This window comes from Erinaceus europaeus, chromosome 9, assembly GCF_950295315.1.
Source record: "Erinaceus europaeus chromosome 9, mEriEur2.1, whole genome shotgun sequence".
NCBI lineage: Eukaryota > Metazoa > Chordata > Mammalia > Eulipotyphla > Erinaceidae > Erinaceus > Erinaceus europaeus.
Window position 1 is genome coordinate 55,319,968 of NC_080170.1, and position 144,179 is coordinate 55,464,146.

The 144,179-nt window shown below is 41.1% G+C and overlaps 1 protein-coding gene across 4 annotated transcripts; it reads left to right on the plus strand.

The window, feature by feature from the left end:
- The first annotated feature begins 8,870 nt into the window (after window positions 1-8,870).
- ILDR2 (immunoglobulin like domain containing receptor 2) lies at window positions 8,871-98,230 on the plus strand. Of its 4 annotated transcripts, XM_007528778.3 has the most exons (10): window positions 8,871-9,285; window positions 29,750-30,082; window positions 33,249-33,368; window positions 64,487-64,543; window positions 67,563-67,709; window positions 68,780-68,956; window positions 81,980-82,093; window positions 94,167-94,377; window positions 95,454-95,952; window positions 98,076-98,230. In XM_007528778.3, exons 1-10 carry the CDS (start codon window positions 9,240-9,242, stop codon window positions 98,109-98,111), a joined length of 1,740 nt encoding a protein of 579 aa, XP_007528840.3. In that variant the 5' UTR covers window positions 8,871-9,239; the 3' UTR covers window positions 98,112-98,230. The 4 variants fall into 4 exon arrangements, with proteins under 4 accessions (XP_007528840.3, XP_016046153.2, XP_016046152.2 ...); XM_016190667.2 differs by lacking the exon at window positions 68,780-68,956; XM_016190666.2 differs by lacking the exon at window positions 64,487-64,543.
- The last annotated feature ends 45,949 nt before the right edge of the window (window positions 98,231-144,179 follow it).

Here is a 144,179-nt window from a genome sequence, read left to right on the forward strand (position 1 = left end):
TAAAGAGACCTTCCCAGGCTGCAAAACCCATGAGTAAATTACCAACAGATCCTAGATTTTATTATATTGATTTTCTAAGCTGCTTGATGTAAATGCTCAAGGATGGTTTTGTTTGTTTTGTTTTTTGCCACCAGGATTATCACTAGGGCTTGGTGCCTACATGCTGAATCCCCAACTCCCAGTGGCCATTTTTTTCACCTATTTTTATTGGTTAAGAGAGAAAATGAGAGAGGAATGGGAGATAGAGAAGGAGAAAGAACCCCTGGCTCCCCACCTGCAGGGGTAAAACAAGTCTGCAGGTGTCTCTCTTTCTCTCTCCCTCTCTATATTCCCCTCCCCTCTCAATTTCTCTCTGTCTTATCCAATAAAATGGAAAAAATGGCTGCCAGGAGCAGTGACTTCATGGTGTTAGCACAGAGCCCCAGTGATAAGTCAGGAGGCAAAAAAAAGAAAAAAGAAAAAGAAAAGAAAGAAAGGTAGAAGAGAGAAAGGAAAAGAAAAGAGAGTGAGTGAGTGAGTGAGTAAGGAGTGAGTGAGTGAGAAGGAGAAAGCAAGACAGATACTTGGAGCCCTGCTTCACCACTTGTGAAGCATCTCCTCCCATCATGGGGTGTTGAAACTGGGTCCTTGTGCATAGTAATATGTGCACTTAACTGTCCAGCCTCCAGTGTTCAAGCGTGTTTATTACATGCTGCTTTGCTAAAGTAGAAAAATGGTTTCCAAGTTCCCATTAGTCTAGATACTGATTAAATGAACTAGCATGTTCTTAGTAATTCAGTCTGCATTCTTGTTGAATCATTCTGCTCACTCAGTCTGTACACCTGCAGCCTCTTGTCATGTTGTGTGAATTTTATATATCCCTATACCATCACTATTTCTATTGACATCTTCCTACTGACATCTTTCTATTTTCTTCCTGTTCTTGTTGCCCCAGAGCCTAGTTTTAGTGCTTCTTTTCTCTTGAGCTTCTATATTGAGTTATCACATGGACAGGTTGTTTCTACCCCACAAATGCATCTATTGAAATAACCAGAATAACTTGGCTGAAGCAAGTCTGATCTTGTTCTGCTTAGGAATCCTTATAGATTGACCACTGCCTGTGGAATTCAGTCCAGGTATGGTGACCTGTCTCCCTTGGAACTGATATCAGTCCACCTTCCTTGCCTTTTACCTGACTCTGCCTTTGTGGGGCCAGTATGGAAACACTGCCCATCTCTTGTACATCTGCACTACCACCTCTTCATTTTTGTTTCTAGAAGATGCATCCAGTCGTGTTTAAGACATAGTTGAGGGGTCACTTTGACTGAAGACAACTCTGACTGACCAGCTTTCCTGATGGGTATTCAGTTCCCTTCCCTCTACTCATTTTCAAGCTTGTGCATATCCTGTCACAGACACTGCCACATTGTCAAATTTAAGAGCACATGTCTGAGGGGGCTGGGTGGTGGTCACCTGGTTGAGTACACGTGTCGCCATGTGCAAGGATCTGGGTTCAAACCCCTGGTTTCCATCTGCAGGGGGGATGTTTCATGAATGGTGAAGTGCTCAGGTTTCTCTGTTTCCCTCTTCTTTCCCCCCACCCCTCATGATTTCTTTCTGACCTATAAAGTAAGAAGAAAGTAGAAAAGGAAAAAAAAAATAGACTGCCAGGAATGGTGGATTCGCAGTGCAGGCACCAAGGTCCAGCAATAGCCCTGGTGGTGATTAAAAAAGGGGGGGGGGATAGAGTGAGGAGGTCGGGTAGTGACACACCTGGTTAAGCACACATAGTACTAAACACAAGGACCTGCACAAGGGTCTGGATTTGAGCCCTGGGAGGACCCGAGCAAGGATCTGGGTTCTGCAGGAATGATGCTTCACAAGCAGCAAAGCAGGTCTGCAGATGTCTATTTCTCTCCTCTATCCCCCCTCCCCTCTCAGTTATTCTCTGTCCTACTCAATAAAATAGAAAATAAAAATGGTTTCCAGGAGCAATGGATTTGCAGTGCTGGCACTGAGCCCCAGCAATAACCCTGGAGGAGAGAGAGAGAGAGCGAGAGAGAGAGAGACCATGCATTTGTCTCCCTATCCCAGAATACACATATGACTATGACTCAACTGTAAATTGTGATTCACCCATCCTTGAATTCCTTTTCTTGAATTTCTAGACAACATAGTTTCTAAAACATAGTAGGCACTCCATAAGAGAGAGAGAAAGAAAACAAGCTTGTGTGTTAAATTGATAAATTAATTCAGGGAAGAGAGGAAAGACAAGAAATAAATGGGAATACGTTTTTCATGGAGCAGTTTTTAATTAATTAGAGAAATAAATACTAGTCAATTCAATGTGTAAAATTCCCATTCAGAAGTGAGACGGGTACAGAATTAACAACTATGAAAGACCCTCACCCCACAGCTCCAACATAAAGGTCACAGTTGCAGCTCCTTGACACTGACTTGTTGAAGTTGCTTCCTTTCATGATGATCAGTGCTCTTGTCTTCTTGTTCCAACTTCCCTCCCTGCCCAGGTAGTGAGGTCATTGATATACTTATTCTGACTCACTTCTCTCTCTTAGGTTGTTTTTGACCAGCCCAGGGAAGAAAATATCTGGGATGCTTAAACTCTGAGAAATCCTCTTCTGGCTTAATCACCAAGACTTAATACCCAAACCTTTGATAAAGTACAGGATGTCATTCCCATGTCAGTGTTGTTCTGCTTTCTAAAATGTACTAACATTAAAACAGAAACAAAGGAAAAGAGTAGAAACAGGATTATGAAACAGAAACTGCCTGACTTCATCTTTGGTTCTGTAGGTTAAAAAGAAAATATAAGTTGAACTGTCAGTAATGGCTGTCAAGACTTCAACTACCTAATATCAACTTGATTAACTCTTCACACTTAGGACAAAATGGTAACAGGTATAGATTTAGATTTAGGGTTTTATTTTTCTTTTTTGGATGAAAATACAGAGTGGTAACAAAACACCCATCACCACTTCTTTCATCTGTTTTTTCCCTTTTTCCAGGGATGTCCGAAGACTGAGGAAATTGTCACACAACTGCCTTTTGTTCATTAACCTTTCTATATGGTAGACATATTAAAGTCTACATAAAATTATAAAGAAAATATAAATGAAGACAATCCTACACTATTCCCTCCCCCCGTCCCATTGCTGTGATGCCACCACTCACAGCAGATTTTGTTTGTTTGTTTGATAGAGGGTGAGAGATAGGGAGAGAAACAGAGAAGGAGAGACACTGCATCATTTCTCCGCTACTTATGAAGCTTCACCCATGCAAGTGCTCCCATGGAGAGGCTGGGGGCTTGAACCTATGCACCCTAACAGTAAAATGTATACTTTACCAGATGAGCTGTCTCCCAGGCCCTTCTCTGTTTTCTTTTTAATTGCATTTTCCATATCTGAGACCATGCTCTAAATATAAGTTTATGTTCTGCTCTGTTTTTCATCTTTGGATACACCTATGGGGGAGGGGAAACATTATACTAACATGTACTAACTGGTACACTTTATATTTAGCTTACTATAACATACACTAGTTTCTAGTATAATGTAAACTATTTTGGAATATACTAACTCAGGTGGAGATTGTCCAACCTTGGTAAGATCTGACCTTAGGAGAGGGTTGATAGAACTATCTAATTCAATACCCACTCTACTGTAGTTTAACTTGAAGCCTGAGGGAGCAAGCTCTTGGGTTAAATCTGCATTAAGACATGGAATTTTCAGCACACTCTACTATTTTTTTAAATATATACACTTTCCAATATTTTTTTAGCATCATGTATTTTACATTTGCATTTTTCCGTTAAAACTTTTTTTTTTGCCTCCAGGGTTGTTGCTGGGGCTCAGTGCCTGCACTTCAAATCCACTGCTCCTGGAGGCCATTTCTTTCTTTCTTTTTTTCTTTGTCTTTTTGATAGGACAGAGAGAGATTGAGAGAGGAGAGGAAGATAGAGAGGGAGAGAGAAAGAGAGACACCTGCAAACCTGCTTCACAGCTTTCAAAGCAATACCCTAAAGTGGATGGGGGCTTGAACTGGGATCCTTGTGCTGGTCCTTGCACTTCACACTATGTGTACTTAACCCAGTGAGCCACTGCCCAGCCCCCTAAAGCATTTTCCTAATGAAACAACTTATTCCTAAATGTAAAAGGGCTTCCAGTTTGAAAATATTTCCAACTTTCAGTGTAGGGCATCTGGAGTCTCCAATTTCTTTTATCTATTTCCTTATTTTAATTTAGATTTTTTCACTGAGGGTGATTTTGAAGCTATGGGAGATAGAAATATAACAAAACTAAAAGGTAGCACAAGGAAAGGGATATAAGCAAACCTTAAATAAATGTGTTATCTGTTTTAAAGTCATAGCTCACAGATTCACTCTGGAAGTATAAAGTATATGCTATCTATGTGCTTTCAAAAACCTGTCTGAAGCAGGATTCAGTGTGTAAGCCAGTGTGCCTGCAATAAAATCATGTTTTAAAGAAGATTCGACTGCATTATATTTATAACCATGTGGTTGCTACCAGCTACCAGCATGTCTCCTTACAGCAGCTCACTTCTCTTTTCTCTGTGTCCTAATTCTGTTCTAAAGTGTGCAAATTTGACAAAACCTCCTGTTACTCTGCTTCTCTTCCTCTCCGTTCTAGCTGTGATCTCATGCTACCCCGTTTCTGCATAGGCCTCTCTCTTGACATACTTGTCTCTGGTTGTAGCAGAGAGTATGAAGTATTGGAGACCCCTTGGATGTGATGAATCAGTCTTTAACTTGGGGGCCCTACCCTACTTGTCTAAGATAAGCCCATAGCTGGAGCTTTACTAAATCTAAAACTGTATTCACAGACATCAACTCAATAAACCACACAGGGAAGCAGACATGTATGTATTAGAACATTTGAGGAGTGCAGTTGAAATGTATATTTCCAGAAATCACTCAGAGTTTCTTAACTCAGATTTGTTTTAGGAGAGCCTGGAATTCTGTATTTTAAGTCAGCACTTATGTGATTCTGATGCTAAAAGTAAACAAATAAGTATACAAGCAAACAAACAACAACAAAACATCCCTGGAAGAGCACCAGGATCCTGCCACCACCACAAACACAGCAAAACAATACTATTGACCCACTCTCCTTCTATTTCTACCCCTTAGGCTGTTACTTTTGAATCCTTGGAATCACCCTTATAGTTCATCTTAACTTTCCATCACTTTAGTCATATACTGGAGGAAATGTACATACTTCTTTAGTACAGTTTAGTTCCCTTTCAGGGTGGCCCAACATCCCAGTCACACAGGAAGATACAGGGATAGCTACATTCCTCTAACTAGAAGAGAACCATGCAGGGTGCTAAAAGAATACAAATTTCTGCCTGGTGGATAAAGCCCCTAAGTTACACAGTCATTCTAGCAAAAGCTCCTCTCAAGGTCCCCTGACACTTTGGTAACATACACACAGGCTCAGACTGAGCACACATTCAAAACTCTCTTCTCCAAATATTCATTTTCTACTTCACAGTACATACCAGATTCTGTTCACTGATTCCCACTTCTAAGTTCTCAGCTGTATAAATTTGCTCTTATGTCCAAGTTTTGCATAAACTTTTACATATTGAATAGATATGTTACAAATTGGATTGTAAAAATAGAATTGTTGGGAGTTGGGCAGTGGCGCAGTGGGTTAAGCGCACGTGGCGCAAAGTGCAAGGACCGGCGTAAGGATCCCGGTTCCAGCCCCCGGCTCCCCACCTGCAGGGGAGTCGCTTCACGGGCGGTGAAGCATGTCTGCAGGTGTCTATCTTTCTCTCCCCTCTCTCTCTGTCTTCCCCTCCTCTCTCCATTTCTCTCTGTCCTATCCAACAACAAAGCAACGTCAACAATGGCAATAATAACCGCAACGAGGCAGGCACCGAGCCCAGCAATAACCCTGGAGGAAGAAAAAGAAAAAAAAAAGAATTGTTACAAATTAGATATTAACTTCTATTTAAATTCTTTTGTGCACATACACATAGAGTATCTGACTGAGAAAAGTATAAAATATAGCATCATCCTAATCCTCTGATCTAGATTATCCTTTTTAAAAAGGTTATTTATTTTTATGAGAAAAAAATGACAGAATATTGCTCAGTTCTGGCATTTGCTGGTGCCAGGGACTGTACTCTAGAGCCTACGGCATACAAATCTTGTGGTCTTAACAGGCTGAGTTATCTCCCTAGCCCTAGCTGGCATTCTTATGGTGCCAACATCTTTTGCAGTTCAAATTCAACTTCTGCCACTTACCAGGTAAGAGATGTTAGTTGAGTTTTCTAGGCCTGAGTTTCCTCCTTAGAAGTCTTTAAAAAAGCATGGAAAGGGTAGGGTGGTGGTGCACATGGTAGAGTGCAAACATTAGCATGGCTCCCAGTCCCCACCTGCAGGGGTGAAGCAGTGTTGCAGGTGTCTTTCTTTCTCCCTCTCCATCTTTCCATCCCTTCTCAATTTCTCTCTGTCCTATCAAATAAAAGAAGAGGGGAAGGAAAAGCTGTTGGGAGTGGTGAATTAGTTGTGCAAGTAAAAAACTTCAACGAAAACCCTGGGGTGGGGGGAGGGGTCTGGGTGGTGGCGCACCTGGTTGAGAGCACATGTTATAATGTACAAAGACACGTGTTCAAGCCCTCAGTCCCCACCTGCAGGGGTAAAGCTTTTCGAGTGGTGAAGCAGTTACAGGTTTCTCTCTGTCTCTCTCCCTATTTCTGCTACCCTCTAGATTTTTGGCTGTCTCTATTCAGAAATAAAGATAATAAAAATAAAATTAAAACTTTAAAAAAATAAACCCTAGTGGAAGGATGTGACAATAATCTCGCTTCAACATCTGCTACTCCACTGATTACTAGGGCTGATCTGGCTGGCTAGGCAGGTGTCCCCTTCCTCCCTCACCCATCCATGTGCATCCCTCCCAAATCTGCATGTTCAGTCAAAGAGGATGACCTTCCCTGTAGATGCATTCCCCTGCTAGAACCTCCAAACAAGCTCTCAAGAACCCTAGCAGCAATAAAAATAATTAGTTATAAAAGAGAAAATGTGGAAAATATCTAGAGTTGTGTCTAGAACCCAGAGGAGACCCACAAGTGTTAGGTACTTCTGTTTTATTTCCTAGCTTTATTTTGTATATATGAGGAAACGATACTGTGTATTGCCTTCACACAAGTATTAGAGTTCTTAGTTGCAAACATCAGATCGATCATTTCTGGCCAAAATACACAAAGAGAAATTTGCCAGGAGGTTGGAGAACCAAGTGCAGAAAACAAGCAGGAAGTCAGGTGACACAACCGGAATCACACCCCAAAGCAGCTACCCACTTCCATTCTTTCTCTGCTAACCCTCAGATATGAATGCTGCTGCCTCTAAGTGGCAAAACTGATTTGGGGGCCCTGTGTCTTGCTTTGTTTTCTCCAAATTGAAAACACTTGAGTGGCAGAGTCCCTCGCCATTCCTGGGGTCTGGGCCTGTATCTGGCTGGAGTGCCTGGAGACTCTAAAGATTTTGGCTTCTGTAGTTGAAATTCCTCTAAATATGGAGGAGATTCAGATGTCAAACTGCCAGGAAAAACCACCGTCCACAGTTAATCCTCACAGTTTTCAATGTCTACATCCCACCCATCTTCAAATACATTCTTTAAAAAAATTTTTTTTAATTTATTTTGGATAGAGACAGATAAATCGAGAGGCAAAGGGGCGGGGAATAGAGAGACACCTGCAGCACTGCTTCATTTCTTGTGAAGCTTCTCCCCTGCAGGTGGAGACCAAGGCTTGAACCAGGGTCCTCGTGCATGTTAACATACATATATGCGCTACAGCAAATGTGCCATTGCTTGGTCCCTCAAACATAATTATAAGTGGAGTCTTTCTCTCTAGAAACTACCTCAGGCTTTAAACTACTTTGTTTTCAGAGGCAATTTGGGGCCTACCAGCCTGACTCCCTCTTACTTTTACTCAGAATGCTCTCTGCTCTGCCCATTTTCCACGACCAATTGCTGAAGAGCCCAAACATTGCCTGTTCTACAAATGCTTACTGAGATGTCACTTCTTTTGAGGGATACAACCTCCAACCCCACTAAATTGCTCCTTGCCATGCCTGGGGGCCCTTCAAATGTATCTTGTAGTAATGTATGTTTTAGCATTTCTTCGTATTACTAGGCATATGGTTTTTTTCCTCAGACAAAAGGATGCTTCTTAAGGGCAGGTAGTCTAACTCATCTTCCTAGCTTTGCTTCTCAGCACCTAGTATGTGGTTGATATTTGTTAAGCAAAGCACACGTTTTAGTTGCTTTTCTCACACACATTTAGACCATTTTCTGACACATAGAGGGATCTGTTTAAAAATGGAAATAGCTCGCCTGTATGAAGCGCCTGGCAAAGTAGGCACCCTCCAGAAAAAGAAAAAAAAAAGTAAATAGTCTATGTGGATGCACCCGGGGACATTGTTTGCTTCATTCTGGGTAACCTGTTCCCTGTGAATGGGTGCCTGCCCTGCCCTGATTCCGGCTAGTTCAACCTGAGAAACTTAAGGACCTTTTTCATTTCTTCAGTGTTCCTAGTAGAGTCTACAAGTGAGCCAGGAGAAGGGGTGCAGCAGGAGCCATACCCACACCACACCCCACCCCACCCCATCCCACCCCACCCCACATCACCCCACACCACCCCACACCACACCCCCCACACACACACACGTGACCAGGCTGGCCCAGTGCCTCCCCACCCCCACATCACAGACCCCAGTATCTTAAGGCTGGGGCCCCAATCCCCCACTTGCTGCTGGCCTTCACGCCAGTCCAGCCGTTGGGAGATTGCTCCTCAGTCCGGGCTCAGTCGCCAGCTGACCCTGCCCGGCCAGCACGTGACCAGAAACTTTGGTAGCTGTGGCTGTGGCTGGGCTGGAGGCGCGGCCAAGCTCCCCCGCGCGGCTGCGGCGCGCGAGAAAGGGAGGGAGCGCGTTGCCCGGCGTGCGGGGGCGCGGGGTGCAGAGCGCTGAGGACCCCGAGCTCGCGGCTGCGCCTTCGCCAGCCACCGCGCTACCAGTACGGTCCGCCTGTGCCCAGGACAACACTGAAACGTCTCCAGTCTGCTCTCTGCACATCCCAGCTCAGCGCTCTCAGCCAGACATTCACGGCCCTGTCTCCCTGCCTGAGATCTGCACCCCCAGCTCTGCCCTGCGTTCTGTGCACTACACCCCCCACCCGCGCTCTCCATCTGGATGGAAGTTAGGGAGAATGGATGGAATGGTGAGGGTGTGTGTGGCAATCTGCTGGCTTACAGGTAAGAGTCGTTCTACCCATCCTATAACTTCACCGGGACTCTGGAGAACAGAATCCCCGCAATCCATGCACCCCACTTCTCCCTGTTGTGCTCCGTGCTGCCATTCCTCCTGGGGTGTCTAAGGCTGCTTTTCAGACTGATGTTAAGTTGGAGGAGGGGTGCGTGTGTGTTTGTCATACACGTGTATGTGTCTCTATTGCACGGGTGTGTGTGTGTGTGTGTAAGTCCAAGAGAAGGCCTGGTGACTCAGTAGAGGGGCAGGTGTCTGGCCTGGTTCAGGCAGGATCAGCTTCCCTCCTGGAGGTGCACCCCAGGGCACAGAAGTCCTGGCAGAATAGACTGACCCAGAGGCAGACTAGGAGATGAGAGGCTGGTCCAGTATGGAACCTGCTCTGTGCTTTCACTGGGTACCGGTATGTTCGTGGAGCATCCGGTTAGAGGAACCCATCTTCCCATTAAAATGTTCTTCAGACACTAAGGAGCAAGGGCTTCTCTAGCAGTGTCTTCATGTCCATTTCTTTCTCTCTCTCTGTCTTTCTTCCTTTCTCTTCTTTCTCTCTTTCTTTTTCTTTCTTTCTTTCTTTTCTTTTTTTTTTTTTTTTTTTGTAAGCTTTCCCCTTATTCTCTGAGATCTGAAAAGTCTCCTTGTCCTGCACAGCGAGTGTGCGGAAGGACTGGACTGGGCAGGGCAGACTGAGGGCCAACCTGCTCAGAGATTGGAGTGGCATGAAGGAGGATTGGCTGCTTCAGCAAAGAGGTCCAAAGGATTCAAACTGAGTGATCAAGGAAAAGGCACCCCAAGTGAAGTTTTGTCCCCTCTTGGGTTACTACCATTCAGATTTAAAAATACCAAGTCAGCAGGAAACGATGAAGTTTAGAGTATCCACAGTGAGGCACTGAAAAAGGGTAAAATGCATTTGAGAAGGCAGACCCTATTTTCTGTAGCTTAGAGTATGATTCTTGAATGCCTCTGTTTTTCCTTATTTCTTTATGAGAATTACACCTTTGACTTGTGCCCCCTCCTAGGGTTATGAGGGACACCCTCTGCAGTGTTAGTTGTTTTTCTTGGCTGCTTGGAGTTCATCCCTCCCATATTATTCATATGTGAATCATCTTTAACTTCTGGGTTTGATGGACTCAATGCCTCCCCACACCCCTGATCTCCCAGGATCTTTTAAGGTCTCTCACTTGTTCTTAGTGTTCTTCATGTGTCCCCTGCTTCTCAGTTATGGTATTAGAGTGGTGTTTTAGCCTTGAGCTTCTCTCTGCCTCCCTGAAGTTAATGGGCTTCCCCTGAGGAGGGGCCCCTGTGTCAGATTGCTCCCCTAAGTACCACAGAATGTCCCCAAGAAAAACACTCTAGGAATCACAGACTGTGGGAGAGGAAAGGGCACTTACAGCCGCAGTGAGATGGCTAACAGCTCTTGATGAAATGAAATCATATCACTGGAAAGAACACAGGCTGTTGAGTTCAGCAGTCTTGCTTTCTAGATGTAGAAGAGGTCATCTACACACAGCAATGTGGACAGAACAGAGACTAGAACCTAGTTCTGAAACTGCTAGATTCATCTCATCTTTCTCTCTGAGCTTTCTAGGGGGTTAGTTTGGTTTTGAGGGGGACCTCCTCCTGTCTTCAGCAACAGGTGAGGTCCTGGGCACCTTCATTATGAGCTGGCAGGGTTTTGCTCTGCTACTAAGGCTGACTCCCCAATTCAAGTTTCACCCCCTAGCCCAGGTCCCAGCACCCAGCCCTGCTGTTAGAGAGGGCACTGGGCATGCTGCTTCTCAGCCTGTGAGAGCTAAGGGAGAAGCTGACAATGGCGACCAGGGAGGCGGTGGGGTGGGGGGTGGGGGTGGGGGGGGCGCCAGCATGGTATGGACTTCCTTCAGAGAGAAGCCAGGGGAGGAAAGGTAAGATGTTAGTGCAGCTCAATCAGTGAATTCTTTCTTGAGGGGGTGGGAGAAAGGAAAGGACAGATTAAAAATGAGTCAGCCAGCCAGGAAAAAAAAAAAAAACCCGCATTCATTCTCCCTCTCCCTCCTTCTCTCTTCTCCCCTGCCCCCTCCCCACTGCTCTTGCTTCCCTCCCCCACCCCTCCCTTGGTTCTCTTTTAAAACAGGGTGAGCAATTTCTAATCAACACTTCAGTTTTTCCTCAGGCTGTAGCAGCTCCTTCCTTGCTTTTTATTGCTAGAATTCTTTATTTCTTTTTGCTGTGCATTTAGCCTCATGATTTCTTATTGTCATTGTGATGCTGCTTCCTGTAATAGACTGTTTGTTGTTGTTGTTTTGAAGGAAACAGAATGCTTACCAGCTGCTATTTTAGCAACAGGTGCCATCTAGCTCTAAGACTTGAACAAGGGTGCATTCTGTCTTTGTTTCTGGACATGGATGGTGTTTCATCCTTTCCAGGCAGCAGAGGCTGTAAGAAATACTGGAGCTGTGTGGACAGTCAGGAGGTTGTTTTCTGAAGACTTTTTCATTTAATTGTCATTTCTCTCAGCACCCTTTTTGTATCATTCACTTATTTTCTTCCTCCATTCTATAAATATGTATATAATTTCTATGGTTTCCAGGCATCCTGGAGGGTACTGAGAAGAGATAAGAAAAGGCATCATCATTGCCTTCAAATAGTTGTCAATCTAGTCAGTGACTAAAACAAGTGTTGTGGTCATTTTGAGTGGTGGGAAAGGGACCCATCAAGAGAGTTACTCAAATAAGGGAACCATGCTCCACCCAAATCTGGGGTGGGATTCAGCAGCTCTGAAATGTACTCCCAGAAGAGGTGAGGACTGAATTAATACCTTTCATCACAGTCAGCAAGCATGTTGCTAAGGTGGTTAGATGAATATAGTCCTGCCTCAAGGGGCTCCCAGTCTGGGATAGAAACTCCAGTCTCTACAAGTATGAAGTGCCCTCTTAAAAAACAATATGAGGGGCCAGGTGGTAGTGTACCTGGTTAAGTGCACACATTACATTGTGCAAGGACCCACGTTCAAGCCCCTGGTCCTCACCTACAAGAGGGATGCTTCACAAGTGGTGAAGCAGGGCTGCAGGTGCCTCTCTGAAACCCAGCAATAATCCTGGAGGGAAAAAAAAAGATAATAGTCTTACACTTTGGGAGAACCACTGCATTTACCAATGGAGGGAATAAGGACACAGGACTCTGGTGGTGGGAACAGTGTGGAATTATACCTGTTATCTTGTTATTTTGTAAACCAATATTAACCAATATTAAATCACTAGTAAAATTTAAAAAATAGTCTTATGGATATAACATGTTTGGTTGTTTCAAGTACTGAATGTAGGGGGAAACATTCTTTTGTGGTTGAATGGATCAAGCAAGAAATGCTGATTTGTGTGGACATTCAGGGTGTCTGCAAGGTGCATTGGATAGTGAGAACCAGCATTCATCAAACCCAGGGAAATGCTGTAGGGACAAGTAAGAAAAAAAAACATTTAGCATTTCTAATTAAAGACCTACAGAAGAAAAGTGATTGAGGAGTGCTTCAGGGAGGTGGGGAGTTAGGGGTGAGGAGGAGACCTGGGATGACAGATAAGGCTAGTATGTCAGAGCCCATCTGGGTTTAGCACCCAGCAGCCTTACAAGATGTAGTTGTAGCATATGTTTGCTTAAAATTTTGGTCCTTGAGATCATTTTTGGCTCTCTGAAAATGAAAGAAAGTATTTTGGATGACTAGACTTTTTTATGGGCCAAGAAATAAGGAAGAACTCAGAACATGGTGCTTCCCTTGTTCTTCTGCAGTGCCGGGAGTGTTGTAGAAAGTGCGGCTCTAATTTAGAACTGACCATAGAATCCAGCTCATCCATATTCTCTCACAACATCTATTCACTCCCAAGCTCTCGCTCATGCAGAGGCAAATTTAGAGACTTTCAGGGCCAGATATTAGCCTCAGACTGACCTGGATATTAATAATAGCTTAATTTTTACCTTGTCCTCTTTGATTTTTAAAACAGATAGAAAGTTACTGTACAGGCTATATTGATAATTAAAATGAAATTATATAAAATGCCTAACCTTATTTTTGGCACATAGTAGACCTTCAATTACTTCTTATGAAGCCCAAAGTAAGTATCTAAATCCACATTTGATGCAGCAACAAGCAATTCCCACATCTTAATTGCTGATTCCACAAACATTTAGTTCATATTCATAAGAGCTACAGTCATTTGCAGGTCAGCCAGCAACTGGCTAGAATTGTCAGGCTTGCCAAAGATCCACTTGTCTTCTTGTTCCAAAGATGAAGGAGCAGCCATTATCTGGGCATGCTGTTTTCATGGCCTGTAGGGTACCAGGGATGGGGGGCCACATAGAGCCAAACCATACAAATGCCTTTGAAGCTTCTGCTGGGATGTTTTCTATTGTAGATCAACTCCCATCTCGTTGGCCAAAACAAATCTTGTGACCAGGTCTACAGTGTGTGTGTGGTATGGTAATCCCACACATGGGGAGCAATGCAACTATGGGGCAGGGAAGTAATTGGAAACAAATAATGCAGTGTATAGGCTGGGCTGGGTAAAATCGTTCAACTAGTTATCCAGTATCTACTATGTAGCAGAGTCTTCAGAAAGCTGCAGAGAGAGATTGTTGCTAATGTGGAGACAGGTGACTAGGAGATTTTCAGGCTACTGGGATGTGATTCTCTGAGGGTACCATGAGTAAGCACAAAATAGTTACTAAAGACAGGGATGACTGAGCAAGTCTAGAGGAATAAATAGGTGTTACCAGGCAAGAGTGTGGTAGAGAAAGAAAATTTAGGGGCCATGTGGTGACGCATCTGGTTTAGCACACATATTACAGTGCACCATGAATGACCCTGTAATCTTTCTGTCACTTTCCCTCTCTATCTCTCCCTCCCTTCTCAATTTTTCTGTCTCTATCAAATAAATAAATAATTTAAAATATAAAAAATAAAATTTACAGTGGGAATAACATTTGTAAAAATGAGAAAATATGCTTTCCAAAAATTATAAATATTTTAGTACTGTTGTATCGCTCAAAGTTACCGGAAAAATAGAAGGCTGCAGCTTCATTTGAAAGGAGGCTTCTAGCTCCTGAAATGACTAATGGGAGCCTTGAAGTGATGGGAGCAAGGAGTACCTCCATCAGATGAGAAAGCATGGACAGATATACAGCAGAAACCAAGTAGGAGAAGCTTGCCAAGAGAGAGGCAAGGCATGAATATATCCCAAGTGGGCATGGTGTTATAGTGAAGAGAGGAATGGGCAGAGTGAATAGAGATAGAGGAAAGAATGTAGGCATGATTGGATGTAGACAGTGAAGGGGAATTGGTGTGAAAGATGTATCCATGTTTCTGGCTTGGGATTCCTGGGGATGCCATTTGTAGATGTGTTAATAAAAGATAGGTGAGATAAACATTCAGTTTCTTGCATTATATTGGTTAAAGTATAGTCTAAACTGGTGTGCCAAAGACCTTATCCTATAGCACCTTGCAGCCTGAGAGATTACACAGTGACTAGAACATTGGAATTACAATTTTAAGATGCCAGATTTGATCCCAGATTCCCAGCATCACATATGCCAGAGTAATTACTCTAGCTCCCCCTCCCCCACCCCCATTTATCATTAACAAATACCTTTTAAAATCATATATATACATATATATACATACATTGTGTACATATTTATCAACTCACAAAATAATTTCTTCTGCAAAAATCTAACTTTAGTAGGTAGGGGAGAATTTTCCATTCCCAGCGGACTGCTCAACCAGTAGGAACAAAGACAGCAGAGGCCAGGACCTCTGGAAAAGTGAGTCAGAAGTCACACACCAGGAGTCGGGCAGTAGTGCAGCAGGTTAAGCGCACATGGCGCAAAGCACAAGGACCGGCCTAAGGACCCTGGTTCAAGCCCCCGGCTCCCCACCTGCAGGGAAGTTGCTTCACAGGCAGTGAAGCAGGTCTGCAAGTGTCTATCTTTCTCTCCCCCGTCTGTCTTCCCCTCCTCTCTCCATTTCTCTCTGTCCTATCCAACAACAACAACAACATCAATAATAGTGATAATAATAACTACAACGATAAAACAACCAGGGCAACAAAAGGGAAAAAATGACCTCCAGGAGCAGTGGATTCGTGGTGCAGGCACCAAGCCCCATCAACAACCCTGGAGGCAAAAAAAAAAAAAGAGAGAGAGAGAGAGAGAAGTCACACACCTCACACACCTCACTTCTCTTTCCATATATTTGTTCTGAACCTAGTTGTATGACCACAGTTAGCTGTAAGAGAGGCTAGGAACTGTACTTGTCTCGACTAGTCATATTAAATCCTGGGAAATTCTATTACTAAAAGAAGGGGCAGTTAGTGTCCTCCATCTATAGTGATGAGCTTGAAATGCTGTGTAAGGACCATTAGAGAGTGAAATTATATATTTAGGTCCTGAGCTCAGAGACCTAGAATGGAAATAAAAGTTGATAAAGACTGGAGGGAAATTTCATACAGGCATTTTTCTCTGCGCATATGCCTCATTCATCCTAGATGTCATATCTATGTGGCTGTGAACCTGGCCAGTTCCACAAGAGCCTCTGTGCTGAAAGGTAGAGACTAGCCTCTTTCAATACTGCTGTGGTCCTACTGGAACAATGGATAAATCAGTGAAATTTTACCCAGGACCTCATTTCAGTTGTTTGGAAGACAAAACGAATCAGACAGAAAGGAGATCTGCTTCTGACTTAAATGTGCACTGTGGTGGCAGAAGATGGGAATGAAAGGCTCAGTGGGACACCTAGAGCATGTATTTAATGAATGGCAAGCACACTGTGCACAAGTGCCACTTACTAGCAGCAAGTAAGAAATAGGCCATGGTGCTGGAGAGACAGCATCATTCCTGCCTAAGGTTCTGAGACCACAGGTTCAATTCCTGCTACCACCATAAGCCAGAGTGAGCAGTGCTCTGTCATCTGTTATTAAAATAAATAAAATTTATATTATAAGTAAATAAATAAACAGACCATGTGGAAGGTGACACAACCAGTTAAGTGCACATATTACCATGAGCAAGGACCATGGTTCAAGCCCCCTTCTCCCCACCTACAAAAGGAGGGGGGCACTTCAGAAGTGGTGAAGCAGATCTGCAAGTGTCTCTCCCTCTCTATCTCCCCTCCCCTCTCAATTTCTCTGTCCAGTTAAGTATAATAAAAAGAAAAAAATTCAAAAGAAAAAAAAAAAAACAGCCTCCAGCAGGTGTGGATTTGTAGTGCCCCAGCATTAACCCTGGTGGCAATTAAAAAAAAAAAGACCATGGGGGGCCAGGCGGTAGCGCAGCAGGTCAAGCGCACATAGTGCAAAGTGCAAGGACCAGTGCAAGAATCCCAGTTCGAGCCCCTGGCTCCCCACCTGCAGAGGGGTCACTTTACAAGCGGTGAAACAGGTCTGCAGGGTGTCTTACCTTTTTCTCCCCCTCTTTTTTTCCCTGCTCTCTCAATTTCTCTCTGTCCTATCCAACAACAACAACAGCAATAACAACAACAACAATAAACAAGGGCAACAAAGAGGAAAATATAGCCTCCAGGAGCAGTGGATGTGTGCTGCAGGTACCGAGCCCCCCAGCAATAACCCTGGAGGCAAAAAAAAAAATAGACCATGAACAATGTGTCATGTTTGGAAATCTCAGCATGATTGATCTGGTCACTGTAAAACTAAAATGGATCAGTCAGGCACTATAGTAGTAAATAAAATAAATAAATTCTGGACAATTTAAACAGAAAAATAATTAAATTGGGAGGAAGTTAATTAACATACAGAACCAATAGGAAAGCTTGAGAACCAGGCTTAGAAGATACACAACGACCCTGGATCCATACTCCCAGAGAGATAGAGAATGGGAAGGCTATCAGGGGAGGGGAGGGGATATGGAGATCAGGTTATGGGAATTGTGCGGAATTGTGCCTCTCTTATTCTATGGTTTTGTTAATGTCTCCTTTCTTAAATAAAAAAAAAGAAGATAGATATCAAGGGGATGTGTACTATAATAAATGAATAAATAAATGGTATTTACTTATTTATTTTAAGAAGAAATTTTGTAACTAAGTGTTTAAATTTGGTAGGTGTTTGTTTTTTCCATTAGTATTTGTGATTAGTAGTGGGTTATAAGATTGTAAGATTACAGGATATAGTTTTACACTGCACCCCCACCAAAATTCTGTATCTCCACCCTCCCACCTCCCAAAGATAACCACCATAGTTCTCATAAAGTTTTAGAAATGATTTGTTTGCTTCTGTTCTTTCTTTCTTTTGCAAGTTCAATGTGTTATCTAGATTTCACATGGGTGAAACATCTGGTAGTTGTCTTTGATCTCTTTACCTATTTTGTTAAGCATAATCACCTCCAGTCCCATACATTTCATCCCAAAGGACATGATATATATTTTTTATTGCAGAGTAGTATTCCATGGAGTATATATCCCAGTCATCTGTTGATGGGCATTTAGGCTGCTTCCCTTCTTTGACTATTGTAAATAATGTGACTATGAAAATAGGGGTGTATATGTCCCTTCAAATTAGTGTCTGTATGTCCTTTGGGTAAATGCCTAAGAGTGATATTTCTGGATCATAACCATAGTTTTATTTTTATTTGCTTGAGGACTCTCCATGCAGTCTTCCAAAGGAACTATGCCAGTTTGCGTTCTGGTGGGGTAGTTTTTTTGTTTTTTGTTGTTTTGTTTTGTTATTTCTTTTAGGCAGAGGCAGTGAGAAAGAGTGGAAGAGATTAGAAAACTGAAACTTCTTTCAGTGAAGTGGGGGATAGGCTTGAACCTGGGTTGCACATGTGGTAGAGTAGCACGATCTCCAAGTGACTTATTTTGCTGGCTTGCTAAAGCCTTTAAAAAAAAATGTAGTACCAGATATGAGCCTAAGGCTATCAAGCCCAGGTAAGATACCACTGAGCTACTTCACTGTACTTAATTTTTTATTCTGTATTTTTAGAGAGAGAGTGAGTTGCCAAAGTACCACACTGCTAACCATAGACTTACAACCATTTTGATTTTTGGTGCTGTCCATAGAGCTCCCATATGTTGTGTAGGACCTACCCCAGGGCCTCACACATGGAAGGTTTTTACTCTATACCACTGTGCTATCTCACTCCAAACTTTATTTTTGTTTACTTTGCCACAGTTTTTAAATTTCTTTTTATTACTGACTTAATATTGACTTACAAAATCATAAGATAATAAGGGTATAATTCCATATCATTCCCACCACCAGAGTTCTTTGTCACCATCCCCTTTACTGGAAACTGCAGTAGTTCTCCCAAGGTCTCTGGTATGGAATGATTCTATAACTATATCTGTATCTTTATTTATATATATTTGACCATTGTTTCAACAGTACTGCCTTCAGTTCTTTTCTAAGTCACCCCTACACCTGTTACTACTTCCAGGTGTCTTTCCTGTCTTTCCTCTTCTCTCTCAAATAAGAGAAACAGTACCTGGATTCCTCTAGTGGCTTCCAGATTTGCTTCCCTTTCAGTGATGGTATAAAAACAAGATTTCTGAGGGGAGTCGGGCTGTAGCGCAGCGGGTTAAGCGCAGGTGGCGCAAAGCACAAGGACCGGCATAAGGATCCCGGTTCGAACCCTGGCTCCCCACCTGCAGGGGAGTCGCTTCACAGGCGGTGAAGCAGGTCTGCAGGTGTCTATCTTTCTCTCCCCCTCTCTGTCTTCCCCTCCTCTCTCCGTTTCTCTCTGTCCTATCCAACAACAACGACAACAACAATAATAACTACAACAATAAAACAACAAGGGCAACAAAAGGAAATAAATAAATAAAATAAAATATTTAAAAAAATTTAAATAAAAAAAAAACAAGATTTCTGAACAAACACTTCCAGTCCTGCTACCAGGGCTTTTGCTGGGACTTTGCACCTGTGTAACTCCACCACTCTCAGTGGATTTTTTAATTTTAATTTATTTTAGATTTTGTATTGAGAGTAAGAAACAAAGAGGGAGAGAAAGTCAGAAAGAGGAGAGTTACCAAAGCACCATTCTACATCTGGAAAAGCTTCCCTTGTGCATAGTGCTCCCATGCGGTGCAGAGAACTCAAACCCATGTTCTCATGCATGGTAAAATCAGTGTTTGGCCAGATGAACTATTTCCCTTTATTTATATTTTTAATTAATTAATTAATTATATTTTTTAATCTTCTTGCCACCAGTCTTAGTGATAGGGTTCAGTGTCTGCACAATAACTCCACTATTGCTAGTGACTATCTTTTCCTTTAGCTAGAGAGTGAAAGAGATGAAGGAGAGTTACCTGCAACATTGCTCCACTGCTTCTCTGCAGGTGAGAAGCAGGTGTCTTTTTCTTTTTTAACCCAAGTTCATAAAATGAAGGATTTGCTATTTCTATGGTGAAAGGAACTCAAGCTTCAGTTTACTTTGCTTTAAACCCTGAGTCTATAGGCTAACATTTCCCAGAATGCCTGTTTCCAGCCCAGCAGTGCTTGGGTGGGGTGGTGATGGTGGACGGGGTTTCTTTTCTTGTCTGAGCTATAGACCAGATTTAGAGGATTTGACTGGACACTTGTTATTCATCTCCTACACTTAGAAAATCTGTCCATCAATTCTAATAGGGTGACATGTTAAAAAAATGAAGACCAAAGATGAATTTCTTAAAAAACAAACTCACTTAACAGAAGATTTTTTTATTTATAAAAAGGAAACATTGACAAAACCATAGGATAAGAGGGGTACAACTCCATACAATTCCCAACACCAGAACTCCGTATCCCATCCCCTCCCCTGATAGCTTTCCTAGTCTTTAAGCCTCTGGGAGTATAGACCCAAGGTCATTGTGGGATGCAGAAGGTGGAAGGTCTGGCTTCTGTAATTGCTTCCCCTCTGAACATGGGCATTGACAGGTCGATCCATACTCCCAGCCTGCTTCTCTCTTTCCCTAGTGGGGTGGGGCTCTGGGGAAGTGGAGCTCCAGGACACATTGGTGGAGTTGTCTGTCCAGAGAAGTCTGTTAGCATCTGGAACCTGGTGGCTAAAAAGAGAGTTAACATACAAAGCCAAATAAATTGTCGAATAATCATGAACATAAAGGCTGAAATACTGCAGGTGAAGAATTTGGGGGGTACTGCATTTTGTAGATAGCTAGTAGGCATATTTTAGTTATATTCCAAAGGGCCCATGACTGTACTAGTTTTTTTTTTCCCCTGAGCCTGAAATCTGATATGCAGGTGGATCCAAGTTATTATCTGGGGAGATGATGTCATGGCTGGAAAAGAAACAGAAAGCTGGATCAGGAAGAGAGTAGCTCCCTAATATGGGAAAGGAGTATAAATATTGTTGACTGTAAACCCCATCAATTTTGTATGGTCTGGGGCCCATATTCAACTTAGGAGCCTATGTGACCTCTGCATCCTTCTAGATCTGAGCTCACATTCTGTGGTCATGAGTAGGAACATTCCAAGCTGCCCCAATATAGACCCATCTTCCTCAGGTGTAGCATAGAGTATGTTGTCCATCCTCTCTTTGGAGGATGGAACATTCTTTACTGTTGTTGATCCACGGTGAGGGCAGGGTCCTATGGGGGACCCACAAAAGGATCCATTTTGTTGAAAGAAGATTTTTATTGTTATACGAAATGTATTAAAACCTTTTAGAATCTGGAACCAGCGAAGGTATACTGTAAGGATACCCATTCTAAGGTCAAATTCCTTTTCAGGGACTTCAAGAGTTAAAGGATATATGAAATCTATATAACGTTTCTAATACACTTATCTCTAATGATAACAATTTCCTATGACCTTTAGGAGCAATCTTTGTTTCTCTAAAATGGGGCTGTGCTGATAGATCTGCCTCTCAGAGAGATCTGGCAGGAGTGTCTTACAGATAGTAGGGAAGAGGAACTTTGAAAAAAATGAAAGTGCTAAAATAAGAACAGCATTGCTTTAGATACTGCTTTCATTATACTTGCAAGAACACATCTCTTCATGTATAGAATCCTTTTCATTACATGAGAATTGGGGCAGAACCTTATTTTGCCACATGCAGGGAGGCATTGTTTGCATTTGGAATGTATTTTCTCTGGCCTGGTGACTAACTGCTCTGAACTGTCACTCATCATACAACTTTTGGGCAGCTTTCCTAGCCAGAACCAGGAGCCCCTGCTACAAAAGACCCCATCAACTAACTCATTCATTTGCTCATTTATTCACTAACTTATTCCATGTTTTATGAGCTTCTGCTAGATTCTATGACTTCACTGTATTCTGGTGATATAAAGTCAAGTAAACCCTGGTCCCTGCCTGAAGGAATCATATGGTTGAAAGACAAGTTTATATGCCATTTCTCAAGATCAGGGACTAGTCTTTTAAATCTACTTTTCTAGAACTTAGCACAGTACTTTAAAAATATGCTTTTTAGTAGATTTGAGTGAGGTAGTTAAGTTCTCTTGGATTTGGGGATAGTAGAAAAAAGAGAATGATCTGCAGGTCTGAAAACAATGGCTTCCTAAGCAAGGAGGTGAAAGACAACTACTAGATGGGTTTGCTCATATATGGAATATATATAATTGAATCACATGAAGAAGAGGGAGGGCGGGGCAGGGTGGTAGCACACCTGGCTAAGTGCACCTATTACAGTGCATAAGGACTGAGCCCCTTGGCGCCACCTTCAGGGGAAAAGCTTTGCAAATGGTGAAGCAGTGCTGCAATTGTCTCTCTGTCTCTTTTCCTCTCTATATTCCCCCTTCTCTCTCAATTTCTGGCTGTCTTTATTAAATAAAGATAATAAAAAAGAAGAGGGACGGAGGGCCCACCAGGCTACCTCTAAAACTTTGTGAGAAATATGATGGTTATAAAGAGGTGCACAGAACTTTGGTGGTAGTTGTAGTGTGAAACTGTAACCTTGCAATCTTACTATAGTATAAACCACTATTAAATTATAAACTTATATTAAGTTAATAAAATAACTTAAAAAATAAAAATAATGACTTTGCTTTTGCAAGTGTATAAACATCTGAAGTCTTCTGTGAGTTACCCAATGTTTCTTCCATCAGGAATCCCAGCTATTTAAAGACACGTTCTATACAATATTGATCCACTGGATCAATATTATTAATTGCACTGGTGGGGTTTGTTTGTTTGTTTACCAGAGCACTGATAATCTTTGGTTTATGATGATGCTGGGGATAGAACCTGGGACTGTTGGTACCTTAGGCATGAGAGTCTTTTTGTGTAATCATTATGCTCTCTCCACAGCCATTAGTTAACTTTTTTTTCCTGCTGTCTTCCCTAAACTGGCTGTGTGCAATTTTCTGAAATACTTGTCTGAGTTTATAGGCTAAAACAGATTCTTTCAATATCTCTCTAAAGTTTTTTATAAGAATTTCAATACACAAATCTCTTATGGAATCACCAGTGCCTGAACTCATTCCCATATGTGCCTTGATTCATCATGTGCTCAGTGACGTGTGCTGAACCTACATTCAATCTTTGTCTCTAACCACCAGCAAATCCTTCAGTTACATGCTAGTGTGTCCCCAGGTGGAGGGAATAACACACAAGGGTATATAACTGGATGTGATATGTCTTTTTTCAAATACTCTAGATAGGAAAATAAATAAATAAAAAGGCATGGGAGGTATTGGACAGAGAATAGAGAGATCCTGGAGGTGACCCTTGTAAACTTAAAATGAGTATCTGTGTAACTGATTGTAAGGATTTTAGAGTCAGTCTGCCCATGTTCAAATCCTACTGCCACTCACTAGTCCTGAGATGTCAATCAATATTCACTAATAATCTATTCCTTTGCCTATAAAATGTTTGTGGTAGATAATAACAATTACTTTAAAGGATTTTTGAAAAATAAATTACTAAACTACTTTGTGAAAGTAGGTAGCAGTCTGATACATAGTAAACATTTCATAAACCACCATCTAGTAGTAGGCAAGGAAACTTGATTCCTGGTGTTACAGTAGAATCGAAATGAGTCAAAATTGAGCAACTTAGACTTTGTGGCTAACCAAATGTGGCCAGAGATGTAGAAGAAATATCTAGTAAAAGAGCAAGGAGAGAGGAAGAACAGACTGATTTATACAGAGCTCGAGTGGAAAAGAGGTGAAGGAAGTTTAGGCATGTTTTAATTTGAAGTATATGTTAAATATCCTAATGATACAAATGGGAGTTGAGAGTCTGAGATGTAACTGGAACTTGGAACCATGGGAGCAAATACAATTTCTTGGGTCAAATACACAATACAAAAAGGTAGATTATATGCAGAGATCTTTCATTTTTCCTCTTTTCTTTCTTCTTTTCTTCCTTTCTTCCTTCCTTCCTTTCTTTCTTTCTTTTCCACTAGCGTTATTGTCGGGGCACAGTACCAGCACTATAAACGCACTGCTCACAGTGGTCATTCACCCCCTCCCCATTTTTTTCTTTCTATTTTATTGTTAGGACAAAGAAATTGAGAGGGGAGGAGGAGGTAGAAAGGAAGATAGACATCTGCAGACCTGCTTCACTGCTCATGAAGGTGGACAGCAGGGATTCAAACCTAGGTCCTTATGCATGGTAGTGTGTGCACTCTACCAGGTGTACCATTACCCTGTCCCCACATTCCAAGGTTTTCTTGTTGTTTAGGTTCTAGTATAAGAAGTACTAGGTTTTTCTTTTTTTGCTTGTTTGCTTGTTTTTGGTATCTGATAAGTGGTGAATTAGAAAAACAAATACCTTCTAGGAGTCAGGACCCAAGCTCAGGATACCAATGTCACCCTAGAGCAAATCTCTTGGGAGGGACAACCAGGGAGAAAGTATTCCCAGACCATGTCTCCATATCCATGTAGGACTCAAATTAGTTGCCATCTGTGAGGACTTGACTTTGGGAGAGGAATTGAGATCCCATGAGAGTCATTTATGAAGCTGGGTTGGTAGCACTACACTTTCAGATGTGGACCACCCCACCACCACCACCACCACCACCACCTCCAGGCATGAGGGGCATACCTCTCACTAAGAATAAAAGGCTGCTATCAGGACCCAAGCACATACACAATAGGTGAAGAGGAAAGAGATGCTTCTCAGTGAGTACTGTTATCTAAACCCTCCCCTGGGATCCAGGGTTAAGGCTCCAAGAGCAATTCTAGACCCTAGACCTCAGTGGAAATGGGTTTCCTAACAGATACGGCCAGGGCAAATTCAAGAGTTAGGTTATATTTTGCTTACAGTCTGAAATGTACAGAACTAAAGCAAAGATTGGCACTTTCGGCTTTTTCAGAGCTCCATTACAATGACATTTTCTTGAAATTCTTAGTCCTATTGTCTCCTGATATCCAGATCTTTCCTTTGGCTTGGAGTCCCAAAGTCTCCATTGTGTGTGTGTGTGTGTGTGTGTGTGTGTGTTGCAAGCACACATTCACACTGTCAGAGACTTATAAGTACAGATGGCAGCATTCTTATGCAATTTTTCTACCACTCTATCCTCTGTACACTCAGCATCTTTTCCTGATGTCTTTGCTCCCCTAACTTTAGGCTGAGAGCTTCACAGAAGTCAATAGACTGCTCTTAGCAGCAGCAGCAGCAACTGCATTTGTTGAGTATTTACTATATAACAAAATTATCCTGAGTGCTTAGGGTAAATATAGTTCCCGAAGGTAGTTATTATTAAGCTGGATTTACCAATGAAGAAACTGAAACTCTAAGAGTTGGGTAATTTGCCTTAGGTCATACAGCTAGGGAGTGCTAGAACTTAGATTTCCAAAGCCATGCCTTTAGTTACCATGTTATAAAAAGCAGTGTTTCTAACAATCTATTTCTTAGTCTTTGGAGCTTCAGTTTCTTTGTATATCATGGAAGAAACAGAGAACTGACTAACCTATTAATAATTTAGTAATTGACTAGGGAGCCCAGTGGTTTGGTCAAGTGACTAATCTCACAGATAACTAGAAAACTGAACTGAGAAGATAATCATCTATCTGCTGAACAAAGCCTCGTATTTAATTCTATCTTTTAAAAAACAACTTACAGGGTCTGGGTGGTGACACAGCTGAGAGTGAACATTTTACCTTGCATAAGAACCCAGGTTCTAGTCTGAGTCCCCACCTACCAGGAAAGTTTCATGTGCAATGAAACAGTGTTGCAGGTGTCCCTTTCTCATTCCCTCTTGATCTTCCAATCCCCTCTCAATTTGTCACTGTCTCTAGAAAAAACGGGGGGGGGGGTATGGAGCAGCAGCAGCTGTGTTTCTCTCCTCTCCTCTTCTCTCCTCTCCCGGGCCAACTAGGAATACTAAAGGAGACCACCTCAGTCCGCAACAAGACAGGACTAGAATGACTTCAGAAACCCACCAAATCACTGAAAAACCAAAGGAGACCACCAAGGACGGCAACAAGACAGGACTAGAACAATTTCAGGAACCCACCAAATCAACCATGAGTGCAAACATGTGTGGCTCCTGGACAGAGAGGAACCTAGGGAGAGATTAATAGGCTGGTAATAGTCCGGCAGTTTAGCAGTTGAGACACCACCTCCAGACTGCTTCACCAACAAAAAGATGACTGAAGGGAGGAGAAGACTCCCCTAAGACTCACCAAATGCAACTGTGACTCTCCATTGCTACTGTCCTCAGAATCTGGGGCAGCTGCGGGGAGGCCCTGTGCTGACACCAGGGGACGAGAACTAATCAGGAAACTCAGGAGAAGATCTATACCTTGTTGGCCTAGCAGTGGGGCTGTGAGAGTCTCTTTGCATAACCACTGGATTATCTCTGTCCCACCCTGCTTTATCTCTTGGTCAGGAGTCAGTGATTAATCTAAGAGGCCTACTTATAGTTTAAAAGCCCTCAGGCTCCCATAGCCTACAGGGAAGAAAAAGAACAAAAGAGGCTTTTAAGCCACTGAACTCCAACTCAGGGATTAAAATAATATTAAAACAACTGTCAATTTCCACAACTATGAATCCTTTAATTACCTTACTTAGACACAAGTCAATCCAGGCAAGAGTGATCAGTAATTGGGAAAGTACTGAGAGGGACATCATAACATACTATATAGAATGGTTAAACCAACAAGAAGAAATATTAGAAAAATGAACCAGGACAAGAGTCCAGCTAAAAAAACCCCAAGGCTGAAGCACAAAATAATAAGGTCAACATCCAAACACTAGTTAAGGAAATAATTACAGGGGTCAGAAAAGAGTTTGAAAGAGTTGTCATCAGAAATGAAGAAACAACAAATGAGACCCTGGAAGAAAACACTTATTATCTCAAGGTTATTAAAGAGCTGAAAGCTGAAATAGCTGAGCTAAGAACACAACTAGCTGAACAAGCTAAAACAGTATCAGAACAGGGTAACAAAATAGATGAACTCCAGAAAACAGTAGAGGGGATAGAGAATAGAATAAACGAGGCTGAAGACAAAATTAGCAAGATCGAGGATGAATTAGAGACAACTAAAAAAGAAATAAGATATCTCAAAAAGAGATTAAGAGATGCTGAAAACAACAACAAAGACATATGGGATGACTTCAAAAGAAATAATATACACATTATTGGCTTACCAGAGGAAGAAAGAGAGGGAGGGGAAGAAAGCATTCTTCAGGACATAATAGCTGAAAACTTCTCTAGTCTAGACAACATCAAAGACATAAAGATTCAAGAAGCCCAGAGGGTCTCAAACAGAATTAAACCAGACTTAAAGACACCAAGACACATCATACTTAGAATGGAAAGGAATAAAATAAATAAAGGATCCTGAAGGCTACAAGAGAAAACAAAGAGTCACCTACAGAGGAAAACCCATAAGATTAGCAGCTTAAAGAAACCACTAACCAAACTAAGAGACCCCTCACAGAATAGGAGAAGATTTTTACATGCCATACATCAGACAAGAGGCTAATAACCAGAATATATAAAGAACTTGCAAATCTCAACCACAAGAAAACAAATTACCCCATCCAAAAATGGGGGGATGATATGGACAGAATATTCACCACAGAAGAGATCCAAAAGGCTGAGAAACACATGAAAAAATGCTCCAAGTCTTTGATTGTCAGAGAAATGCAAATAAAGACAACAATGAGATACCACTTCACTCCTGTGAGAATGTCATACATCAGAAAAGGTAACAGCAGCAAATGCTGAAGAGGTTGTAGGTTCAAAGGAACCCTCCTGCCTTGTTGGTGGGAATGTAAATTGGTCTAACCTCTGTGGAGAACAGTCTGGAGAACTCTCAGAAGGCTAGAAATGGACCTACCCTATGATCCTGCAATTCCTCTCCTAGGGATATATCCTAAGGAACCCAACACACCCATCCAAAAAGATCTGTATACACATACGTTTTTGGCAACACGATTTGTAATAGCCAAAACCTAGAAGCAACCCAGGTGTCCAACAACAGAAGAGTGGCTGAGCAAGTTGTGGTCTATATACACAATGGAATGCTACTCAGCTATAAAAAATGGTGATTTCACCATTTACAGCCGATCTTGGATGGACCTTGAAAATTTCATGTTGAGTGAAATAAGTCAGAAACAGAAGGATGAATATGGAATGATCTCATTCTCAGGCAGAAGTTGAAGAAGAAGATCAGAAGAGAAAACACAAGTAGAACCTGAACTGGAATTGGCGTATCGCACCAAAGTAAGACTCTGGGATGGGTGGGGGCGAGAATACATGTCCAAAAAGGATGACAGAGGACCTAGTTGGGGTTGTATTGTTATATGGAAAACTGAGAAATGTTATGCATGTGCAAACTATTGTATTTACTGTCTAATATAAAACATTAATTCCCCAATAAAGAAATTTTTGAAAAAAACCACGAGGAGTGGTGGATTTGTTCTTCAGTTACCAAGCCCCAACAATAACCTTGGTGACAAAAACAAAACAAAAAACAAACAAAAAAAACCCCCTAAGTTAATAAAAAAAAATCCTACAAATCTGTGTCCCACCTAGCTTCCATTGGTGGTTTTATTTTTTCTAGAAAATTAAAATTACTATTTCTTAAGCAGGTCCTGAATAGGTAACAGAAGAGAAATGTGGTGTGATCAAGTATACAGCACAGTATACTTACATATCAATATGTTCTGAGAAATGTGGTATCAGGTAGTTTCATTATTGTACAAGTTTTTAAAAATGTAATTATATAAGATAATGTAGACTACCACATACTTAGGCTAGTGTATTGGGAAAACCAGCAGGTATGTGGCCCATCATTCATCCATTATGTAGGCTATGACTTTACTAGGTTTTTTAAATTTTATTTTATTTTTATTTTATTTTATTTTGCCTCCAAGGTTATTGCTGAGGCTTGGTGCCTGCACCACGAATCCACTGCTCCTGGAGGCCATTTTTTCCCCATTTTGTTGCCCTTCTTGTCATTACTGTTATTGTTGCCGTTGATGTTGTTGTTGGATAGGACAGAGAGAAATGGATAAATGAAGGGAGCAGAGAGGGGGAGAGTAAGATAGACACCTGCAGACCTGCTTCACTGCTTGTGAAGTGACCCCCATGCAGGTGGGGAGCCAGGAACTAAAACCAGTATCCTTATGCTGGTCCTTGTGCTTTGCGCCACATGCGCTTAACCCACCACACTACTGCCTGACCCTTTACTTGGTTATTTATCCAACCTCAACCACTACTAACTAAAGTCACCTCACCTCTCTGGCATATTTTGTTGAAAACTGGGCCCTGAATTACTATTTCAAGAATTACAAAGTTAAAAATTAAAGCAACGGAATTTAAAGAAAAGTTGTGAAGAAAATTATTTTCCTGATTCAGCATGTATTTTGGTGTCCATCCTAAATTATATTGCAAGCTCTGACTCTCCTTGCTGTATGATCCTCCATGGTCCAGCTGTGCATCAGGGGCAATAGGATGAGTCCTTGGTTTTGGTAAGAGTAGAGCCTGAGAATGGAGATTTTTCCATAATCTTCCAAGTGGAGGTTCTTTTCCCCCTCAATGAGACTGATCCACAATCAGACCTGCTGGTGGTAGGTGGTCAGTGAGATTCAGAAACCTCAGGAATGAGTCAAGGAAAAAGGGAGGGTGCATTCATATTTGGTATTTACAGATAATGATCATACTGACACTACTCTCTGCAGGAGCCTAATGAAATAGCAGTCATTATTAACAACCCTATGAGCAAGGATTACAAGGTTCATTTTCACAAGTGAGAGCTTCTAAGGAGGCTTTGTTAAGGTCTCACCTCAAAATGTGACCAGATGAGACGCAAAGCCTTTTTTGACACCAACATGATTTTACTCTTCCGTTCTATCCATTCCTCATTTAAACATTTAAGAGATCAAATCAATCTGACTTAGTGACTGGATGTTAGGGACTGAAGGCAGTTCTGGAGAGCAACTAGATGGATATTGATGTCATTGGGAGAGATTGAAGAAATGAGGGACTCAAAAGGTGAGCCAGGAGGCATGATGATGTGATATACATAAGACGCAGATGCCATTTGACTATATTTGTTGTGTTTTGCAGCCATGATTGAAGGCCTTCAGGTCACGGTTCCTGACAAGAAGAAGGTGGCCATGCTCTTCCAGCCCACAGTGCTTCGCTGCCATTTCTCTACATCCTCTCACCAGCCAGTGGTGGTGCAGTGGAAGTTCAAGTCCTACTGCCAGGATCGCATGGGGGAGTCTTTGGGCATGTCCTCGCCCCGGGCTCAGTCTCTCAGCAAAAGGAACCTGGAATGGGACCCCTACTTGGATTGTTTGGACAGCAGAAGGACTGTTCGAGTGGTAGCTTCAAAACAAGGCTCAACTGTCACCCTAGGAGATTTCTACAGAGGCAGAGAGGTCACAATAGTTCATGGTAATAATTCACGTGTGTGTGTGTGTGTGTGTATTATTGAGATAATAAGAGTTTACAGAGCCATTTTTCCACTTTCACACCCCTTCCAAAATGTTTGTGATTGGACCACAAAAAAGGGTAGAAACATCTATTCTCATATCTGACACGTAGACCTTAAAATAAATAAAATTTTTAAAAGAGAAGGCTGGGCAGTAGCGCAGCAGGTTAAGTGCACGTGGTGCAAAGCACAAGGACCTGTGTAAGGATCCCGGTTTGAGCCCTCAGCTCCCCACCTGCAGGGGGGGGTCACTTCACAAGCGGTGAAGCAGGTCTGCAGGTGTCTTTCTCTCTTCCTGTTTTCCCCTCCTCTCTTGATTTCTCTCTGTCCTATCCAATAACAGCAAGAGCTATAACAACAATAGCAATAACAACCACAATAACAGCAACAAAATGGGAAAAAATAGCCTCCAGGAGCAGTGGATTCATAGTGCTGGCACCGAGCCCCAACAATAACCCTGGAGGCAAAAATAAATAGATAAACAAACAAACAAATAATAGGGCTGGACGTTACTTAATACTCAGAGGATCAGTCCAAGAGGACTTAACAATTACTAACATCTATGCACCCAATGAGAAGCCATCTAAATACATCAAACATCTACTGAAAGAGCTATAGCAACATATCAGTAGCAACACTGTATAGTAGGGGATTTCAACACTCCATTCAACTTGACAGATCTTCTAGGCAGAGAATTATTAAAGATAAAGGAATTAGGGTTTGGGCGGTAGCGCAGTGGGTTAAGCGCAGGTGGCACAAAGCGCAAGGACCAGCGTAAGGATCCCAGTTCGATCCCCCAGCTCCCCATCTGCAGGGAATCACTTCACAGGTGGTGAAGCAGGTCTGCAGGTGTCTATCTTTCTCTCCCCCTGTCTGTCATCCCCTCCTCTCTCCATTTCTCTCTGTCCTATCCAACAACGAACGGCATCAACAATAACAGTAGTAACCACAACAAGGCTACAACAAGGGCAACGAAAGGGGGGAAATGGCCTGCAGGAGCAGTGGATTAATGGTGCAGGCACTGAGCCCCAGCAATAACCCTGGAGGCAAAAAAATAAAAAAAGATGAGGGAATTAAATGAATAGATAGGTAAACTAGAACTATTGGATATTTTCAGAGTCATTCACCCCAAGAAACTGGAATACACATTCTATTCAAGTCCACATGGGTCATCCTCAAGGATAGACCATATTTTAGGCCGCAAAAATAGTGTCAACAACTTCAAGAGCATTGAAGCATCTTCTCAGACCACAGAGGAATTAACATTTAACAACAAACAAAAAATTACTAAAAGTCCCCAAAATATGGAAACTCAGCAGTATATTACTTAACAACTACTGGGTCAAAGAGGAAATTAAGGGAGAAATCAAAATGTTTTGAGAATTCAATGAAAATGAAGATACAAGCTATCAAAATATTTGAGACACGGCTAAGGCAGTACTGAGAAGGAAGTTTATAGCCATACAAGCACACATTAGGAAACAAGAAAAAGCTCAAAATGTGATCACAGCAAGTCCACTGCCAAAGTACCAATCTCCCCCACCACTGTTCATTGAGTTCCTCCAGTCTTTACTCCCTACTCCTACCCTGCCCCTCCTGCAGTCAGAATCCAAGGGTTTTAATTTAACTTTGTCTTTCTCTTAATTTTGTTTCTTTCTATTCCTCAAGAGTGAGATTATCTAGTGTTTGTTATTCTCTGTCTGAATTTTCTTCTCTTAACATGATTCCCTCTTGTTCCATCCATTTTTTTTTTTTTTTTTTTTTTTTTTTACCAGAGCACTACTCACCTATGGCTTATGGTGGTGCAGGGGATTGAACCTGGGACTTCCGGAGCCTCAGGCATGAGAGTGTCTTTGCATAACCATTATGCATCTACCCCCACCCGTCATCCATGTTTTTGCACACAGAAGGATTTTTTTTTTTTAATAACCAAAGAGTATCATATTGAGTGTAAATGCTGCATCACCTTTGTCTATTCATTTTTGTTGGGCACTTTGATTGTTCTTAATAGCTTGATAATCTTATTTTATTTTATTTTTCTTATATTTGATAGGGTAGAGAAAAATTGAGAGGAGATGCAGAGAGGGAGTAAGAGAGACGCCTGAAGCACTGCTTTACCACTTGTGAAGCTTCTCTATTGCAGGTGGAGACAGAGGCTTGAACCTAGCTAGGTCTTTGCACATGGTAATGTATACTCTCAACCAACTACACCACTGCCTAACCCCTCATAATACTTCTGTTTTGAATTTAGGGAATGGGAGGTAGGTTAGTTCTGTCCACAGACAAAAAGGGCTATCTACCTATGCCTCTTTCAATTCCTCAGCACTTTGATTTTATCTGAAATGGATGCATCACAAAATTTATCAGATTGTTTTAGTGGGTTGGGGAGAGAAAGGAGGGTAGAGAATGAAGTAACTAGAGAAGACACAGAAATGAGCTTTGGAGGTTTTTTTTTTTTTTTTTTTTTTTTTCCCAAATCTGACTTCTAGTCTCAGGAATTGCTACCAGAATTGAATTGAAATAGGTTTTAGTGAAAGAATGTTTTCAGCCATTTGCCCTATAGTTTACCATCACTCTTTTCTGAACTCAAAAAGCAGCATTCCTTTGCTAGCAGAAGAAATGTATGTGTACATGTTACAGATCGAGATGGATGTCATGACTGACTCCTAGGTGGCTTTGCATTAATTCTGCCCTTTTTCCAGCTACCTAGAATGTTCAAGAAGAAAAGCCTGAAAAGACCCATTCGATTTTTTGAATTTTGAAGAACTCCTATGAAATCAGCTTTTTCTGGGAGTCTAGGGTAATTCTGGACTTTAACTGGTTCTGTGTAGTCCTAATTGAAAGTCACCTTCTACTCCTAAGCCTGGACTGAGCCCAAACCAGCTTCTGTGGCACTTTGATTCTCTTAATTTAGAAATGCTAGTTTTTTGTTTGCTTATTTTTGTGAGTTTTTTTGGGAGGTGGGGTGGGCATATGTTGTTTGCTTAATCTTATCAACCACTATCCAGGTAAAGAAATAGAAATTGGACATCAGGTAAAAACATAGGCACCCCAGAAAGGCTCCCTCCCCCTCCATTGTTCACTTCCTTTCAGAACTTGAGATTTGGGTCCTCTTTTTTGTGCAAACAGATGCAGATCTTCAAATTGGAAAACTCATGTGGGGAGACAGCGGACTGTATTACTGTATCATCACAACCCCTGATGATCTGGAGGGCAAAAATGAGGATTCAGTGGAGCTACTGGTGTTGGGTATGTGAAACCATCAGTGCCTGTCTCCTTTAGACCAGCTGTGCCTTTTCTCATGTCTTCTTTCCTGGACCTTCAGGTTTTACACACAAATTTATATTTTTGTGCATAGATGAATTTGTTTTGGAATATGCTTTTAATATTTATTTTGCTTTTTTTAAGGCTTAGTTATCAATGAGCAAAACAGAACCAGAACACCACTTTGGTATATGGTGTCAGAGATTGACCTTGGGACATCATGTTTGTAAGTCCTGCAGTCTGCCTCTGTGCTACCTTCCAGACCATAAAAATGAGCAGTTGCTGCATTTATTGCATCTTGCTTTTTGGAAATGATGACCCTCCTTTTATTATTGTTCTGTATGTTTCTATTTATCTCTTAGAGATTTTTTCTTCCTTGTTTATACTTAAACATTAACCCTGATTTCTATAGTGCTTATTCTTAATCTTTTAATATTTTATTTATTTTAGAGAGAGAAAGATGGAGAGAGATAGACTAGAACACTGTTCAGCTCTGGTTTATGGTGGTGCTAGAGATTGAATCAGAGACCTCAGAATCTCAGGCTGGAAATTTCTTTTTTTGCACAATCATTATGCTGTCTCCACAGCTGTAATCTTAATCTTGTATGTGCTAGTAGATAAGAATTCATTCCTAAGATAACAGAAATCTTTTACTACTCAATTACCTCCACTTAAAACAATCACAAAAAGTGATGAGTATAATGTCAGCCTGTTAATAAAAAGTGACCATGAAAGCATGGTATAGGAGGAATACTCATATTCTTATGAAAGAGAAACTTCTTGAAACCCAAAAGTGAATTATTCTTGAGGCATATATATATATATATATATATATATTCTTTATTAGCATTAATAAAAAATCATTACTTTCAATTTCTTTTTTAATATTTATTTTATTGATTTATTATTGGATAGAGACAGCCAGAAATTGAGAGGGGAAGAGGATATCTGTCAGAGAGAGAGAAAGAGACAGAGAGACACCTGCAGCCCTGCTTCACCACTCGTAAAAGCTTCCCTGCCTGCAGGTGAGAACCAGGGGCTTGAACCTGGGTCCTTGCGCTCTGTAATGTATGCACTTAACCAGGTACACTACTGCCTGGCCCCTACTTTCAATTTCTAATACCTTTTGTGGGTTGGGGAATGTCATTGAGAGATGACTTCCTTGGATGAAACTGAAAACTGAACACATAGTATATGTCCTATTAGCGTTGCTTGAACAAGAAAATTATGCAATATATAGAAATTAAGAAAAAAGATACATTATCTTTAGGAAAAGAGCTAAACACTTAAAGCCATTTTTTCCCATTTTTATAACATCTAAGAAACTGGATATAACAACTTGGGATAATATAGGAAATATTTTTTTAAATATTTATTTATTCCCTTTTGTTGCTCTTGTTTTTTATTGTTGTAGTTATTATTGATGTCATTGTTGTTGGATAGTACAGAGAGAAATGGAAAGAGGAGGGGGAAGACAGACAGGGGGAGAGAAAGATAGACACCTGCAGACCTACTTCACCTCCTGTGAAGCGACTCCCCTGCAGGGGGGAGCCAGGGGCTCCAACCGGGATCCTTAATGCAGGTCCTTGCGCTTTGCGCCACCTGCGCTTAACCCAATGCACTACCACCCGACTCCCCAATATAGGAAATATTATAGTGAGTTTGAAAAGAAAATTTTAGCCTGTGTGGGAAACTCAGTGCCCTGGAAGAAAGTGTAATTTGCCATTTAAGAATTTTAGTTTTACTCTATCATGACTGTATGAATAAATGATTATTTATTATTAATAATGGTTAATTTTTTTTTTCATGCTCAGTCCTTGGAAGCCGCAAAGGAGACTTTTTTTTTTTAATATTTTTTAAATTTATTTTTTATTTATTTATTCCCTTTTGTTGCCCTTGTTGTTTTATTGTTGTCATTGTTGTTGGATAGGACAGAGAGAAATGGAGAGGGGAGGGGGAAGACAGAGAGAGGGAGAGAAAGATAGACACCTGCAGACCTTCACCACTTGTAAAGCAACTCCCCTGCAGGTGGGGAGCCAGGGCTTGAACCAGGATCCTTATGCAGGTCCTTGTGCTTAGCGCCACCTGCGCTTAACCCGCTGCGCTACAGCCCGACTCCCAATAATGGTTAATTTTTATTAGAAGATTGATTTATTGTTTTTACCAGAAAACTGCTAGACTCCATAGTCTGGTTGTGCTGGAGATTGAATCTGGGACCTTTGGTGCCTCAGGCATGAAAGTATTTCTGCATAACCATTATGCTATCTCCCCATGAAGGTTGACAATTTAAATATGTGTTTCCTGGGTTTAATGTAAGAAGCATAACTGGTTATTTATGAAATACTGGTAAATATGACAGCTCTTCAAAATGAAATAAAACAAAAGGTATATTGATAGTGTAAAAGAACACGGGCTGGGCAATGGCACACCTGGCTGAGCTCACACATTAGCATGTACAAAAACCTGGGTTCAAGCCCCTGATCCCCATCTGCAGGAGGAAATCTTCACAAGTTGAAGCAGTGCTACAGGTATCTATCTCTCTGACCTCTGTCTCTCTTCTTCTCTGTCTCCTCTTCCCCTCTCAATTTCTCTTTGTCCTATCAAAATTATGGAAAAAGAAATAGTTCAGGGAGATCAGATTTGGAATCTGCTGTGACTCTGTTACTGAGAAGGGAATAAAAAGATAAATTTCTGCCTAATCACACAACTCTAATAACAAGATAAGTGGCACATTCAGCTTGCATTTAGGTAATTGCTAACAGTTATTTGGCCATGCAGCCATTTGCAGGAAAGTCATTGCCTGAGTCAGATGAGGTAAAAAACACTTTTAATCATTTAGTCCCAGGGAATGAAGAGAGTGAAATCCCTCTCATCCCTTTGTGTAGGACAAAAAGTACAGTCTACTAAATTCTACTGGGCAGAGATATTATTGTCAAGATCGAAGAGCAGGACCTCGAACCCAGGTGCTTGCATATAGTAATGTGTGCGTACAACTGGGTACACCACTGCCCTGTCCCCTCCCCCACAGTTTTCTAATTACACTCAACCTGAGTCACTGGTTCACTTATTGACTTATATATGAATAAGGGTTGGGGGAGCTGGGTGTGTTTGGTGTAATGACAGAGGACTTGGTACAAAGTAAGTGGGAAGAGTCTCCAGATACATAAAGTTAAATTGTATAAAAGAAGGATTGAGAACTTATTCTGTCTGTGTGGAAAGGTAAAATACTGATAGAACAAAAAGTGGAACTTGGGAGTTGGGCAGTAGTGCAGTGAGATAAGTGCAGGTGGCATAAAGCACAAGGACCTGAGGAAGGATCCCAGTTGGAGCCCCTGGATCTCTACCTGTAGGGGAGTCACTTGACAAGTGGTGAAGCAGGTCTGCACATGTCTTTCTCTCCCCCTCTCTGTCTTCCCCTCCTCTCTCCATTTCTCTCTGTCCTATCCAACAACAATGACAACAATAATAACTACAACAATAAAACAACAAGGGCAACAAAAAGGAATAAATAAATATATAAAAAAGTGAAACTTACAATGAAGGGAGTCCATCTTGGGGTGAGAAAAGAACTGTTAACCATTCAACTATCTAAAGATGGAAGACATGTTCTCAGGAGTAGTAATTTCTATGTCCTCCAGAGGATGAAAACTATCTTATAAGTTACTGTATTAGGCATTCAGACATAGGAAAAGATGTTTAACTTTGAGTTGTATTTGATTTCTAACAGTGTGATGATCAACCCAAGTGTTTTGACTTTTAGTCTGGTCTCTTTCCACAACACCACATGATCCATCTATATTAAGAAGCTATAGAATACTCCCCTGCATAAGCTATATTTTTAAAAATGTTCATGATTGAAGTTGTGGGTAGTAATTTTCATTTGTCCCAGATTTGCCTTAGAATTTCACTGTGTTCTTAGTGAAATTGTCTTGGGCTGGACATGCACTAACCTAGGCATAGTTGTTCTTACATGGATGGCATATCTCCCCATGTGCATGCCCCTCCCTCAGCCCCCTACATCTGATAGATCATTGTGGTTACTTGTTTCAGACGTTTCAGAAATATCCAAAGACATGTGATTCACAGAAATGGGAGGTCAACCACTGATTCAACCTTAAACACAATAACTGTTCCAAACACTCTTTAATTTCTTTTTGAGGATTCAGAAAGTAAAGTCATTCTTAAGTTGGAAATGCACAGTGTTTTGGGTACTTTGAGATGACAGTGACAGGTGTCTTAGAAATATTTAGACAGACATTTGGAATGGTAGGGGTGACAGGTATCTTAGAAATATTTAGACAGACATTTGGAATGGTAGGGCCATACCAACAGGCAATCACAGAAGGTATGAGTGTCCAGCAATAGGCCACCTGAGATTAGACAATGGTCTAGGATCAGTGGCAAAGACAGAGTGTTTATAACCTGGAACCATGCCACTGTTTAGATAGGAATAAAGTCCCCTTGGACAACTCCAGCTGGCAGGAATAACATTTCACCATTCAGGAAGGCTCAAGCAGAGAGGTTATTATTTTAAGATCTAAAAGCAGTTTGCCTTGGTCTTACTTCTTTCTATGAACATTATGAAGGCACAACCCCTTCTTCCTGATGTCCTGTGGGGAGGCTTGTTTTTCAAGGCCTTCAAGTAGGTAAAGGCCCAGTAAAAAGGCTCCAGTGAAAATATGGATGGACATCTAAGAATAGCAGACATGAGGCAAGGGCATTTAGATCAAAGCCAAAGGAGCTTTTCTAATGGTAAATAACAATTTTTGGAAATTAGAATTGGTTGAGGGAAATTATAGAAACTGTCTCTCATGAGCCTTCAACATGAAGTTGGTTCTGTTGTCCAGGATATTAGTATAAACAAAATGACATTCACAGTCTTTACTGTATCTTTTGACTTCATTTAAAAGGTGTATATAGGGAGTTGGGCAGTAGCGCAGTGGGTTAAGCACACGTGGTGTGAAGCGCAAAACCGGCGTAAGGATCCCTGTTCGAGCCCCCAGCTCCCCACATGCAGGGGAGTCACTTAACAGGTGGTGAAGCAAGTCTGTAGGTGTCTATTTTTCTCTCCCCCTTTCTTTCTTCCCCTCCTCTCTCTATTTCTCTCTGTCCTATCTAACAGTGATGACAATAATAATAACTACAACAACAATAAAAAACAAGGGCAACAAAAGGGAAAATAAATAAAATTTTAAAAAAGATGTGTATATTGCAGAATTAATTCTTTATATAGGGCATAGATGGGGAAGCTTTTATCTGCTAAAGACCATTTGAATGTTTATAACATCATTTGTGGGCCATACAAATTAACAACTTAAAAAGTTTCACCTTCTGCATCCCATAATGACCCTGGGTCCATACTCCCAGAGGGATAAAGAATAAGAAAGCTATCAGGGGAGGAGATGAGATATAGAGTTCTGATGGTGGGGATTGTGTGGAGTTGTACCCCTTTTATCCTGTGGTTTTGTTAAGGTTTCCTTTTTATAAATAAAAAATTAAAAATTAAATTAAAATGGAAAAATAAAAAGGGGGGGAAAGTTGACATTTAATGTTTCTATGGAAAAAGCTCCTATTGCCTTGGCAAGACCAGGCCAAATGATTTTCAGGCTATATACATAGGTTTTCAGGTCAGACTTATATATATGCTCTCCCCATATAGGGTGATATCCCAAATACTGCTGAATTCTTTTAATATTTTTCCATTATAGAAAAAAATGATGCATGCTAATTGGAAAATTTTCAAGCACAGCAGAAAAAATAGAAAAGAAAAACTTTCCTAAAGTCTCACATATGATACTTTTGCATTCTTTAGAATTCTTGTTTGGGTGGGCTTACTTAAGGAAGTTTTCTGGCTTAGATTGCTGAGTTCAGGGGTGTTATTCTGAGGTTCAAGCATGACTGAGTCTCACTGTTTAAATTATGTTTAAAAGAATGTCTCTGGGGCAGTGGAGATAGCATAATGATTATATGAAAAGACTTTAATGCCTGAGGCTCCGAAGCCCCAGGTTCAGTCCTATAAACCTGAGTTGATCAATGCTTTGGTGAGAGAGAGAGAGAGAGAGAGAGAGAGAGAGAGAGAGAGAGAGAGAGAAAAGAAGAAGAAGGAGGAGGGAGGAGGAGGAGGAGGAGGAAGGGGAAGGAGAAGAAGGAGAAGAAGAAGAAGAAGAAGGAGAAGGAGGAGGAGGAGGAGAAGGAGAAGAAGAAGAACAACAACAACAACAATAACAACAACAACAACAACAACTAACACCTATTCTCCTCAAACTCTTCCAGAAAATAGAAGAGGAAATATTCCCAAGTACCTTTTATGAGACTAGTATCATTTTGAACTCCAAAGCAGGAAAAGACTCCATCAAAAAAGAAAATTATAGACCTGTATCCCTGATCAACATTGATGCAAAGATTCTCAACAAAATCTTGGCTAATCAAAGCCAAGAATATAATAAGAGAATAGTCCATCATGACCAAGTAGGATTCATCCCTGGGAAACAGGATGGTTTAGCATCAACAAGTCAATTAATGTAGCCCACTATAGCAACAAAAAGACAGACAAAAATCACATGATCTTATCAACTGATGCAGGATAAGCATTTAATAAAGTCCAACAACCATTTATGATAATGGTTGTTTCTTCCTCGAGAAATTGGGAGTGGAAGGAAAATTCATCAACATAATAAAGGCTATATATGACAAACCCATGGCTAACATCATGCTCAACAAGTTAAAAATGAAAGTGACCTCCCTAAAATCAGGAACTAGGCAAGGATGTCCACTCTCACCACTTCTATTCAACATAGTTCTATAACTCCTCGCCATTTCAGTCAGGCAAAAATGAGATATTAAAGGAGTCCAAGTTGGGAAGAGTGAAATTAAATTATCATTATTTACAGATGATATGCTATTATACCTAGAGGGACCCAAAAACTTCAACAACAAAAAAACTACTGGAGATAATAAATTCAGTAAAGTAGCAGGTTACAAAATCAATACTTATAAATCTGTGGCATTTCTTTATACTAAGGCTGGGCCAAAGGAAAGGGAACTCAATGAAGCAATCCCATTTACAGTTTAATCCAAAAAAGTAAAATACCTAGGAATAAATCTAACAAAGGAGGTAAAGGACCTTTTTGATGAAAACTATAAGATATTGTTAAAGGAAGTAGAGGGTGACACAAAGAAATGGAAGAACACCCCCGTTCATAGATTGGAAGAATAAATATTACTAATATTGCAATCCTGCCAAAAGCAACCTGTAGATTCAGTGCAATCCTTACTAAAATTCCAATGACATATTTCAAGGAAATTGAACAACTCATTCAAAAATTTATATAGAATTATAAAAAACTACAAATAGCAAAAGCTCTCCTGAGGAAAAAGAAGAAAAATGGAGGGATCACAATTCCTGACTTTAGTTTACAATATAGTTAAAACAGTGTGGTATTGGAACAAAAATGGTTATATGGACCAATGGAACAGGATAGAGAGCCCAGAACTAAACCCACACATACATAGGCACATTATATATAATAAGGGGGCCAAAACTGTCCAAGAAGGAAAAGAAAGTCTCTTTAACAATGGTGTTTGAATGGAATTGGACAACTACATACAGAAAATGAAAGTAGACCACCACCTAACACCGTGCACTAAAATTAACTCAAAATGGATCAAAGATAGGCATCTTAGACCTGAAACTATAAAATACATAGAAAAATACAATGGTGAAACATTTCAGAACCTCAGTATTAAAGATTTATTTGGAGACTCCACTCCATGGGCAAGGGAAACAAAAGTGAATAAATGGGACTATATTAAATTAAAAAGCTTTTATACATCAAAAGAAAATTTCATAAGAATTAGCAGGAACCCCCATAAATGGAAAAAGATATTTGCACACTAGTTGTTAATATCAAAGATCTACAGCCCAACAAAAAGAAAAATAACAACCTAATTAAAAAGTGGGCAGAAGATATGAACACCCCCCACCTGCAAGGGGGTGACTTCGCAAGCAATAAAGCAGGTCTACAGGTGTCTTTCTCTTCCCCTCTCTATCTTCACCTCCTCTCTCAATTTCTCTCTGTACTATCCAACAACAACAGCAGCAACAACAATAATAATAACAACAGCAACAATAACGATGGAAAAAAGATGGCCACCATGGATTTGTAGTGCAGGGATCAAGCCCTCGCGATAACCCTAAAGGCAGACAGACAGAGAGAGAGAGAGAGAGAGAGAGAGAGAGAGAGAGAGTTCTTTAAAGAAGAGATACACATGGTCCACAGATATACACAGAGATGTTCTAATTCGCTCATCATCAGAGAAATGCAGATTAAAACCACACTGAGATTCTACCTCACACCTATAAGCTCCATCAATAAAACAAGGGAAGATAAGTCTTAGAGAGCTTGTGTACAGAGAGAAACTCTACTACACTGCTGGTGGGAATGTAAACTGGTGCAACCACTCTGGAGAACAGTATGGAGAATCTTTCAACACATACAAATGGAAATGCCATATGACCCAGCAATTCCACCACTAGGCATATACCCATAAGATATAATAACACTGATTCAAAGGGATACATGCATCCCTGTGTTTATAGCAGCTCTATTTACAGTAAAAAAATCTGGAAATAAACAAAATGTCCTTTAACAAATGGCTGGATAAAAAAGTTATGGGATATATACTCAACAGAATAGTATACAACAATAAAAAGGGATGTTATTGTGCCTTTGGGATAAAGTGGATAGAATTGAGATTATGCTCAGTGAAGCAAGTAAGGAAGTGAAGGACAACTAGAATGGTTTCTCTCACATACAGAGTATAAAGAATTGAATATATAAATGTAAAAAAAAACTATTGTCAAGACTGTGAGAGAACTATAGAGGTTATCTATGGGGTGGGGATGGGGATACAGACCTTTGGTGGTGGGAGTGGTAAAAAATAAAATATATACTCTCTGAATTTTAAAAAATGCAATTTAATAAGTGTGTGTGTGTGTCTCCTCTACTAACTTCCTTCTCAGGCAGACTAGACCATTTGGGTCCCTCCAGGCTTCCAGGATCTTTGATACCTTCTGTGTCAAGTGAACAAAGCTCCTCTTTCTCCACTTTTAGCAAAAGCCATATTATTAGAGTATGTTGTGCCTTGGGAGATGAATGTAGTGCAGTTTACCCTTGAGCAACATGAATTGGAACTGTTGATCCACATTCATGCTTTTTTTTTTTTTCAATAAATACAGTGACCCTCCACACTCATTTGGAACAGGGTTCCAGTTTATGCACTCAATCTAGTGTTTGTTGAATCCTGGATACTGAGCTCATGAATATAGAGCATGGTCTGTGATGGTCCCAAACCTCCATGAAGTGTGGAATTTGCTAACGGGTGTGTGTGTTGAGCATAGTCTCAGGGGACTGTAGCTAACTTTTGGGAAAATCAGAAGTTGTATTTGAATTTTTATCTGTGATGAATAAGGGAAGGGTATTGGTACCTGATTTCTAAATTGTTCAAAGGTTAGTTGTATACCACCAACTTCAACTCACACATTGGAATTGAAAGAAAAGGGGGAAAGAGTAGCTTCTGAAAGGAAACCAGACAATTGTTTCCAACTGAAGAAGAAGAAGAAAAAAAAAAGCCAGCTTTCATGCCTGAGGCACCAAAGGTCCCAGGTTCAATCCTCAACACCATAAGCCATCTGGGGGGGGGGGGGGAGAGAATGAATGAGAATAAAGGAAAAGAGGAAAAGAAGGGCTAGAGAGACAGCATAATACTTCTGCAAAAAGACTCTCATGCAGTCTGGAGAACTCTCAGTAGGATAGAAATGGGCCTACCCTACAACCTTGCAATTCCTCTTCTGGGGATATGTCCTAAGAAACCAAACATATCTATCCAAAATGGTGCGTTCATACATATGTTCATAGCACAATTTGTAATAGCCAAAATCTGGAAGCAACCCAAGTGTCCAACAGCAGATGAGTAGCTGAGAAAGCTGTGGTGGAATACTACTTGGTTATAAAAAAAATGATGAATTCACCTTCTTTCCTCTATCTTGGATGAGGCTTGAAGGAATCACATTAAGTGAGATAAACCAGAAAAAGAAGGATGAATGAGGGGTGATCTTACTCATAGAAGTTGAGAAATAAAAAAACAGAAAGAGAAACACAAAGCAGAATTTGGACTGGGTTTGGTGTCTTGCACCAAAGTAAAGGACTCTAGGAGTGGGTAGGGTTTCCAGGTCCTGGTACATGATAGTAGAGGAGATCTAGGCAGAGAGCTAGAATGTTTTGCAGAAAACTGAGAAATTTTACATAGGTAATTTACTGCTGACTGTTAACCATTAACCCCCCCCATAAAATTTTTAAAAAATAAATTAAAACTACTTTTAAAAAAAAGACTTTCATGCTTGAGGCTCTGAGCTTCCAAGGTTCAATCCCCAGCACCACCATAAACCAGAGCTAAGCAGTGCTCTGGTGTTCCTCTCTGTATCTCTCTCACTAAAATAAAATAATATATATTTTTTCTATAAAGGAGAAGAAGTCAAGAAGGGGAAGCAGCAGCAGGAGGAGGCAGGAAAGCAAAATCAAAATTCTTAACCTTCTTCAGAACTTATCATTTTCTGCTTCTTCATAACAAATTCAAGACTGTTCCAGGAGACCTAAAATAGGCATACTCTAACAGGTCCACTGGAGAAGACACTAACCAGGCTTGTTTCTTCCCTAGGGAGGTAATGCTACAGAATTCCCTTTTGTTTTCCTGTCAGACTTTTATTTTCCTCCTCTCTCCTCCTGTGACTTGCCCAGAGGTACACCACCTATTATCCAGACAAGGGATAAAGGAGCAGGCATGCGTGAAGATTTCTTTTTTTGTCAAGCTATTCACAATACTGTGCCTGATTTGTTATTCTGGTCTAAAGTAAACCTTTCTGCCCATTAGTATTAAAAAGCCTTTAAGAGTATAGTAGGAAATCAGTAAGTTTCTTAGGAGGGAACATTTCAGAAGTTGCAACTGACTTTAGGAATTTCTGATTAGAACCTCTTACTAAGACTGTATAGAAATGCATTAGCATTCTCAGGTCAGTGCTGCCTCATTTGAATCCAATGCACCCCATCCCAACCCCCACCTCTACCCCCACCCCCATGACTAGCTCTGGCTGTTTAGAAAGGCTACTCATTACCAAGGCTCCCTTTACTCTCCCCTCCCTTTTCTCCTCTTTGCCAGCCCCAATCCAGTGCTGCTCACTGAGGAGATTTGCCAATTAAAAAGGGAGAGTTCCCATGGCAACTGCCTCCTTAGAGGTCTTTTTTTTTTCTTGCTAAAACTTTGATCTCTGAGAGTTACCCTGCTGTTTCACTAGAAGATTTACAAACAGAAGAAGAGGGGAAAATAACTTAGAAGAAAGATAAAGTTTACTCCTGGCAGAAATAAGAGAAGGAGTTAATTACAGAATCAAACTCTAGTCATAAATTTGGAAGCTACTCTTTGGGAATCTCTTCTGATTTGGGTTGTCCCCGTATTTTTTAAAGATAATGTTATAATTTTATTGGGAATGTCATTTTACAAGACAGCTGTTGTCTCAGGAGTACAGTACCACCACCAAAATGCCATCTTCCTGTGCCTACATTTTCATGTACACACTCTAATATGCTTCAGATATATTGACCACATCTGGAAGATGTCAAGTGGAGTTGATTCCTCTAGGAGAGCAGAGCCAACCTTTTTGGTCTGATTAGACACCTGTATCTTCAAATTCTTTGTTTTCTTCCTCCTTTCCTTTCTTCTTCCCTTTCCTCCTTCTTTCCTTCTTTTTGTTGCCACTAGGGTTATTAACTGCTGGAACTTGATGCACAAGGAATCTACTGCTTCCAAAGGCCATTTTCTTCCTTTTATTGGTAGAACAGAGAGGGAAGAGGGAGCTTGAGAGAGAGAGAGAGAGACCGAGACCTGCAACAATACTGCTTCACTGCTCATGAGGCTTTCCCCCTGTAGGTGGAAAATGGGAGCTTGAACTTGGGTCTTTCCACAAGGTAATGTGCATGCCACTGCCTAGTCTCTACAGAGTACCAGAAGAGCTGAGATAACTCTGCTAGCCCCCATGCAAGGAGAGTCAGAATGGTAGTAGTCAGCTTTTTAGGCCTCTACCCCCTTTATTCTAGACCTCTTTTTGGTTCTACCTGCTCAGCCCCAAGCATACCAAATTCCTCTATTGGTCTTGGTTTAAAAAGAACCAGAAAAATGTGTTGAGTTGGAGGAGTCAGAAAAGTTACCAGACATCAACTGGAATTTGACCCCAACTAATGATTGACTATAAGAAACTTTCTACCGTGTAACAAGGAGATCTAGATGGTTTTCCCCCTGAAAGACTTTGGATCCTGCCTCTTTGCAAGAAGTCTCTTATGGTCTCAGGACTTCTGTTACTTTTTTTTTTTTTCTTTTTACCAGAGCACTGTTCAGCTCTGGCTTATGGTGATAGGGGAGATTGAGCCTGGGACTTTGGAGCCTCAGACATGAGAGTCTCTTTTCATAACCATTATGCTATCTATTCCTGCCTGTCTCAGGTCTTCTGAACTGCAGTATGATAGCCTTTATTTTTTTGATAAGCACCAGGAATGGGGTCAGTTTTGCTTCAAGTAATGACTGGTGTTTAAATTATGATTCAAACTTGAGTAGTATTTTTGCATATTATGTACATCCTTAGCACAGTGTGGGTACAAAACCAATAAATGACTCTCTTGCACATATAAAATCACTATTGTTTTGTAAAGATAAAAATTATATTTCTGAAGCAATTTGAAAGCAATACAAGAGTTTAAATCTGTATTTTATATTATCATTTAAGCTGTTGAATCTCAAAAGGTGGTATCTTTGCTCTCAGGAGACATTGGGTAGTGTCTGCAGGCACTTTGGTTGTCACAGCTTATTAGGTACTATGATATCTCATGGGCAGAGGCCATACAAACTACTAAACATACCACACTGCACATGACAGCTTTTTCACCGCAGTTATCAATAATGTCAAAGTTGCATTGGATCCTGGATAAGGTCACTGTGATGAGCATGAACCTTGAGATCAGACATTCCTGGACTTACAATCTCTGGGACAACTCCGAGAATCTCGGGTCCTCTGTAAAAAGCAGGAGAGGGTAATATAAGGTATGTAGAGGAAGTGCTGTTAGGCTTAAATGAGAACTCAGTGCATGTGAACTCCCATCCCCAGAACTCACTGCCAGTGTGTATCTGCCTCAATCTGGGGAACCATCTAGGGAAGTCAGCTTTCCTGCAGTCACTTCTATAGGCAGAGGCTTTAATGAGCCATCTGTAAATGAGAAGTGCTAATGTCATTGTTTTCTCAATGACATTTGTGCAGTGGCAACCCTAACTGCTTGTGGGAACTTTCCTGCTGGAGCATTTCAGGGCATTGTGTCCCAGCACCTTGTCTCATTCTGGTTTCTGTCGGAAGCCTCATTTCTCAGCAGCTGTCCCTCAATTAATTACAGAGTATTTGCTGCATAACCTAACACAGGGTTAGCTCTCACAGACCATTTGGTAAAATCTGTAGGACTTGGGGAAATACCTAATACTTGGTCAGGATTGAGGGACCTTGGAAAGACTTTAGTAGAAATACTTTATCATCCAAACTAGCATACTCTTGAGAGTGGAAGGGGAGACTTGATCATTTGTGTTTTGACAATGGACACAAACTGAAACTAAACAAATTAGTGTGATAGTCACCCATCATTAGGCTGACCCCCTGAAAGGGTCTCTTTTTGATTGACAAACAGAAAATAGGAGCATTTAAAGCAGGTCGATGTCTACTCACCTTCAACTGTGGAACATCTAGTGCTGGCTGGCATATGATTTCTGGGGTCTGAGGAGCCTAATACTCATGCCTGGTGGTGATTGACCCTAACTGAAGAGTGAGGATCTTGGTTTGTTAGGAAAACTGCTTCTCCCCTCCCCCTTGGCATGCCCTTTTCCTCCCATCCCACCCCCAGCCCCAGCTCTAGCCCTCACCATTTCTCTGCACTTGTTACTCATCACCCTGGGAGGAAACTCTGGCCTTCAGTCAGCACATTCCTGAAGCCAGTGGTTGCCATGGCTACCAAGCTGCCAGCTCCATTGTGGTCTGAAAGCTGGGACTGAAGGGATGGGAAAGAACCCAGAAATCAGCCTGGAGAGAAAGAATGCAGCCCTTAAAAGCTGGTTTGGAGGCCTTTGTTCCATCTTTCTCCACAGCCAGCTGCCACTTTTTAAGTGTGCAAACAAGTCTCCCATGGTGGCCTAATGGTTAGGGTAAGTGTGCACATCCAGCAGTACTTCCAATTTGAAGCTGAGAAAGCTCCATGGTCCAAGCTCCTTGTACTAAAAGGGAAACAGAAGAAAGGCAGAAATCCTAACAGTCTTTGACCTCTTAGTGTTAGACTGTTAGAGTTTGTTTCATCAAGGAATCTCCTGTAACTACCCTGGCACCTTGGTGCTTGTTCCAGCCTAGTAGATGAAATTCAGTGAGCTTGGCACTCTAGAAACTCAATCTCCTTCATCCTCAGAATCCCAATCTCCTCCATGTTGTGTGGAACAGTCTAGCTGTATTCTACATATTGCCTCCAGTGGATCAAACTTTTCCATTACTAATCGTATTTTGCGTCTCTTCAGGCTCAGTGAATGAGAAGAGAGCACTTTGCACCTTGCAAAGAGTACTGTGCAGTCATTTTTAGTCTGTGGCATCAAGATGTGGATGCCTATTAATTAAATCATACTATGTTATGATGTATTCAGTAATCCTTTTTTTCTCATTGCAACTTTAAAAGGCACTAAAGTTTTTAACAACCTCCAAAATTCTCTACATCCCAAAATTATACTTTAATTATATATACTGCATATTACTAAATGCTATAAAATCATAAATGCAAATAAGTTCAGGTTCTCCTCCTACTAGGAGAACAGACACTAGTTATTGCTTATTTCTAAATGGAGGATAAACAATTCTTGAAAGAGACTGAGCTGTTGGGAAAAGGTATTGGAACAGGGGTGAGTAGACTATTCTTGGTTCAATCATTAGGCAGCTATGTGACTTTGACTAAGACTCTTAACTTCTCTGAGCCTTAGATTCCTGAATATATGGGGTGGATGATGAATTAGATTACCTCTCAGATTTTTTTTTTTTTGCCTCCAGGGTTATTGCTGGGGCTTGGTGCCCACACCACGAATCCACTACTCCTGGAGGCCATCTTTTTTCCCCCTTGTTGCCCTGGTTGTTTTATCATTGTTGTAGTTATTGTTGTTTTTATTGCTGTCATTGTTGTTGGATAAGACAGAGAGAAATGGAGAGAGGAGGGAAAGACAGAGAGGGGGAGAGAAAGACAGACACCTGCAGACTTGCTTCACCGCCCATGAAGTGACTCCCCTACAGGTGGGGAGCGGGGGGCTCGAACCGGAATCCTTACGCCAGTCCTTGTGCTTTGCGCCATGTGTGCTACCGCCTGACTCCCTCAGATTTTTTTCTCCATTTGTAAAACATGACTCTAAAATTATTTGTGAGTAGAAGTCAGTATCTTGATTCAAGTTGTAATCACTGCCAAAATCCCAGTATATTTATTAAGAGTTAATTGTAGATAGTCCAGTATTAATCACTACATGGAGAATCCACTGTTAGAATTACTATAATTTTAAATGACTAAAATATAAAAGATAACAAAAGCACTTAAGTATATAATTTGTAAATATATATAAAAGAAAGGGAGGCCATAACCATATTTGTGATGGATAATTGTAAATTATATTTATTGAATGCATAGTTGCCATGGAAGTACAGAGTTGTAAAACAGTGATTGTGTGCCCTTGGAAATTTCCAGTCTATTTGCGACTCCAAATAATCATAGAAATAACTTCACATGTAAAGGGTCAGAGAAAGACATCTCCATGGAAGATTAGGAGAAGAGAGAAACAGATGGCTACATCCCTGAAAAAAAATTATATAGGGCATTTTAGGTAAACTTGGAAGTAGGAAAGAACACAGATATGCATTAAACTGAAGACAAAAGTTGAGGAAGAAAAGCATCCTGTATTGTCATAAATACAAGGTTCATTAGTATAAGATATTGGGAGCCCACAAGAGAACTACAAGATAATTATCAAAGAGATGAATGGTAATGCATGTGGTATTAACTGGTAAAATTGTCATGTGGTATACCAGGAGTGTTCAAACCTGGGGTGCAGGCATGACAAAGCAGGTGGCATCCAAATTTAACCATCTCACTGATTCTCCTATTTTCTCATTGAGAACCTATTTCTATCTGGACTAAGTAAAAGACAATGTAGTGAGAATAAATCAGTCCCTACTCACCACCTATGGGGGCAGGAGGGAAAGCTTCATGAGCAGTGAAACAGTGATGCAGGTGTCTCTCTCCCTCTCTATCTCTCTCCCCTACCTCATCCTTCTCTCTCAATTTCTCTATGTCTTATCAAATAAAAGAAAGGGGAAACAGTTTTTTAAAATGGCCACCAGGAGTGCTGCAGGCACTGAGCCTGCGCATAATCCTGTGGCAGTAAGAGAGAATGAGAATGAATTAAATCAAATAATGAAGATTTACCACAGGAAACATTCCTAGGTCCTCCTGGGAGAGGTGCCTCCATGCCAAGCATAGACCAGATCTTGCCCTGGAGGATTCCATCCTGCTAGTTGAGGGTCAGGAACCCCTGCAGCCCAAGATAGCTGTCCAAAGTGTATGCAGGGGTCCCTCAAGCCTGGAGAAGGATGCAATTCTTACCAAACTTTCTTAGAGGATTCTATAAACATCTTTCAGTTCCTTTCATGCTATGTATGGTAATGATGTGAACAAATCAGGAGGCTGAGAAGTAATTTAGTTACTGTCTAAATAAAGAAGGACATGGTTTATCGTGAAAGGTGCAAAATGATGGTATGAGTAGAAAAATGGGAGACCAGGCAAGGGCTTTGTCTCCAGGGAAAAGTCCCAGGACCTAGTGAAACCTAATGTTGAAAGTGAAAATCAGGAGGCTGGGTGGTGGCACACCCAGTTAAGCGCACATAGTACTATGAGAAAGGATAGAGCATGCTGCCAGAAGCAGTGGGTTGTAGTGCCACCACCAAGCCCCCGTGACTGGAGGCAAATATTAGTTGATTAATTGATTAATTAATTAATTAAAAAGTGAAAAGTTGGGGCGATAGCAGAATGCTTATGCAAAGAGACTCTCATATCCGAGGCTACAAAGTCCCAGGTTCAATCCCCCACCACAAACCAGAGTTTACCAGTGCACTAGTGAAAATAAAATAATTTCTTTAAGGGTAACAACAACAAAAAACCAAGGGCAACAAAAAATGAAAAATATTTTTTAAAAATTAAAAAAAAGGAATATGGAGTAGAAATTTTTTGGAGATGAAGAATAATATATAACAGTGGCCTTTGTAAATTTGGGGTCTAAAAACTACTTTTTAAAATTATTTTATTTTATTTTATTTTTATTATTTTTTATTTAAGAAAGGAGACATTAACAAAATCATAGGATGAGGGGGTACAACTCCACACAATTCCCACCACACAATCTCTATATCCCGTCCCCTTCCCACTAGCTTTCCTATTCTCTATCCCTCTGGGTGCATGAACCCAGGGTTGTAGTGGGTTGCAGAAGGTGGAAGGTCTGGCTTCTGTAATTGCTTCCCCGCTGAACATGGGTGTTGACTGGTCGGTCCATACTCCCAGTCTGCCTCTTTCCCTAGTAGGGTGGGTCTCTGGGGAAGCTGAGCTCCAGGACACATTGGTGGGGTCTTCAGTCCAGGGAAGCCTGGCCGGCATCCTGATGGCATCTGGAACCTGGGGGCTGAAAAGAGAGTTAACATACAAAGCCAAACAAATTGTTGAAGAATCATGGACCCAAAGGATGGAATAGTGGAGATAAAGTTTTGGGAGGGTACTCACTGCAAACTCTAGTGTACTTCTGCTTTCAGGTATATATTTGCCCTGGTTTATGGATACATGTGGACATATGCTCTATCTCCTGGAACCTGGTCTATATCTAGGTTTTGGGACTTTGTTAGGAAGTGAACCACCTGAGATGGAGTTAGAGAATACTATGAAAGGAAAGGTCTCACTCGAGTGATGAAGCTGAAGGGTTGTCATTCCACACCTGAAGTCTCTGGACACAGTCTGAAGTGATGCATGCTGGGGTGGCACTCGTGTTGATTAGGTTGCGATCAGCAGATGCAATATTATTTGATAAGAATTGGGAGAAGCATATGGGAAAGTAGGCCCTACCCCAGGGTCCCAAGACTGGGGGAAGTTTAGGCTCTATAGTGGAAATATGAGGTTCCTGTTGTCTTAGGGTTCAAGAAGACAATGGATAGTTATTGATAACATCACATTATTTGGTAATTGGGTTAACTTTGAAAAGTCCCTTTGTTAGACATACAATCAATTTCCCCCTCTCATATTAATTAAATAGTGACTTATATGACTACTATAGGTGTGTACATAAACACCATTCCCACCACTAAAAGATTGTGTCCCATCCCACCCACCCACCCTCACCCCCATCCCCACCACCCCCCCTGCCGGCCCAGGAAGCCGCATGTCCATCCTCCCCCTCACTACAGGGTTTTTACTTTGGTGTCCTACTTTCAATTTAGTCAGATCCTGCTTTTAGTTTCCCTTTCTGATCTTCTTTCTCAACTTCTGTTGATGGGTGGGATCATCCCATACTCATCTTTATCTTTCTGACTTAGCTCACTTAACATAATTACTTCTAGCTCTGACCAAGATGGGTCAGAGAAGTTGAGTTCATTGTTCTTAGTAGCTGCATAGTACTTTTTAAATTTTTTTTAAAGATTTATGAGTTAATGAGAGAGAGAACCAGGGAATCACTCTGGTACATGCAATGTCAGGAATCAAACTCAGTACCTTATGCTTGAGAATCCACCGTGCCACATCCCAGAACACTAGGGGAAAAATTGAGATACATTTTTGTGAGTGTCAAAAGTCTTGATTCCTGCCCCTCAGGTCCACATACTCTGTTACTGGGTTCTCCACATGAAATAAATAAATAATTACTTTAATCTTTGTGGTCCTAGAGGTGGCGCACTGGATAAAGCACAGGACACTCAAGCAAAAGGTCCCAAGTTCAATCCCCAGCAGCACATGTCCCAGAGTGATGTCTGGCTCTTTCTCTTTCTCTCTCTGCCTATCTTCTTCATGAATAAATAAATAAATATATTTTTAAGTGAAAAGCAGCTGATAGGAAGGAAAAGTCATTGGATTTGGCAGGAATAAAGTTCTTTGACCCTCGTAAGTCTTGTGACCCAGAGCAGATGACTAGCATTGTTTACTTGTACTTATACCACTGGACAAACTGCAGGCCAAATGTGAGACTCTAGAGTCTATGGAGCATCTTTTTCCTGTGTCTCCACATAGAACCAAATAAATATCTTTGTTAAGTAGGGGATGAATTAATCTGAGACACTCAGAAACAAGCAGGTTCTCAAGAATACACACATATGGGGCTGAGAAAATAGTACAGTGCATAGGACTTGGATGTTAGAGGTCCCAGGTTCAATCTTCTCAGTACCAATAGTGACAGGCAAGCAGTGCTCTGGAGGTAGAAAAAAAAAAAAAGATGAAGAAAGGAAGGGGATTGGGCTATAGCACAGCAGGTTAAGCGCACATGGCATGAAGCATAAAGATCCCCAGTGTAAAGATCCCCGTTTGAGCCCCCGGCTCCCCACTTGCAGGAGGGTTGCTTCACAAGTAGTGAAGCAGGTCTGCAGGTGTCTATCTTTCTTTCCCCCTCTCTGTCGATTTCTTCCCCTCTTCTCTCGATTTCTCTCTGTCCTATCCAGCAATGACAACAATAATAACAATATCAATTCCCCAATAAAGAAATTTTAAAAGAAAAAATAATAATAATAACAATATCAACAAGGGCCACAGGGCAACAAAAATGGGAAAAATGATCTAGAGTAGTGGATTGATAGCGCAGGCACCGAGCCACAGCAATAACTTTGGAGGGAAAAAAGGGAAGGAAGGAAGGAAGGAAAACAGAGTTCATCTGGGGTGACAGCAGCAGCCATCAGATAAGATAGAGAATCATATAGGTCAGATGGTGTATTGTTTGCATCACAGTGCTTGTTTCTACCCAGACTATTCATCCCAAAATGTATTAGTCAGTTTAACCCTTATAGACATGACTATGTGGTATGAATCTGACTTTCTGTGTGCATGTACACATTATTAGTATGCCTGACTTGTTTGGCTTATTTAAGTGAAAATTTCCCTAAAATTGTGCATTTTGCAAGATTTGGGGAAAACTGTTTTGAGTGCTTATGTGAAAACTGTATTTTCTTCTGATGTTTTAGCTATGGTTTGAAAAGAATAAATGTGGCCTTCTATTTTTAGGGTTTTCTTTCCACCCTTTTCTCAGATATTAAAGTGACTTGTAATTGCTACTCTTAAATGGAATCCTGGGAAAATGACAGTGATTCACAAGTGTTGGTAAAGTGCTGCTGATATCAGGAAAGTATTTACTATGATTGTTTGGACTCTCTCAAAGCAGCCCTCCATTGGGTATAATTGAATAGGAAGAAAAGATAGAACATTTCTAACTGGCACCAGCATTTTTTAGGGATTGTTAAGCAAGAAGCCGGAGGCAAATAGACCTTTAGAGATACAGATTTCAACATAAATCCACTTTTTAAACTACTTTTAGCTCCAATAAAGTATAAGTCACTATGAAAAAGCCAGGCTTATGTATCCTCTCTGCTGTTGACATGACAAAGTGATGGTGTTTGCTCTCTCCAAATGCCTGCAGTATTCTGAATTTTGAAGAGATTTTATTTCACTCATTTTTGTTTTAGATAGAGACAGAGATGCAGAGAGAATGAAAGAAAGAGGACACAGCACCAAAGCTTCCTTCAGTGTGGTGGGAGCTGGGCTCAAACCTGGGTCACACACATTCATTTCACTGACTTTATTACATAAATCTGTCCCACCTTCACCCCCTACTACCACTCAGGGGCCATCACAACTCAGTTGCATCATGGGAAGTCTTCTTTGGGAGATTAGCTACTTGCTGTTGTTTTATGAAGAACAAGAAGCTTGATATATGGCTTTCTGTTGGAGTGACAAACTTTCTGAATACCCTAAGGTACCTATTAAAAATTTTGTTATGTACATAAAAAAATAAAATAAGGGGGGGGACTTCCAGGAGGCATGGTCATGGAATAACTGGAACTAAATTGTCTCTCCTCCCAAAACAACAAATAAATACAAGAGACCCAACTGAAGTCATAATCTACAGCGGAAAGTTCTGCAGCCTCAGGTGGGTGCTTGCGTCATTTGGAGGGAAAAGGGGTGTGGTTTGAAGAACAGCAAAGTCAAATCAGAACTCTGGCGATTTCACTTTAAGCACAGCAAGAAAGTAACATTGTTCCTAGTGCCGGAAGAAAAGAAACAGGGACTTAAAATCTCTCAGTCTTTGACTTGGGGTTTTAGCCTTCTGAATTTAAGGCAAGGACATAACATAAAACAGGGCATTTGTGACCACAAGACAGCCCAAAGCAACCACCACCATCCCACCAGTCACAGATCATACAAACGAGAAACCTAGAGATCACAATAGCACCACCTGCTGGCCATCGATAACCAGAATGAAAAAAAAAAAAAAACACAAGCAGAGAAACAGAACTGAAGAACCAACTATGCCATATTAGCCAGACAGAAATGAAACAGAGGAAATCCAAGGAATTACAGACTTAGACTCTCAGAGACATATTATAGAGAGCTCATTATGAGGACTCTCCAAGAATTTAAGCAAGAATTAAAAGAACATGTTACTATGGAATTAAAACACACAAGAGAGGAACTTATAACAGAGGTCACTAAGAATCTTCAGATCTTGAAAGAACTCCAGTCAGAACTCCAGGGAGTAAAAGACACTTTAACTGCAATCCATGCTCAGGTAGAAGGCTTAGGAAGTAGATCCACACATTCAGAAGAAATAATCTTCAACCTAGAAGATACAGCCAGCCTGCTCTTTCAATTCAAAGATGAGGGAGAGGAATGGTTCAGAAAGACTGAAGCAACTCTCTGTGAAATTGCAGACTCTATCAGAAGATCAACTATAAGAGGCATAGGTATATCTGAAGAGGAGGACAAGGCCAAAAGCCCAGAGTCCCATTTTCAGAACAATTTTAGCTGAGAACTTCTCTCACTTAGGAAACCATCAGAACATTCTCATTCAAGAGGCAGGATGATCACCCAGGTTTATAAATAGAAAAAGACCAATGCCAAGGTACATTATTGTAAAACTATCCGAAGTCAACAACAAGGAAAATTTTTTCTGGCTGCTAGGGAAAGGAAGGAAATTACATACAAGGGCAGAGCTTTTTTTTTAAATTTATTTCTTTATTGGGGAATTAATGTTTTACATTCAACAGTAAATACAATAGTTTGTACATGCATAACATTCCCCAGTTTCCCATTTAACAATACAACCCCCACTATATCATTTATCATTCTTCATGGACCTGTATTCTCCCCACCCACCCACCCCAGAGTCTTTTACTTTGGTGTAATACGGCAATACCATTTCAGGTTCTACTTGTGTTTTCTTTTCTGATCTTGTTTTTCATCTTCTGCCTGAGAGTGAGATCATCCCATATTCATCCTTCTGTGCTGTTAATATTTCGGAGGCTCTTGTTGGCTGGGCGGGCTAGCTTCACGGGCGGGTAACAGTGACGCGGAGACAACGGCTGGGCAGGGAAGCTGTATTTCTTTATTCAGGAACAACGATTCATAAACTAAGACAAACTAATCACCAAACAGAACTCTGCTGTCTCTTTGCAGCGGTGCAAGCACTCTCTCTTACTCTCAAACTCTCTAACTCAGGAACCCTCTCTCTCTTCCTCTCGAACTCAGGAACCCTCGAACTCTGCAACCCTTCAACCCTGGAACTCTGGCGGGTTTCCTAGGGGCGGGGCCAAGCGGGCCCACAAAATTAACTGGACTGATCTAATTCTCTTGGCGGGGGAGAACTAGAACCCAATGTAAAGCATACAACAATTCCCCCTTTTCTTTTTAACTAAATGACTATAGTATCAAGGGTGTGGGGTGAACAGAAACATATATCATACAGGCATTTTTTTTTAAAAAAGAAACTGGCACAAACATGGAGAAACATGTAAGTAACAAGAACCAGTGTACTGCTAAGGGAAGGCCTGAGGGGGCCATATCTGCCTCTGTGGGCTAAACTTTATCAGCTTAAAAAAAAACATTTCTTGCCTCTGGGGGGCTACTTGCCTCGACGGGCATTTGCATGGGGGCAGGGAACGGCCTAGAGTCCCAAAGGCAGCTGGCTGCAACTTACTTACTATGAAACAAAACTTGTTATTAGCATATCTACTGCACGATCCAACGTTTCTAATAGAGAAGGAATTTGAGACTTTTACATATCAACAATGTCTTTTAACCTTTTGTTACACCCATTCAAGATGGAGACACACCCTAGGTATGGGCCAGAGAGGAAACCTCAGGCATGAGAATAATTAGCATAGCCATTGTGCGATCTACCATTTCTGATAGAGAAGGTAATGGAGAGTTTTACATATCAACAAGTCTATTTAACCTTTTGTTTAGACCAACTTAGTTAAAATATATTGCTTGTTAACTAATTTTTACCTTAGACTTTAAATGTAAGTTAATTTTATCTTTATGAGAATTAAGTTGAAAACCTTTTTCATTTAACTTTGACTAGTAAGAATTTAGCCTTAAAGTTACTGTTTACAAAACTTTAAACATATACATAAACATGGTCACTAATACACAAGGAGAGAAACCGTTGTTATGAAGACATGTCATTGTAAACACGAATTTAAATCTGTACTGTCTTAGTTGTTGGGGGGGGGGGTTTCACCATCCGGAGGTGGCTTCTCACACAACTTTACTTCTAGGAATTGCAGGTTGCGATCTCTGCACAAATCTCTGCGTACTCCAGCTTGTCTGCCTTCAGACCGGACCGGCAGCTGGAGATCCGTGTGCCCAGTTTCGGCAGGGAGCCCGGGGGTCCGGGAGGCCCGAGATCGTTCCAGAATTCATAGCAAAAGGGCAGGCGGGCCAGTTTTGTAGAAGGCGTGGGCCTAGGTGCCCAGGGGTGGCGGCCATGATAGGCCGCCGCGGCCCTGCCCCATGGCCCTGCTATGTCTGCTGCCATGCTCGCAGTGGCTGAGCAGTGTGGAGGGATCACGCGTCCAGTGCCCTGCGCCACGCGGTGGAGAGCCGGCTCCTGTGGGCTGGCCTCGGGCTCTTGCGTGCTGGCGTCTGGCTCTTGGGGCTCTTGTGTGCTGGCGTTGGCCTCCTGCGGGCTGCGGGGCTGCGGGTGCGGTGTGCGGGGTTGTCTGGGCGCAGCCGGCTGGCTGTTTAACCAGGTGGAAACGGCAGCTCCGCGCCTCGCCTCCCGCCTGCTGGCTATTCCCGCTGGCTGTTCTGAGTTTGCCCGAGCGAGTGGAAACCACAGAGTGGTCCAGACATAAATGTTCCAGAAACCGCAAAACAGTCTCGTGAAGAAAGAGCAGAGGCCTTTGGAGATCTCTTCACAAGCAGAAGAGAAGGCCATAGTGCATAGGTAGCCAAATTGTCTTTATTTATCTGAGAGATGCGCAGGTCAGGTCCACGTGGGCGCCATTTGTTGTTAATATTTTCGTAGGCTCTTGCTGGGCGGGCTAGCTTCACGGGCGGGTAACAGAGACGCAGAGACAACGGCTGGGCAGGGAAGCTGTATTTCTTTATTCAGGAACAACGATTCATAAACTAAGACAAACTAATCACCAAACAGAACTCTGCTGTCTCTTTGTGGCGGCACAAGCACTCTCTCTTACTCTCGAACTCTTGAACTCAGGAACCCTCTCTCTCTTCCTCTCGAACTCAGGAACCCTCGAACTCTGCAACCCTTCAACCCTGGAACTCTGGCGGGTTTCCTAGTGGCAGGGCCAAGGTACCGCGAAATTAACTGGACTGATCTAATTCTCTTGGCGGGGGAGAACTAGAACTCAATGTAAAGCATACAACACTTCTGTTTCTGACTTATTTCACTCAACATGATTTTTTCAAGGTCCATCAAAGATTGGCTGAAAATGGTGAAGTCACAATTTTTTACAGCTGAGTAGTATTCCATTGTGTATATATACCACAACTTGCTCAGCCACTTATCTGTTGTTGGACACCTGGGTTGCTTCCAGGTTTTGGCTATTACAAATTGTGCTGCCAAGAACATATGTGTACACAGATTTTTTTGGATGGATGTGTTGGGTTCCTTAGGATATATCCCCAGGAGGGAAATTGCAGGGTCATAGGGTAGGTCCATTTCTAGCCTTCTGAGAGTTCTCCAGACTGTTCTCCACAAAGGTTGGACCAATTGACATTCCCACCAGCAGTGCAGGAGGGTTCCTTTGACCCCACACCCTCTCCAGCATTTGCTGCTGTTACCTTTTCTGATGTATGACATTCTCACAGGAGTGAAGTGATATCTCATTGTTGTCTTGATTTGCATTTCTCTGAAAATCAGAGACTTGGAGCATTTTTTCATATGTTTCTTGGCCTTTTGGATCTCTTCTGTGGTGAATATTCTGTCCAAGTCCTCCCCCCATTTTTGGATGGGGTTATTTGTTGTCTTGTTGTTGAGTCTGGCAAACTCTTTATATATGTTGGTTATTAAACTCTTGTCTATGTATGGCATGTAAAGATCTTCTCCCATTCTGTGAGGGGTCTCTTGGTTTGGGTAGTGGTTTCTTTTGCTGTGAAGAAGCTTTTTAATTTGATGTAGTCCCATAGGTTTATACTTGCCTTAGTCTTCTTTGTAATTGGATTTGTTTCATTGAAAATGTCTTTAAAATTTATGCAGAAAAGAGTTCTGCCAATATTTTCCTCTAAGTATTTGATACTTTGTGGTCTAACCTCCAAGTCCTTGATCCACTTGGAATTTACTTTTGTATTTGGTGAAATACAGTGATTCAGTTTCATTCTTCTGCATGTTTCAACCCATTGTTTCCAACACCATTTGTTGAAAAGACTCTGTTTTCCCCATGTAATAGTCTGGGCCCCTTTGTCAAAGATTAGATGTGTGGGGCCTCATTTCTGGGCTCTCAGTTCTATTCCACTGGTCAGTGTGTCTATTCATGTTCCAGTACCAAGCAGTTTTGATGACAATGGCCCTATAATACAGTTTGAGATGTGGGAGTGTGATGCCTCCAGTTCTGTTCTTTTTTCTCAAGATTGTTTTGGCAATTCTAGGTCTTTTCTGGTTCCAGATAAACATTTGTAGCATTTGTTCTATTCTCCTAAAAAATGTGGTTGGGATCTTGATGGGGATATCATTAAATTTGTAGATGGCTCTGGGTAATATATTCATTTTGATGATGTTAATTCTTCCAACCCATGAACATGGAATATCTTTCCACTTCTTTGTGTCTTTTTCAATTTCTTTGAGTAGTGACTCATAATTTTCAGTATACAAGTCTTTCACTTCCTTGGTTAGGTTTACTCCTAGATATTTTATTGTTTTTGTTGCTGTAGTAAAAAGGAATTGATTTCTGGATTTCAATTTCTTCTAACTTAGTGTTTGCATAGAGGAATGCCACTGACTTTTGAATGTTAATTTTGTAGCCTGACACCTTACTGTATTGCCTGATGATTTCCAAAAGCTTCTTGCTGGATTCCTTAGGTTTTTCCATGTATACTATCATGTCATCTGCAAATAAGGAGAGTTTGACTTCTTCTCTTCCAATCTGTATTCCTTTAATTCCTTGCTCCTGCCTGATTGATATGGCAAGAACTTCCAACACTATGTTGAATAGTAATGGTGATAGTGGCAGCCCTGTCTAGTACCTGCTCTGAGGGGAAATGCTTCCAGTTTTTCACCATTGAGTATGATGTTGGCTGTAGGTTTGCAATATATAGACTCCACTATCTTCAGGAATTTTCCACCTATTCCCATTTTTTGTAGTGTTTTGATCATAAAGGGATGCTGGATTTTGTCAAAGGCTTTCTCTGCATCTATTGATATGACCATGTGGCTTTTTGTCTTGCTTTTGTTGATGTGGTGGATCACATTGATTGATTTACGTATATTAAACCAGCCTTGCATGCCTGGGATAAACCCCACTTGATCATGATGAACAATCTTTTTAATATACTGCTATATACGGTTGGCTAGAATCTTGTTCAATATTTTCGCATCTATGTTCATCAGAGATATTGGTCTGTAGTTTTCTTTTCTGGTTGTGTCCCTGTCTGCTTTTGGTATCAGGGTGATGTTGGCTTCATAGAAGCTGGCAGGGAGTATTCCAGTGTCTTCAATCTTCTAGAAGACTTTTAAAAGTAGAGGTATTAGTTCTTCTTTGAAAGTTTTGTAGAATTCATTTGTAAAACCATCTGGTCCAGGACTTTTATATTTGGGGAGATTTTTGATAACTGTTTCAATTTCATTAGCTGTGATGGGCCTGTTCATGTTATCCACTTCCTCTTTACTTAGTTTTGGAAGTAGGTAGGTATCTAGGAAATCGTCCATTTCTTCCCGGTTCTCTAGCTTGGTGGCATATAGTTGTTCATAGAAGCCTCGCATGATATGTTGAATTTCTGCGTTGTCTGTTGTAATATCTCCTCTTTCATTTACTATCCGATTTATTTGGGTGTTCTCCCTTTTTTGTTTTGTGAGTCTGGCTAAAGGTTTGTCGATTTTGTTTACTCTTTCGAAGAACCAACATTTACTTTCGTTGATCTTTTGTATGGTTTTCCTATTCTCAATGTTATTTATTAGGGCAGAGCTTTTATCAGATTCCTCTCCACAAACTCTAGAGGTAAGGAGAGAGAGGAATGACAAATTCGAAGTTCTAAAGGAGAGGGAATTCCAGCCACAAATCTTGTATCCTGCAAAATTATCCTTCAGATATGAGGGAGAAATAAAGGTTTTCTCAGATATTCAAGAACTAAAGGAATTTGCCACAATCAACCCCACCTTACAAGAACTACTGAACCGAGTCCCACAAGAAACAAGGAAACAAAGGAATACACGTTCCAAAAACCAAGTTGCAAATGCTACAATGACATCAACCTGACTGGCCCATACAGACGACCTCACCAATGTACCCTGGAACCCCACCTCTCCAGATCCCTGCCCCAGGGAAAGAAAGGGATTGGATTATGGATCAACCTGTCAATGCCCATGTCCATCGGAGAAGCAATTACAGAAACCAGACCTCCCACCTTCTGCACCCCATAATGTCCTTGGGTCCATGCTCCCAGAGAGATAAAGAATAGGAAAACTTCCAGTGATGGGGATGGGGTATGGAACTCTGGTGGTGGGAAATGTGTGGAATTTAACTCCTCTTATTCTATGGTTTTGTCGATATTTTCTGTTTTTTATTTTATAAATAAGAAAAGGGGGTCGGGCGGTAGCGCAGCGGTTTTACCACATGTGGTGTGAAGCACAAGGACTGGCATAAGGATCCCGATTAGAACCCCTGGCTCCCCACCTGCAGTGGGGTTGCCTCACAAGCGGTGTAGCAGGAGTACAGATGTCTTTCTCTCCCCCTCTCTGTCTTTTCCTCCTCTCTTCATTTCTCTCTGTCCTATCCAACAACAACGACAGCAGTAACAACAAGAATAACAACAACAATGATAAAACAAGAAGGGCAACAAAAGGGAGTGGGAATAGCTTCCAGGAGCAGTGGATTCGTGGTACAGGCACCGAGCCCCAGCGATAACCTTGGAGGCAAAAAAATAAATAATAAAAATAAAATTTAAAAAACGAAAAGAAAGGAATAGACGCAGGACCATAGAAAAAATTGCCAAATATATATAACTAGAGATAGATAGCTACAGAAATAATAGTCAACCTATATCTGTAACCTTGGAAGAACTACTGTAGTTTCCAATGGAGGGAATGTCGACACAAAATTTTGGTGGTGGGAATGATGTGGAATTATACCCATGTTATCTCATAATTTTATAAATTACTAATAAAATTAAAAAATAAAATAAAATAAAAAGTGGAAGGCCCTTCATTGTTTTTCTGTAATATCCCTCTGAGTTTCTCAGAAATGAGGACTACTTAGTGTGTAGTAATGTTGCTTCCAGACTTGAGCTTTTATCCTCACTAATTGTGTGTAGATATATGCAAAGCAGAAAACCTTCAAACCTTCAAGATAACCAATACCTTCAAGTTTAGTTTTTGTTGTTGTTGTTGTTTGTTTGTTTTTCCCACCAGGGATATTGCTTGAGCTCAGTGCCTGCATGACAAATCCACTCTGCTGATAGCCATTTTTTCTTTTTTTTTTTTTTCTTCTTCTTCTTTCTTCTTCCTTTTTTCTTTTTTATCTGATGATATAGAAAGATATTCTTGGACCTTTGTAAGCGTGTCTTAGTCATCATGTGATTGTAAGCATGTGTAGTTAGAAGGTGGAGTGGTTTGATAAACTGATAGACAAGTGATCTAGGGACCAATCATCACCTATAGACTCAGAACATAAGCCACACACGCAGGTAACTTTTCTCTAATGTACATTCACAAATTTGAACAAGAAGATTTATTTTGTAATTTTGCATTAAATTCATATGGATAAAACAGTTATACTTCCTAATAGCAACATGTGGCTGCTTTACCTTTAAGTTTTAATGCTTTAGTGATACTGCTATTAGGAAAAACACTATTAAATTAATTTCATCTTTTTTACTATTTGTTTTTGTTATTGTTACTGAGTTGTGATCCTTCATGTGTACAATTTTACTCCTCCAGGACCAGCATTTTCATGTGGGGGCCTGGGAGGAGAGTACAGAGAGACAGAGATAGCACAACACCAGGGTTTCCCTAGTACACAGTACTCCTATGTAGTGCTAGGGTTCAAATCTGGACTACTTCCATGGGATGGCATGTGCCCTACTACTCAGTGAACTATCTCTCTGATACCTTTGCTATTTTTTAAAAATTATTACTAGAAAAACTGTAATTATCCATTGCTCACAACATTGTACAATTGGATATAATTGTCCCAGAGGTGTATTTCATGCATGCATACTAGATAATGTTCACTTTGTGCTTTTCCTTTTAGCACCGTAAGTCTGCTGTTAACTGCCACGGTTCTGGCAGCTAGCTAGTTGTTTCTTTGTTCAACTTTTTAATTTATCAATAAGACTTCAGTGTGGTAAAGATAACTGGTCCAGAGTAGAGTCACATCAGGGTTCTTACAATTGATTAACTTGCTATGAAAACAAGTCAGAAGCCTTCATCACTTCTTTGTACAAACCAGGCTTGTTTTTAAATAGAGAGAGCCTCCTCCCCCAGCTCTAACAGTGTCTTGTTTCCTACACAGCTCTTGGCCTCCCAGAACCCCCAAGAAGCACCTGCTCTGACACCAGTCTTTAAACTTCCAGCCATATCACACAGAAGGCACTTGGGTCCAGACAACTCCATTTATGACTGCCATATGGAAAAGCCATACCATGTACATATGTGCAGAGTATTTCTGAAGCCAAATGGAGTGAAGAGTGTGTAGCTGATCTAGCTTCATCTTTTCCTAGCCTTTGAAAGTTTTAATCATTGAAGTATCTTTAGGCGATAAATAGAAACATGCAGTGAGATAATCCTGAATTAAAACCAAATATGTACTTGTGTTTGGATATGGACACAGGACTGTGTGTGGATGTATGAAAAATGTAGGTTGACTGTTTGTATACAGATGGTTTTGACTTTGCAGTAAAATCTGCAGAGAAGGATGTATATATGACTAGAGGTGCTGTATATCTCTCTGCTCAAGCAGAATTTTCTGTATTTGAAGCAGAGATTCTCTCCTCCTCTAAATAGTTGGAGGAAAGGTTGTGTTTCAGCTTCCACCAAATTCAGGTACAGAGTTCATTTAGATGGCTGCCAAATACTGCTGGAGAAGGTCTCTCTCTTGACTAAGCATAGACCTGGCCATGTGCCTCTGCCTTTCATACTACAAGAACAAGTGTAGGTCAGATGCCCCATGAAGAGGATACCAATTAGAACCAGGCTTGAGACTGTGTTTTCCTTTGGAGTAACCACTTTCCTTCTTCTTTTCCTTTTACCTTTTCTAGGCAGGACAGGGCTGCTTGCTGATCTCTTGCCCAGTTTTGCTGTGGATATTATGCCAGGTATTCAGTCATTTAACTCTTTATTTCCTGAGTCTGCTATTGTTCCACCTGTCTTGCTTCTGCATTAGCTACTAATTTCTCCTTTATTTGTTCATTTGTCTCTATATTTTTGTGGTCTTTTCCAGGGTGAATTAAGTCCATTGGAAATTACTTGCAATTGTATTCTTTTACTAGGTCCTTCAAGAATAATGATAATTAAAATTAATCTGAGATTAAGACCCAGTACTTCTTTGTCAAGCATTCAGGCTCTTTTTTTTAATTTTATTTATTCCCTTTTGTTGCCCTTGTTGTTTTATTGTTGTAGTTATTATTATTGTTGTTGTCATCATTGTTGGATAGGACAGAGAGAAATGGAGAGAGGAGGGGAAGACACAGAGGAGGAGAGAAAGACAGACACCTGCAGACCTACTTCACCGCCTGTGAAGTGACTCCCCTGCAGGTGGGGAGCCGGAGCTCGAACCGGGATCCTTATGCCGGTCCTTGTGCTTTGCGCCACCTGCGCTTAACCCGCTGCGCTACAGCCCGACTCCCGCATTCAGGCTCTTTACAGTCTCTGCCCATCTCCTTATCTCAGCTTTGACAGAGTCACCACCAGTAATCTAGTCCCCTAAATTGTAGTTTACAACACTAGTGTATAGTTAATGTTACACTGAATTGACTTCTATGACTTCATCAGAAGGTTTATTCAAGGTGTATGAAAATTAAGCATCCTTCCTTCCTTTAAAAATACACATGTACATACCTACATTGTTTTGTATGCAGTATCAGGAATTTCTTGGGCCTCCAAAATCCAAAGATCCATATACCATATGTCAAAGAACTCTCCTTCAAATGTATATTCTTTCTTTTTTATAGTTTTTAAGTTGAACATAGTCTCCTGTAGCCCAGACTAGCCAGGGTACATACAGAATGAGAGCCGTGGAGTTCTTTCCACCATGGAAAGAGACTCAGATAGGAATCAAAGTGAACTACTTTGCTGTGTTATTGCTAAGGCCTCAACTGAAGCCCAGTCAGTTGTTGTCCTGAGCAAAAACACACTCCGGATCCTTCTAGTTGGACACAATTCCTTCATTTTCTCACTGAGAAATCTTGGCCTAATTAATATGAATGTATTTCATAAAGATGAGTGAAGATAGACATTCAGGAAACATCACTTTATTTTTCTCTCTGAGAACTTTATGTTCTAAGTAAATATCAAATAATTGTACCATTAAAAACATCTTTTATTTAATAAAAATTTATTTTCAGGCTTCAAACTTCTATTTAATTGAATAAATACTTAATAACAGACTCTAGATATATAATATGAGCTGGCAAAATAATTCCCCTGGAAGGGTGCCTGCTTTGACATGCACATGACCCAAATTTGAATATGGCCCAATGGGGGGGGTCAGTCCTGTGGTATCTTTACATTCCCCCATGTCTCTTTGTCTCTGTCTCTTTCTATCTGAAATAGTTGACTCAGTGTGCTGAAACTCTGATGACCACAAAAAATAAAATAAAATGAAGAAGACATGTTTTTATAGTCTTCATTGTAAAGGGATTTTAGGTATGTGACTTTCTATCAAAATGAGTCACCTTATTTTTAATAGTTATTTACAAGATTAGAGAATAATAGGGCTATAGTTCCACACCACTCCCATCACCAAAGTTCTGTGCCCCACCCCCAAAATGAATCATTTTAATCATTTGAGTTTTACAGGAAAACCTCATAGGTAGTTACATAGAAAACTGTACTACAGGATTATACATTTTTTAAATGCAGTGTAGAGAAATATAATCTTGCACAAATATGATGCTACTGAGCCACCTTCTTGGCCCAGTTTTCATTTTATACATTTTAAAAATTGCCACCAGGGTCATCACTCAGGCATGGTGCCAGCACTACTAGTCCACCTCTCCTGGCAGCTATATTTTCCTTTTTTCTCCTTTCTTTCCACTTTTATTAGGTGGAATAGAGAGAAATTGAGAAGGGGAAGATAGAGAGGGAGCAAGAAAGATGCCTCCAGAACTGCTTTACCATATATGTAGCATTCCCCCTGCAAGTGGGAGCCGGGGCTCAAAGCTGGGTCCTTGCACATAGTAATATGTGCACTTAACTGGGTGCACCACTACCTGGTCCCTCGTTTTATACTTTTGAGAAAAAGAGAAAAGAAGGAGGGCTCCACTCGCCATTCATGAAGTTCCTCCTTTCTTTCTGTCTTTGTTGCTGCCATGCAGTGCTGGGAATTAAACCCAGGGCCTTATACATGGAAAGCTGAGCCACCTCCTAATTTCCTAACCCCATCAGGATTGCATTTTCTTCCTTCTCCTCCTCCTTCTTCTTCTTTGCCACCAGGGTTATCAGTGCCAGCACTAAAAATCCACCTCTCCCAGCAACCATTCTTCCTTCCTTCCTTCCTTCCTTCCTTCCTTCCTTCCTTCCTTCCTCCCTCCCTCCCTCCCTCCCTCCCTCCCTTCCTTTATTTCTTTTCTTCTTTATTTCTATTTTGTTTGATAAGACAGAGAGAAATTGAGTAGATGGGAAATAGAGAGGAAGAGAGAAAGAAATACCTGCAGATCTGCTTCACTGCTTGTGAAATCCTTGAGCACAGAAACGTGTGTGCTCAACCTGGAGTGCCACTACCCAGCCCCCAAGATTACACTTTCATAGACAAGATTGCTTGGACTACAAAAGATATGCATTCACAGAATCCACCACTTCAGAACCTAGCAAGCAGAGTTCTCTTCCCCCAGTGGGAGTTCTGCTCTTGACCTTACATGTTCTGACACTGTAGTTGATTGGGTGAACCCTTCCCCCAAAAGAGGCCCTAAACTGTCCCATGGTTCTGTGCTGACCACTGAGTGTCCCCAGTTTACCCAGTTATCCCTCTGCCCACATGGGAGCAGATTCTTTCTGAGTCTGGGCCTCTGCTGTGAGAGGAAATGGTCCCTTCCCCAGGTCCTTCCTCTCCTCACCTCTCCCAGAAATGAGTGTTGTCCCTGCAATGAGTGTAGGTCTTTCTGTGTGTCCTTGCAGAGTGGGTGTTTGTTGGCTTGGTGATCCTGGGTATCTTCCTCTTCTTCGTCCTGGTGGGGATCTGCTGGTGCCAGTGCTGCCCCCACAGTTGCTGCTGCTACATCCGCTGCCCATGCTGCCCAGAGTCCTGCTGTTGCCCTCAGGCCTGTGAGTAAAGCCATGGTGGGGAGGTACAAATGTCCCCCACCACACCAGTTATTCCAGATTCACCCCTTTGTTTGTAATTCAGCCTCCAGCCATGACCATCTTGTTTGCCTTCTCATCTTCCCCATCCGTCTTACCTACCTTGCATTTGGAATTCCCAATTACAGTTATAATAATGACCAGTTTGAGATAGCAAGGTTGTAGAGTAACCTTTGTCCTTTTCCCCCACACTCACACTTGGAGGCACCTCTTTGGTACAGCTCACAGGTAGATGTCCTGCCCTTTTTACAGCAGCAGCAGCAGACTATGCCCCTGGTTGTCATCCAACCTCCATTGGTTTTTATCCCCAATACAAAATAAACCACAGAGGATTTCATCCTCCTTTGATGATTAAGTTTTACCTTACTGGTCAGCCATGTAGGCGTTAAGTTTGGTACCCTTGCCAGAATCAGACACAACTTTAAGGAGAGAGACACATGTGTCTTTAGGGAAAAAATGTTTGCAGAAAGTGTCAGGTTGTTTTATCTGTTTTTGAGGTCACAGAGAAGGACAAACTCATTGGGAAGAAGACCTGTCTGACCCTACCATTCTGAAATCACCTGGTCTCAGAAGCTAAGTAGGGTTGGGTTTGGCTGGCACTTGGATGGGAAAAAAAGAGCCAGGATCCTCCAGGGAGATCTTGGAACCCAGGTGCCAAGCCTACAGAGAGGAAACAGCCAACAGGCAGTGTAGGCAAAGTGGGCTGCGGCTGTCACTGGAGGCTGCTGAGACAGCTTCCAGTACAGCTTAATTACTCATTGGCAAGTACTAAACACTATAATTCCTTCTGTCAGTGCCTTTCAGCAGAGCTGGAGGAGTGCAAGGGAATGGGGTGTGGTTTTAATGAACCATTTCAGGCCTGGGAGAGTTCACACATGGGCATACAAACATGCACACACAGGCATACAAATACACACACCTGCCCATATGTGAGCAAACACTCCATGAGCTCCCTGAAATACATCCTCAAGGATGTTCGGTGTGAGGGTTGTGGAGGGTGGGATGATATAATCTCTTTTCATCTCCCTCCACAGTGTATGAAGCAGGGAAAGCAGCAAAGGCCGGGTACCCTCCCTCTGTCTTCGGTGTCCCTGGCCCCTACACCATCCTCCCTGTCCCATTGGGAGGAGCCCCCTCATCTGGCATGCTGAAGGACAAGCTGCATCCACCTCCTCTGGCACCAAGTGACTCCATTGGAGGAAGCCACAGTGGTAAATGTAGTTCCAGACTCCCTTCCCACATGCCTCTACCTGTGCCCCCACTCTACTTCCCTGCCAGTAAAAGCCATTGACTTATTTGGAAGATAATCCTCTCCAGTCCAGCTGTTCGATTCTTCAAACTATTTCTGATGATAAGGCAGACTTTCCTGGATGTGCTTCCCCTGCTTTTCCCCTTGATCTGTAGTAACTAAAACAAGAAAGGTACTTCTGTATGTTGACTATTTGGTTCATAGCATCTCCTTCCTGCCCATCCCCAGAGGTATCTGAATGTCTCTAAAGGGACTAGGAAAGCATATCTAACCCCCTTAATGAATTGTCCATGATGCCCTGTCGTTGAGGGAGTAGATATCCTAGTAATTGTAAGTTGTGTTTTGTGGTTTCCTTTCCTTGGAACTATTAGTAGAATTATGACATACGAAATTCAAATGAGTCAGACTGAGAAGCACAGGTTGATGAATAAGGACACACAGGGAATTAGAAAGATAAGGACAATACAATCCATCTCCCCAGAGGATGATATGGGCAAAAGTGACATTAGTGGAATTTGTCTTATACTGCTTCCTTATTTCCCCATCATCTTTCTTCCCTCCCACCAGAACTCATTCCTCTTGTTTTTTATGTAATGAAATCTCATAATAAAATAATTCTTATTCTTAGCATGACAGATAATTCCTCCCTCCTGTTTACAGTCTTTCCTCAATTTTTGCTTGTTGCAACTCATTCATACTGGCTTCATCCTCCACTGCAAAGAAACTGCAATAAGAAATGACTTGGAAAATAGAAAACATGTAATTTCTTTTTTCTCCAATTTCAATATCACTTTCTTGAGGAAGTGTTGATTTAAAGAATGCATCATTTCACATAGCAAGAAATCTCTAAGGCATGGTGGCTTTCACACAGGTTAATTGAAAAATTTCCATTGCATCTGGAATCAAGGATATATAGTTCCTTCTTTGATTCTGTCACCATGAGTATGTCCTCTGTCTTCTGCAACTCTCCTCATAACCATAAACAACTATCTAGCTCCAGGGAACAAATTCATTCAGAGAGAGAAATCCCTTTCCATCTCTGCCAGCATACTTTGTCCTGTGTATTACTGGCAAGGATTATCTATGTCACTGGAGGTGATGCTAAGTGAAGTAAGTAATGAGATAATAAACAACTTCCAGATGGTTTAATTCATATGTGGAATATAGATAACTAAAGCAAATGAACTTGCAAAAAAATAGTTATCAAACTATCTACTAGGTTTTGTGAAATTCTGGCTATCAGAATGGACCAAGGAACTTTTGTGGTGGAACAGTGAGCTTTATACACAGATATATAGATGTAAAACTATGTATCTGAAATCTGTTAATTCTGTAAACCAAAATTAAATCAATAATAATAAACATCTTAATAGAAAAATTGTCTATGGCCACTTCTAAGATTGGCTCAGACCAATGAAGACTCTTCTCTTAAGCTGACCACGTCTTCACCTTGGAAATGAACAAAGTTGGGATTCTGTTAGCAAGGCAAAAGAAAGATGGCCACCACACTGGGCAGTCTGACTCTTGTTAGCATTACCACCTGTCTTGGTGAGTCAAGGTGGTTCTTCATGATCCCATCACCCACCAGGCAACTTTCTGTACTCTGGGTCCCACAACCAGACTTTCTAGTGGTTTACTCATTAAATAACCTGATTCATAAAGATGTAAATTTAGCTTATTTTATATTTATAACTACTTTGATTTTAAAATAATTATCTAGCAACAGCCATTCTTCAGATTGATTTTGTACATAATACTCTTGAACTTTGTGTAGTTAACAGATATGTTTGGGGGTCAGTAGATGGCTCATTTACTAGAGTACACAGATTACCATGAGCAAGAGACATCACACAATGGTGTAGTGCTGCATGTTCTCTCTCATCCTCACTCTTCCTTCCTTCTCTCCTCCTTCCCTCTCTGTTCTCTGTCTTTTATCCTCTTAGTGAGGAAAGAAGAAAATGATCACTGAGACTGTGGAGTCATGTGGCCACTGAGATCCAGTAGAAACCCTAGTAGCCAATAAAAAGAAAGAAAGAAGAAATAAAAATGTCTTTGGTGATATCTATTACTGTGTATAAGTTGATTATCAATTGGGTGAGAGATGAGAGACACCCAACTTCTTTCTCCCTGTCTTCATACAAGCCATTTGAGACTCATAAGAAAATTATATTGTCTCCCCATCTGCTCTGGATCCATACCTTCACCTTTGCCAAGTTGGTTGAATATCTAACCTCAAAACTCCAGTCTTACCTTCTTGAGTAACTCCTCCTATCAGCATTCCAAACAGGCTCCACCATCTCTTATTAAAGTACTACAATTTGAAACAAACAAAACCCTGTTGCATTTTTATATGATTCCTCTGTCCTTTTTCTCTTCATATCTAAGTTCCTGAGGGTTTTGTTTGGTTTGTTTGGTTTGGTTTGGTTGGTTGGTTTTTGTTTTGTTTGTTGCTTTTTTTTTTTTTAACCAGAGCACTGCTCATCTCTGGCTTATGATGGTACAGGGGACTGAACCTGTGATTTTGAAGTCTTAGGCATGAGAATCTCTTTGAATAACCATTATGCTATCCCCCCACCCTTTCTTGAATTTTGAATATTGAGTGCTCCATTTTCTTTGCTTTCATGAAATCATCTAATTTCCCTCTTGTCTTTTCACTTCAAAATCCACCTTATGCTAAAAATGACACTTCTCCATCTAATGGGTACTTTACTCAGCTCTCCAACTTTTCCAAAGCCGTAGCTTTGTCATTTTTCTTACTTTTAAGTGCTGATTGTTCTTCCTCTGTTTGACCTCAAGACAATAATTGTTCCTGATTTTTCGCTCTACTCTTCCTGTGTGCTGGTTGCTCCCACCTGTATCTGCACGTCTCGGCTGTGCCTTAGGACACCTCCACCAAAATGTCTCAAAGGCACTTCTAACTCAACTTCTAAGAACTCAATTTTATCTAACTCCTACTTTCTTATCTGAGTGGATGGTTCATCCAGTGAATGCTCCAGTCAGAAGCAGGAACTCCATCTCTTCCTCCCTCTCTTCCCTCATCCAAGTCACCACATTCTTCAGAGAGTGCCTTGAGGGAAACCTGAATGGTTTGCTTTCTCCCTCTCTTTTGTAGCTGCTCTCCATTTTTTACCACCTGGATAAACACCATCCTCTTCTACCTGGTGTTTCAACACCTGGTCTCACCTTGCTTTAAGCCATTTAGTTTTCTCATATACTTGGCCTCCACTGATCTTTTCTGCAAAGGAATTGAGTGACAAATAGGATTTGAAATGACATTTTGAAAACTAATAAGGGTGTATGTCTATATATATGCCTCTATATGTATACAGAGGAAATGCAGATTTTAAGCATTTCTCCCACAACTGAGCTGCTGTCATCTTGGGGGTGGAAACTGGCAGCTGTTCCATCATCTACAAACAGCCTTGCTTAGCTCATTAAGACAGGACAGGAAGAACAAGGATGCATCCATGAGTGTCTGCCTCAGAGACTTCTGCAAGTTTTATGAGATACATTCAGCTATAAAGGGAGACATAAGCTGAAAAAACAATTTTGTCAAAAATATCAAGGACTGAGGAGATAGTTCCATAGACAGCACAACGGACTTTCATGCCTGAATTACTAGAGGTTGTAAGTTCTATACACAATACCACCATAAGCCAGAGCTGAGCTGTGCTGTTGTCAGATATATAAATCAGGTCAAATCCTTTAAGTACAAGAATTTTAAATGAAAGGACCAGGCGGTGATGCACCTAGTTTAGCGCATACATTACAGCGCAGAAAGACCCAGGTTCAAGCCCCTGGTCCCCATCTGCAGGGGGAAAGCTTCATGAGTGGTGAAGCAGGGCTGCAGGTGTCTCTCTGTCTCTGTCCCTCTCTACTTGCTCCTCCCCTCTCAATTTCTTTCTGTCTTTCTCCAATAGTAAATAAAAATATAATTTAAAAAAGAATTTTACTTTATTTTTATTTATAAAACAGAAACATTGACAAGACCATAGGATAAGAAGGATATAATTCCACACAATTCCCACCACAAGAACTCCCTATCCCATTCATGTGCACCTGCCCCCCTCCCCGACCCTTTAAAGCTCTCCTATTCTTTATCCTTCTGGGAGTATGAATCCAGGATCATTATGGGGTGCTGAAGGTGGAAGGTCTGGCTTCTGTAATTGTCTCCCTGCTGAACATGGACGTTGACAGGTTGATTCATACTCCCAGTCTGTCTCTCTCTTTCCCTAGTGGGGCAGGGCTCTGGGGAGATGGGATTCTAGGACACTTTGGTGGGGTTGTCTGCCCAGGGAAGTCAGGTTGGCAACATGGTAGTATCTGGAACCTGGTGGCTGAAAAAGAGTTAAGATAAAAAGCAGAACAAATTGTTGGCTAATCATGAGTCTAAAGGCAAGAATATTGCAGATGAAGATTTGGGGGCCTCAATTTTGGAAAAAGCTAGTCGGTCTATTTTAGGTCTATCATAACTACTGGTTTTTGCCTGAGTCTGATAGCTAACATGCAGGTGGACCCAAGGTATTGTCTGGGGAGCTGGGGTCACAGTTGGAAAAAGGACTAAAAAGCTGGATCAGGGAAGAGAGTAGCTCCCAAATATGGGAAAAGTCTATAATTTTTGTTAACTGTAAACACCATCAATTTGATCTGGGGCCCATATTCAGCACAGGAGCCTATGTAGCCTCTGTATCCCTGTAGGTCTAAGTTGCATTCTGTGGTCACAGATAGGAACATTCCAGGCTGCACTAATTTCAGCACCCATTTTCCTCGGGTGATAGAGTATGTTGTCCAACCTCCCTTCAGCGAATGGAACAGTCCCTACCATTGCTGATCCACATTGAGGGCCAAGTCCTGTAAGGGCCCACAAAGGGGTCCATTATGCTGTTCCTGATGGAGATGACCAGCGACTATGGAGAGAAGAAACTTAGAGGTCTAGACCCATCATGTCTATATGGAATCCCAGGACTCCCTGTCTAGGGTCTCAGATGATGGGGTGGCCTGGTAGTGACCAGAGAGTCATCTTTAAAGTGTGCCAATCTCTTGACCTTATCCAGCTTTTGTAATCCTTACTTTTTCTAACAAGGTTAGCTTTGGAGTAATTGAGGGAAACAGAATAGGAAGTAGGTGAGGAGAATACCTAGGTCTAAGTAGAAACTACTTGATAGGTACTTTATGGTGTCTTTTTTAGGTCTTTCTACTTGTTTGCTGTATTTATTGACTCACTGCAAACTAGTGTATGCTGTTGCTTTCAGGTGTATATTTCCCCCTAACTTATGGATATATGTACACATGTGCACTATCTCATGGGTCCAGGTCCGTATCTAGGTTCTGTGGCTTTATTAGGAAGTGGACCACCTGAAGTGGAATTAGGGAGTCTTATGAGCTAGGGAAATGAAGCTGGAGGGTTGACATTCCACACCTGACATCTCTGTACACAATCTAAAGTGAAACATGTTGAGGTGGTATTAGTTTCATTTAAAAAAAAAAAAGAATTTTAAATGATAATTTGACATCAAAACAAATATCCCTGTGTCCCCTTTCAGTAAAATCAGAGTTAACTAATATAGTTAGAAGCACTGACGTGCGAAGAGCCATACTAACTAAAGGACTTGACCTAGACTGAATTTGAAAAAATAATAAGAAACCAACCACCAGCTTAAATGGAAGTTTCCCTAGGGAGAAAGTCATTTTCAAAAAAATCTGGATCTTCACCATTCCAAGTCAACTTTTCTTAGATAAGGGGTGGGGGGAGATACCACAGTACTTATGGAGGCTAGGGGCTCAAACCTAGGCTGAGTGCAAGGCAAAGCAGGTGCCTTACTAGGTGAGATATTTTTCCAGTTCTAGGACATTTCTTATTAAAATTTCACCATACATCAGAGAATTCTCTTATCTTCAGACAAAGTATAAATAAAAATTCACCTGACATCATCCTATTTATTTTCCAATCAAGAAAAATTTATTGATGTCTTACAAATTTCCCTCAAGGAATTTAATCGAGTGGTTTCTAGGGACTAGTGAATGGAAAGGAAAGACGGGGAGTGTGGGGGGGAATACAGAGTAGTAGATGCTTTCCTAATGTAGTCTCATAGAAGAGAAATCTCTAAGCACACATGGTGCAAAGCGAGGACTGGCTTAAGGATCATGGTTTGAGCCTCTGGCCCTCACCTGCAGGGGAGTCACTTCACAAGCAGTGAAGCAGATCTGCAGGTGTCTATCTTTCTCTCCCCCACTCTGCCTTCCCCTCCTTTCTCGATTTCTCTCTGTCTTATCCAACAGCAATAAAAACAACAACAATAATAACAACAATGACAAACAACAAGGTAACAAAGGGGAGAAAGATAGCCTCCAGGAGCAATGAATTTGTAGTGCAAGCACCAAGCCCCAACAATAACCAAGCCCCAACAATAACCCTGGAGGCAAAAATCAAGAAAGATTTTCTGGTGTTTCATGAGCTGCTCCTGTGCACAGATATAATGCAGAGCTTTCAGTAGAAGCAAGCTTATTATAGTCTGTTGCACTCTCAAACATAGCTTTTTAAAAAAATTTTTTAAATTTCATTTATTTATTTTCCTTTTGTTGCCCTTGTTGTCTTTTGTTGTTGTTGTTGGCGCTGCTGTTGTTATTGTTGTCATCGTTGTTGGATAGGACAGAGAGAAATGGAGAGAGGAGGGGAAGACAGAGAGGGGGAGAGAAAGATAGACACCTGCAGACCTGCTTCACCGCCTGTGAGGCGACTCCCCTGCAGGTGGGGAGCTGGGGGGCTCGAACCGGGATCCTTAAGCCAGTCCTTGCACTTTGCGCCACATGCGCTTAACCCACTGTGCTGCCACCCGACTCCCCAAACATAGCTTTTAATAACACAAAGCAAAATTCATCACCTTTAAAAGGAAGAACTGTCTTTTTAAAAAAATTACTAAAGCCACATGGACTATACTTCACAGTTTACCTCTATTTTTTTTTTCTTTGACAAATCAGAGGGATTTAAATATCTGAAGTCATGGGCTGGTGTGACTAGGACTCTAAGCTGAAAGCACCTAGCACAGTGAAATCTCTTTATAATGCCAACACTGTAAGCAAATCCACCATCTTCATTTGGGGCTGTAAATAGTTTGCCACAACTTTTTAGGGACATGATAACCTATGCATACATAATGAAGTCTAACCCATAATGAGGAGTGTAATTTGTTATAATGGTGCTGAAAAGAGTCTAAATTTCAATCCAAGCTATAATTAATTGAGATTTCCAGCTGTTGCTCAGGATAGCAGCCACCTTTTAACCACCAGGAGACAGCTGGCACATTGTCACCTAAAGCACCTTCCTTCTCCCCTGCACTTTTACCTTAGTATTCCTAAATGTTTGTTATAGTGGTTCTTCATATATTAAGAACACCCAGATAAAGCCACAACTGCGGATAGTGTAGCCCTGTATGCCTATAACATGCAGTCCCTCTTTACTCAAAAAGTAATGTCAATAAAAATAACATGCTTCCTCAAGATACCATGTAAGCCTTCAAGGCCCTTCCTGGTCAAAACTATCCAACAGGCCACTCACATGGCCTTCTCTGCTTTTCTTTGTAGTCCTTTGTAATATGGTTTGTTTCCTGATTTTTGTTAATCCATTTGTTCATCTATTCCTCATACTTACACATACATATGTTTTGAGTGTCTCCAGTTCTACAGTGTGCCAGTTTCTATGCTAGGTCATGAGGATGCAGAAATACATAGGTAGAACTGGTTCTTGTCCTCAGGAAATTCAGTCTCAAAAGGAAAATTCTACTGAAAATATTCCCCTTTTTTTGGTATAGTTTTCTTTTTTTTCCTTTATTGGGGGGTTAATGTTTTACAGTTGACAGTAAATACAATAGTTTGTACATACATAACATTTCTCAGTTTTCCACATAACAATACAACCCCTACTAGGTCCTCTGCCATCCTTTTACAGGACCTGCACTCCCCCCTCCCCCATCCTAGAGTCTTTTCCTTTGGTGCAATTCACCAACTCCAGTCCAGGCTTTTTTTTTTTTTTTTTCTAAAGAAAGCATTAACCTGACCCTATCCTGGCAGTAATTCAATTCAACAAATATTTATTAAGTGTGAAAAACTGTTGTTGTGCGCGGGCCATGGAGAAGAGAGAGAGGGGGTCCGGAACAAAGAGGAAACACAAATCTTTATTTGCGCTGGCACCTCAGAGTTGCTAGAGAGTCAGGTTGGGCCACGTGGAGGTAACGAAAATGGCCGCTTCACGCAGTAACCTTTCCTGCGTCTGAACACCGGAGTGAAGCGCTGGCAAGAGAGTGAGGTGCGGAAGAAGAAGGGATTTTATAGGAGTAGCTTTCGCGAGAATGGGAAGGGGGAGGAGTAACCATAGCACTCCAGGATAGGATAATAACTCTCATGAGAATGGGAGGGGGGAGGAGTAACCAAAGCACTCCAAATATCCTGGTGATATAGACAATGCCCTGAGAGTACAACATGGCTGAACAGGCACTCCGAGAATGTCCCAACTCTCGAGGGAACTAGCAGTAGCCTGAGGGGACAACATGGCAGATGTGACTGCATCGGCACAATTTCCCAGCAAAAAACATGGCCCTGGCCAGTCTAGAGTGTTAAGATTATTTTCCCTAAAGAATCTTAGGGAAAATTAGACACCTAACTTGAACAAATTTGAATATATTAAGGTCATAATGAAAGTTAACAATAAATGATTTGGGTGCTGGGACAATGAGGGACCAAAGGTCTTAGGTTTAAATTCCTACCACCACCATAAACTAGACCTAAGCAGTGCTCTGATATAAATAAATAAGTAAATTAATTAATTAATAGTAAGTTAACATAATAGAGCTAGAACTTCTGTAGCTACTAGAACCAAAGAAAGCCTTTTGTATTGACTGAAATTTGGACAACTCCTAATAATCACAAAGAATTCAAAGTTTTCTGCTAATTTGGCCTTTGTTCTTTTATGTACTAATGCATTTTATAGACATAAAAGCAGTCTTTGTTAGGCCTCCCTTCCTTAAACACTTCTGTTTTTATTTATTTTTTATTTTTTCTTTCTTTAATAGGACAGAGATAAATTAAGAGGGGGAGAGGAGAGAGGGAGAGAGAGATACCTGCAGCACTGCTTCACTGCTCATGAAGCTTCTCCCCCTGCATGTGGGTACTGGGGGCTTAAACCAGGGTCCTTGCACATGCTAATATGTGTTCTCAACCAAGTGTACCAGTGCTTTACCCTTTTCTTGAATACTTCTATTAAGCATGCCTGTAGGCTGTTGAATTCCACCTCTGCCTGTGTTTCATCCATCAGACATTACTGCCTCAGAACAGACATTGTGGTTCTGTGGGATAATTGCTTTTTAATTGAACTGTCTGTACTACTCTTTAAACACCTCTGCAGAAATAGAAGAGTGTGTAGCTTGATAAGTAAAATCATTCTTGCTAATAATTGCTTCTTCCTAAGGATTATGGCTCTAACCTTCAGTTAAAGGTGCCACTACCACGCATATACAGAGATTCATGACATTTTCCAAGGAATTACACAGTTGAGATGAATGTGGACTGCCCAGTGTGTTCTCAAAAGAAAGGCAGTGCACCTGCAAATGGCTGTGTGGGTGGCTTCTGAGTCTTCAGTGCCAAAGCTGTGATTAGTGTCTGTGGAATATTATATTTTCATCCTCCGCAACCATACTTGTGAGAGGTATTTGACCAGGGTAACATGACCAGAGAGCAGAAAGCAGGATGTTTGTTTGAGCCATGTATAGTCATGGGACTTCTCTGTGGTTTTTAGACAACTTTGGGATAGAGACTATTGGAATAGTGTAGTTACTAAACACACACACACACACACACACACAAGGCTGACAGGTTGAGAGATAGGAACAGGTCTTGGGAGTTAGACAGTAGCGCAGCAATTTAAGCGCACATGGCGCAAAGCTCAAAGCTGGCTTAAGGAACAGGTCTTAAGCCACCAACAACCACCACCACCAGACACCTAAAAACCATACCTGCTCCAGGATCTTCTTATTCTTCCTCTCTTGTTGTTCCTTATGGCCTCTGCTCCCAGAAGATGCTGAAGGAGGAAAATTTCCAATATAGTTAGAACCATCTGGTTCTGGTTCTACCAGGACTTCAAAGTAAGTGAAGGAGACCCCCACCACCACCCCCCAGGAGTTTTCCCAACCATCATCTCTCAACCATACAATATGGGTGGTAATAGCTTCCTTATATGTTTGTGAGGAACTAATATCCATGTCAAACACTATGAAGTCTTGGTGCCCAGTGAATGTCCTCTTGCCATTATTGTTAAATCCCTAACGCCTTGATTCCCTTCCTTCTTTTTACCTCTTGCTCATATCTCTGAAAAATAGGCCTACCTCTGTCTGATCACCCTTGGGGTTGATAGTAACCTAAAGGGATACTTGAGTAATATAGAACTTACACAGTTAGGGGTCGGGTGGTAGCACAGTGGGTTAAGCACACGTGGTGCAAAGTGCTAGGACCAGTGTAAGAATCCTGGTTCGAGCTCCCGGCTCCCCACCTGTAAGGGAGTTGCTTCACAGGCAGTGAAGCAGGTCTGCAGGTGTCTGTCTTTCTCTCCTCTCTGTCTTCCCTTCCTCGCTCCATTTCTCTCTGTCCTATCCAACAACAACGACATAAATAACAACAACAATAATAACTATAAGGGCAACAAAAGGAAATAAATATTTTTTTAAATGAACTTACACAGCCTTTGTTCCTGACTAGATATGTGATGGCAATGTAGGAGATGGAATTATCACTCATGCTTTAGCTTTTTTTTTTTTTTTATTCATCCCTGAAAATAACACCAGCTTGTAACCACATAGCAACAGTTTGAATTAATCGTATCTAAAATATGTATTGCCTTTCCTAAAAGTAAAATGCTAAAGAAGTCAGGTGAAACCAAAGCAATCCACATATTTTAATCTTATGTTAATTTGTATGTAGCATGTAATCTAATTTTAGCTCTTATGCATCACCTAGTTGGAATTTCTGCACCATCTCCCAGGCAACAAGAGACTTTGAGGTCACCTTTGTCCAGGTCCCTGATGTTTGAGTGTCTGCTCCCACCAAGTGAAGATGTGATCCTCACACATGAGAGTGGTTTGTGTGTTCTGTCTACAAAGTGGCTTCTTTTTAGTGTGAACAGATTTCTTCATGTTTTGAGGAAATGTGATTTAAGCAGAACTCTAACCCTAGCAGGTCAAGAAATTAAAAGTAATGATTCATATGTGACTGAAAATACTGTAAAAAATGTAGTTATTGGGAGTCGGGCGGTAGTGCAGCGGGTTAAGTGCATGTGGCACAAACCGCAAGGACCAGCATAAGGATCCCAGTTCGGCTCCCCACCTGAGGGGAGTCACTTCACAGGCAGTGAAGCAGGTCTAAAGGTGTCTATCTTTCTCTCCTCTTCTGTCTTCCCTCCTCTGTCTATTTCTCTCTGTCCTATCCAATGACAGCAACAACAACAACAATAATAACCACAGAATGATAAAACAACAAGGGCAACAAAATGGGAAAAATGGTCTCCAGGAGCAGTGGATTTGTGGTGCAGGCACTGAGCCCCAGCAATAACCCTGGAGGCAAAAAAAAAAATGTAGTTATTAACCAACTGTCATTCCCCTTTGGGTCACCATCTGATAAAAGGGATATCAAGTATAGTTCCAAATGTATGAATATAGGCTAGTATTTCAGGATGATTTTTTAAACAATTTTATTAGTGACTTAATAATGATTAAGAAGATGGTAAAACAACAGGGGTCCAATTCCATACAGTTCTCACTACCAAAGTTTCATGTCCTATCCTCTCCATTGGAAGCTTCCCTATTCATCTCCCTGGAAGTTTGGACCCAGGATCATTATAGGGTACAAAAGGTGGAAGGCCTGGCTTTTGTAATTGCTTCTCCTCTGGACATGTACATTGGCAGGTCAATCCACACCTTCAGCTTGCTTTTATCTTTCCCTAGTGGGGTAGGGCTCTGGAGAGGTAAGACTTGGAGACACATTGGTGACATCTTTCCAGGGAAGTCAGGATGTAATCATAGTAGTGTCTGCAACTTTGTGGCTGAAAGGCAGTAAGATATAAGGCAGGACAAATTGTTTAATAAATGGAAACTCAAAGGTAGGAATAGAGCAGATTAAATTAGGGGCTTCAGGTAGAAAGAAGCTAGGAAGTGTGTTTTAGGTGTGTTCCAAGGGGCCCATGACTTTAGTAATTTTTGCCTGAGCAGGTGGACTAAAAATAATGTCTGGGAAGATAGTCTCAATTTAGAATAGGTCTAGAAAGCTAAATTAGGTCAGAGAGTATGAGGAAAAGTATATAAATACCGTTAACTATTAACCCCATCAATCTGACCTAGGGTCCATATCTACTCATATTTTGCACAGGACCCTGTATGGCCTCTGAGTTCCTGTCAGTCTGGGCTCACAATCCATGGTCACAGCTAGGAATATTCTAGGCTGCACTCATTTCAGTATCAGTCTTCCTCAGGTATCAGAGTAAGCTGATCCAGTCTCCCTTCAGAAAGTAGGGCAGTCTCTACCACTGCTGCTCTACTATAAGGGCAAGTTCCTGGAGAGGCCCACAAGAAGGTTTATAGTGATGTTCCTGATGAAAGTGATCAGTGATGGTGGAGAGAAAGATCTATTAGAGGACTAGGTCCATCATATCTATTTGGGAATTCAAGGATTCCCTGATTAAAGCCCCAGATTATGGGGTGCTCTGGTATTGACCAAAAAGGCCACCATTAAGTGAGCCCATCTTTTTCCTTATCCAGCTCTTGTAGTCCTTTCTTTATCTGATGAAGTTAGACTTTCTCACAGTTGTTAAATCATTGAAGGCCATTTGTTATATCCAATCAGGATGATTTTTAAAAAGAACTATTGTGAGAATTATGTTTCTGATTTGACAGAAAAAATGGAAATCTTCTGATTCTTTTCACTTATTTCTTTGTCTTTTTTTCAACAGTTCGCAAAGGTTATCGGATACAAGCTGACAAAGAGAGAGACTCCATGAAGGTCTTATATTATGTTGAGAAGGAGCTGGCTCAGTTTGACCCAGCCAGAAGGATGAGAAACAGATGTGAGTATCATTTGCCTTTATACCTCTCTGCATCAGGCAGCAATTTATAGTTCAGAGGCTGTGGGCATGGGGAGGTGGCCTCCAAATGTGGGCAGCTCTAAGCTTTTGGGTCAGAACTTGCAGGTGCACTGGTGACATCCTAAAGAAATTAGTATTGAATAAGGGGGGAGGAGGGCTTTGGTTATGGAGTGGAGAACATCATGTGTCATCTTGGTTTATGTCCTGTCTCTATAGGGTAGACGGTATTGCCTGAGTCTGTAACCCTGGGCTTGGGAATGGTTTCTTAAAGCAGGTTCTTGCAACCACTCTCTCTAAAGTATGTTCAACATAATCACTTAAGCTTGGAAGTTGAGCATTGACTTTTTCCAATCTGAAAGGCCCAATACTGAATACCATCTAAAAGGAAGCCTCAGTGGAAGTTAAAAAAAAACAAAAAAAAAAACACCTGCTTGGAAAACTCAAACTAGGGATTTGGGTGGTAGCACAGTGGGTTAAGCGAATGTGGTGTGAAGCGCAAGGACCAGTGTAAGGATCCCAGTTCAAGCATCCAGCTCCCCACCTGCAGGGGAGTCTCTTCACAGGCGGTGAAGCAGGTCTGCAGGTGTCTGTCTTTCTCTTCCCCTCTGTCTTCCCCTCCTCTCTCCATTTCTGTCTCTCCTATCTAACAACTATGACATCAATAATAACTATAACAATGAAGAAGAAAAAAAAAGAAAACTCAAAACTAGTAGAATCTATATACAGCAATCCAACAGTGAGGAACAAGACAGGACTAGAATGATTTCAGGAACCCACCAAATCACCAGTGAGTGTGAATACGTGTGGCTCCTGGACAGAGAGAATACTAGGGAGAGATTAAGTGGCTGGTAACAGTTTGGCAGTTTACCAGTTGAGACACCACCTCCAGACTGTTTCACCAACAAAAAGACAACTGAAGGGAGAACAGGACTCCCCTAAGACTCACCAAATACAACTATGGGTCTACTTTGCTACAGCCCTCAGAAGCTGCAGCAGCAGGGGATAGGCCCTGTGCTGACACCAGAGAACAGGGAACTGACTAGGAAACTCAGGAGAAGATCTAAAACTTGGTGGCCTAGGGGTAGGGCTGTGAGAGTCTCTTTGCATAATGACTGTATTATCTCTGCCCCACCCTGCTTTATCTCTTGGTCAGGAGTGAGGGATTAATTTAAGAATCCTACTTATAGTTTAAAAAACCTCATGCTCCCTTAGCCTAAAGGGGATAAAAACAACAAAAGAGACTTTTAAGCCACTGTGCCTCCAACTCAGGGATTAAAATAATATTGAAACAACTGTCAATTTCCACAACTGTGAACCCTTTAATTACCTTACTTAGAAGTCAATCCAGGCAAGAGTGATCAATAATTGGAAAAGTACTGAGAGAGGTACCTCATAACATACTATATAGAATGGTTAAACCAACAAGAAGAAATATTGGAGAAATGAACCAGGACAATAGGCCAGCTAAGGGAGCCAGGCGGTGGCACAGCGGGTTAAGCAACATAGCATGAAGCCCAAGGACCAGCATCAGGATCCTGGTTCAAGCTCCCAGCTCCCCAGCTGCAGGGTGGTCACTTCACAGGTGGTGAAGCAGGTCTACAGGTGTCTGTCTTTCACTCACCCTCTCTGTCTTCTCCTCCTCTGTCCATTTCTCTCTGTCCTATCCAACAATGACAGCAATAACAATAATAATAATAACAACAATGACAGTAAAGAACAAGGGAAACAAAAGGGAAAAAATGAATAAATACATAAAGTATTTTTTAAAAGTTAAGCTAAAAGCCCCCCAAAGGGTGGACCACAAACTAATGAGGTCAGCATCCAAACACTAATTAAGTAAATATTCACAGGGGTGAGTAAAGAGTTTGAAAGAATTGTTATCAGAAATGCAGGAACAAAAATGAGACTCTGGAAAAAGACACTAATTATCTCAAGGTTATTAGGATCTGAAAGCTGAAATAGATGAACTAAGAACACAACTAGCTGAACAAGCTAGAACAGTATCAGGACAGGGTAACAAAATAGATGAACTCCAGAAAACAGTATAGGGGAGACAGAATAGAATAAATGAAGCTGAAGACAGATTTAGCAAGATCGAGGATGAATTAGAGACAAATAAAACGAAGTAAGAGATCTCAAAAAGAGATTAAGAGATGCTGAAAACAACAACAGAGTCAACAACAGAGTGGGATGACTTCAAAAGAAATAATATACACATTATTGGCCTACCAGAGGAAGAAAGAGAGGGAGGGGAAGAAAGCATTCTTCAGGACATAATAGCTGAAAACTTCTCTAGTCTAGACAACATCAAAGACATAAAGGTTCAAGAAGCCCAGAGGGTCGCAAACAGAATTAACCCAGACTTACAGACACCAAAACACATCATATTTAGAATGGAAAGGAATAAGGATAAAGAAAGGATCCTGAAGGCTGCAAGAGAAAACAATGAGTCACCTACAGAGGAAAATTACTATGATTAGCAACAGATTTCTCCACACAAACACTACGGACCAGAAGAGAAAGACAAGATATCTGTAGAGTACTCAATGAGAAAGGTTTTCAACCAGACTACTGTATCCTGCTAGACTGTCATTCAGACTAGATGGAGGCATCAAAACCTTCTCAGACAAGCAACAGTTGAAAGAATCAACTATCACGAAGCCTGCCTTGAAAGAAGTTCTGAAAGGCCTCCTATAAACAGACCACCATAAATAGGCCATATGTCAGAACAATCTAAAAGTCTATAAGAATGGCGTTAAAATATCTTCAGTGTATGATATCAATAAATATCAATGGTCTGAATTCACCTATTAAAAGGCACAGAGTAGGAAGATGGATCAGAAAATACAACCCAACAATATGCTGTCTACAGGAAACCCACCTAACACAACTAGACAAACACAGAATCAAAGTGAAAGGATGGAAAACTATCATACAAGCCAATGGCCCACAAAAAAAGGGCAGGAACAGCTATTCTCATATCTGACACAATATATTTTAAAACAATAAAATTTAAAGAGATAGGGATGGACACTACTTAATGCTCAGATAGTCAGTCAATCAGTCAGTCAATCAAGAGGACTTAACAATTATTAACATCTATGCACCCAATGAGAAGCCATCTAAATACATCAAACATCTACTGAAAGAGCTACAGCAATATATTAATAGCAACACAGTCATAGTAGGGGATTTCAACACACCACTCTCAACTTGACAGATCATCCAGGCAGAAAATCAATAGAGACATGAGGGAGCTAAGTGAGGAGATAGAAAAACTAGATCTATTGGACATTTTCAGAGGCATTTATCCTAAGAAACTGGAATACACATTTTACTCAAGTATACATGTGTCATTCTCAAGGATAGATCATATGTTAGGCTACAAAGAAAGAATCAGCAAATTCAAGAGCATTCAAATCATCCCTAGCATCTTCTCAGACCACAGTGGAATTAAACTAATACTTAACAATCAACAAAAGATTAGTAACAGTCCCAAAATGTGGAAGCTCAACAGCACACTCCTTAACAAGTACTGGGTCAAGAGAAAATAAGGGAAGAAATCAAAATGTTTCGAGAGTTCAGTGAAAATGAAGACACAAGCTATCAAAATATTTGGGACACAGCTAAGGCAGTACTGAGAGGGGAGTTCATAGCCAAACAAGCACACATTGGGAAACAAGAAAAAGCACAAATAAACAGGCTGATTGCACATCTTAAAGACCTAGAAGAAAAAGAAGAACAAAGGAACCCTAAAGCAACCAGAAGGACAGAAATCACTAAAGTTAGGGGAGAATTCAATAACATTGAAAATAAGAAAACTGGGAGTGCGGCAGTAGCACAGTGGGTTAAACGCATGTGGCGCAAAGGGAAAGAACCAGCAGAAGGATCCCAGTTCGAGCCCCCGGCTCCCCACCTGCAGGGGTGTCACTTCATGGGCAGAGAAGCAGGTCTGCAGATGTCTATATTTCTCTCCCCCTCTCTGTTTTCCCCTCCTCTCTCCATTTCTTTCTGTCCTATCTAACTATGACATCAATAACAACAACAACAATAATAGCTACAACAACAGTGAAAAACAACAAGCGCAAAAAAAGAGAAAATAAGTAAATAACTATAAAACAAAATTTAAAAAAAAAAGAAAAAGAAGAAAACCATACAAAAGATCAACAAAAGTAAATGTTGGTTCTTCAAAAGAGTGAACAAAATCTACAAACCTCTAGCCAAACTTACAAAACAGAAAAGGGAGAAGACCCAAATAAATCGTATAGTAAATGAAAGAGATGTCACAACAGACACCGCAGAAATTCAACATATCATGTGAGGCTTCTATGAACAACTATATGCCACCAAGCTAGAGAACCTGGAAGAAATGGACAATTTCCTAGACACCTACAAACTTCCAAAATTAAATAAAGAAGAACTAGATAATATGAACAGGCCCATCACAGCTAATGAAATTGAAAAAGTTATTAAAAACCTTCCCAAGAATAAAAGTCCTGGACCAGATGGTTTTACAAATGAATTCTACAAAACCTTCAAGGAAGAGTTAATACCTCTACTTTTAAAAGTCTTCCAGAAGATTGCAGACACTGGAATACTCCCTGCCAGCTTCTATGAAGCCAACATCACTCTAATACCAAAAGCAGACCAATATCTCTGATGAATATAGATGCTAAAATATTGAATAAAATTCTAGCCAACCGGATACAGCAGTATATTAAAGAGATTGTTCATCATGACCAAGTGGGGTTTATCCCAGGGATGCAAGGTTGGTTTAATATACGTAAATCAATCAATGTGATCAACCACATCAATAAAAGCAAGACCAAAAACCACATGGTCATATCAACAGATGAAGAGAAAGCCTTTGACAAAATCCAGCACCCCTTTATGACCAAAACACTACAAAAAATGGGAATAGGTGGAAAATTCCTGAAGATAGTAGAGTCTATATATAGCAAAACTACAGCCAACATCATACTCAGTGGTGAAAAACTGGAATCATTTCCCCTCAGAGCAGGTACTAGAGAGGGCTGCCCACTATCACACCATTACTATTCAACATAGTGTTGGAAGTTCTTGCCATAGCAATCAGGCAGGAACAAGGAATTACAGGGATACAGATTGGAAGAGAAGAAGTAAAACTCTCCCTATTTGCAGATGACATGATAGTATACATAGAAAAACCTAAGGAATCCAGCAAGAAGCTTTTGGAAATCATCAGGCAATACAGTAAGGTGTCAGGCTACAAATTAACATTCAAAAGTCAGTGGAATTCCTCTATGCAAACACTAAGATAGAAGAAGATGAAATCCAGAAATCAATTCCTTTTACTATAGCAACAAAAACAAAAATATCTAGGAATAAGTGAAAGACTTGTATACAGAAAATTATGAGTCACTACTCAAGGAAATTGAAAAAGGCACCAAAAAGTGGAAAGATATTCCATGTTCATGGGTTGGAAGAATTAACATCATCAAAATGAATATATTACCCAGAGCCATCTACAAATTTAATGCCATCCCCATCAAGATCCCAACCATATTTTTAGGAGAATAGAACACATGCTACAAATGTCTATCTGGAACCAGAAAAGACCTAGAATTGCCAAAACTATCTTCAAAGAAATAATAGAACTGGAGGCATCACACTCCCAAGATCTCAAATTGTCTTCAAAACTGCTTGGTACTGGAACATGAATAGACACACTGACCAGTGGAATAGAATTGAGAGCCCAGAAGTGAGCTCCCACACCTATGGACATCTAATCTTTGATAAAGGTACCCAGATTATTAAATGGGGAAAGCAGAGTCTCTTCAACAAATGGTGTTGCAAAAAAGGGTTGAAACATGCAGAAGAATGAAACTGAACCATTATATTTCACCAAATACAAAAGTAAATTCCAAGTGGATCAAGGACTTGGATGTTAGACCACAACTATCAAATACTTAGAGGAAAATATTGGCAGAACTCTTTTCTGCAGAAATTTTAAAGGCATCTTGAATGAAATTAATCCAATTACAAAGAAGACTAAGGCAAGTATAAACCTATGGGACTACATCAAATTCAAAAGCTTCCTCACAGCAAAAGAAACCACTACCCAAACCAAGAGACCCCTCACAGAATGGGAGAAGATCTTTACATGCCATACATCAGACAAGAGTTTAATAACCAACATATATAAAGAGCTTGCCAAACTCAACAACAAGTCAACAAATAACCCCATCCAAAAATGGGGAGAGGACATGGACAGAATATTCACCACAGAAGAGATCCAAAAGGCTGAGAAACACATGAAAAAATGCTCCAAGTCTTTGACTGTCAGAGAAATGCGAATTAATACAACAATGAGATACCACTTCACTCCTGAGAATGTCATATATCAGATATTGTAACAGCAGCAAATGCTGGAGAGGTTGTGGGGTCAAAGAAACCCTCCTGCACTGCTGGTGGGAATGTCAATTGGTCCAACCTCTGTGCAGAATAGTCTGGAGAACTCTCAGAAGGCTAGAAACTCTCAGAAGGCTCTAGAAATGGACCTATCCTATGATCCTGCAATTCCTCTCCTGGGCATATAGTCTAAGGAACCCAACACACTCATCCAAAAAGATCTGTTTACACATATGTTCTTAGAAGCACAATTTGTAATAGCCAAAACCTGGAAGCAACCCAGGTGTCCAACAACAGATGAGTGGCTGAGCAAGTTGTGGTCTATATACACAATGGAATACTACTCAGCTATTAAAAATGGTGACTTCACTGTTTTCAGCCCATCTTGGATGGAGCTTGAAGAAATCATGTTAAGTGAAATAAGTCAGAAACAGAAGGATGAATATGGGATGATCTCACTCTCAGGCAGAAGTTGAAAAACACGATCATAAGAGAAAACACAAGTCTAACCTGAACTGGAATTGGCGTATTGCACCAAGAGATAAAACAGGGTGGGGGAGAGATAATACAGTAGTTATGCAAAGCTCTCACCCAAAGGATCCAAAGCTCAGGGCTTAATTCAGCTTCTCTGCCAAGCAGGGTAGCACTGCTGAGCCCTCTGGGTTTCTAAACAAATCCCATTTATAGTCTGTAGGTTCTGAAGCAACTATTCACTATGTTCTCATCAGGAGAACATGGAAAGGTTCCCACCACACAATCCAACCACTAGGCCAGCAAGGTGTAGATCTTCTCCTGAGTTTCCTGGTCAGTTCTCTATTCCCCAGTGTCAGTACAGAGCCTCCCCCTGCTGCTTCAGCCTCTAAAGTCAGTAGGGGAGACTCACAGCTGCATTTGGTGAGTCTTAAGGGAGTCCTCTCCTCCCTTGAGCAGTCTTTTGGTTGGTGAAACAGACTGGAGGTCGTATCTCAATTGGTAAACTGCTGAACTGTTACCAGCCACTTAATCTCTCCCTAGGCTTCTCTCTTTCCAGGAGCCACACGTATTTGCACTCACCAGTGATTTGGTAGGTTCCTGAAGTCATTCTAGTCCTGCCTTGTTGCAGTCCCATATGATCTTCTTTGGTATTCCTAGGTGACCTGGGAGAGGAGAAGAGAAAAACACAGCTGCTGCTTGGATCAAAGATTTAGAAGTTAGATTAGAAACTATCACATACTTAGAAGAAAACATAAGTGTAACTCTCTTCCATATAAGTTTCTACAATATCTTCACTGATTGGAATCCAATTGCAAGGAAAAAAAAAGCAAAAATAGATGAGTAGGATTATATCAAACTGAAAAGCTTCTGAGGGAAAAGGGAATCAACACCACAACAAAGAAACACACACCCCCAGAGTGGGAGAAAATCTTTATATGTCATATATCAGACAGAGAGGACTGATCACCAAAATATACAATGAGCACACCCAACTCAACAAGAAAGAGACCAGCAACCCCACTGAAAAATATGGGGAAGATATGGGCAGAATCTTCTCCAGGGAAGAAATCCAGCAGGCCAACAGATATATGAAAAAATGCTCTGGGAGTCAGGTGGTGGCACAGCAGGTTAAGCGCACATGGTACAAAGCGCAAGGACCGGCAGAAGGATCCCAGTTCAACCCCCCCGGCTCCCCACCTGTAGGGGAGTCGCTTCACAGGCGGTGAAGCAGGTCTGCAGGTGTCTGTCTTTCTCTCCCCCTTTTTGTCTTCCCCTCCTCTCTCCATTTCTCTCTGTCTTATCCAACAGCAATGACATCAGTAACCACAACAATGTTAAACAACAAGGGCAACAAAAAGGAAAAATTAATTAATTAATTAATTAATTAAAATGCTCAATGTGACTGAGGATCAGGAAATGCAAATAAAAACAACAATGAGATACCACTTTACACATGTGAGAATGTCATGCATTAGAAAAGTCAGAAACACCAACTATTGAGAAGCTGTGGGGGGAGAGGGTTCTCCTACATTGCTGCTAGGAATGTAAGTTAGTTCAATCCCTATGGAAAATAGTCTGGAGATTTATCAGAACTCTAGAAATGGACCTACCTTATGACCTAGCAATCCCTCTCCTAGAGATTTATCCAGAGAAAACAAAAACACCTATCACAAAGACCTCTGTTCATAGTAGCACAGTTTTTAATAGCCCAAACTTGAAGCAACCCAGATGTCCAATGAAAGATGAATGGCTAAGGCAGTTATGGTACATATACACAATAGGATACTATGCAGCTATTAAAAATGATGAGGTTGGGGCTGGGCGGTAGTACAGCGAGTTAAGTGCACATGGCACAAAGTGCAAGGACCAGTGTAAGGATCCCGGTTTGAGCCCCAGCTTCCCACCTGCAAGGGGGGTCACTTTGCAGGTGGTGAAGCAGGTCTGCAGGTGTCTGTCTGTCTCTCCCCCTCTCTGTCTTCCCTCCTCTCATGATTTCTCTCTGTCCTATCCAACAGCAACAGTGGGTATAACAACAGTAACAACCACAAAAAGGGTGACAACAAGGGCAACAAAATGGGAAAAATAGCCTCCAGGAGCAGTGGATTTATAGTGCTGACAGGAGCTCCAGTGATAACCCTGGAGGCAAAAAAAAAAAAAAAGATGAGGTCATCTCCTTTACAGTATTGTGGTCAGAACTAAAAGGCATCATGCTGAGTGAGACAAGTCAAAAAAGAGAATGAATGATACCAAATCTCACTTAAGGTGGAACTTAAGAACAATGAACAGTAAGAGAAACATAAGGTGAAACTTAGACTAGGTATTGTGTATTGCAGCAAAACAAAAGACTCTGGGCTTTGAAGGAGGAAAAGGAATAGGATGAGGGACATTGGGAACCTGTTGTGTTTCCTAGACACCAATCAATGTTATGCCTGTGTTTTGAAGACTGTATTATAAACTATTAACCCGTATATGTATATGTATATGTATATGTATATGTATATGTATATGTATATGTATATGTATATGTATATGTATATGTATATGTATATGTATATGTATATGTATATGTATATGTATATGTATATGTATATGTATATGTATATGTATATGTATATGTATGTCTGCTAAATGACTCTCCAAGAAGAGACCTGTATTCCACTTAACAACAGAGACTGTGGAGGAAGCAAAGAGAGGCTGTCTTTCTTTTTTTTTTTTTAATTTATTTATTGGACAGAGACAGCCAGAAATTGAGAGGAGGAGGGGAGATAGGGAGAGAGAGAAAGAGAGAGAGAGAGACCTGCAGACCTGCTTCACCACTCGTGAAGCTTTCCCCCTGCAGGTGGGGACCAGGGGTTTGAACCCAGTCCTTGTGCACTGTAGTGTGTGTGCTTAACCAGGTGTGTCACCATCTGGCCCTTCGGCTGCCTTTCTTTCTTTTTTTTTTTTTTTTTAATATTTATTCCTTTTTGTTGCCCTCGTTGTTTCATTGTTGTCGTTGTTGTTGGGATAGAACAGAGAGAAATGGAGAGAGGAAGGGAAGACAGACATGGGGAGAGAAAGACAGACACCTGCAGACCTGCTTCACTGCCTGTGAAACGACTCCCCTGCAAGTGGGGAGCTGGGGACCAGAATCCTTACACCAGTCCTTTCGAGGCTGCCTTTCTTGTGTAAAATACTTTTAAATTCCTGAATCTGTAGATGATGGTGAGACCCCAATAGGTTCCTAACTTACCTCTAGCCCTTGGATACAGATACTAATAAAATAATCTTCTTAGAGTAGATTCCAAATTCTCATCAGTCCTATGACAGGGAAGGTCTGATGTGAAACAGCTGATTGTCAAAGTGTGTTGCCAAACCTGGGAGTGAGGTCCTACACCTTTTTCTATGAACCCCTTCCCTAGCCTTGGAACCAATGAGAGGCTTGATGGAAGTGTTGGGGAAACAGTCTCAGACTAGAGGAGCTTTATGCAGATTAAGGACAACACATTCCTCCAGGTTTGCAGTTCTAAATCTATCCTGTCTGAGTTGCATCCATGGCTGCACCCTCCCACCATAACCTATAAAAAGACTAACTCCAGATTGGAATGTCAGGAATGCAGATGTCACTGCTCTTGACAAACTAGTTGTAACCATGTTGTCATGGATGCCGGGAAGGGCCAGATGGAGATAGTGAGCAAGGAGCCATGGAGGGAATCTGAATCTCACAGCTCAGAGAGGAAGTGAAAACCCGAGGTTAAAGTAAAAGGATGAAGCTGGTTCAAGTGTGACTCCTTTCTGTCTAACTAGAGAACTCTAGTGTCTCCAGCTGTTAAACCATAATGTAATGGCAATGTTTGTGCTCAACTGTGCACACCACCACTGACCCCCATAAAGTCATGGAATTTTAGAAGCCCATGGAATTTTGAGAGAGCCTGAGTGTCTGTTTGCAGCACACAGATGCTTCCCCCTTCTTTTTCTGTCTGTCTCTCTCTCTCTGAATGAAAAAGTTCCTGGGAGTGGTGCCAGACACTCAGGCCCCCCACCAAAAAAAGAAAAAAATTAAAAAAGGTAAAAACTAGTCCATTCTCCTGAGGAGGAAAAAGAATGTTTAAAGGTTAAGATTATTACTCAGTGGGGAGTCACGTGTTCAGCAGGTTAAGCACACATGGTGCAAAGCGCAAGGACCGGCATAAGGATCCTGGTTCCAGCCCCTGGCTCCCCACCTGCAGGGGAGTCACTTCACAGGCAGTGAAGCAGGTCTGCAGGTGTCTGTCTTTCTCTCCCCCTCTCTGTCTTCCCCTTCTCTCTCAATTTCTCTCTGTCCTATCCAACATTGACATCAATAACAACAATAATAACTATAACAATAAAACAAGGGCAACAAAAGGGAATAAATATAAAAAAATTTTTAAAAAAAGATTATTACTCAAAAGCATCTGGGCCCATAACCAAAACAGATGTCATTTATAGAAAGCTTAGGACCAGGAGGATATGCTTAAGTGGTGAAGAGAGACCCCCTCCCCTTAGTATTTGAAAATTAGCAGGGGTCAGGTGGTGGCACACCTGGTTAAGCACACACACTACAGTGCACAAGGACCCGGGTTCAAGCCCCTGGTCCCCACCTGCAGGGGGGAAAGCTTCACGAGTAGTGAAGCAGGGCTGCAGGTGTCTCTCTGTCTCTCTCCATCTCTATCTTCCCTTCCCCTCAATTTCTCTCTGTCTCTATCCAATAATAAATAAATAAAGTTGTTTTTTTTTTAAAAAAAAAAAGAAAACTAGCGAAACTTTCTACTCCTCAGAGGATTTTTGGAAGTAGAGTGGAGAAGCAGAGGGGAACAGAGACACACCCACCACATTCCCACAGCCCATGTTGGATTACCTCTTGCTCAATAGCCAGCTTGTAACTGTTGGTTTTTGTAATATTTTGAAGTCCTAACCAAAAAAAAAAAAATAGAAAACAGACAGATTCAGTTACATTACAAATAGACTCTCACTCAATTTATTTCCTAAGTAAAATAAAAATCAATCCATCTCTAAGTTCTATGAATAGTTTTTTTTTTCCCCTTCCAGATTGTGGTTTTCGTCCTTGTTCACAAGTGCTTTTGCAAACAGCTATTATGCCACCTTAGGAAATGAGAACACTATGACCTGCTATTGACATTTTGAGGTCCCACCAGGATGAAAACTGTCCTGCCTGTTTCTCTTCCTACAGATAACAACACTATCTCAGAACTCAGCTCCCTGCATGATGAGGACAATAATTTCCGCCACTCCTACCATCAGATGCGAAGCAAACAGTTCTCTCATGACTTGGAGAGCAATCCTGAGTATTGGCAAGGAGTCATAGGAGGTAGCAGTGGGACAAACCGGGGGGCCTCAGCCAGAGAATATAGCAAAGAGGAGCAGGACAGCTTTAGGCACAGGTGAGAACAGTTGCAATGGCTACCTCTGGTGCCTGGCATGAGGGTCTGTGCTGGGAGGTGATTTGAGGCTATTATCGTTGATGGCGACAGAGGGCTTCTGAACTCCCCTCCCACATTTGTTGTGCTGGGGAACACTGGGGTGCCATGTGTAAAACCATTCAGGACCCTAATTAACCCTGTTAACAGGGTCCTGAGAATAAGAAGGAAGGTGCTATGCCCCTTTTCATTCATTTTATCCTGTAAATTCCAAAAATCCTCACCCATTCTCTCCATCATTTCTGATCATTTGTTATGTGAAAAGAAAAATGCTGCACACAGATGTACTGCACCAAAATAAAATACTCTGGGGTGGGTGGGGAGGAGAGTACAGGTCCTGGAAAAGGATGGCAGAGGACCTAGTAGGGGTTGTATTGTTATGTTATGTGGAAAACTGAGAAATGTTATGCATATGCAAACTATTTTATTTACTGTCGAATGTAAAACATTAACCCCCCAATAAAGAAAAAAATGAGGAAGAATTGAAAGATTTAACAACATCGTCAAACAACCAAAAAAAAAAATCCTACACACTTACTGTTCCATCTAATTCTCATAACTCCAAGAGGCAGTCATTATTAATGTCTCCATTGGAAGTTGGGGATAAGGAGATATACAAATGCTAAAGGACTTGGCCTGGGGTCACACCCTAAGAAATGTGGGAGACAATATCTGCACCCAACTGTGTGTGGCTTTCTCTACAGGACCACATCTCCCCCATGGCCTGTCCTTTTTCTTGAAGTACGGATGACAGTGCCTTTATTTCAAGTGTACCTAGTGCAGGCTTCCCTCTGACCTGTAGACCTTAGCTCCAGAAAAGACCCGTGTGTCACCATACTTTACAGGGACTGTATGGATTGATTGTCAGTCATATCACTCCATGATGGCTCTGAGGGTGCTGTGGTGAGACTGGCTATTTCCAGATCCGATGAGCACCATCAGTCCACCATCAGCCCACCCGGACCTTTCCATTCAGTTCTGAGCCAAAGCTCCCTGAACTTGGCTGACTGTGATGTCCCTTCGTGTCCCCTCGCTTGCAGCCAACCACGCTCCAAGTCCGAGATGCTATCGCGCAAGAGCTTCGCACCCGGGGTGCCAGCCGTGTCCATGGACGAGCTGGCCGAGCCCTACGAGTCCTTTGGGCCTCTGCCACTCCGCGCAGACGGCCTGGAGACGCATGGGGCCCGCTTCGCAGAAGATCCGTGGAGCCGCGGGCGGGCAGCGGGGGACTCCTGGGCGCGCAGCCCCGCGCCACTGCCGCGCCTGCTGAGCCGAACGCCAGGCCCTGCGCCCAGGATTGAGAGGCGGCCCGAAGCCACCAGCCGCGCAGGCAGCCTAGAGACACCTGCCAGGCGCAATGCGCGCCTCGCCTCCTACTGCGCCTGGGCACCCGCGTCCTTCCCAGCCGGCGATGAGGATGAGGATGTGACAGACGACACACTGCCGCCCTATAGCGAGGAGCTAGATCTCGGTCAGGCCTGCCACCGCGAGCCTCACCGCTGCAGCTCTGAGAAACGCAGGAAACGGGAGCCCAAGAAGGTGGGCCACCAGGCACAGGGAGATGTACAGATGTCCACAACGCTGGTCTAGGGCAAAGTGTGGAGCCGGGCAAGGCAGAGGGCTCCCCAGCACAGTCTAGGCAGGAAGTTTGGGTGCAGGGCCATGACCCCACCTTTGTCTCCAGGACAGAGAACTTAAAACCACACCCTACCCCCAAGCTGGAAAAGTACAGTAGAATGGACAGGTGTCTAAAATCAACAGCAAAGCCCACTCAACAGTCTCATAAGGTCTTGGAAATAATAACTTAGAAGGAAGTTGACAGACGGTCCTCTAGTACCTTCTGGTTCAACATGGGCCAGCATAGTGTTTTCTTACAAACTACTTTATTTGAGATCTTGCTGGAAATCATTCCAGCATCAAGGTCTGATTTTAAGAAGGATTTGGCCTCAGAGATTCTAGGCACTGTCCCCACACCAGACTTTTAGGTGAACTTGGAGAACATGTGCAAATATTTCAGAATAGAGGTCTGTACAGTCTTCCTCACAGGGCAATTTGCAACTTGTATCAAGTTACCCAAAGAGGTTACTTACAGAGACCCACCACTGTTGTTTACGAAGAACAGCACACTACATTTTCCTCTGTCCTTTCTGCCTGCCCTGTATCTAGGGAAGAATTTTTTTTTTTTTTTTTTGCTTCCAAGGTTATTGCTGGGACTTGGTGCCTGTACTATGAATCTACTGTTCCTGGAGGCCATTTTTCCCATTTTGTTGCCCTTGTTGTTACCCTTGTTGTTATCGTTATTATTATGGTTGTCAATGCTGTTGTTATTGTTGGATCAGACAGAGAGAAATCAAGAGAGTTGGGGAGACAGAGGGGGCAAGACAGACACCTGCAGACCTGCTTCACTGCTTGTGAAGCGACCCCCCCTGCAGGTGGGGAGCCAGAGGACTCGAACCAGGATCCTTACACCGATCCTTGTGCTTTGCGCCATGTGTGCTTAACCCGCTGCGCTAGCACCTGACCCCCTAGAAGAAATATTTTTAATCCCTGCTCAGATAATGGTCTCTTTTGTAAATGATCTTGTTTAGACATTAGTGTCTTCATTCAAAATACCAAGAGCAGTTCCCTCAATCCCTCAGTCCCCAGATAAGAGCTTCAGAGAAGCATTAGAGACAGATATCCACCATGGGTTGGCAAAATACCATGCCCCAGACCCAGTGCCTCTGCTCTCTCAGTTACCTAGTCTCTCCTGCAATTTTTTCATGAATTCAAACTGGACATTTTAGTTGGTGTGTTTTGTTGGGAGAAGACATGAATAGGAAAAGGTGATATTGACATTACTATGAATACATTCATCAAAATAATAGTTTGTTTTATTTATCTCATTTGAGATAGAAAATTTCAAATGAGGGGGCCGGGTAGTGGCACACTGGGTTTAGCCCACATAGTACAAAGCACAAGGACCCTCACAAAGATCTGAGTTCAAGCTGCCAGCTCCCCACTTACAGGGGGTCGGTTCACAAGCAGGTTAAACAGGTCTACAGGTGGCTATCTTTCTCTCCCCCTCTTTGTCTTCTCCTCATCTCTCAATTTCTCTCTGTCCTACTCAATTTTTTTAATGGAGAAAAGTGACCACCACAAGCAGTAGATTCATAGGACTGGCACCGAGCCCCAGAGATAACCCTGGAGGCAAAAAAAAAAAAAAAAAAGTTGAATGAGAGGGAAAGAGAAGCCAAAATGCCACTCCAACACATGCAGCTCTAGGAATTGAAACAGTAGCTTCAGGCATACAAATTCTGTGCTCTACTGGTTGAGTTATTTCCCTTGGCTACTTTTGTTTTTTAGATAGGAGTAAGCTGATGGGAGGAACTTCCAAGTAAGGTCAGGATGTGTGCACGTTAGCCATACCTGCTATGGAATTGTCTGGGGCTAGCTCAAAGTGTGGGAGAAGTTACTCTGTGCCATGGAACTTAGTACTATCAGATTGGTTTCAGTACCAATTGAGGCTTCAGAACAATGGTTATAAGCCTAATGAAATATCCCAAAATTCATGTGTATCAGGCTCCAGAGAGGTTGTAGGCTCCTCTCAGGGAGCCATTTGTTGTGTGTTGCTCTTTTAACCACTGTGTGATTAATACCAGGTTCCTTATGTTCTTCTCCAGAATGACTTTCCAACCAGGATGTCCCTTGTGGTCTGATGATTTCAAGATCTCTCTGGATGACTAGTGATGAGAGCCAACTATGGAGATAAGATATAAACCCAAGAGCCAAGCGGCCCAGGATCTTCTCTGGCCACCACCTAGGCAGATTTGCAGATTTTTGTGAGAGTGAGAGTGAGAGGTACCTCTCACTTCAGAGGTACCTCTGAAGGAGGCTGATCCCAAACCTCAGAGCCCCATCAAACTAGTTTAAGAAACTTATATAAAGGAAACTGCTACATGTGAGAATATTCTTAGACTTATAGAGTTCATCCTGTCCCATCTACATCCTTAGCAAAACCAGATTCTGATTTTTCCAATGCAGAGAGACCTCTAGATAGCTTATTTCCAGAAATTGCCTGTGCTTGCAGTTTTCTTTTTCTGCTTTTTTTTTTTTTTTTTTTGGCAGGAGGTGGAATGAAGCCTGGCCCACTTTTTCATTCAGATAGACAGAAGAAGAAAGACACCACAGCATTGGAGTGTCCCCCAGTGTCATGGCACCTCCCATGTAGTGTCGGAGCTTAACCTGGGTTGCATGCATGGCAAGGCATGCACCCTACCCAGTGAACTATCTCTCCAGCCCTATAGTTTGCTTTTTATGCACTTTCTGTGTGGTGCTCAGAAAAAAAAGGGGGAGTTTTTTTTTTTTTAACTACTACTACTAGAAGGCCTTCTGCTGACAAAGACAGCTTCAGACAAAATATATTCTTTATATCATATCACAAACATTAGTCAATGGCTGTTGTTGTAGTCAAATCAGAAGGCCCCGATGAGCTCAGTGACCAGCTGGACAGTCTCAGACATGACTTCAATTTGCTGTTGAGAATGATACCTCGTGAGTGACTGGAACAAAACAAAATAGAATATGTCCTTTGAAAGCTATGTAAGTGCTATTTCTTTTTCCACTCTGAGAACGTAAGCTGCTTTGTGTCTGTGTATACGGTAACATCTGAATTTTGGCAAATAAGGGCTCTCCTCTCCTTACCTTTCCTGAACTTTCCTCATGTTGGTGCCACACAGAACCCCACCTCCCTCAGCACTCTGATTAGGTTGTCATCAGATGCCTTTTGATAAATGTTTAAAATGTGATAGAAAAGGGAGAAAACGAGAAGAAATCAGTAATGCAAAATAGAGAAGACCAAGGAAAGAATTTATGGTTTTATAGTATTTTGAATGTGGGTCATTTCTCCCCCACATACACAAATGCTACTTGGTTTTCTCTGGTTTTGTACTTCACTTGTCTCCACCATCTTAGGACATCAGCGATGAGGTAGTTGCATCTACGTGACTGCTGTTGACGCTTTTTGGACATGAAGGATTTTGCCTGCTCAGGAAGGAGCGCTTTCTGTTCCCATCCTTGCCTAAATGATCAATTCCACCTGAATTCCAAAGCTAAATCCTCTTGGATTTTACAGCTCATATAGATGGGAAAACAGATGGCTACAAACACTTCCTTTCTCATCAACAGGTGCAGTCTGTCTCTTGAGGCTGGGGTTGGCCATGTGATTTGTTGAAATCAGTGGCCCTTTACCAAACGTGACATAAATAGAGACTAGTGCACAGGATTTGTCTTCTTTTGCTGCTGTTGGGAATCTTGTAATCACCTCTTAGTGACAAAGCCTGGGCCGTCCTGCTTCAGGATGAAAGAAGTGGATCCAGTTACCCTGTCACAGCTTACCAGCTCCCTACTGACTGTAAAGACCTGAGTGAGCCCAGCCAAGACCTGTAGAAGAGCTGCCTAGCTGAGCCCCACCCAAGTGTTTGGTCTCAAAGCATAAGAAATTGGTGCACTCTTTAAATATTCATCTCTCTTCAAGATAAAAATGAGTTTTTTCTTGTCTGAATGTCAAGTCTCAGTCCCTGAATCCATGTGACTTAAGTATCTCATATTCTCCACTTTCTTTGAAGTTTTGATCATAGTTTCTCACCGCAGACTATTATGGTATACATAGATACACCATATCTACGGAGGATTTCTTCTTTAGCATCTCCTTGTTTTCCTTTGGAACCACTTGACTGAAAATTGCTTTTCTCAGAGTACCATTGCACTGGTATATATTTACTTCAGATCATTTCTAAAACAGTCCTGTTTGTGATGAAATAAAGAAGCTTCTGGGTGAAGGTCAGAAGGATAAACTGGTATCATTACCTAGAGGAGAATCACCCTGTCCCAAAGGATCCAGATGGTTTACCCCAGTACCACCACTTCTGAGGGCTGGTAGCCATAAGCCATAACCCTAGTACTGAATTTTAATCTTCCTGGTGTCTGGTCCTTGAAAGCCTAGGTCTAGTCCATGTTGGGCCCCAACTCATGTGGAAAAGATGGTTGAAATGCCATTTCTTAGTCACCAGCTTTGGGTTTCAACTTGCTTAAGCAATTTTGGAGACTGTTGGGTAGCTGCAGTCCTTACTATCTTTTTACACTAAGCACTGTGTCAGGCTTCTCACCACCAAAGAGCCCATAGCAGCAACCACAGAGACTATAAAGATTACTTTTACTTAGGTGGGAACATGTGTGATTTGGGTGACAGTTGAATGGAGTAATGGGAAAGAATTATTAAAATATGAAACCTGGAATCCCCAGAACAGCAAAACCACAGACAAATACAAAGAAGATAACAAGTAACTTAAAGAAAAATGGGTCAGGGGCAGCCAGCTGATCCTCTGGAAGACTGCTAACACAACTGAGACTTCCAGGCACTTTCTCAGAAGAAAACATCTGTTTCTGGGAATGTGGACAAGATATGAGGCTGACCAAAGCCAGTCATGCTGGGCATCTTGGCTTTTCCCTACACACCTGTTTCTTTTCCCCAAGAAAATGTACCCTATGCAGAATGAGCTTATTCAAGTTATTTTCCTCCTATGGTTTTCTTGGGGTACAAAATAAGACATGGCTCTGTCCCTGAGAACTGGCAGTCAAATTGGAGAGCTAAAACATGCCACCCAAGAAAGAATTAGATTTCATGCATAATATAAGTTGTTGCTATGGATAAGCTATAGTGAACCTAAAGAATTAAAGTCTTTTTTAACTTAAATGAATATATTCTGATATATTCAGGTTTGTGTGTTTATCCATAAACCCCAGTTAAAGATAAGCACAGTGATCTGGAAAGCCAGTATTCAAAACTCTGAGCAGAAAGGGGGGTGGTGAGAGGCCAAGTGGGGCATCACAGGAGCTACTGTATTTGCCTGTGAGTCACAGCTGAATCAGGAACATGTGGGAGGATGGGGCATAGATGCAGGTGCCTGAAGTGTCCCATGGTGGGAAAGCTGCTTCTCTGAGCCCTGCACAGACACATATGGAAGCTGGAGATATTTGCCACAGACTAGGTGGCAGTGTCAGCTGTCTCACCACACTTACTCACTGTAGGGCTTGGAACTAACTGCTCCAGGATTCTGGTCAGCACCTTTGAGGATGAAGCCCACCTTCAGTGACAGTAGTAACCCTTAACCTTCACTGTCACAATTCAGGGGGAAATGAACATCCTTCCCTCCTCACTAGCCTCACTCGGCTCCAGTTGCAGACAGACTGGGAAGGGGCTGCCATGTAGTCAAGGCTCTTTGTGCTGGACATACCTAGCCACGTGTCAGTCTTTCTAAATAGTCTGAACAGCTCCACCTAGCACATTCTATTAAATAGATTTCATCTTTGAGAAGTTGAAGTCAAAGCTTCTGTTTCTAGTTAGGATTTCATACTTCAAACCTGTGGATATTTTCTGCCGATCAATGTTTCAGAATTGCCAGATCGCTATTAAAAATGCAATGTTAGCCAATGCCTTGGAATTTGATGGTGTGAGCTGGTTTGTGGGTATTTTAAGAAAGTACTGTGACTAGATCATGTAGGAAATGCTGCTCTAGATCATATCCTAGTGTGCCCCAAACAATGAGACCTTCAGCTTTCTTGAGCTTTCATATGTTTTCTTGGCAAGTAATAGTGAGAAACACTCAGTGGTGAAACTGACCCTGGTGACTAACTTGCCAGGGTCCAAGGCTGGAGAACTATGTGAGACAGAGAGAAAGAGAAACTAGGAACATCCTCTAAGAGCTTATTCTAGATGTTTCCAGTCCTAGAATAGTGATTTTTTGTGACAATCTCAGCACAATAAGAATTACAGGTAATTTTCTCACTCCCTTGATGTTATTTTGAGGAAAACTTATATCATGAAAAAAATAAAATTATTGGGGAAATGGCAAAAATAAAACAGCTTTGAGGCATTTAAATTAATAGTCTACCTGACTGGTCCGCATCCACTTCTGATCTGAAACTCCACAATGGGGTGAATAAAATAATAAGACCTATATTATGTAGTTTCCAATAATCAAATTTAAATGCTGCCAGAAGGTTGAAACTGATTAATAGACTGTAGAGTTCCTAGTCTACCAAAATAGGGTACTTAAAGTCCTAGAAGGAAAAAGTGCCTTTTTTTTTCCCCTTCTGCCAGGATCCTACCTCCTCCTGTCCTAAAAAATTAGTCCATGAAGTTGAGGGAAGTAGCTTCTCCCATCAGAGCAAGAATTGCACTGAGCTGTCTCAGCAGCACTCTGAGTTTCATCACATCCTGTAGGCTATAACACCCATCCTATCTGTCTGTGCAGATTCATGGTGTGTTACTGTTTACAGACCACATTCATTTATCTCATCTCATTTGAGCCCACAACAACTCTGTGGTAGAGGCTGGCTGTATACTGGTCCCATCAGAAAAATGTAAAACTTAGGTTGAAAAGACTCAGTGACTTTTGTCTACAGTCAAATGACTCGAGGTCATAGAACCAAGCTTTCACATTACCTATCCAGGGATATACCCAGAGCGCAATACCTGAAAGACTGCCATTTAACAATTAACATCATAGTCAATGTCTGCTGACAAGAGTGTTCAACCTCATGCTCACTTGTGTCCTCCCTGGACTGAAACTCTGAAGATGGCTGGTTGCTGCCTTGTCCAAACAAGCACCTTTCCTCAAATGCTGCTCTGGAAACAGTCTGCTTCACCAAAGAGAGTTTCATCTTCATGCCATTCTGGGAAGGGACAAACTTCTAGAAAACCTAATGCAGATTTTAGAATTCTGGAAGAGGGATTTTGAGTCAAACTATAAATTCATCTAGACACTTAAATCTGAAGTTTCTGGGTGACTGTTCAGGTGTAAACTGACATCTTTATTGTATTTAGGAGATTTTAGGCAGAACTCAGATGTTTAGACAATACAGTAGTTTAGTGAAAATTGATATCATTTCTTGGTGGAATAGGTAAATTTGGTTGAACTCACCTCTTCCCAAAAGACTAAGAAAGATAAAACTTTTCCTCTATCATAACAGCTTAGGAGAGCATTAGACTGAAAGACACAACTTTTCTCCTACCTTGACTTTAAGGAAAAGTCACTTCATTAACAATGAAGCAGATAGTACCCCATGAGAAGTTTCCTGCTGGACTATAGAACTAGAAGACAGAGGCAACAGAAGTGTGCTTTCTGTGAGCCACTTACCCAGTTGTTCTTGTGCTTTGTCTGTGGTATCATGATGGAAATATGTAGATCAGTGTTGCCTGTGTTGTTTACACTGTCCAAGTGAATTTGACTGTAATAAACTAAATAAAGCATTTTCACCCACAGCTGATCAAGAACTCAGTATTGCACCAAAGTAAAAAAAAAAAAAATCTGTGGGGAAAGGTGAGGGCTAGATTTTTAGCTTCACTATAGGGCTGTGGGGGTAGGGGCACAGACCTTTGGTGGCAGGAATGGTGTTAGTATACACTCCCATTAACCTATAGTCTTATAAATCACTAATCAATATGAGAGGGGAAAATAACATTGAATGTCTCAAACTTTTGATGCATAGACCCCTATTCTCAGTATATATTCAACCTAAGCACTTAAAGTTTCAAATTGGTAACCTGATTGAATTTTAACAGTGGGCTTAAATTGTTAATACATTTTCAATAATGACTTTTCTTCGAAATATTAAATCATCTATAATCTTAGAGCAGGGAGACCAGAAGTAACTGGTCTTGTCAGTATATAAGATACAGTTAATTGTAAATAGCATTAAATGACATATATTACAGTAAATCTTAACCATGGGATTTTCAAAGTAAACCAAATTTCCAGATAACTTGGTTATAACAATAACTATTGCCTTCTTTAATTCTAAGACAGCAGGAACCTTTCTCATTCTCTATAAAAACTGTATTTCTCCCACTTCTGGAACCTCTGGGGCATGGCTTGTTTTCCTTCATGCTTCTCTCGATCCATGCCATTTGATACTGCATCTACTTATCTCCACCAAATCAATGCAACCAGTACCGCCTTGACATGTTTCACTGGACAAATGGTGGTCCCTGCACTCCTGAGAGCCTCAGAGGTGTCCCTTAATCAATTACAATAAATCAAGATCCTGCTTAAAAAATAAAAAAGTAAAAGTGCACAAAAGTTTGCAGTGACTCACTAAGTACAGTAAGTTGACTTAAAAAAAAAAAGACACCATAAAGTACTTAATCAAATAGTTTCTATTTAGACCTAGAAACCCTCCTCACCTACTTCCTATTTCACTTCCATCAATCACTCCAAGGTTAACCTTGTCAGACAAAATAAGGAATACAAAAGCTGGATAAGGGCAAGAGACCAGTATACTTCAATAATGGCTCTCTTGGTCATTACCAGGTCACCCCATAATCCAGCACCTTAGTCAGGGGAGCCTGAGATTCCCACACAGATATGATGAGCCTAGTCATCTCCATCAGGAACAGCATCGTGGACCAATTTATGGGCCTCTCCGAACCTTGTCCTCAATGTGGAACAACTATGGTGGGGACTACCCCATTCTCCAAAGGGAGGTTGGGTCAACATACTCTGCCATTTGAGGAAGACTAGTACTGAAATGAGTACAGCCTAGAATGTTCCTAGCTATGACCACAGAATATGAGCTCAGACCTACAGGGATCCGGGGGGGGGGGGGGCGGGGAGGAACCTTCCAATGGAAAGGATGGGATACTGAAGTCTGGTGGTGGGAATTATGTGGAATTGTGCCCCTCTTATCCAATGGACTTGTTGATCATAATATTTTTTTTAAAGACAGCCAATCAGGGGAGAGGGGAAACAAGATCTCACTCCCTAGCACACCTTCCACTACTGGCAGTGTAGCCACCTCCTTACTCGCAGGACTTCTGCTCAGAGTTCCTCCCAGAAAGGCTGTGGTCAGGGGCGGAGTACTGGCATAGCCTGGAGTGTTGGCAATGCAGGGGCTGTCTCGTGTGACACCCTCACCAGCCTCTGCTTGGGTCATGTCTGACCTCTGCAGAGAGGCCTTTCTGGAAACTGGCCACTCTAGAGGGGTGTCCAGGAACCTGTGGAAGAAGATGGTTCTAGATGGCGTCACCCAGTCCCCTAGAGATGCTCGAGATATATGTGCTGATGGCTCCCCTCTCTCCTGGAATGTGACTATTTATTGACGTAGAAGCAGAGAGAATGAAAAAGAGACCACAGCACTGAAGCCTCCTTCCCTGCGGTGGATATCAGGCTCTCACCTATGGTGCTCACATGATGGAGCAGCGCAATGCCCTGGAATCTTCACTGAAGTGAAGGCCAGAGCTGAAGTGATTGGTCCTCGGCACTGGACCATGCCTGTGAAGGAAAGGGAGAAACCAGTGATGGAGCTGGAGAGACTGGGAAATGACTCTTCTAAGAACCTAGTGAAAGTGGAAGATGATAAGGACGCATTTCTCTCTGGGGATTTGGATATTATTGTTTCCAGCAATGGAGGAAGAGATGTGTCATTGTCCTCATCTGAATTTGAGGTGGTCCCCATCTCCACCTCAAACAAGCCACTTAAGAGCCAGGTCATAGGGTGAAGCCACAAGATGAAACCACTGAAGGTGGTGTCCAGGAGACTAGCAAGACGATGCATTGCAATAATCGTATGTGTTAAAGATGGTGAGTCCCTGGGAGTCAGGCGGTGGCGCAGCGGGTTAAGGGCAAGTGGCGCAAAGCATAAGGACCAGCATAAAGATCCCAGTTCGAGCCCCCAGCTCCTCACCTGCAGGGGAGTCGCTTCACAAGTGGTGAAGCAGGTCTGCAGGTGTCTTTCTCTCCCCCCTCTGTCTTCCCCTCTTCTCTCCACCTCTCTCTGTTTTATCCAGCAACAACGACATCAATAACCACAACAATGTTAAACAACAAGGGCAACAAAAGGGAAAAATAAAAATTTTAAAAAGGGAGTCAGGTAGTAGCACAGTGGGTTAAGCGCACGTGGCACAAAGCACAAGAACCGGCATAAGGATCCCGGTTCAAACTCCCGGCTCCCCACCTGCAAAGGGAGTCGCTTCACAGGCAGTGAAGCAAGTGTGCAGGTGTCTATCTTTCTCTTCCTCTCTCTGTCTTTCCTTCCTCTCTCCATTTCTGTCTTATCCAACAATGACAACATCAACAACAATAACTACAACAATAAAAAACAAGGGCAACAAAAGGGAATAAAAAAATAATTAAAAAAATTTTTTAAAGATGGTGAGTCCCTCCTCTACCTCAAGAGTAAGGATTCTAGGAGCACTCCCTTGCTGAGGACAAAAATGATAACTTATACAGGTGGTACATCCTTGCTGTCTTCACTCTGGAGAGCCAGCTTGAGTCTAAGTCCCTGGTAGGAATCGTGTTTGAGGAGTGCGGCCAAGGGAGCTGTTCATAAAAATGAATGCACCACAGGAGACAGGTAAGGACAGACTCCAAAGGACTAGAAAGGTGGTGCAACATCCAACAAAAATGAGTTGGTTTTGGAGAGCACAGATGATGACATCCTTGAGAACTAACAGACTCGAGGTCATTTATGGGTTGTTCCAGGACAAACCTTACTTAGCTGAGTGAAGTGTGAAGAAGACACAGAGTCTGAGCTCCACGTCACTGAGACCTCCAGCCTGTGAGCACATGAATACATTTGATTTTCTGCAAGCCATTTCTGTCATCTCAGAGTGATTATTATTAAATGCATGAGACACATCTGCCAAGATGGTTGCATGAACCTGAAGAAGTAGAATTTGCAGAAGACAGGCCAAAAGACAAGCAAACTGAAATGGGTGAGTGATATCTCATTCAGTAGGCCCTTGCGTTGCCAGGCACACAGCCCAAAGAACCCCATGCAGTGTTCTGGCTCTGGGGGGAGCTCCTGTACTGAGGTGTCCCTGCTTTTCTCTCTGAAGTAAAAAGGATGAAAACACTCACCTGGGAGCAGGGAAGCAGTAGCGCTGGAAAACACTCAATGCAGAGATTTGCTTTATACAAACCTCTGTGGTGTCTTGGAAAGAAGGGGGTTTGGGGAAGTGGAATGGGCAAGACTTTAATGTTGGCAATGTGTTATACTGAGCTTGGGCCAGGGTTCTACTCTAGAAAAACTCATGTTCTATAATATATTAAAAGATGAAATGGTTATTCATTCATTCATTATTTTGAATTATAGAATTATATTATAAAAATTTTAAAAAGAACTCATAATTAGCATGACTATAGTTAATTGTGATCTGACATGGCCTCAGCAGATAGGAGGGAGAGAAAGGAAAGCTGCATCAGGTTGTTTAAAGCTTTATCATAGAGGAATGAACACAATGGGATCATAGAGGAGGGAGAGGCTCACCCTGCATCACATACGTTTGCAATTTGCAAAGTCCTAGAAACTCTGGCCTGGATGTGTTCTATCCCCAATCCCCCTGCTCTTCATGTACTGGAGGAGATGATACTGGGAAGCTTGGTCAAACAACATAATAGTACCACCCCCCTTTGAGAAGGGCACAATTATTTGTTTGTTAGAAATTGCCCTTGAGAAAGGGAGGAAGGATGGTCCAGGAGGTGGCACAGTGGATAAAGCTGGATTCTCAAGCATGGGGTCCTGAATTCAATCCCTGCCAGCACATATACCAGAGTGATGTCTGTTTCTCACTCTCTTTCTCTCTCCTATCTTTCTCATTAATAAAATCTTTAAAAGAGAGATAGGATGGAAGCTACATAGGAAAACATTTAAAGTTCTGAAGAGATTTGGGAAATATATATATATGTATATATATATATATATATATATATATATATATATATATACATATATATATACATACACACACACAGCATCATAATTAAAGTCTTTGTTAGGAAAAGAAGTGAGTATCTCGGAAAAAGTGTATTCTCCCTCTCTCTCTCTCTCTCTCTCTCCCTCCCTCTCTTGCTCCCTCTCTCTCTCTTTAATGTATTCTCTCTTAATGGCTAGGTTCTCTCCAGGGAGTTTAAGAAATTAGAGTCCTGATTGAATGCAAGACTTGCCTTTGTTTGGGATCAATCATCTACTAGAAGTTAACTTTACAATGTTTACATGTAGATTGGATTTAAAGATAAACTCTTCAGATGACTTAACTCTGACCACCTCTGGACTGTCTTTAAATTTGCATCTATATAAAATACTATATTGTGCTTAACTTATAAAGTGTTTGTTAGACTCATAAACATGCTTATTTTCTATATGTCTTTTCTTCTTGAACTTCAAACCTTCATTATTTTTCTCTCTCTTTTTTTTTAATTGGGGAATTAATGTTTTACATTCAACAGTAAGTACAATAGTTTGCACATGCATAACATTCCCCAGTTTCCCATATAACAATACAACCCCAACTAGGTCCTCTGAATCCTTCCTGGACCTGTATTCTCCCCACCCACCCACCCCAGAGTCTTTTACTTTGGTGTGATACACCAATTCCAATTCAGGTTCTACTTGTGTTTTCTTTCTGATCTTGTTTTTCAACTTCTGCCTGAGAGTGAGATCATCCCATATTCATCCTTCTGTTTCTGACTTATTTCACTCAACATGATTTCTTCAAGGTCCATCGAAGATTGGCTGAAAACGGTGAAGTCACCATTTTTTACAGCTGAGTAGTATTCCATTGTGTGTATATACCACAACTTGCTCAGCCACTCATCTGTTGTTGGACACCTGGGTTGCCTCCAGGTTTTGCCTATTACAAATTGTGCTGCTAAGAACATATGTGTACACAGATCTTTTTGGATGGATATGTTGGGTTCCTTGGGATATATCCCCAGGAGGGAAATTGCAGGATCATAGGGTAGGTCCATTTCTAGCCTTCTGAGAGTTCTCCAGACTATTCACAGAAGTTGTACCAATTTGCATTCCCACCAGCAGTGTAGGAGGGTTCCTTTGACCCCACACCCTCTCCAGCATTTGCTGCTGTTACCTTTTCTGATGTATGACATTCTCACAGGAGTGAAGTGGTATATCATTGTCTGTCTTTGCATTTCTCTGACAATCAGAGACTTGGAGCATTTTTTCATGTATTTCTTGGCCTTTTGGATCTCTTCTGTGGTGAATATTCTGTCCAAGTCCTCCCCCCATTTTTGGATGGGGTTATTTGTTGTCTTGTTGTTGAGTCTGGCAAGCTCTTTATATATGTTGGTTATTAAACTCTTGTCTGATGTATGGCATGTAAAGATCTTCTCCCATTCCGTGAGGGGTCTCTTGGTTTGGGTAGTGGTTTCTTTTGCTGTGAAGAAGCTTTTTAATTTGGTGTAGTCCCATAGGTTTATACTTGCCTTAGTCTTCTTTGTAATTGGATTCATTTCATTGAAGATGTCTTTAAAATTTATGCAGAAAAGAGTTCTGCCAATATTTTCTTCTAAGTATCTGATAGTTTGTGGTCTAACATCCAAGTCCTTGATCCACTTGGGATTTACTTTTGTATTTGGTGAAATACAGTGGTTCAGCTTCATTCTTCTGCATGTTTCAGCCCATTGTTTCCAACACCATTTGTTGAAGAGACTCTGCTTTCCCCACTTAATAGTCTGAGTCCCTTTGTCAAAGATTAGATGTCCATAGGTGTGGGGGCTCACTTCTGGGCTCTCAATTCTATTCCACTGGTCAATGTGTCTATTCATGTTCCAGTACCAAGCGGTTTTGATGACAATGGCCCAATAATATGAAATATACCAACAATCTGGGAGTGTGATGCCTCCATTTCTGTTCTTTTTTCTCAAGATTGTTTTGGCAATTCTAGGTCTTTTCTGGTTTCAGATAAACATTTGTAGCATTTTTTTGTATTCTCCTAAAAAATGTGCTTGGGATCTTGATGGGGATAGCATTAAATTTGTAGATGGGTTTGGGTAGTATATTCATTTTGATGATGTTAATTCTACCAAGCCATGAACATGGAATATCTTTCCACTTCTTTGTGTCTTTTTCAATTGCCTTGAGTAGTGACTCATAATTTTCAGTATACAAGTCTTTCACTTCTTTGGTTAAGTTCATTCCTAGATATTTTATTGTTTTTGTTGCTATAGTAAAAGGAATTGATTTCTGGATTTCATCTTCTTCTAACTTAGTGTTTGCATAGAGGAATTCCACTGACTTTTGAATGTTAATTTGTAGCCTGACACCTTACTGTATTGCCTGATGATTTCCAAAAGGTTCTTGCTGGATTCCTTAGGTTTTTCTGTGTATACTATCATGTCATCTGCAAATAAGGAGAGTTTGACTTCTTCCTTCCAATCTGTATCCCTTTAATTCCTTGCTCCTGCCTGATTGATATGGCAAGAACTTCCAACACTATGTTGAATAGTAATGGTGATAGTGGGCATCCCTGTCTAGTACCTGCTCTGAGGGGAAATGCTTCCAGTTTTTCACCATTGAGTATAAAGTTGGCTGTAGGTTTGCAATATATAGACTCCACTATCTTCAGGAATTTTCCACCTATTCCCATTTTTTGTAGTGTTTTGATCATAAAGGGATGCTGGATTTTGTCAAAGGCTTTCTCTGCCTCAATTGATATGATCATGTGGTTTTTGGTCTTGCTTTTATTGATGTGGTGGATCACATTGATTGATTTACATATATTAAACCAACCTTGCATGCCTGGGATAAACCCCACTTGATCATGATGAACAATCTTTTTAATATACTGCTGTATATGGTTGGCTAGAATTTTGTTCAGTATTTTAGCATTTATATTCATCAGAGATATTGGTCTGTAGTTTTCTCTTTTGGTTGTGTCCCTGTCTGCTTTTGGTATCAGTGATGTTAGCTTCATAAAAGCTGGCAGGGAGTATTCCAGTGTCTTCAATCTTCTGGAAGACTTTTAAAAGTAGAGGTATTAGTTCTTCTTTGAAGGTTTTGTAGAATTCATTTGTAAAACCATCTGGTCCAGGACTTTTATTTTTGGGGAGATTTTTGATAACTGTTTCAATTTCATTAGCTGTGATGGGCCTGTTCATGTTATCCACTTCCTCTTTACTTAGTTTTGGAAGTAGGTAGGTATCTAGGATTGTCCATTTCTTCCCGGTTCTCTAGCTTGGTGGCATATAGTTGTTCATAGAAGCCTCGCATGATATGTTGAATTTCTGTGGTATCTGTTGTGATATCTCCTCTTTCATTTACTATACGATTTATTTGGGTCTTCTCCCTTTTTTGTTTTGTGAGTCTGGCTAAAGGTTTGTAGCTTTTGTTCACTCTTTCGAAGAACCAACATTTACTTCCGTTGATCTTTTGTATGGTTTTCTTCTTTTCAGTGTTATTGATTTCTGCCCTAACTTTAGTGATTTCTGTCCTTCTGGTTGCTTTAGGGTTCCTTTGTTCTTCTTCTTCTAGGTCTTTAAGATGTGCAATCAAGCTGTTTATTTGTGCCTTTTCTTGTTTCCTAATATGTGCTTGTATAGCTATGAACTTCCCTCTCGGTACTGCCTTAGCTGTGTCCCAAATATTTTGATAGCTTGTGTCTTCATTTTCATTGAAGTCTCAAAACATTTTGATTTCTTCCAGATTTCCTCTTTGACCCAGAGGTTGTGTAGAAGTGCACTGTTGAGCTTCCACATATTGTGGCTATTACTAATCTTTTGTTGATTGTTAAGTGTTAGTTTCATTCCACTGTGGTCTGAGAAGATGCTTGGGATGATTTCAATGCTCTTGTATTTGCTGATGCTGTCTTTGTGGCCTAACATATGGTCTATCCTTGAGAATGACCCATGTGGATTTGAGTAAAATGTGTATTCCAGTTTCTTGGGATGAATGACTCTGAAAATGTCCAATAGTTGTAGTTTATCTATCTCTTCATTTAGCTCTCTTATGTCTTTATTGATTTTCTGCCTGGATGATCTGTCAAGTTGAGAGAGTGGGGTGTTGAAGTCCCCTACTATGAATGTGTTGCCATTAATATATTGCTGTAGCTCTTTCAGTAGAAGTTTGATGTATTTAGATGGCTTCTCATTGGGTGCATAGATGTTAATAATTGTTAAGTCCTCTTGATTGACTGATCCTCTGAGCATTGAGTAGTGTCCATTCCTATCTTTTTAAATCTTATCTATTTTAAAGTCTATCATGTCAGATATGAGAATAGCTGTTCCTGCCCTTTTTTGTGGGCCATTGGCTTGTATGATAGTTTTCCATCCTTTCATTTTAAGTCTGTGTTTGTCTTGTTGAGTTAGGTGGGTTTCCTGTAGACAGCATATTGTTGGGTTGTATTTTCTGATCCATCTTCCTACTCTGTGTCTTTTAATAGGTTAATTCAGGCCATTGACATTTATTGATATCAAAGATTGAAGATATTTTAACGCCATTCTTGTAGAGTTTTAGAGTGTTTTGATATATGACCTATTTATGATGGTCTGACTGTTTATAGGAGACCTTTCTCTCAGGGCAGGCTTTGTGATAGTTGATTCTTTCAACTGTTGCTTGTCTGAGAAGGTTTTGATGCTTCCATCTAGTCTGAATGACAGTCTAGCAGGATATAGTATTCTTGGCTGAAAGCCTTTCTCATTTAGCACTCGATAGATATCTTGCCATTCTCTTCTGGCCTGTAGTGTTTGTGTGGAAAAGTCTGCTGCTAATCTTAGGGGTTTTCCTCTGTAGGTGACTCTTTGTTTTCTCTTGCAGCCTTCAGGATCCTTTCTTTATCCTTATTCCTTTCCATTCTAAATATGATGTGTCTTGGTGTCTGTAAGTCTGGGTTAATTCTGTTTGCGACCCTCTGGGCTTCTTGAGCCTTTATGTCTTTGATGTTGTCTAGACTAGAGAAGTTTTCAGCTATTATGGCCTGAAGAATGTTTTCTTCCTCTCCCTCTCTTTCTTCCTCTGGTAAGCCAATAATGCGTATATTGTTTCTTTTGAAGTCATCCCATAGGACTCTGTTGTTGTTTTCAGCATCTCTTAATCTCTTTTTGAGATCTCTTATTTCTTTTTTAGTTGTCTCTAATTTGTCGTTGATCTTGCTAATTCTGTCTTCAGCCTCATTGATTCTATTCCCTCTGCCCTCTACTGTTTTCTGGAGTTCATCTATTTTGTTGCCCTGTTCTGATAGTGTTTTAGCTTGTTCAGCTACTTGTGTTTTTAGCTCAGCTATTTCAGCTTTCAGCTCTCTAATAACCTTGAGATAGTTGATGTTTTCTTCCAGAGTTTCATTTGTTGTTCCTGTATTTCTGATTACAATTCTTTCAAACTCTTTACTTACTCCTGTGATTATTTCCTTAGCTAATGTTTGGATGTTGACCTCGTTATTTTGTGCTTCACCCTTTGGGGGGCTTTTAGCTGGACTGTTGTCCTGGTTCGTTTCTCCAATATTTCTTCCTGTTGGTTTACCCATTTTATATATTATGTTATGAGTCCCCTCTCTTAGTACTTTTCAAACTACTGATCACTATTTCCTGGATTGACTTGTATCTAAGTAAGGTAATTAAAGGGTTCACAGTGGTGGAAGTTAACAGTTGTTTCAATAGTATTTTAATCCCTGAGTTGCAGATCAGTGGCTTAAAAGCCTCTTTTTTTTTTCTCTCTCTCTAGGCTATGAGAGCCTGAGGGCTTCTAACTATAAGTAGGCTTCTTAACTTAATTATGACTCCTAACCAAGAGATAAATCAGGGTGTGGCAGAGATAGTCTGGTGGTTATGAAAAGAGACTTTCACAGCCCCACAGCTATGCCACCGAGGTATAGGTCTTTTCCTGAATTTCTTGGTTAGATCTCTGTCCCCCTGTGTCCCTCCCTGCTGCTGCTCCAGTTTCCAGAGGGCAGTAGTAATGGAGACTCAGAGTTGCACTTGGTGAGTCTCCGGGGAGTCCTCTCCTCCCCTCAGCTGTCCCCTTGTTGGTGGAACAGACTGGAGGTGGTGTCTCAACTGATAAACCACTGGACTGTTACCTGCCACTTAGTCTCTCCCTAGGCTCCTCTCTGTCACCAGCCACGTGTGTTTGCACTCACCAGTGATTTGGTGGGTTCCTGTAGTCATTCTAGTCCTGTCTTGTTTCAGTCCCAGGTGGTCTCCTTTGGTATGCCTAGGTTGATCTGGGAGAGAAGAGGAAAGGAGATAAACAGATCTGCTGCTGCTCGTAGCCCCGCCTCTGGAAGTCCGAACTTCAGACCTTCTATTGAAGTCATTCCCTTTCTTTTGAAACAAGTAGTCTTTAGCAATAGTCTATTGGTAGAATACACTATCAGTTTTCATTTTATTATTATTATTATTATTTATTTAATAAAGGAGACATTAACAAAATCATAGGATGGGGGGTTACAACTCCACACAATTCCCACCACCCAATCTCCATATCCCATCCCCTCCCCACTAGCTTTCCCATTCTCTATCCCTCTGGGACTATGGACCCAAGGTCGTTGTGGGTTGCAGAAGGTGGGAGGTCTGGCTTCTGTAATTGCTTCCCCGCTGAACATGGGCGTTGACTGGTCGATCCATACTCCCAGTCTGCCTCTCTCTGTCCCTAGTAGGGTAAGTCTCTGGGGAAGCGGAGCTCCAGGACGCATTAGTGGGATCTTCAGTCCAGGGAAGCCTGGCTGGCATCCTGATGGCATCTGGAACCTGGTGGCTGAAAAGAGAGTTAACATACAAAGCCCAACAAATACCTATTAAATTGTAGTCATATAAATCACTATTTAATTAATATGAGAGGGGGAAAATTGATTGTATGTCTAACAAAGGGACTTTTCAAAGTTAACCCAATTACCAAATAATGTGATGATAACAATAACTATCCATTGTCTTCTTGAACCCTAAGACAGCAGGAACCTCACATTTCCACTATAAAGCCTAAACTTCCCCCAGTCCTGGGACCCTAGGGTAGGGCCCACTTTTCCCGTATGCTTCTCCCAATTCTTATCAAATAATATTGCATTCGCTGATTGCAACCTAATCAATGCAACGAGTGCCACCCCAGCATGCTTCACTTCAGACTGTGTCCAGAGACTTCAGGTGTGGAATGACAACCCTTCAGCTTCATCACTTGGACGAGACCTTTCCTTTCATGGTATTCTCTAATTCCATCCCAGGTGGTTCACTTCCTAACAAAGTCCCAAAACCTAGATACAGACCAGGTTCCAGGAGATAGAGCATATGTTCACACGTATCCATAAACCAGGGCAAATATATACTGAAATCAGTAGTACACTAGACCTTGCAGTGAGTACCCCCCAATACTTCATCTCCACTATTCCAACCTTTGGGTCCATGATTCTTCAACAATTTGTTTGGCTTTGTATGTTAACTCTCTTTTCAGCCACCAGTTTTCATTTTTGTTCACTTAAAAGAAAGATATTTTCGTGGGTCAGACAATGGCACATGTGCACAAACCTGGGTTCGAGTCCCTGCTTCCCACCTGCAAGGAGGAAGCTTCATGTGATTGAAGCAGGTCTGCCAGAGTCTTAGCTGTTTCTTTTCCTCTCTCCCTCCCTCATCCCTCTCAATTTCCCTCTATCCTATCAAAGAAAAAGGAGAAGGGAAGAAAGAAAGAAAGAAAGAAAGGAAGAAAGAAAGAAAAAGAAAGGGAGAAAGAGAAAGAATGAAAGAGAGAGGGAGGGAGGGAGGAAGAAAGGAAGGGAAATGAGGTAAAGAAAGAAAGGAGGAGATGAAAGAAAGGAAGGAAGGAAGGAAGGAAGGAAGGAAGGAAGGAAGGAAGGAGAAAGGAAGACTGCCAGGAACTGTGGATTTGTCATGCAGGCACCAAACCTAGTAATAACCCTGGTGGCAATAAAAAGGAAGGCAGGCTCAGGGGAGGGTATGGAATACAGAGGTCTGGTGGTGGGAATTGTGTGGAATTGTACCCCTCTTATCCTGTGGTTTTGTCAATGCTTCCTTTTTATAAAAAAAATTTTAAAAAAAAGTCAGTCATAGGCCCTTAAGAACATACCTTTAAAAAAAGGAAGGCAGGGCAGATGACCTCACCAATGTATCCTGGAGCCCCACCTCCCCAGAACCCTACTCCACTAGGGAAAGGTAGAGACAGGCTGGGGATATGGATTGACCTGTCAATACCAATGTCCAGCAGAGAAGAAATACAGAAGCCCGACCTCTGACCTTCTGCTCCCCATAAAGAACTTTAGTCTATACTCCCAGAGGGATAAAGAATAGGGAAGCTTCGGGGCCAGGTAGTGGCACACCTGGTTGAGCACACGTTACAATGCTCAAGGACCCAGGTTCAAGCCCCCAGTCCCCACTGCAGGGGGAAAGCTTTGCAAGGGGTGAAGCAGTGCTTCAGGTGTCTCTCTGTCTCTCTCCCTCTCTGTCTCCCCTTTCTCTTGACTTCTGGCGGTCTCTATTCAATTAATTAATTAATTAATTAATATAATATAACATTTTAAAAAAGAATAGGGAAGCTTCCAATGTAGGGGATGGGAGATGGCAAGTTGGTAGTGGAAATTGTATGAATTATACCCCCACTTATCCCACAATCTTGTCAATCATAATCATTAAATCACTAATAATAAGAAAGAAGAAGTGTGAAAATAAGAAAACACAAAGAAGAACTTGGACTGGGTTTGGTGTACTGCACCAAAGTAAAAGACTCTGGGGTGGTGGGGAGGGTTCGGTTTCTGGAACATGATGGCAGAGGAGGACCTAGAGGGGAATGAATTGCTATATGGAAAACTAAGAAATGTTACACATGTACAAACTATTATATTTTACTGTTGACTGTAAAGCATTAATCCTCCCTCCAATAAAGAATCAAAGAAGGAAGGTAGGGTGTAAGGATCCTAGTTTGAGCCCCCGGCTCCCCACCTGCAGGGGAGTCACTTCACAAGTGGTGAAGCAGGTCTGCAGGTGTCTATCTTCTCTCTCCTCTGTCTTCCCCTGCTCTCTCCTTTTCTCTCTGTCCTATTTAACAATGACAACATCAATAATAACTATAACAATAAAACAACCAGGGCAACAAAAGGGAATCATTTTTTTTAATTTAAAAAAGAAAGAAGGTCTTTTTAAGAAGTGTACAATTTTTTGTAAATCTTTCCCCTTCGTTTTTTTTTTTTTAATTGATAAGACACAGAAATTGAGAGGAGTTAGGAAGATAGGGAAAGAGACAAAGAGACACCTATGCACCTGCTTCACCACATGTGAAGCTTACCTCCTCCCTGCAGGTGGGGAGCAAGGGCTGGAACCTGGGTCTTAGCGCATAGTAATGTGTGCTCTTAATCTGGTACATCACTCCAGAGTATACAATTTTAATTAATAGTTATTTTTCACTCAGCACATTGAAGACATCATTCCTTTCCCTTTAAATATTGTTGTTGTTTTTAACAAGACAACCAATCTAATGATCATTCTTTCATAAGTAATATATGTCTTGTTTCTAGTGTTTAGTTCTTAACATCATTTTGACATTTTTAAGTGCCCACTGGTTGTAGTTTCTTTGTACTTACTAAGGTTGGGGTTATGTTATACTTCATGAGTCAGTAGATTGAATTTTTCATCAATTACAGACAACACTTAGCTAGTAATGTATCAAATGTTTCTTCTTCTCTTTAAACTGTCAACCTGCAGTTCCATTCATATTGTCCCAAAGGATACAATATCATTATTTTTTTTTCTTCTCTAGGACCATACCACTCTGGGATGAGTTTTTTTCAAATTGAAGAAACCATAGCATGAAGCTTCCTTCATGGAACCCAGTCTCAAACCTGAGTCACACACTTACACAAAGCAATGCACTGTCCGAATAAGCTTTTTAGCCAATCTAACATTATCTTTTTAGTTGCAGCATAATATTCCATTGTAGCAAATAATTTCATTAAACTCTTTATTCAGTCATATACCATTGGGCATTTACTATATCCTTCCAGGACAAAATGCTTAGTGAAGTAAGGAAGGAAGCTTTAAAGTAAAACTTTAGTGCTGGAGTCTCTTTCATTCTCAGCCTCTCTGTCTCTATTTAAAATAATACTAATAAATGTATGTTTTATCTTTCCACTTTACCCTACATGTTGCTTAGTCTGTATTTTGGATTTTCTTTTTCTTTTCATTTTTTTTTTTGTCTTTATGTGCTCTACACAGGGTAATCTCTTCAAGGTTACTTTGCAATTCATTACTTTTTCTTCAGCTAAATCTAAACCCCTTCCTTTGTGTGATTTCACTGCTACTAAGTCACTTTTTCATTTATAGACAGACCACTTCCCATATGGTACCAGGACTTGAATATGCACTGCACAGATGTCTAAACAGGCACCCTACCTGGTTAGTTATTTCTCTGGTCATCTTTGGATTTTAATTATTTTTAGGGGGAGATAGCATATGGTTATGCAAAAATAGTGCCATGCCTAAGGCTCCCAAGTCCCAAGTTCAATCCCCTACATCACCATAAACTAGGGTTGAGCACTGCTCAGGTAAGAAAAAAAATATTTTAATTATTTTTCATATCTTGAAACTCAGTTCAGGTATTTTTCTAACCTATATAGTGTCTGTCTCTTATATGCAGTTCCCTTTATTTCTCTGAAGAGAAAAAAGCTAGATGTACTAATTTCTATTTTATAACTAAAAGTTATTTCTTCTTCCAACGCTCAATTACAGTTTCTCATCTGTGTGTTTCATAGTGCTATACTGTGAACTCACATTTGGTAGAATGCTATGTTATATTGTTGCCTTTACCTGTCCTCCTCTATGCATACATAGCAACCCTGGAGGGTCCAAGATGAATGAACAGTTGAATGAAGGAGCTGAGGTGTTAAGTAGGAAAAATAAAGAATGCACATGTTATTGGGCCAGATAAAAGTGCCATAGAAGACCAATAATTGTTTTCAGTCAAGGATATTCTGGAGTCTTTCACTAGAGCTATGTTCAGTTATTGCTATTCATTTTTTAATTACTAAGTAATATAATTTTTGGAATTTTTAATCTGTGTTCTTTGTTCTCCAACCTTGTTTTAAGATTGTAATAGAGTTGGTGAAAATAGCAAATATATATGTGTGCAACCATGAATTGGATTTATTCCTTTCTTGCTAGTCAGAATAAATGGACAGTACTTTAAAAAATGTGAGTCAAATGTTGCACTTATTTTTAGATGCTATCAAGTGATTCTTGTACTGTATGGTTTTAATAATATTGATTGAAACCCTTTAACAACTCTGTAAAATTTAGCTCACTTTACTTAATTTTCAGTATTATTTACATGGGAATTTATTGTTATGGATAAAGTAAAAGAAATATGCCGCATTTTGATAGAATTCATTTATCGTGTGACAAGGGTGGGGGAAGACAGAATGACAAGGGTGGTGGTAGATAGCATAGTGGTGATGCAATGAGACTCTCATACCTGAGATTTCAAAGTCTCAAATTCAATCTCTCACACCACCATAAGCCAGAGCTGATCAGTGCTCTGGTAATAATAATAATAATGATGATGATGATGATGATGATGATAAGTAGCTTTTTAATTTTTTATATATTTATTTTCCTTTTTGTTGCCGTTGTTTTATTGTAGTTATTATTTTTGTTCTTGATGTTGTCATTGTTGGGTAGGACAGAGAGAAATGTAGAAAGGAGGGGAAGACAGAAAGGGGGAGAAAGATAGACACCTGCAGACCTGCTTCACTGCCTGTAAAGCGACTCCCCTGCAGGTGGGGAGCCAGGGGCTCAAACCGGGATCCTTACTCTGCTCCTTGTGCTTTGTGCCGCCTGCGCTTAACCCGCTGCGCTACTGTCCTACTCTAGACAAGTAGCTTCTTTGAAAAAAGAATTCATATTCATTTCTCTCTAATGCAAGCTTGTAGATGAAAATTGGTTAAATCTAGTGGAGAGCAAAACATTTTAAGTTTAAATATTGTTCAGAGTTAACCATGATCAATGTATCACTATTTTTTATATTTATTTATTTTCCCTTTTGTTGCCTTTGTTTAACGTTGTGGTTATTGATGTCGTTATTGTTGGATAGGACAGAGAGAAATGGAGAGAGATGGGGAAGACAGAGAGGGGGAGAGAAAAACAGACACCTGCAGACCTGCTTCACCGCTTGTGAAGCGACTCCCCTGCAGGTGGGGAGCCAGGGTTCAAACCGGAATCCTTACGCCGGTCTTTGCACTCTGTGCCACGTACACTTAACCCGCTGCGCCACTGCCCGACTCCCTAATGTATCACTATTTTTAATTGCAGAAATAATTCAGTAAACAAAGACCACATATTATTCAATAGTGAGAAAAGACATTATGAATCTAGACTTGTTTCAAGAAGCAAGCAAGGACCACACTCATAGGAGAAGGATAATTAGGCTTCCCCTTCCTGTAGGAAGGGAAATTATTTTTGTTTGTACTCTACTGGTACCCATTTTTTTTTATCAAAAGTGGTATTTTTATATGTGAGTGTGTGTGTGTGTGTGTGTGTGTGTACTCAATCTGAGAAATAAAGAAGTAAGATTCCAGTGGAAACATTGTAATAATAGCAGATCATTTAGGTGAAAGTTGTATTTTCTGCCAAACTGGCTTCAAGTATTTCTTGAAGGAGTAGTAGGTAGGCAGCTGACTCTCCAAATATGTCAGGTGTAGCAGGAGCAAAGTTGTTCAGAAGCAGTGAGTTAGACTGAACCGCCATCTAGTGGCAGGTATGTAAGGCACTGCCAATTTACTCAAGGTGTTGTAGAGGTGTACCTTGTGTTGGTTAAAAGATTGAAACCTGGGAGTTGGGCGGTAATGCAGCGGGATAAGCGCAGGTGGCACAAACGCAAGAAGTGGCATAAGGATCCTGGTTCGAGCCCCTGTCTCCCCACTTGCAGGGGAGTCGCTTCACAAGTGGTGTGTCAGGTATGTCTATCCTCCTCTCTGTCTTCCCCTCCTCTCTCCATTTCTCTCTGTCCTATCCAACAATGACGACATCAATAATAACTACAACAATGAAACAGCTAGAGCAAAAAAAAGGAATAAATATTTTTAAAAATTTAAAAGAGAGAAGAGAGAAGAGAGATTGGAACCCACCTCAACAGAGCCCTTCCCCACTAGGGAAAGACAGAAGCAGTGTGGGGGTATGGGTAGAACTGTCAATGCCCAAGAAACAATTACAGAAGTCAGACCACCTACCTTCTACACCCCATAAAATCTTTGGTCCATACTCCCAGAGGGATAAAGACTAGGGACCCTTCCACTGGAGGGGAAAGTATATGGATTTCTGGTGGTGGGAATTATATGGAATTGTATCCCTTTTATCCCACAATTTTGTCAATCATTATTAAATCACTAATGAAAAAAGAGATGTAGGGGGTTGGGCAGTAGTGCAGTGAGTTAAGCTCACATGGTGTGAAGTGCAAGGACTGGGGTAAGGATCCTGGTTAGAGCCCCGGCTCCCCACCTGCAGGGGGGGTCTCTTCACAAGTGGTGAAGCAGGTCTGCAGGTGTCTATCTTTCTCTCCCTCTCTCTGTCTTCCCCTCCTTTCTCGATTTCTCTCTGTCCTATCCAACAATGACAGCAACAACAACAATAATAACTATAACAATGATAAACAACAAGGGCAACCAAAGGGAAAAAAATAGCTTCCAGGAACAGTGGATTTGTAGTGCAGGCATCAAGCCCCAGCAATAACCCTAGAAGCAAAAGAATAAAATAAAAAATAAAGAGATGCACTCTTTATAGCCATGTATAAATTCATTTTTGAAAATTTAATAAAATGTACTGGGAATATTTTTTATTTAGAAGTAGTGATTTTTTTCTGTATGTTATGCAAGTTTATAACTTGTCATACTGTTTTCAAGGCAGACTTCTATGGCTACTATGTGGGAACAAACTCATATTTCCTGCTTGATACTAAAATAGCTTTACTATTTTTTACCCCCCATCCTGACTCCAGCTTTACTATTTTTTTTAAAAAATTATTTATTAATGAGAGATATAGGAAGAAAGCGAGAAAGAGAACCAGACATCACTCTGGTTTGTGTACTGCCAGGTCAAACTAGGGACCTCCTTCTTGAGAGTCCAACACTATCTACTGTGCTACCTCCCAGACTGCAGGACTAAGTAAATTTTAGAAATCCAGTACAAACTACCTCCATCTCTCTAGACTTTCCTCCTGGAAATATGTTACATCAGAGTTTGGGTAACTTTTACATAGAACATATGAAAAAGGACTAGTTCCTTCCACAATGGCAGACAAGTCTGGTGGGGATTGGAGTGCAGGGGATGCGGATTCTTTAACTGACAAGCCACAGACGAGAAGTTCTGAGGCACTGAGGACACATGTTCTGGAGTTACTTTTTTTCCCCATTTTATTTGATAGGATAGCGAGAAATTTGAGTGGGGGAGAGAGAGGAGGGAGAAAGAGAGACACCTGCAGAGCTGCTTCACCATTTGTGAAGTGTCCCTGCTGCAGGTGGGGAGCAGGGGTTTGAACCCTAGTCTAAAGAAACATGTTATGTAGATAGAAACACCTGAAGTCCTGCACTGGCTGCCAACCTCATCTGGAGGCAACTAGTTCATGGGTAGCTGATTGAGGGATTCCTACCCCAAAATCCAAGAGAACAAACAGACATTACAACTCAGGGTACCTGGAAGGCAAAGTCCAAGTGGGATAAGAATGAAGCCCTGAGCTGCAAGCACATTCAACTTCAGCAGTCTTCACTCCCTCTCACTTTTTTTTCCCAGAGCACTAATGAGCTCTGGCTTATGGTGTGGGGGATTGAACCTGGGACTTCAGAGACTTATTGCATAACCACTATGCTATCTACCCTCACCCCACCCCCTTACTTCTGTATAACCAAGTCTCCGTTGTTTTTGGCCCAAAATGGTATGAGAAATTTAAATGTTATAAGCACTCCCCAGTCTTTTCTCCTTCACTGGTGACTGAATTCTGAACAGGCAGCTTGACATTTGCAATTTTGTGATGTCAGATGAGATTGGGAGTGAAGGAAGATCCTGAAGTACCCTGCTGTGTGATTCAATGTGTGGGAGAATCGAGGGGGAAATAGTCAGACTGAGGTTAGATGTGGGTGTGACCATTGACTTAGAAGAGTTTTTTTTAATTTATTTATTTATAAAATGGAAACACTGACAAGACCATAAGATAAGAGGGGTACAATTTCCACCACCAGAGCTCCGTCTCCCATCCCCTCCCCTGATAGCTTTCCTATTGTTTAACCCTCTGGGAGTATGGACCCTGGTTCATTATGGGGTGCAGAAGGTGGAAGGTCTGGCTTCTGTAATTGCTTCCACTCTGAACATGGGCATTGTCAGGTCGATCCATATTCCCAGTCTGTCTCTCCCTTTCCCTAGTGGGGCAGGGCTCTGAGGAAGTGGAGCTCCAGGACACATTGGTGGGGTCATCTGTCCAGGGAAGTCTGTCTGGCATCATTGTAGCATCTGAAACCTGGTGTCTGAAAAAGAGTTAACAGATAATGCCATACAAATTGTTGATTAATCATGTACTTAAAGGGAATATTTCAGATGAAGGTTTGGGGTCTCTGTTTTGGAAATAGCTAGTAGGTCTATTTTAGGTAAATTCCAAAGGGCACATGACTTTATTGGTTTTTGTGGAGCCTGATATTTGATATGCAGGTGGACCCAAGATTTTTCTGGGGAGATGATGTCATGTCAGGAAAAAGGACTAGAAAGCTGTATTAGGGAAGAGAGTAGCTCACAAATATGGGAAAAGTAAATAAATATTATTGACTGTAAACCCCATCTATTTGATCTGGGGCCATAGGAGCATAGGAGCCTATGTAACCTCTACATCCCTGTAGGTCTGAAATTGCATTCTGTGGTCATAAGTAAGAACATTCCAAGTTGCACCAATTTCAGGACCCATCTTCAGGTGGTAGATAGAGTATGTTATCCAACCCCCCCCCCCTTCAGAGGATGGAACATTCTCTACCATTGTTGATCCACATTGAGGGCCAGGTCCCACGGGGGCTCCCAAAGGGGTCTATTGTGTTGTTCCTAATGGAGATGACCAGTGATAATGGAGAGAGGCATCTATTCAAGGTCTAGGTTCATCATGTTTGTGTGGGAATCCCAGGACTGCCTGACTAGGGCCCCAGCTGATGGGGTAGCCTGATAGTGACTAAAGAGTCAACATTAAAGTATGCCAGTCTCTTGCCCTTATTCAGTTTTTGTAGTCCTTACTTTGATAAGGTTAGCTTTGGAGTGACTGAGAGAAGTGTAATAGGAAGTAGGTGAGAAGGGCATCTAAGTCTAAGTAAAAACTATTTCATTAGGAACTTTAAGGTGTCTTTTTTAGGTCTTTCTACTTGCTTGCTTCATTTATTGACTCACTGCAAAATATTGTGCACTTTTACTTTAATGTATACATTTTGCCCTAATTTATGAATACATATGTATATCTGCCCTAGCTCATGGGACCTAGTCTATATCTAGGTTTTGAGGCTTTGTTAGGAAGTGAACCACCCAAATTGGAATTAAGAAGTCCTACAAGAAAGGAAAGGTCTCACCCGAGTAATGATGCTGAAAAGTTGACATTCCACGCCTGACATCCCTGGACACATTCCAAAAGTGAAGCATGCTGAAGTGGTACTCATTGCATTGAATAGGTTGGGATCAGCAGAGATCTTAAGGGGTAACTGGAAAGAGGATTTTAAAGATGTAGTTGTGGTGATAGGATCAACCCTCTCTAGAGAACAAACTCTTTCAACTTTACACTTTTGTACACATCGAACTATCTGTGTCTTTCTCCTGTGCCAGGGAAAGTCTCATATATTGTGATATTGTGGAACATTAAACCCCAACTCTCTCCTCTGTGAAGGCTTCTCAGCCCTCTAGACTGAGTCCTCATGCTCTCCTCTGAGCTTGTGTGGTGGTTTAATGTCTCTATAACAGAAAACTCTATTTTCTGCATCAAACATTACAACACAAGATTTGATATTCAACTGAAAACTAGGCAGGCTATTTTAAAATCAAGAATAAAAGTATTTTGTGATGATATTACTTATCACATTACATTGACATTGTGTTTATACATGCATGAATGTGTTTGCATGTGCTCAGGTACAAAACTGCTCCTCCTACTTGTATATCCCAGTCCTAGCTCAGTGCCTGGATACTGTTATCTTCCTCTCCCACCTTTAAATTTAAGAAAATAGATCTATTGGGGGAGATATGCAAACTGACTCTCATGCCTGTGGCTCCCAGGTCCCAGGTTCGATCCCCCACACCACCATATGCCAGAGTTGAGCAATGCCCTGGCAAAATAAATAAGTAAATAAATAAATAAATAAATAAATATAAAATTTTTTTTAAAAAGAGGGAGAGAGTTAGTTGGACAGTAGTGCAGTGGGTTAAGTGCATGTGGCGCGAAGAGCAAGGACCAGCATAAGGATCCCGGTTTGAGACCCAGGCTCCCCACCTGCAGGGGAGTCGCTTCACAGGTGGTGAAGCAGGTCTACAGGTGTCTATCTTTCTCTCCCCCTTTATGTCTTCCCCTCCTCTCTCTATTTCTCTCTTTCCTATCCAGCAATGATGACATCAACAACAACAATAACTACAACAACAATAAAAAACAAGGGCAGCAAAAGGGAAAATAAATAAATATAAAATTAAAAAATTAAAATTAAAAAAGAGAAAGAGAATAGATCTTTCCTCTGTTTGTTTTTATTGTCACAGGGTTATTGCTGGGGCTTGGTGCCTGCATGACCAACCCATCACTACCAGTAGCCACATTTCCCTCTCTCTTTTAATTTAATAGTACAGAGATCAATTGAAAGGGGAGAGGGAGATAGAAAGCAGGGTGGAGGAGATGCCTGCAGCACTACTTCACCACTCAAAAAACTTCTCCCTTGCAGATGGGGACCAGGGCTTAAACCCAAATTCTTGTGCATGGAAAAGTGTGTTCTCACCAAAATAGTGGTGTCTCACCAGGCAGTCCCTAGGTCTCTCCCCTTAAATACAGAAAATATCTTTGGGAGAGGAAGCTTGCAGACCTGTTAGATACACTTTTCTTCATACCCTTAGCCTTTACTTTGATTGATTTATCAAAGCACTCCTAAAACATTTGTTCCTAGTCAAGGTACACATAACTGATGATAGTAAAAACTGTCACCAATCTTAGAGCTGTTGACATTCTGACAGAGTTCAAAGACTCAAACTAAGAGATAACAAAAGAGACCCCCCCCCAGGGTTATTGCTGGGGCTTGGTGCTTGCACTAGGAATCCACTGCTCCTAGAGGCCATTTTTTCTCATTTTGTGGCCCTTGTTGCTGTAATTATTATTACTGTTGTCACTGATGTTGTTATTGTTGGATAGGAGAGAGAGAAATCGAGAGAGGAGGGGAGACAGAGGGGAGAGAAAGATAGACACCTGCAGACCTGCTTCACCCTTGTGAAGTGACCACCCTGCAAGTGGGAAACTGAGGGCTCGAACCATGATCCTTATACTGCTCCTTGTGCTTTGCACCCTGTGCACTTAACATACTGAGCTATTGGCTGACCCCCACAAAAGAAACTCCTAAGCCTGAGGTTTCAAAGTCCCAGGTTCAATCCCCCACAACACTATAAACCAGAGCTGATGTAGCGCAGCGGGTTAAGTGCAGGTGGCGCAAAGTGCAAGGACCGGCATAAGGATCCCGGTTCGAACCCCGGCTCCCCACCTGCAGGAGAGTCGCTTCACAGGTGGTGAAGCAGGTCTGCAGGTGTCTATCTTTCTCTCCTCCTCTCTGTCTTCCCCTCCTCTCTCCATTTCTCTCTGTCCTATCCAACAACGACAACAACAATAATAACTACAACAATAAAACAACAAGGGCAACAAAAGGGAATAAATAAATAAATAAATAAAATATTAATTAAAAAAAAAACAGAGCTGAGTGGTGCTCTGGGGGTGGGGGAGTGACTCAAACTAAGAAGAAGAAACAGAGAAGAAGGAAAAATATTTTATAATTAGAGGGAAGAAAGAGGCTGAGCAGGAAAGTTTTCTATATCTGTGAAAGCATATCTGTAGACACTACTGGGGATCAAGGGTAAGGGTTAAGGTCATTAAAAAAAATACAGTCATGAAGCCATTTGGAAGATAGTTTGGTAGTTTCTTACCCTACTATTCATACTTTTGTCATATAATCTAACAATTACACTTCTTGTTATCTACCCAAAGAATTAAAAAAAAACCACATGTTTGGGGGCCGGGTGGTGAGACACCCAGTTAAGAACACATATTATCATACATAAGGACTCAGGTTTGAGCCTGTGATCCCCACCTGCAGGGGGTACTCTTCACAAGTGGTGAAGCAGGTCTGCAGGTATCGATCTCTCTCCTTCTCTATCTCCCCCTCCTCTCTCAAGTTGTTTCTGTCCTATCTAATAAAAATTAAAAATGGGGACTGGGACTTCCGCAGGTGGGGCTACGGAGCAGCAGCAGCTGTGTTTCTCTCCTCTCCCAGATCAACTAGGAATACCAAAGGAGACCACCTGGGACTGCAACAAGGCAGGACTAGAATGTCTTCGGGAACTCACCAAACCACTGGTGAGTGCAAACACGTGTGGCTCGTGGACAGGGAGAAGCCTAAGGAAAGATTGAGCAGCCGGTAACAGTCTGGCAGTTTACCAGTTGAGATACCACCTCCAGTCTGTTTTATCAACAAAAAGACTGCTGAAGGGAAGAGAGGACTCTCCTAAGACTCACAAAATGCAACTGTGAGTCTCCACTGTTACTTCTTTCAGGGGCTGTAACAGCAGGGGGGAGGCCCTGTGCTGATATCTAGAAACAGAGAACTGACCAAGAAATTCAGGAGAAGAGCTACATCTCGATGGCCTAGCAGTGGGGCTGTATAGTGGGAGCCTTTCCACATTTTTCTCCTGATTAGAACATGGTGAATAATTGCCTCAGAACTTACAGACTATAAACTGGACTTATTTAGAAACTGACAGGGCCCAGCAGTGCTGCCCGGCTTGGCAGAGAAGTTGAATTGAGCCTGGAGCTTGGATACTTGCGGTGTGAGAATCTCTTTGCATAACCACTGTATTATCTCTCCCCCACTCTACTTTATCTCTTGGTCAGGAGTGACTGATTAAGCTAAGAAGCCTACTTATAGTTTAAAAGCCCTAAAGCTCCCATAGCCTACAGGGAAGAAAAAGAACAAAAGAGGCTTTTAATAGCCTCTGTGCTCCAACTCAGGGATTGAAATAATAATATTGAAACAACTGTTAATTTCCACAACTGTGAAATCTTTAAGTACCTTACTCAGATACAAGTCCATTTAGGCAAGACTGATCAGTAGTAATTTGAAAAATGCTGAGAGAGGGACCTCATAACATACTATATAGAATGGTTAAACCAACAAGAAGAAATATTGAAGAAATGAACCAGGACAAGAGTCTAGCTAAAAGTCACAAAAAGGGTGAAGCACAAAATAACGAGGTCAACATACAAACACTAGCTAAGGAAATAATCACAGGAGTGAGAAAAGAGTTTGAAAGAATTGTCATCAGAAATGCAGAAAAAACAGATGAGACTCTGGAAAAAAACACTAATTATCTCAAGGTTATTAGAGATCTGAAAGCTGAAATAGCTGAGCTAAGAACATAAATAGCTGAACATGTAAAAAATGGTGACTTCACCATTTTCAGCCGATCTTGGATGGACCTTGAAAAAATCATGTTGAGTGAAATAAGTCAGAAACAGAAGGATGGATATGGGATGATCTCACTCTCAGGCAGAAGTTGAAAAACAAGATCAGAAAAGAAAACACAAGTAGAACCTGAAATGGAATTGGCGTATTGCACCAAAGTAAAAGACTCTGGGATGGGTGGGTGGGGAGAATACAGGTCCATGAAGGAGGATAAATGACATAGTGGGGGTTGTATTGTTAAATGGGAAACTGGGGAATGTTATGCATGTACAAACTATTGTATTTACTGTTGAATGTAAAACATTAATTGCCCAATAAAGAAATAAATTAAATATATATATATATATATCCCTGTCATCTTACGAACTTGTAAAGCATTATTATTACTATTAAAAAAAACAAATAGCTGAACAAACTAAAACAGTATCAGAAGAGGGTAACAAAACAGATGAACTCTAGAAAACAGTAGAGGGCAGAGAGAATAGAATCAATGAGGCTGAAGACAGAATTAGCAAGATCGAGGATGAATTAGAGACAACTAAAAAAGAAATAAGAGATCTCAAAAAGAGATTAAGAGATGCTGAAAACAACAACAGAGTCCTATGGGATGACTTCAAAAGAAACAACATACGCATTATTGGCTTACCAGAGGAAGAAAGAGAGGGAGAGGAAGAAAACATTCTTCAGGCCATAATAGCTGAAAACTTCTCTAGACAACATCAAAGACATAAAGGTTCAAGAAGCCCAGAGGGATGCAAACAGAATTAACCCAGACTTAAAGACACCAAGACACATCATATTTAGAATGGAAAGGAATAAGGATAAATAAAGGATCCTGAAGGCTGCAAGAGAAAAACAAAGAGTCACCTACAGAGGAAAAACCCTAAGATTAGCAGCAGACTTTTCCACACAAACACTACACTCCAGAAGAGAATGACAAGAAATCTATAGAGTACTCAATGAGAAAGGCTTTCAACCAAGACTACTGTATCCTGCTAGACTGTCATTCAGACTAGATGGAGGCATGAAAACCTTCTCAGACAAGCAACAGTTGAAAGAATCAACTATCACAAAGCCTGCCCTGAGAGAAAGGTCTCCTATAAACAGTCAGACCACCATAAATAGGTCATATATCAGAACACTCTAAAACTCTACAAGAATGGTGTTAAAATATCTTCAATCTATGATATCAATAAATGTCAATGGCCTGAATTCACCTATTAAAAGTCACAGAGTAGGAAATGGATCAGAAAACACAACCCAACAATATGCTGTCTGCAGGAAATCTGCCTAACACAGCAAGACAAATAGACTCAAAGTGAAAGGATGGAAAACTATCATACAAGCCAATGGCCCACAAAAAAGGGCAGGAACAGCTGTTCTTATATCTGACACAACAGACTTTAAAAACAATAAAATTAAAAAAGATAGGGATGGACACTACTTAATGCTCAGAGAATCAGTCAATCAAAAGGACTTAACAATTACTAACATCTATGCACCCATTGAGAAGCCATCTAAATACATCAAACATCTACTGAAAGAGCTACAGCAATATATTAACAGCAACACATTCATAGTAGGGGACTTCAATACCCCACTCTCTCAACTTGACAGATCATCCAAGCAGAAAATCAATAAAGACATAAGGGAGCTAAATGAAGAGATAGATAAACTAGAACTATTGGACATTTTCAGAGTCATTCATCCCAAGAAACTGGAATACACATTCTACTCAAGTCCACATGGGTATCTCAAGGATAGACCATATGTTAGGCCACAAAGACAGCATCAGCAAATTCAAGAGCATTGAAATCATCCCAAGCATCTTCTCAGACCACAGTGGAATTAAACTAACACTTAACAATCAGCAAAAGATTAGTAATAGTCCCAAAATGTGGAAGCTCAACAGTACACTACTTAACAACTACTGGGTCAAAGAGGAAATAAAGTAAGAAGTCAAAATGTTTTGAGTGTTCAGTGAAAATGAAGACACAAGCTATCAAAATATATGGACACAGCTAAGGCAGTACTGACAGGGAAGTTCATAGCCAAACAAGCACACATTGGGAAACAAGAAAAAACACAAATAAACAGCCTGATTGCAAACATTAAAGACCTAGAAGAAGAACAAAGGAACCCTAAAGCAACCAGAAGGATAGAAATAACTAAAGTTAGGGCAGAAAAAAATTACATTGAAAATAAGAAAACCATACAAAAGATCAACAAAAATAAATGTTGGTTCTTTGAAAGAGTGAACAAAATCAACAAACCTTTAGCCAGACTCACAAAACAAAAATGGAAGAAGACCCAAATAAATTGGATCATAAATGAAAGAGTAGATATCACAAGAGACACCGCAGAAATTCAACATATCATTCGAGGCTTCTATGAACAACTATATGCCACCAGGCTCGAGAACCTGGAAGAAATGGATGATTTCCTAGATACCTATAAACTTCCAAAATTAAGTAAATAGGAACTAGATAATATAAACAGGCACTCCCCAACAACAAAAGTCTTGGACCAAATGGCTTCACAAATAAATTCTATAAAACCTTCAGGAAACAGTTAACACCCATACTTCTAAAGCTTTTCCATAAGATCAAAGAAACAGGAACACTCCCTTCCACCTTCTATGAAGCCAACATCACCCTGATACCAAAAGCAGATAGGGACACAACAAAAAAGGAAAACTACAGACCAATATCTCTGATGAACATAGATGCCAAAATATTAAACAAGATATTGGCCAACCGGATACAGCAGCATATCAAAAAAATTGTTCATCACGACCAAGTGTGATTCATCCCAGGAATGCAAGGCTGGTTCAACACCCGTAAGTCAATCAATGTCATTCACCACATCAATAAAAGCAAAGCCAAAAACCACATGATTATCTCAATAGATGCAGAGAAAGCCTTTGACAAAATCCAACACCCATTCATGCTCAAAACTCTACAAAATAATGGGAATAAATGGGAAATTCCTCAAGATATGGAATCCATATATAATAAACCTACAGCCAACATCATACTCAATGGACAGAAGCTGAAAGCATTCCCCCTCAAACTGGGGACTAGACAGGGCTGTCCACTGTCACCATTACTCTTCAACATAGTACTAGAAGTTCTTGCCATAGCAATCAGGCAAGAGAAAGTAATCAAAGGAATACAGATTGGAAGGGAAGAAGTCAAGCTGTCACTATTTGCAGATGATATGAAAGTATACATAGAAAAACTTAAAGAATCTAGCAGAAAACTACTGGAAGTTATTAGGCAATATAGCAAAGTGTCAGGCTACAAAGTCAATGTAAAAAATCAGTGGCATTTCTTTATGCAAACACTAAATCTGAAGAAGAAGACATCCAGAAATCACTCCCATTCACTGTTGCAGAAAAATCAATAAAATACCTAGGAATAAAACTGACCAAAGAAGTGAAAGACCTGTATACTGAAAACTATGAGTCACTATTCAAGGAAATAGAAACTGATACCAAGAAATGGAAAGACATCCCATGCTCATGGATTGAAAGAATAAATATCATCAAAATGAATATTCTCCCCAGAGCCATATACAAATGTAATGCAGTATCCATCAAAGTTCCACAAAGCTTGTTTAAAAGAATAGAACAAAAACTACAGTCATTTATCTGGAACCAGAAAACAACTAGAATTGCCAAAACCATCTTGAGGAAAAGAAACAGAAATGGAGGCATCACACTCCCAGATCTCAAACTATATTATAAAGCCATCATCATCAAAACAGCATGGTATTGGAACAAAAATAGGCACACAGACCAGTGGAACAGATTGAAAGCCCAGAAATAAATCCCCACACCTATGGACATCTAATCTTTGATAAGAGGCCCAAAATATTAAATGGAAGAAAGAGGCTCTCCTCAATAAATGGTGCTGGGAAAACTGGGTTGAAACATGCAAAAGAATGAAACTGAACCACTTTATCTCGCCAGAAATAAAAATCAACTCCAAATGGATCAAAGACGTGGATGTTAAACCAGATACAATCAAATACTTAGAGGAAAACATTGGTAAGACACTTTCCCACCTAAACCTCAAGGACATCTTTGATGAAACAAACCAATTGCAAGGAAGACGAAAGCAAAAACAAACCAATGGGACTACATCAAATTGAAAAGCTTCTGCACAGCCAAAGAAACTATCAAACAAAGAGACCCTTCACAGAATGGAAGAAGATCTTCACATGCCAGACATCAGACAAGAGACTAATCACCAAAATATACAAAGAGCTCAGGAAACTTACCACCAAAAAAGCAAGTGACCCCATCTAAAAATGGGCAGAGGATATGAACAAAACATTCACCTCAGAGGAGATCCAAAAGGCTAACAAACATATGAAAAACTGCTCCAGGTCGCTAATTGTCAGAGAAATGAAAATTAAGACAACACTGAGATACCACCTCACTCCTGTGAGAATGGCATACATCAAAAAGGACAGTAGCAACAAATGCTGGAGAGGCTGTGGGGACAGAGGAACCCTTTTGCATTGCTGGTGGGAATGTAAATTGGTCCAGCCTCTGTGGAGAGCAGTCTGGAGAACTCTCACAAGGCTAGACATGGACCTTCCATATGACCCAGTAATTCCTCTCCTGGGATTATACCCCAAGGACTCCATAACACCCAACCAAAAAGAGGTGTGTACTCCTATGTTCATAGCAGCACAATTCATAATAGCTAAAACCTGGAAGCAACCCAGGTGCCCAACAACAGATGAGTGGCTGAGAAAGCTGTGGTATATATACACAATGGAATACTGTACAGCTATTAAGAACAATGAACCCATCTTCTCTGACCCATTTTGGACAGAGCTAGAAGGAATTATGTTAAGTGAGATAAGTCAGAAACATAAAGATGAGTATGAGATGAACCCACTCATCAACAGAAGTTGAGAAAGAAGATCAGAAAGGGAAACTAAAAGCAGGATCTGACTAAATTGAAAGTAGGACACCAAAGTAAAAACCTGGTGGTGAGGGGGAGGGTAGACATGGGGCTTCCTGGGCCAGCGGAGGGGTTGGGGTGGGGGGAGTGGGACATAGTCTTCTGGTGGTGGGAATGGTGATTATGTACACTCCTATTAAAGTGTAGTCATATAAATCACTAGTTAATATGAGAGGAGGAAAAATTGATTGTATGTCTCCAAGTTTTTAAAACACAGACTGAGTCTTTTTTATATGTAGGCTGTGTCTTTGATATGCAGACTCTCTCAAAAGCCTAGACCAAGTAGATCAGAAGCAACTGGTGGCACAGTATGTACAAGATACTGGGTATTATACAGCAAACCCTAACAAAGGGACCTTTCAAAGTTAACCCAATTACCAAATAATGTGATGATAACAATAACTATCCATAGTCTTTTTTAACCCTAAGACAACAGGAACCTCACATTTGCACTATATAGCCTATATTTTCCCCAATTCCTGGAACCTTTGACAAAATACAACATCCCTTTATGATCAAAACACTACAAAAAAATGGGAATAGGTGGAAAATTCCTGAAGATAGTGGAGTCTATATATAGTAAACCTACAGCCAACTTTATACTCAATGGTGAAAAACTGGAAGCATTTCCCCTCAGAGCAGGTACTAGACAGGGATGCCCACTATCACCATTACTATTCAACATAGTGTTGGAAGTTCTTGCCATAGCAATCAGGCAGGAGCAAGGAATTAAAGGGATACAGATTGGAAGGAAGAAGTCAAGCTCTCCCTATTTGCAGATGACATGATAGTATACACAGAAAAACCTAAGGAATCCAGCAAGAACCTTTTGGAAATCATCAGGCAATACAGTAAGTTGTCAGGCTACAAAATTAACATTCAAAAGTCAGTGGAATTCCTCTATGAAAACACTAAGTTAGAAGAAGATGAAATCCAGAAATCAATTCCTTTTACTATAGCAACAAAAACAATAAAATATCTAGGAATGAACTTAACCAAAGAAGTGAAAGACTTGTATACTGAAAATTATGAGTCACTACTCAAGGCAATTGAAAAAGACACAAAGAAGTGGAAAGATATTCCATGTTCATGGCTTGGTAGAATTAACATCATCAAAATGAATATACTACCCAAACCCATCTACAGATTTAATGCTATCCCCATCAAGATCCCAACCACATTTTTTAGGAGAATAGAAAAAATGCTACAAATGTTTATCTGGAACCAGAAAAGACCTAGAATTACCAAAACAATCTTGAGGAAAAAGAACAGAACCGGAGGCATCACACTCCCAGATCTCAAACTGTATTATAGGGCCATTGTCATCAAAACTGCTTGGTACTGGAACATGAATAAACACACTGACCAGTGGAATAGAATTGAGAGCCCAGAAGTGAGCCCCCACACCTATGGACATCTAATCTTTGACAAAGGTACCCAGATTATTAAATGGGGAAAGCAGAGTCTCTTCAACAAATGGTGTTGGAAACAATGGGATGAAACATGCAGAAGAATGAAACTGAACCACTGTATTTCACCAAATACAAAAGTAAATTCCAAGTGGATCAAGGACTTGGATGTTAGACCACAAACTATCAGATACTTAGAAGAAAATATTGGCAGAACTCTTTTCTGCATAAATTTTAAAGACATCTTCAATGAAATGAATCCAATTACAAAGAAGACTAAGGCAAGTATAAACCTATGGGATTACATCAAATTAAAAAGCTTCTTCACAGCAAAAGAAACCACTACCCAAACCAAGAGACCCCTCACAGAATGGGAGAAGATCTTTACATGCCATACATAGATAAGAGTTTAATAACCAACATATATAAAGAGCTTGCCAGACTCAACAACAAGACAACAAATAACCCCATCCAAAAATGGGGGGAGGACTTGGACAGAATATTCACCACAGAAGAGATCCAAAAGGCCAAGAAACACATGAAAAAATGCTCCATGTCTCTGATTGTCAGAGAAATGCAAATAAAGACAACAACGATATACCACTTCACTCCTGTGAGAATGTCATACATCAGAAAAGGTAACAGCAGCAAATGCTGGAGAGGGTGTGGGATCAAAGGAACCCTCCTACACTGCTGGTGGGAATGTAAATTGGTCCAACCTCTGTGAGAATGTCATACATCAGAAAAGGTAACAGCAGCAAATGCTGGAGAGGGTGTGGGGTCAAAGGAACCCTCCTACACTGCTGGTGGGAATGTCAATTGGTACAACCTCTGTGGAGAACTCTCAGAAGACTAGAAATGGACCTACCCTATGATCCTGCAATTCCTCTCCTGGGGATATATCCCAAGGAACCCAACATATCCATCCAAAAAGATCTGTGTACACATATGTTCTTGGCAGCACAATTTGTAATAGCCAAAACCTGGAAGCAACCCAGGTGTCCCAACAACAGATGAGTGGCTGAGCAAGTTGTGGTCTATATACACAATGGAATACTACTCAGCTGTAAAAAATGGTGACTTCACTGTTTTCAATCAGTCTTGGATGGACCTTGAAAAATTCATGTTAAGTGAAATAAGTCAGAAACAGAAGGATGAATATGGGATGATCTCACTCTCAGGCAGAAGTTGAAAAACAAGATCAGAAAAAAAAAAAAACAAGTAGAACCTGAATTGGAATAGGTGTATCACACCACAGTAAAAGACTCTGGGGTGGGGGTGGGTGGGTGGGGAGAATACAGGTCCAAGAAGGATGACAGAGGACCTAGTGGGGGTTGTATTGTTATATGGGAAACTGGGGAATGTTATGCATGTACAAACTATTGTATTTACTGTTGAATGTAAAACATTAATTCCCCAATAAAGAAATTTAAAAAAAGAAAGAAAACAGATGAGCTGTTAACCCATAAAAAGACACTTAAATTACATATCACTAAAGTATAAGTGAATTGAAAAGGTTAAATTCTGTGTGATTTCAACTATGGGACATCTGAAAAAGAAAAAACTAGATACATAGCAAACAGATCCCTGGTTGTCAGGGGCTGTGACAGAAAGGGCTGAATAGGATTTTAAGTCATTGAAATTATTCTGTAGGATATTATAAATGCTGGTACATATAATTATGCATTTATCAAATAAAATACTAAGAATGAACCCTAATGTAAACTATGGACTTTAAGTGATAAGAGCTAGTTGAGGTAGGTTCCTTATTGTAACAAATCTAATTCAAGGGGCCTGCGTGGTGGTGCACCTGATTGAGCACACATGTTACAGTGTGCAAAGAGCACCCGGTCCCCATCTGCAGAGGGAAAGCTTTGCAAGTGGTGAAGCAGAGATGCAAGTGTCTCTCCTTCTCTCTACCTCTCTATCATCCCCTTCCCTCTCAATTTCTGGCAGTCTCTATCCAATAAATATTTTTAAATATATATAATTCAAAGTACAAGTAGTGAGGGAAAATTATATATGAATAGAGTCAAAAGGTATTTGACACCCTTTTTTTACCATACAGACATACTGTAATTGAACCTGTCTTCTACATTTTTTTTCCACTAGGGTTATCATTGGGGACTGGGGACTGGATGACTCCACTGCTTCTGACTGCCATATTTTTAAATAGAAGATGAGAGACAAGTAAATACACAGAGGGAAAGAGACAGAGAGAAAGAAGAAAGAAGAAAGAAGAGATGCCTGCAGCACTGCTTCACCACTCGTGAAGCTTCTCCCTATAGGTAGAGACCAAGTATTTGAATCTAGGTCCTTACAATGGTTACATGTGCACTCTAACAGGTAAACCACCACTAGGCACCCAGTTCTTCACTTTTGACAAGATTGTGGGGTAAGAGGGTTGCAATTCCACAATTCCCACCACCAGAGTTCCATATCCCATCACCTACATTGGAAGCTTCCCTATTCCTTATCCCTCTGGGAGTATGGACCAAAGATCTTTATGGGGGTGTAGAAGGTGGAAGGTCTGGCTTCTGTAATTGCTTCTCTGCTGAACATGGGCATTGACAGGTCAATCCATTCCCCCAGCCTGTCTCTGTCTTTCCCAAGTGGGGTAGGGCTCTGATAAAGTGGGGTTCCAGGACACATTTGGTGAGGTCATCTGCCCAGGGAAGTCAGGTTGGTGTCATGGTAGCATCTGCAACTTGGTGGCTGACAAGCATTAAGATATAAAGCAGAACAATTTTTTTAATAATCAGGAGCCTAAAGGTAAGACTATAGCAGATAAGATTTGAGGTCTTCGTGTTGGAAGAAGCTAGGAAGTCTGTTTTAGGGTTCCAAAGGGCCCATGACTTTACTAATCTTTGCCTAAGCCTGACAGCTAACAGGCAGGTGGGATAAAAGTATTGTCTAGGAAGATAGTGTCAGTTGAGAATAGGATTAGAAAGCTGGATCAGGGTAGAAAGTAGCTCTCAAATATGGGAAAAGTATATAAATACCATTAACTGTAAACCCTGTTGATCTGACCTAAAGCCCATGTGTGTTCATATTTAGCACAGGAGCCTGTGTAACCGCTACATCCCTGTAGATCTGAGCTCACATTCTATGGTCATAGCTAGGAACACTCTAGGCTGCACTCATTTCAGGACCAGTATTCCTTGAGTGACAGGGTATGTTGACCCAGCCTCCCTTTGGAGAGTGGGACAGTTTCTACCATTACTGTTCTACATTGAGGGCAAGGTCCTGTAGAGGCCCACAAGAGGGTTTATGATGTTGTTCCTGATGAAGATGATCAATGATGGTGTCTTGCACACACTTTTCCTAAACATTTTTCATAATATGCACTCGGTAGATTTCCATCAAAGTGATTCCCAGTGAATGGAGATGGACAATTTTAATTCTGATAGATTCCAAATTAGCTCCCAGAAGGAATGCATTCACATACATTTCCACCAAAGGTCTGGGAATGTGCTTACTTACCTCTCAGATTTGTAGTACTAGGTGTCAGTAAGCATCCATATTTGCCAACCAGATGGGTAGAAAGTCTTCTCTCTATATTTACTATAGTTTGTTTGCATTTATTTACTTGTGAATGAGGTTGTGCATATTGTCATTTGTTTTATGGTTAGATGTACTCTCTTTTCTGGATACATTAGTTTCCTAATGTTTCCCTCCTCATTTGATCATCATTTTATACTGACTTGTATAAACTTTTGATACTTAAGGAAGTTAAACTTTTTTCCATTTGTTTACAAATACATTAACATCTCCCAGATTGTCATTAGTCTTTGACTTTATTTATGACATCTTTTCAAAATGTTATATGGTAAAATACTTTAATTTTGTTTCTTAATGACTTCTGGATATTGTTCTTACTTAAAATAGCCATGTAGGTCTAAAATGTTTAAATAATTACACATAGAATTAATATTTAAAATACTTATGAGAGATGGGGGGAGAAGAGAGATAACTAGAGCATCACCCTGGCATACGTAATACCAGGGATTGAACTTGTGACCTCATGCTTGAGAGTCCAATGCCATATCCACTGAACTACCTCCTGAGCCACTGGACTTTATTGTGATGAAGAATTGAATGTTTGTAAGCATATATATTGTTATCTTTCTTGTTTTTTTTTCTTTTGACACCAAATGACTTGATAGCCTAAAGACTCACATTCATCCTTGTTTCTGCTTGTTGTTGTTATTATTATTATTACCACCAGGGTTATCACCAAGGCTTGGTGTTGGCATTACAAACCCACTGCTCCTGGTGGCCATTTATTCCTTAATTTTTTCCTTTTATTTTATTTGATAGGACAGAAAGAAATTGAGAGGGGCCAGGAATATAGAGAGGGAGAAAGATAGACAGTTGCAGACCTGCTTCACCACTCATGAAGCTTCCACCTGCAGGTGGGGAACTGGGCTCAAACCAGGTCCTTTGCTCATGGTTTTGTGTGCTCTCAACCAGTTGTGCCACCACCCAATCGCCTCTATATTCTTTACTTTTCCAAAAGGAGCATGTATTTGATTCAGTAATTTTAATATTCTAGTCAAGGAAAATAATGAATAAAGCATAACAACTGGGCTGGCAAGAGGAATCCTATGAATAGTGCACCTGCTTTGCCATGCACACAACCCAAGTTCAAGCTTGACTTTGAACTTCACTACACTGGAGGAAGCTTTGGTGGTACTATGGTATCATTTCCTCTATCTTCTGCCTCTTTCCCCTGCTGTCTATCTAGAAAAAAGAGTAATCTTGGTTCCATGAAGCTTCAATAATGACAAGAAGAAAAAGACATAATAACCCACAAAACAATCCCAGAGACATTGAAAGAACAGGTAGGAGCTATTTTTATAGCCTTAGTTAACATATGCATCCAATACATTGACTACCTATTATTTGGCAGAACCAGGGCTAAAAGCCAGAAGCTATAATGAGTGCCTGGACTGAAGAACTGACAATGTAATAGTAAGCAGGGCAAGGACTGATGGATGTGTTTTAGCTCCTAGTATAATCACCATGGCAACAGGAATTTGAACCATCACTATGGAGACACAGTGCTTGAATTAGGACCAGAGGGACAGTGTGACTCTGTTGGTGAGGATTTTGAAACTGTAGACAGGTATGTTTTAAGTGTTGCCAAATATAAACAGGTACATTACACATGTTTTAAAATGTCACATTTCTTGCTTAATTGAAGTTATTGTCTTGCCCTTCCAGTGTTGTCTTTCAAGGGCAAAGACAAAGAAGTTCAAAGACATCACAGATTACAACAAACACAAGCTCCATTTGTTCTTTTATTTTATTTTATTTTATTTTATTTTATTTTATTTTATTTTTGAGAGAGATGCAGAGAGAGAGGAAGAGAGACAGCGAAACAGAGATAGAGAAACCAAAGCACTGCTCAGTTCTGGCTTATGGTGGTGCAGGGGATTGAGCCTGTGACTTTGGAGCCTCAGGCATGAGAGTCTGTTTGCATATCTCCCCCACCCCATTTGTTCATAGTGACTCATGTGTGCACCAACCAGGGAACAACCTTTTATCCAAAGAAGACACTGCCTATCCAGCATGGCATGCATTCACTAGACAATGTCATGGTGTCCTGAACCTCCCTTATCTAACCTGCCTGGTCTGGAGAGACTGCTTATACACAATTACTTTTGTCCAACACTTAAGATCAGAGGGAAACTTTCCTATGGTTTTGGTCTTCACTCTGCCACTTGTGGAGGCAGGGCAGCACCTTTCTTTAGCTTTAGTGTAACATCAGTTCACCCCCTGGGTTATATTGCATAAAAGAAGGTGATGTTGTACCCATAGGTGGCTCATCATGAGGTGTTGGTCAGCAATGGGCCACACATAGCACAAGGACCTGTAGAGCCTAGGTGTAAAGTGGGCTAGACACAGGTTTGTGTGATGAACCACATGACATTTACACAACACCTGGCAATGTATTTCTTAGAATGTCTCACTGACTGCACCTGGCTGAGTGTTACTCAGTGCTGGTTGTCCTGTTGATCAGCACCTAATAAGAAAAGAACTTTCTCTCCTGGGGTACAGCTTTCAGAACTGGTGAAACTCTGTGCTACCTTTCCCTTACCACCCACTGCTCTAAGGCCCTATGGTGTTCAGCTTCTATATTGTTCCAAATGTGGCTATTGATCTCTTGCTTCCGGTAGGTGACAACCTTCCCTGGAAAATGGCTATGTTTTTGAGCCCATTGCTGTTGTGGACTTTGTGGGCCCATCACAGAATCCTGTCAAGTTTCCTGAAGAACCACAGGAGGGCTCCCAGAACCACCCCTCCAATACCAACATCAAAGGGTAGAGGCACCAGGCAGGACCCCAGGGATGATAGCAATAACTCTACATCTGTCCCTCCCCTACACAGCAGTGATCTGGTTCCTGCAAGGCCAGGACCCTACAAACCTGGCCAGAGTGATGGCACAGGACCCTATAGATTCCCAATCTGGCTGGGCCCTGCCTGGGACCCCACAGCAGGCCTGAAATGGTGAGGATGTAATAGGAGCTATGCCCTTCTGGGATGGAGAAGCCAGGTAGGATCTTTATCTCAATAGAAAAATAAGAGGAAGATGACTGGAAGTTAGAGACTAGGCATGGTTGAAAGTGATGTGGGCTGGGCAGGCTGGATGAGATGACCTGGGAGCTTCATATAGTGTTCTCTCTCTCTCTCTCTCTCTCTCTCTCTCTCTCTCTCTCTCACACACACACACACACACACACACACACACACACACACACACACACACACATCCCCATTCCTCCTCACTTATCCCTGGCCTCCATGGATACTGTTGCCAAATGGGGTTTGCAAAGCCAAGAATCTAAAAAATGGTGGTTGACAAGCTGAGGTCAGAATTAGAAATTCCACAAACATCCTTTCCCTCCTCATGTGACTCTCAGAGCTGTTCTCCGGAAGGAAGTCACCATAAATTAGCCAGAGAAGGAGGCCATTCTTTGAGGTGTTAGAAATGTTAACTGTGGGAGTCGGGCGGTAGCACAGCAGGTTAAGTGCAGGTGGCTCAAAGGATCCCGGTTCCAGCCCCGGGCTCCCCACCTGCAGGGAAGTGGCTTCACAAGCAGTGAAGCAGGTCTGCAAGTGTCTATCTTTCTCTCCTCCTCTCAACATTTCTGTCTGTCCTATTCAACAACAACAACAACAATAACAATAATAACTACAACAATAAAACAAGAGCAACATTAGGGAATAAATAAATAAAATTTAAAAAAGAAATATTGGGAGTCGGGCGGTGGCGCAGCGGGTTAAGCGCACGTGGCGCAAATCGCCAGGACCTGCGTAAGGATCCCAGTTCGAGCCCCCGGCTCCCCACCTGCAGAGGAGTCGCTTCACAAGCGGTGAAGCAGGTCTGCAGGTGTCTGTCTTTCTCTCCTCCTCTCTGTCGTCCCCTCCTCTCTCCATTTCTCTCTGTCCTATCCATAACAATGATATTAATAACCACAACAATGTTAAACAACAAGGGCAACAAAAAAAGGATAAATAAATAAATAAATAAATGAAATATTAACTGTGCCCTAGTCCCCGCCTGCAGGGGGGAAGCTCCACAAGCAGTGAAGCAGTGCTTCAGGTGTCTTTCTTTCTCTCTCCCTCCCTATCTCCCCCTTCTGTCTTATTTTCTCTGTCTCTATCCAGTAAATGAATAAATAAGTAAAAATTTTTAAAATAGAACTTAAAAAATTAACTATGAATCTGTGTCTATGGGTAGGCAAAGAAGGGCTCTAGCTGCAACCAGGGAAGAACACCAATTTACAGGAGCCCATCCTGACCCCAACAAAGCATAAGAAGCACCTCTGAAAGCATCAAGGTAATGGGAAAAAAATACAGGGAATATACATTAACAAAAGTAACTCGAGAAAAAAATAAGAAGAAATCCAAATAACCACAAAACGAAATTTAAAATTCCAGTAAACATGTCACATGAGTGTGAGACACTATGTACCATAGTTTGACCATTATGTGAAATCTATCATACTTCTATAGTTAAGTATTGCAATGACCGTGAGCATTTTATCTTGTTAACACTTTTTTTTTCTTTCTTTTTTCTTTTTTTGTCTCCAGGTGCCTGCTCAGTGCCTGTACCACGAATTCACTGCTCCTAGAGTCCATTTTCCCCATTTTTTATTGCCTTTGTTGTTACTGTTTTTATTGCTGTTGTTGTTGTTGGATAGGACAGAGAGAAATTGAGAAAGGAGGGGAAGACAGAGTGGGAGAGAAAGATAGACACCTGCAGACCTGCTTCACCACTTGTGAAGTGACAACCCCGTCCCCGTAGATGGGGAGCCAGGGGCTTGACCGGGGATTCTTACACCAGTCCTTGAACTTCTGCCATGTGCCAACTGCACTACCATCCATCCCCCTATTTTAATTTTTTTACCTAAGCACTGCTCAGCTCTTTTTTGTGGTGGTGCCACCAATTGAACCTGAAGCTTCAGAGCTTCAGGCATAAAAGATTTCTTTTATTTTTCCACTAGGGTTATCACTGGGGCTTGGTGCTGGCACTAGTATTGGCAGTCTTTTTTTTTTTTTCCTCTATTTTTTTAATTAGGATGGAGGGATATCGAGAGGGGAAATGGAGATAAAGAAAGACAGCCATCTAGGGGACTTCCAGGAGGCCTGGTTTATGGAGTAGCCGTGATCAGACCTTCGCTCTCCCTGAAACAACTATTGAACACAAGAGATCAAATTGGACACATAATATACAACTGAAAAAATTCACAGCCTCAGATGGGTGCCTGCACATGGTTGGAGAAATAGGGGGATGGGTTGGAAGACATAGTCGAAACCAGAGCTCTGGGTGGATGACACTCGGCACCCATCCACACCATCTTAGACATTAACGAACATATCAGACTCTCCAGAAGAAAAGAA

Excerpts from the sequence above, each read along its gene's own strand:
- ILDR2 (XM_007528778.3), top strand. The coding sequence starts at position 9,240 with ATGGATGGAATGGTGAGGGTGTGTGTGGCAATCTGCTGGCTTACAG. Across the intron at positions 82,094-94,166 it reads CAGAAGGATGAGAAACAGAT|ATAACAACACTATCTCAGAA; the intron begins GTGAGTATCATT and ends CTCTTCCTACAG. Across the intron at positions 95,953-98,075 it reads GGAAACGGGAGCCCAAGAAG|AATGACTTTCCAACCAGGAT; the intron begins GTGGGCCACCAG and ends GTTCTTCTCCAG.